Source organism: Peromyscus leucopus, chromosome 5, assembly GCF_004664715.2.
Source record: "Peromyscus leucopus breed LL Stock chromosome 5, UCI_PerLeu_2.1, whole genome shotgun sequence".
Taxonomy (NCBI): Eukaryota; Metazoa; Chordata; class Mammalia; order Rodentia; family Cricetidae; genus Peromyscus; species Peromyscus leucopus.
This window is the reverse complement of record NC_051067.1, coordinates 135,559,082-135,703,260: the sequence shown is the minus strand read 5'-3', so window position 1 is coordinate 135,703,260 and position 144,179 is coordinate 135,559,082. Positions and strand designations below refer to the sequence as shown.

Here is a 144,179-nt window from a genome sequence, read left to right as displayed (position 1 = left end):
CAAGAACACATCAAAAAGATTATCCACCATGATCAAATAGGCTTCATTCCAGAGATGCAAGGATAGTTCAATATACAAAAATCAGTAAATTTAATCTATCCTCTAGACAAACTGAAAAAAAGTCACATGATCATCTCATTAGATATAGAAAAGGCCTTTGATAATATCAAACACCCCTTCATAATAAAAGTCTGGAGAAATTAGAGATACAAGGGACATATCTAAATATAATAAAGACAATTTACAGCAAGCTGGTAGCCAATATCAAATTAAATGGAGAAAAACTCAAGACAATTCCACTAAAATCAGGAATAAGACAAGACTGTCCATTCTCTCCATATCTGTTCAACATAGAACTTAATGTTCTAGCTATAGCATTAAGACAACTGATGCAGATCAAGGGGATACAAGTTGGAAAGGAAGAAGTCAAAATGTTGTTATTTGCAGATGATATGATAGTATGGTTAAGTTATCCAAGAAATTTTACCTGGGAACTTCTACAGCTGATAAACACTTTCAGCAAAGTGGCTGGATACAAGATTAGCTGGAAAAAAAAAATCAGTAGCCTTCCTATATACAAATGACAAATGGAGTGAGAAAGAAATTGGGTAACCAAAACAATAGCCTCAAATAATATAAAATATCTTGAGGTAACTTTAATCCAACAAGTAAAAGACTTTTATGATAAAAATTTCAAGTTCTTGAAGAAAATATCACAAGATGGAATTTGATTAGCAGTATTAACATAATAAAAATGGCCATCCTACCCAAAGCAATTGGCAGATTCAATGCAATCCCCATCAATATTTCAACACAATTCTTTACAGATCTTCAAAAAACAATTCTCAGCTTCATAGGGGAAAACGAAAAACCCAAGATGGTAAAAACAAGCATGAATAATAAAAGAACTACTGGAGGTCCCACCATTCCTGATTTCAAGTTGTACTATGTAGCCACAGTAATAAAAACCACATGGTATTGGCATAAAAACAGATATATTGATCAATGGAATCAAATTGAAGCCCCAGACAGAAATCCACACACCTATGGACACCTGATTTTTGATAAACAGGCCAGAAATACACAATGGAAAAAGGCAGTATCTTCAACAAAAGGTACTGGTGAAACTGGGTATTGGCATGTAGAAGAATGCAAATAGATCCATATTCATTACACTGCACAAAACTCAAGTCCACATAGATCATACTTTAGCCTAAAACCATATACACTGAACATGATAGAAGAGAAAGTGGGAAATAACCTTGAACATATGGGCACAGGAGACAACTTTCTGACCAGAACACTGATAGTGCAGGCACTAAGATCAACTATTATTATTATTATTATTATTATTATTATTATTATTATTATTATTTTGGTTTTTCGAGACAGGGTTTCTCTGTGTAGCTTTGCGCCTTTCCTGGAACTCTCTTTGGAGACCAGGCTGGCCTCGAACTCACAGAGATCCGCCTGGCTCTGCCTCCCGAGTGCTGGGATTAAAGGTGTGTGCCACCACCACCCGGCAAGATCAACAATTAATATATGGGACTGTAAGGCAAAGGACACCTACAGTATGGGAAAAGTTTTTTTTTTCAACCAATTCCACTTCTGATATAAGACTAACATCCACAACATATAAAGAACTTAAGAAATTAGATAATTAAAAAAATCCAATTAAAAAATGGGGAACAATTCTAAACAGAGAATTCCCAATAGAGGAATCTCAAGTTGTTGAGAAACGCTTAAAGAAATGTTCAACATCCTTAGCCATCAAGGAAATGCAACTCAAAACTACTTTGAGATTCCATCTTATACCTGTTTGAATGGCTAAGATAAATAACACAAGTGCCACCAAGGCGTCCCACGTGCTATATCATTTCATTGGTGTCTTGACTTGGATAGGCCCTTAGGGTGGCCCCTCACATGCCAGGATCCTGGACCCAGTCTTTGGCTTACCCAATGGCTCACCACCCCATTCACCAGGAGCAATCTCCTAAGTTTCAACTGGGTTGTTACACCCCTTCTGGAGCTGCCCACAGCTCCTTTAGGCCTTTCAGCTTTTGCAACACGATTCCTGACCTTTCCCTATGGATGAGATTCCCTCCTGGAGCTCGGTTTTCGTTCTTGCCTCCTCAAAAATCCTAATATGAGGAGCTGAGACTTCTGGCTCAGCCTGCAGGCTAAGTCGACCCCTGTTGAGTGTGGCAATATCCCTCTTTGATGGTTTGGTCCTAGTTCTGTCCCTCCGATAGCCCTGGGGATGCCCATGGCTGCAGGCTGTAGGGATTCCTTTCCCCCCTCTCATCCATGAGAACTGTGATTTTTCGGGACATGTATGACTTCTGTGAGTAATCAAGGTCTGCCCCTACTCTGACATGGTATTTCACTCTTTTCCTTTCCTCCCTTAAAACTCTTCCACTAACTCTGCTGCATGTAGCATGTCTGCTTGGTGGCATACCTTGGCAGGGCCTGCCACAAAGTACCAACTTGCTTGCCTCCATCTGTGGCAGACCTGCTCCTTCCTGCCTGTAACAAGTCTGCTTTCTCTGTCACTGGCTGCTTTGCTTTCCATTTTATATCACCACCCAGATCTCTGACTTCCCATCACTTAGTCAGGCAGGCACCATCTTGACTAAGGTCAAAGACAGGCCATATGGCTCCTTCACCATATTTGATAAGGGCAATCATGTGGTCGGGCAGGCGCCATCTTGGCTAAGGTCAAAGAAGGACAAATCATAGGACCTCATGGCCATCTTTACTAAGGGCAGCAAAAAGTCACTTCCTGCCCTGGCTCAAGCATGAGCTGGGTGCCTGGCAGTTTGGACCGTCTATATGGGGGGAGGCCAGGAAATCACCTGGTGCCAGTGCATTGTTTTTGGGGGCCAAGGACTGGTGCCTCTGCTTGCAGCCTGGCATTCTTCCACTGCTGCTCACATGCTCCTGTGGGCAGGGCCCAGAGACCTACCCTCTCCCTCCCGGGCTCTAGGGCTCTCAGAAGTCAGCAGCGCCACATGCTGGTGATATGGCCAACTTGCTAGCTCATTTTATAGATTAAAAAAAAAAATCAAGCCTTTTCATAATGTTAGTAGGTCTGTTGATATACATAAATGATTTAAATACTTCAGATTACTTTCCCCTTCTATGATATTGTCATATTAAGATTTTAAAATTTCAGATTTTAACATTAATAGAGTTCTGATGCAATGTGAGTCACAAACTCAGGATTTTGGATTTTCTTTCAAAAGAACTCCAGATAAATGAGTTTTCCTCACCTGTCTATTCCTGAGAATGGTATTTTTCTCTCTCCTGGTCCCCCTTTCCCAATTACTAAGACCATAGGCCTAAAAGTTCCAAATAAGTTCATAACTCTTGTCTCTAGTCTATATCTGTTTCAGTGGGCTTCCATTTGGCTGACTGACACATACAGGCATCGGCTACTCACTTCAACCTGTGAGACATGGACTTGCTGAAAGCTGATATGGACCAAGCCAGCCATTATGAACGCTCCTTGTTTCCAGCTGGATCAAATCAAATGCTTCTGGTTAATGCCCCATTGCTTAAATTCCCTCCTTACCTTTAACTGGCCTTTCAACCTCCCTGGGCTCTGATAACCTGTGCCCCATTTCACCTTGAAACTGTTACAGAAGAGAATACATTGTCCTGTGCTCCCTATTCCCAAAGGCTATGTTAAAGGTAAAACCCTTGACATGCTTAGTGCCCACTGATATACCGGGAAACTGGACCCAATATTGTCAATTAATAGGTTTATTAACTAAAATGGTTCTGTATTAGTATAAGATACTTGATCTTCTTTATGCAGAACCAAAGAGGTATTATATGACCTTAAGCAATTATCATTTCTATATAAATCATTCAGGATTATAATCTGGCTGTACTCAGAGATCAGAACTACATACAGGGCCTTAAAAATGGTAATAGATGCAGATATCCCTGCCAATGGCTTAAAAGCATCTCTCCTTATTCAAGGTCTATTCAGGCTTAAGAATATAAGCCTCCTTGTCCTTGCTAAATTTATCTGTTTAGATTAACAAAAGCTAACTTAGAGATTTATACCTCTAGAGAAATTAAATAAATTATGTCATACATTTGATAAATAAGACATTTGATAAACAAGATATATATCCTATGATGGAATTTCTGCCCCTCCCAGAAGGTCCTTTTCTCAGAGCTGGGCCACACCTTGACTCATGAGCCCCTTTTCTCCTGTTCCCATTCAGCCCTGAGATCTTTCCCTGTCTCTCTTTGCCTTCTCAGGAGAGAGTAGGACCTAGCTTATGGAAGCTGCTAACATATTGAAGACTATAAGCTGATAGTCAGTCATTCATACCTAGTAGTCAGGCAGTCCTCAAATGCTCAGAGATCTGAAAAATATAGCATTTAAAATGTTTATCAAAAAGCTTATTATATCAGAGACTCTCAGATCCTCCCAGTGACCCAAGGTCTCTGAAGAAGAATATGAGGCACCACAATGTCTCCACCTGGGTGATGGCAACACTGACTTCTGGCAAGATGCCCCAATGTGACACCCACTGCCAGGCCCCAGGCCAGATTGTGGACAAACAGCAGGAAATCAGAGAATTGATTGCACCCTTTTGTTTAGACAAAGTAAGGTCAGTCTTCCTATGTCCCTCTCCCATGGGAAAAACTCCCATGTAGACTTGGAGGCCCAAGATTGATGGTGTTTTAATACTTCTGCTTCTAACAATGTGGAGACCTGGGTATGGACTGGTCATTTTTAATAGATTCGAAAGCTGTATAATTTATCCTTCTCAGATCTCTGATTCCATTTGATGACCAGGCTTTGCTTCAGCTGCCTTCTCAGTTCTCTCTATAAAATTCACAGGTCTCCCTCTCCTAGGGCTACTTACTAGGTCTTGTGGTGATATTTTCTTTGTGCACCCCAATAAAGCTTACCCGCGGATCAGAGGGAAAAGCCAGCCACTATATTAAACACAGAAATCTGACAATGGTAGCACACGCCTTTAATTCCTAGCATTCGGGAGGCAGAAATTCATCCAGATCTCTTTGAGTTCAAGGCCACACTGGGAACAGAGCCAGATGTGGTGGCACACTCCTTTAAATTCCAACCGTAGTTAACCTTAGAGGTCTGGAGGACTGTACAGACAGACAGGAAGTGATAGAGCTGGGTGGAAAGAGAAAAGTGATGTAGCTGGGTGGAGAGAGGAAGTAAGAAGGCAGGCACAGAAAGGCATATAGGCATGGGTATACAGGAAGTAGATCTCTCTTTGGCTGAGGATTTCTAGTGGTAAGAATGTGGCTGGCTTCTTTCTGCTTCTCTGATCTTTCAGTTTTAACCCCAATATCTGGCTCTGTTTTTTTTTTTTTTTTTTTTTTTTTTAATAAGACCGTTTAGCAATTTGTCTGACAAGGTCTAGATACAATTTACTTTGTTACCAGATCAGATAAACTCACAGAACAAATTTCAATATAACTTTTCACTATTGACTGCTCTCAGTATCTCCTAGAGAATTACATTAAAACAAAACAACTTTAAGTTTTGTTTATATGAAAATAGGAAAACTGTCTTACTTCTGTTCACTTACATATTCTTCCCAGATCTGATGATGTTCACTCAACCACTTCCATTCAGCAAATTTCCTCTGGTTATAGATTTAAAGATGTGTTTCATTGGGCTGAAACCAGGCCCCTAAGAATGTTCATACCTTTTAACCCAAAGCCAAAGCCTTTTGCTATGACACCAAAATGTAAGTCTGTTCCAGTTTTACACACTTACAGGTTCCCACATAGAAACCACCCCTCCTGCCAGACTTATGCCAAGACCAATCCTCAGGAACTCTTCAGATACAACACCAGCCCCTGAAGCAGCTCCAAGGATCCCAACCACCAACTGAGGATGTCAACCGGTTAAATACTGACAGGTTAACTTCAAATACGTGCCCACTCATAAAAACTCTGCTATTTCCTAATTCGTTGACACATTTTACAAGATGAATAGAGGCATTTCCACCTCCAGAGGAACAGCAGATGTGATGGCTCCTGTACCCCTGATTTGGCATGCCATTCTGCCAAGCTCCTGGAACACTACTGCTGCAACCTGCCTTCTCAGCTCCCTCAAGGAACAGATGCCTCAGAACTCCACAATGATGCTTCTTTACTCACACCTCCCGCCATGCGTGACCCCGACTTCCAACTTCCCCCTCCCACTTCACACCCAAATCAGCAGGAAGCAGTCTTGAGAATTCAGTGCCCTTGTTCCCCCACTTGCTTCCATAACTCACCTTTTTTTTTATTTTAATATATATTTTATTTTACAATACCATTCAGTTCTACATATCAGCCATGGGTTCCCCTATTTTCCCCCCTTCCACCTCCTCCCCTTACCCCCAGCCTACTTCCCATTCCCACCTCCTCCAGGACAAGTCCTCCCCCGAGGACTGTGATCAACCTGGTAGACTCAGTCCAGGCAGGTCCAGTCCCTTCCTCCCAGACTGAGCCAAGTGTCCCTGCATAAGCTCCAGGTTTCAAACAGCCAACTCATGCAATGAGCACAGGACTTGGTCCCATTGCCTAGTTGCCTCCCAAACTGATCAAGCCAATCAACTGTCTCACCTATTCAGAGGGCCTGATCCAGCTGGGGCCCCTCAACCTTTGGTTCATAGTTCATGTGTTTCCATTCATTTGGCTATTTTTTTCAATAATTGAGTAAAACTGAAATTTATTATAAGCCACAGTCGTCCTAGGGACCTCCATGCTATATATATAGCCTCTATGGTTCTATGGGTTGTGGTCTGATTGTTCTTTATTTTATATCTAGAATCCACCTATGAGTGAGTACATACCATGACTGTCTTTCTGGGTTTGGGTTACCTCACTCAGGATGATTTTTTTCTAGTTCCATCCATTTGCTTGCAAATTTCATGCTTTCATTGTTTTTCTCTGCTGAGTAGTACTCCATTGTGTATATGTACCACATTTTTTTCATCCATTCTTCCGTTGATGGGCATCTAGGTTGTTTCCAGGTTCTGGCTATTACAAATAGTGCTGCTATGAACATAGCTGAGCATGTATCTTTATGGTATGAATCAGCATTCCTTGGGTATATGCCCAAGAGTGGGATGGCTGGGTCTTGAGGTAGTTCGATTCCTAATTTTCTGAGAAACCGCCATACTGATTTCCACAGTGGTTGTACAAGTTTACATTCCCACCAACAGTGGAGGAGTGTTCCCTTTGCTCTACATCCTCTCCAACATTGGTTGTCATTGGTGTTTTTGATCTTAGCCATTCTAACAGGTGTAAGGTGGTATCTCAGAGTCGTTTTGATTTGCAGTTCTCTGATGATTAAGGATGTTGAGCATTTCTTTAAATGTCTTTCAGCCATTTGTAGTTCTTGTTTTGTGCATAACTCACCTTTTTATAATAATCAAAATGGAGGATACTCATCCCTTGGAGACCTGCCCAGCATCCTGATGTCATCTTATGTTAAAGCCCCCTTAGGAGGGAAAAAAAAACCCTCTACTCTCCCCTCTCACCAAAGGTAGCACCTCTCTCCTCTCTCTCTCTCTCTCTCTCTCTCTCTCTCTCTCTCTCTCTCTCTCTCTCTCTCTCATACACACACACACACACACACACACACACACACACACACACTTACTCTTTCTTTTCTTCCCTCCATTTTTCTCCCCTCTCCCCAAACCCCAAAATAAACTTGCCACATGGACATCGCTGTGTGAGTAATTTTCTACTTTCTGCCATGCCCACATGGCATGTCTCACCTGCCTCGGGGTACCTTGGCTCCAAAACACCAAGGCTTCCTACACACTGTATCATTACACCAGTTCCTCTGCACCCTGGGACTGATGGGAGTCCACAGGGGGTATCACTGGGAGATATGCAGGAGTCTAATAAAAATACTAAGCTAATAGGTATATACCCTGAGGACCTGGTGCAGACCCATGCAGGCCCTGCACTTGCTGCTTCAGTCTCTGGGAGCTCATATGTGTCTTGCTTACTTGATTCAGAGAGCCTCATTCTCCTGGTGTCCTCCATCCCCTCTGGCTCTTACAATAGGTCTGTTTGCTCTTCTGTGGGATTCCCTGAGCTCTGAGGGGAGGTATTTAATGGAGAACTCCAATTTAGACCCTCTCACTGCATAATGTTTGGCTGTGGATTTCTGCGTCTGTTCCCATCTGCTGCTGGAGGAAGCCTCTTTGACAATTAAAAAAATCAATAAAAATGATTCCTAATGATATTCTGCTTGACTCACAGATCACTGCCTTATCCAACCCTTGGTCTGACATAAATGATTAGACTCTGAAAAGGGGGCAAGTTAGAGGAGGCTCACAAGAGCCTGTCTTCCATTGAAGGCAGGTTTTAAACAGTACTTCAAGCTTCTAGTGCATGGTTAGTAGTGGATGCTGCTCACATCAGCTTGACACCTGGAACTACAGCTGTCTGTGTATGGGGCCTTCTCTGCTATCAGGTGTGGTGGTCTGAATAAGAATGACCCCCCGGGGCTGGAGAGGTGGCTCAGTGGTTAAGAGCACTGGCTGCTCTTCTAGAGGTCCTGAGTTCAATTCCCAGTAACCATATGGTGGCTCACAACCATCTGTAATGAGATCTGGTGCCCTCTTCTGGTGTGCAGGCAATCCAGGCAGAACACTGTAAATAGAATAAATAAAAAAAAAATATTAAAAAAAAAAAGAATGACCTCCATAGGCTCACATATTTGAATGCTTAGGGAGTAGCATTAGGAGGAGTAGGTCTGCCATTGTTGGGGTAAATGTGGCCTTGTTGGAGGAAGTGTGTCACTAGGGGTGGGCTTTGAGGTTTCAAAAGCCCAAGCCAGGCCCAGTGGCTCTTTCACACTCTTCCTGTTGCCTGCTGATGCAGATGTAGAACTCTCAGCTACCTCTCCATGCTTCCTGCCATTGATAATGAACTCAACCTCTAAATGTAAGCAAGCCCCAATTAAATGCTTTCTTTTATAAGAGTTGCCATGGTAGAGGTGTGGGTGAACCAGCCTCAAAGGTGTAAGCACGGTAGAGTTGTCCCCATGTGGTGGCGTGGGCGGGGGAGAGATTCCCTTCCCCATCTCCACTCCCACCCATCAACGCCTGAGGCAGATGAGCGAGCTGACCCCCGAGGTCATAAGAGCAGGAGAACTGACCCTGCTCCTCATCAGCTGCAGCACTCAGAGAGTGGCTCCTACACCACACCTGGACAGCACCATACGGCTGGCCCTGAAGGTGTAGGTGTGGGGGGACCGACCCTGAGGACAGGAAAGCAGGAGAACCGGCCCCGCCCCTTACTCATGGCTGCAAGGCTTGAACTGGCCAGGTCAATGCAGCTCACCCTGGTGGTGAAGACAAAGGAGAGCAGGCAGGTTGACCAATCCTGCTTCTACCCAGGCCCAGCGACAACACAGAGAAACCCTGTCTCGAAAAACCAAAACCAAAAAATAAAAAAATAAAAAAATAAAAAAGAGGGAGATGTAGGACGCATGGAAGTTCTTTCCCTCGCAGATAAGCCCTAGAGGAACCAGGAATGTTAAACACACAGAGTTGTCTCTTCAAAGGGAGAGATGTATAACCTGTTTTCTTCACAGAAGACTGGGAGCAGATGTAGGTCATAACCTGGTGACCTTTGTGCTATCTGTGTGACTGAGACAACACTGGATCTTCCCCCAAACCCATATCATGAGTTCAGTTTTCTGAGTCAATCTGTAGAACCTATCTTTATGGAAGACGTCACAATCAGTACAAAGTTCAGTAAGACTACTCTAAATGGACATTTAAAACTTGAGATTAAAATTTAGTTTTATATGTTTTCTCATTGGAAAAAAAAAAGCCTATGCTTTTTTTTCTTGTTTTTTTTTTTGTTTGTTTTTGTTTTTGTTTTTGTCTATTGTCTTTTTGAGACAGGGTTTCTCTGTGTAGCTTTGTGCCTTTCCTGGAACTTACTTGGTAGTCCAGGCTGGCCTCGAACTCACAAAGATCCGCCTGGCTCTGCCTCCCGAGTTCTGGGATTAAAGGCATGTGCCACCACTGCCCGGGAAGCCTATGCTTTTTGAAAAGTCAGATGTGGGGCTTGTGAGATAGCTTGGCTGGTAAAATACTTGCCTTGGAAGCATGAGAAGCAGAGTTCATCCTGAGAACCCACATCAACATCCAGGCACGGTTTACACACTTGTAATGCTTGCACCGGGATGGTGGAAACAGGTGGACCAGATCTCTGGTGCTCATTGGCCAGTCTGTCTAGTCTACTTGGTGGGTTCCAGGCCAGGGAGAGACCTTATCTCAAAAAGAAATCATATGATTAATTTCTAAAGATAATGTAAACTATCCTTAGGCTATATATTTTAAAGGGGTTGAGAAAGAAATAGGTGAACATACTTGTCCATGGTGACCATGGATTTTTAATCTATAGATTCATGCATGAACCAAAAACATTTTTAAAAACATGCCTATACCAAATACCTACAGACATCTTTTCTTGTCATTATTTCTTATACAATACCATGTAACAACAATTTACAAAGTATTTGTGAAGAATTGTTCATTTGCAGCAATCTATTAAAAAGATATTGGAGCATACATGTAGGCCCTATACAAACAGTACATTAGTTAGAGCAGTGGTTCTCAACCTTCCTAATGCTGCGATCCTTTAATACAATTCCTCATGTTGTAGTGACCCCCAACCATAATGTTATTTTCATTGCTACTTTATAACTGTAATTTTGCTACAGTTATGAATAGTAATGTAAATATCTGTGTTTTCCAATGGTCTTAGGAGACCTGTTTTCAAAAAGGCGATTCATCCCCCCCCCAGGTTGAGAACTGCTGAGTTAGAGAGATGTGAGTGTCTTCAGGCTTTGATGTTTCTGAAGATCCTGGAACCCATCCAGGTGATACTGGAGGACAGTTGTACTCAAGAGTACTAACATCACAGAATATTAGGCGTATCAATACAAAACACCGTGTCCTGTTTTCTACAGTATCCAAGAAAGGGGAACATACAGTTCCAAGAGCATGCCCTGTGCATTCACAAGAGGAAAATGCTGCTCCTGTGAGAGGCAAATCATCACAGGAGTGGCAGCGTTTGTCCAAGATCATAAGGCTGTACAGAAATAATAGAAAAGAACAGTGGAAGGATAGAGAAACCTCATTTCCCCAGCTCCATGGCTGTGGCACACATGGCAAGTCTCAGTCTTGCTGATGGCACAGTTAACTTGCTAGCCTGCTTCTGATACAGTACTGACTATCTGTGTGTCTTCAATGACATCTTCCATTCTAACTGAATAAAGCTTGGAAGCCTGGGAGTATCTCCTCAGCTTTCAGGTCTTGAGGCTACACTGCCGTGCCTCAAGTCCTTGCCTATCTGCTTTAGAAAGAGTTGAAAAAAAACTTTTGAATTAATTAATTTATTATTTTGTTAATTATGATTATTTGTGTGTATGTTTGTGACATGTGTGAGGGTGCATGCATGCCACTGTGTGTGTGTCTGTCTGCATGCACACATGTCTGATTGCCTCCCAAGAAGTCCTCACACATGTCTTGTCTACACACTGTAATTTTCCAAACCATGTGCCTTTCTCATCTTAAATAACTCACCAATTTTGTTTCATGGTGACTCCTCCTGAAATTCTTTTCTACAGTGGAGTCAACAATCCAGCCTTACCTGTCTGAAGTTCCACTCGGGAAGGGAAGTTCCCAGGTTGATGGTAACAGCTGTACTGTTTCCCTACCACCGGACACCACCATAACTGCTGTTGGAATAGTACTGCAATAAACGTGAATGTGCAGATGTTTATACTGTGGAATATGTATCCTCCCATGATGGAACTATGAGGTTTACCCTAGTTTTAATGTGTCGTTGAGCAGATCTTGAGGCTGGTTCCATTTCTCTGCTGTTGTGAATAGAGCAGACATAAACATGGATGTGCAAGTCTCTCTATGCCAGCATATAGAATCCTTTAGATAAATGCCCAGAAGTGCAACAGCTGAGGCTTATAAAAGTTCCAGTTTCAAGTGTTTTTTTTTTGTTTGTTTGTTTTTCGAGACAGGGTTTCTCTATGTAGTTTTGTGCCTTTCCTGGAACTCACTTGATAGCCCAGGCTGGCCTCGAACTCATAGAGATCCACCTGCCTCTGCCTCCCAAGTGCTGGGATTAAAGGCGTGCACCAGTTTCAAGTTTTTTTGAGAACCCAGCTCCAAGAATGTTGTATCACCACGAGGAGTTCCTCTGAGGAGCTTATCTGTCACCGAGCAGACTTTTGAGTGAACCCTGTTTCACCTGACATTCAGCAGCTTTGCAAAGCACTTTTTAAAAACCATGCATTCTTCTAAATTCCCACTAGGTGGTGCTAGATTGGACCGCATCCACCTCTGCCCTCCCTGCCAACTTAACCTTTTTTGGTCCTGTTTGAAAGGCAAGCAAAGGTGTCATTCTCGGATCCCACTCACTCTCCTCATTGCATCACTATTAGTCAGTGAAAAATATCAACTCACCACAAGTCTATGACTAAATTTGGGCAGATTTAAGACTTGGCATCCATTAAATACTTTAGAAAATTTATTTATGTATGCTGAATAATGATGTAAGTAATGGTCTCATATAAATGTTTTAAAGCATACAATCTAACATCTAGGGCTGACCTCCTGGGGAAAACTGAAAATATGTGGACTAGGGTTTGTAAGTCACTGACTTAAAATATGGTATTTTTACAAATTGAGTAATGGTTTAAGTAGCATCTTTTCTTAATTTTAAGATATTCAGCTATAGTAATGCAAAATTATGCACACTAAATTTCCTGCATTGAAGTTACTATAAGGGAAGCTATGATTGATTAGAAGAAAGCAGGCAAATGATTTTTTTTTTTTTTTTTTTTTTTTTTTAGCACTGCACAAGGACATTAGGGTTAGGGTCAGGGTCAGGGTTAGGCTTTACACAAGAATAAAATGCAAGAGCAGAGCATGGGTGTCTGTAACATGATCAGCACACAGTTGATCTTTAGAAAACACACACGAAGGTGACTCAAACATAACGAAGTGGCATGTTTGCAAAACTTTATGTTCTACTATGGGGAAAAGTAAATCCAGTATACATCAGTTTGTAAAGATTTACTCATATGTTTTTGAAGTTGCTTGCCTCAGAAGAGCAGATCATATAGTCCCAAGGAATGCAGATATTTAAAAAACAGAGCAAAACTGTAATGCTTTTACAACAGTAAGAACTCTGTTGTAACAATGCACCTCACAGGGAAGTACTGTAAGAGGAGTAGAGCTCACTTACAAGAAAGCACAGCACATGAGTTCACTAGTGTTGCACTTCTTCAGGACATTAGGGTTAAGGTGAGCATAGCGTTAGGGTTAGAACAGGAAAGCACCATGAGAGAAGAGTGTAAGGATCTGCAACTTTAGCAGTGCGAGGTATCATCTTTAGGAAACACACGTCTGGGTGACTAAAACATCCCACAATGGTGTATTTGTAAAAACCAAGGTATTTCCACTGTAGCCAAAACTAAATCCCAATTACAGCAATGTGGATGGGTTTACTCTTACATCTCTGAAGTTGTTTGCATCAGCAGAGCAGAGCATGCATTGTTAGGTAAAGTGAGTTTTTAAAAAACCGATTGAAAACAGTAGTATGTTTACAACAGCAAGAATTCTGTTGTGACAATGTGCTCACACAGAAGTACATAAGGGAATGGTGATTACTCACAAGAAGGCACAGCCCATGAGTAATACAATAGCAATATAGGTGCACTGGATAACGACATTTGGGTTAGGGTGAGTGTTATGGTTAGGGTTAGAATAAGAAAGAAATATGAGGGAAGAGTATCAGTATCTGCAACTTTAGCAGTACACTGACCTCTTTAGAAACTACAGGCCCAATTGACTAAAACATTGCAAAATGGTGCATTTGCAAAAACCAACGTATTTCTACTGCAGGGAAAACTCAATCTCATTTACAACAAGGTGGTCAATTTTACTCTTGAAACTGTGAAGTTGCTTGCATCAGAAGAGCAATGAGTACATTTCTAAGTAAAATGGGTTTGTTCAGAATAGAGGGCAAACTGCTGTAACTTTTACAATAGCAAGAACTTTGTTAAAGCAATGCACCACTCTGGAAAATACAGCAAGGGAAGTGGTGTTTAGTATAGGAAAGCAGGGCACATGAGCTGATTATTGTAGCATTGCACAATGACATTGGAGTTAGAATCATGGTTAATATTATAACAAAAAGGAACAGGAGAGTAAAGAATGAGTGCCTGTAATGTTAACAGTCCACAGCATCTGCTTTAGCAAACACATGCCCAGATGACTAAAACATTGCACAATGACTTATTTGAAAAACTAATGTACTTTTACCATTGCAAAAACTGGACCCCCATTACAACACAAATGGTCTTACTCTTGTGTCTCTGAAGATGTTTACATCAGAAGAACAGTGCACACATTCCTCAGTAAAGTAGGTTGGTTAAGAACATACTGAAGAATGTGCTTTTACAACAGAATATACTTTGTTAAATCAATTCACTGCACCGAAATTACTGTAAGGGAAATTGTAATTGATTACAAGAAAGCAGGCAAATGATTTTTTTTTTTTTGTAGCACTGCACAAGGACATTAGGCTTAGGTTTAGGGTTAGGGTCAGGGTCAGGGTTAGGGTCAGGGTCAGGGTTAGGCTTTACACAAGAATAAAAAGCAAGAGTAGAGCATGGGTGTCTGTAACACGATCAGCACACAGTTGATCTTTAGAAAACACACACACAGGTGACTAAAACTGTGATATATTTACAAAAATTAATGTTCTTCTACTGTAAGGAAAAGAAAATCCATGATATGCCAGTCTGTAAAGGTTTACTCATATATCTCTAAATTTTGTGTATTTAAGGACAGGTTTATTGGCTGAGAAGTGTTGGAGACTGAACTGGAGGCCTTGCAGGTACCAGGCAAGAGCTGTACCACTGAAGTTTAGCTGTAGCCGCAGGTAGCAGTTTGTGAGAAGATACCAACCAGCCTTCCTGAGAGTTGTTTGCTTGGCACCTGAAGTGTCTATAACATATGTGGGGTGATCTGTCTTGACTGGGATGCTGCAGGAGTAGTTCTTCTTACTCAGTAAATGAAACGCGAAGATCTCTTCTTATGTGGATGTTTTCTGACCTTGAAATGCAGGAAAGGCGTTTTGGGTCCTACTATCTTTGAGATAAGTTGTTACGATATAGTCACACTAGCAAAATTTTATAAAATGCTTTTCCTTTCGACTGAGAGGACTGTTATGCAAGGTGAGCAAGGGCAGAGACTAGTCTAGAAACTGTGAGGCCTCCAGAGTGGTTAGTGTGCCTCTGTGTAAGCCGGGGAGTCTCACCTGTAACCTGTACAGCTGTGTCTTCCTTCAATTCTTGTGGGGCTCATTGATACATAAAGATGCTTGTGCTTTGTGCGCATGATTGGATAGGTAAGTGAGAGAGCTCTCTGTTTTATGGTGTATCTCAGAAATGGGAAGAGGCAAGTAAATTATAATAATCAATTCTGAATAATTTATGTAAAGATGGCCTTTGTAGGAAACGTACTAACTGGGGCCACCCAGCCAAGGCTGTTTTAAATACTTCTTTCAGTTTTGGGCACACACTTGTAATCCTAGCCCTTGGGAAGCTGAGGTTGAAGGATCACTTGATCCCAGGATTTTGAGATCAGGCTAAGCATCATGGTAATATCAACACACAGGCACACATACACACACATTCAAACACTCAACCCCAACACACACACACACACACACACACACACACACACACACACACACACACCGCAGAATTCAATAATTTTAATGTAGGGTGGCCTGGATCTGATCAGTAAGGAAGGCCATTAAGCTGATGAGGTGTGATTGTTCAGACTGAGGTGTGGCTCACTGGTTTTTATTCAGACCTTGGTTCTGCAGCTCTGGGATTTGTAGCCTGTGGTGACTTAACATAAATCTTTGGTGCTAATTTCCCCTTCTCTAAAGTGAAAATAACAGAAGTATTTCCTTTACAGGGACACTTGGGACTTCAGTAAAATGATCTAGGTCGCTGTGCCAGCTGCACAGAAACCAGGCAGAGCCGTCATCAGAGTTCAGAAGCACTCAGAAGAGCTCAAGCATTTCTCTAATTTTAAGAGTGAAGGGAATTTTTTTTCAGTGTCTTTGAGAATCTGAAGCCATGGTTTATTAACTGTTTTTCTTTTTCTTTTAAGTGGGGTTGAGGCTAAGAGTAACACCAGCTTTCAGGAAGAACCTCCAGGCTCTCTGAGATTTATTTCGATGTCACCAACTTTGGATTTGGGGTTACCCTTCTTCCTAAGGTGGGTAAAGTCAGCAGATCATTGTGACAGCAGCTTTTGTCAGCATCACGTGACTGGAGACTAATAAATAGAAGTTTTTTTCCTTGGCATAGTTAATAATCATTTAGAAATGATTTTGATGGGTTATATGAACGAAAAGTATTCTAACAGGTCAGGCCTGATACCAACTCGGGGAGGGTGCATGTTGGGAATGTGCAGGTGGGCGAGACCTTGAAAAGTTGTTAAGTTGATGAAAGGAAATGAAAGCATCTCTGCGTCCTTCAGGAAAAAAAAAAATCTTTTGAAAAGGCCTAGTGTTCGAGCCAAGATATAAAGTGACTCACCTTCTAGGCTGGCTGTCTCAACCTCCAGTTTCCCAGGGGGAGTGGGTTCCTGCCTCAGTGTCTGTTCACGGGCAGCAGAACATTTAGCAGTAGGAAGTAAGGACATGATGGTTTACTCGAGGGATGACAGTTATTTCTCACGAGCAGGTAGGTTCACAGCACCTGCTGAAATGATTCTGCAGTTTTGAGCTGAGATCTGTGAGACCGTGGGTTAACACGTGGGGGGGTAGAGGGCTCCGAAGGGGCGCTCGTTTGGAATTCTGGGGCTGCTTTATTCCCTTTGCTCTGAATCACAAGTGACTGTTTTTTGCCAATGTTCTCCTCCTCACTCTAAATTCTACCCTCAGAACTCCTTAGCTGAAGATTTAGGTGCCTGGGTGTGGGAAGTGGAGAGAGGGTAGTTGTTTCATCTGTCCCGGCAGTATGAGAGGTACTTCCATCTTTGAAAGCTAAGCTTATTCTGTTCCACCCTCATTCCTGGACAAAAACAGGCCTCTTGTCTGGATCTTTTCTTTTAAATGATTTCCATGAACAGGCTTTTATCCAGGCTCTGACATAACTGTCAGAACACACATTTCAGTGCGAGAGTGCTTAAAAGGCTATTGACATTTTTCTGTGGAAAGAAAAGTACTTAAAAAAATCCATCTGTGCATACACAAGTTAATGCTATTTCTTTCTCTCTTTTCTCCCCCCCCTCCCCCCGCTTCTTCCCTTTCCCACCTTATTCCTCATCCTCTTTCTTTTCTCATTCCTTCCCGAGGTAAAGCCACAGTCTGGTACAAGTCTTGTATGTCCCTCACCTCCTAGGAGCTGTCACTTGGATACATGGATGGCTCTGATTAGTTTAGTTTAGATCCATTGATACTGAGTAGGGAGGGAACAAGCTTACTTTTGATCTAATGCCACTGCTGAGTTTCAACAGGCTGCTCCTTTGGAATCTGGGGCTCATTTCTCTGTCTCTCTGCTTGTATCTTGGATATGTGAGCAGAATGAATCATCAGGATGATTAGAGATGCTGGAGACAACAAGAGTGGCATGTAGCATTCTGAGCAGGAGCTCACTTCGCCATGAGTTTATGAGGTGTGAGTGGGGACTCGGTCCATGTCAGGTTGCTGTCCTGTGTAAGCAGAAGGGTTCTGGATAAAGAGGATTTGGATCAGATTAATTGATGGGCATGTGACCACGGAATGATTGATATTTTGGTGAGAGAAGGTTGTATCTGTTAACTGCTCTCATCGTTCTCTCGTCACCTGAGCTGTGGGGATTCTGTTCAAGGGGAAAGAGCACACACAGCCACATCTACGGCCGCAACAGAAGGAACTGCTACTGTGCCTCAGCTTTCTTGTAAGCGACATCTTTCCTTTCTTCACCGTGGTCACGCTGCTTACAGACACGTGTGCCGCCTCCCAAGTCCTAACTATGCTCTGAGTGATGCTTCCAATTTTCCTCCTGTTACTCAGCGCCCCCCAAATTTACTTCCAGTATGCTTTTTAGCAGGTGCTTTATCTCATGAGGTAGAGTTTATAAGTGATTGAAGTCATTAGAACACTTTTTTCATATATCCTCTCGGTTTGATAACTTTTCCTCACTTTCTTATTTCAGATGGAAATAGGCTTCCTTAATAACTATAAACTTTTAAAAAATTTACTTGTTCCAGGATTTTCTAAAAATTTGGTTCACTTAGTGTCATCCTTCTTCTAGGTTTCTTGACTGGCCCTTTGACTTTTCCCCAGGCCTTAATCTTATACTTTAAAATAAAAATAATATGTTATTCATTTGGATATACTTCCTTATATGAAAATTTAGCTTCATTTTTAAAAATAGCTTTAGAGTTCTTTAGTTGCTTGCCATTAATACCTTTGATGTCTTCTAGTTCAGTTCAGTATTTTTTGAGGTTTTCCTCTGGTTAATCTGAAAGTAAGTCAGTGGTGGCCTCTGCATTCTAACAGTTTCGGTGTGGTCAACATTGGTTACAACTCAAGAGATAGATGCTTTGTTGTTTTGAGTGGCTTCCCCAAATTCCCATGCTGTACGTCTAACCCCCAGGAGCATGTATTAGGAGGTGGTGCCTTGGGAGGTGCTTGAGTCTTGGGAGTGTAAAGTGCATGTATAAGAATGTTAATTTTAAGGAAAGTAAAAGGTTCAAAAGAGGGCTTTCCTCTTCACTGCATGAGGACTCAGTGAGAAACAGGGAGCCATCCCTCACACCATTCATCACTCTTAGATCCTAAACTTGCCATCCTCCAGAATGCTGGGAAGTAGATAAATGTTGACATCTGCCTGGTATGTAGTATCGTCTTACAGAGTCTGAACAGACTGAGATGGATGCTTTAGTGGAGATGCATGCTCCATGCCACCGGAGCCCTCAGCTTGTCTTTTCTCATATCTCCTACTGAATGCCTGCCTCTCCAAAAGAAGGAAAAGAAGCTAAAGGTCTCTTGCCGTATTATTTTCATATATATATATATTATTTTATATATGTATATGAGAGGGAAATAATATATATATGTATTATATATATATGAAGGATGGTGAGTTCTGACTGGAATTATAATTTTTTTTACATTAAATGAAGTTTTAAAGAACTATCTTACAATCTATAGATAATAGAAAGCTTTTTCATGTGCCAGTGGTGTAGAGTTAACAGAGCCTTAACGAGTTGGTGATTGTTAGCCTTCCTGTGCACAGAAGGCAGGTGTGATTTCTTTTGACTCAAGGCTAGTCACATTTTTAACTTGTCACTAGCCCATCAAGGGTTATCATTAAATGCCATTTCCTCTTAGAGATTTAGAAACTATGAGTATGTCTTGATTTTTTAATATTGAAATGCTTTCTTTTTTCTTTCTTTCTCTCATTCTTTCTTTTCTTCTTTTTTTGTTTGTTTGGATTTTTGCTGTTGTTGTTTTTGTTTCTTTGAAACAGGATTTCTCTGTGTAGCCCTGGCTGTCCTTGAACTATTTTTGTAGACAGGCAGGCTTTGAACTCACAGGGAATAAAGGTGTACACCACCACCACCACCACCCAGCAAAATGCTTTCTAAAAATGAATAGGCTTTTGTTTCTTATTAGACTTTAGACTATATAATACACTATTTTTAAAAATATAATTGTATATAATAATGGTTTTATTATAACATTTTCATACAGGTGTATAATGTGTTTTGATCATATTCAGTTTCCTTTCCTATGCCTCTCACTTTTTCTGATTTTCCCTCTCCTTTTCCCATCTACCCTTCTGCTCACATTATACCTTTTTAAAGGAATTTTGGTGTTGGTGCATAGAGAACTGGAGCAGATACTTACCATATGCCCTCCTTACTCTCTAGTCATAATTTCTCTGGTTTGTGTGTGTATGTATGTTGGGATTCAGGCATGGTGAGCATGTGCTGGCCTGCTGAATTGCATGAAGTCTCTCCCTTAGTGTACTGTTTTGCATTAGTTAGGCATAATAGTTGTAGCTGAAGGTCCAGTATTTAGTTGTTGTTACCAAGTTAAGTTCATAGCATTTGTTAGAACGGACCTTGTCCAGTACTGTGGGTGGTGATGTGTTCAGTGCAACATGCCCATTATTGTGGCACTATGATGAGCAGTTTCACTTGCTGTATGCCCACGTTCTTCATCTGTGCATACCCATGACCTCCAGCAACCAGTGTGTTTGTACTCTACTGTTTGCTTCTTCCAGGTTGTCATTATTGCATGAAGCCATTCACAGTGGCCCTTATGACTCAGTACTGTGCACGTATGACACTTCTGTGTTTGTCGTTGGTTGGTTGTTTTTATTTTGCATGATATTCTATTTCATGAGGGCTCCACAATTTGTCCATCCATCTTGGTCTCTTCAAAGTTCTGTCAAGGAAGACTGCAGAGATTGTATGCATTTGTGCACAGGTGTTTTGTATGAATTCACATTTCACAATCATCTTAGTACAAGTTTCACAGCATGATCAATGAGTCATAGGGTTAGTCCATGTTTCACTTTGTAGAAGACTGCTGAACTTCTCACTGGTGGCTATACTGAGTCACATGAATGTCCACAGTGCACCAGCTCCCTGCATTACATCCTCAGCGGCATGTTACTGTCATCACTGGCTTTTTGGATTTCAGTCATAAAGGTTTGGAATGGGCCTCCTTTCTGTTTTAACTAGTGATTCCATAAAAACACATAGCACTGTCTTCATGTTTTAATTTGCTCTTTGTCTTCTTTCATGAGATGTTTGTTTAGGTCTTTTGCCCATTTTGTAATGGTAGTGTTCCTTTTTATTATTTTGTTCTGTAGAGTGTAGTTTGTCTTTTAATTCTCTTAACAGTGTCTTTTGCAGAAAGATTTTTATTGATTTTAGTAAATTCCAACTTAGCACTTTTTTTTCCTTTTCTTTTCACCTTTTTTTTTTTTTTTTTTGAAGGATCATGCTTTTGGTGGTATTCCTGAAAAATCGTTACTGAACCCAAGGACACCCAGATTTTCTATATAATATTATCTCTTAAAATTTGGTTTCATATATAGGGTTGTTATACATTTGAGTTGATTCTTTTTGTGAATGACATTAAGGTCTGTGTATTGATCCATTTTATTGTGTGTCACTGTCTAGTTCTAACACTGTTGAAATTACTACCATTTTTCTATTGAGTTATCTTCATTTTCCTTTCAGAGATTAATTGACTGTGTGTGGATGATTATGGATTCCTGTCTGTTTATCTATTGTTTTTTTCACATATCACATTGACTTGATAACTATGGCTTTATAGTTAGCCTTAAAACTGGATTCTCTTCCCACTCTGTGTCTTTCTCCTTGTTGTTGGTATTTTGTTGACTACTATATGTCTTTTTACTTTCCATAGAACTTTTAAAATCAACTTGTCATTATTTACTAGTATCTGTGTAAGGGTTACAGCTCTGAAGGGAAAGGTATCCTGGCAGCCAGAAGCCAAGGAATACCTACAGCTCAGAAAGAAAAGGTATCCTGGTAGTCGGAGGCCAAGAAATACCTACAGCTCTTAAGGGAAAAGCATCCTTGTAGTCACAGGCCAAGGAATCTCTACAGCTTAGAAGGGAAAGGTATCCTGGCAGTGGGAAGCCCAGGATTGCCTACAACTGGAAAAGAAAAGGTATCCCAACAGAGGTGTTACAGTTCTGGCCCAGTGGGGGTGCAATTTCCCCAGCAAAGTGTTAAGTCCTTCATTTAACCCCTCTGCTCTAGCCAGGAGGGTTTCCCAGTGAGGTTGTTACAGGTCTGTTCCACTCTGCTCTGGAGAACTGGTACAGCTCTGCCCAGCTTTCTCAGAGTGTAACGATTCTGCTCCAGCAAGGGAAAGTTTACCCAGCCAAAGTGTTACAGTTCTGTGCTGCTCCTGGTCTGCTCCACTCTGGCAAGAGTCCTTATAGCTCTGCTCTGCTAAGGGGGTTCCCCCCACCACAGAAATGTAGTACTTCTGTTCTGTCTGCTCCAGTGAAAGATGTCACATCTCTGCATCGCTCTGCTCTGGCAAAAGGAAGTCCTTACTACAAACCTCACTCAAGAGATTTATTAGGAAGAAGGAATTGAATCCAGAAGAGTAGCTGTCTCTGCCAGTGGAGAAAGGGCTGCCCCAAACTGAACAGGTACAGGGCTTATGCAGGGTTTCTTTGGGGCAGAGCTTTCCAAGGTGGAGATTTTCAGGGATTGGTAGGATTTCAGCTCCTGAGCTTGGGACAAGCTTAGAGATTGGTTGGATTTGTATTCAGGAATGGGTAGATTTTGTGCTCTGGGACTGGTTGGTTTTCATGCTCAGGGATTGGTTGGATTTGAATTCCTGAGTTAGTTAGGGGCAGGGTGTGTTTCTTTGGCTCTGGTCTCAGGGCCGGGGTGTTCTTTCACTGGCCTTTTTTACCCTACCTCTTGCTAGGAATTTAGTGAGATTGTATTAAACCTATAAACCAAAGAGGGGAAAATATGTATCTTAATTATATTGATTCTGTCAATAAATGTGAAATATTTTACAATTCATTTATATTTTATTTATTTATAATTCCTTTGATATTTTTCATGAGAGTCTTGTATCATAGATCTTATACATATCTTTTAGGTTTATACCTAAGCATTTCCTTTTGGTCCAAATATAATGGTATTAAGTTTCATTTAAATATTTATGCTTACGAGTGTGATGTGCTTGCTTTTGTGTGTGCCTAGGTATGCACATGGGTATGGAGGCAAGAGGTTGATGTCTTTGTCTTCCTTGATTGCTCTCCACTGAGGCAGTGTCTCTCACTGAAATTAGAGCTTGCTGATTCTGATAGTTTAGCTAGCCAGCTTGCCCCAGGAAGCCTGTCTCCACTTCCCAGCACTGGAATTACAGGCTGGTCTCCATGTGATGAGGTTTTATGTGGATGGTGAGGATTCTAACTTCAGTTCTCATGCTCACATGTTAGCAAGAACTTAATCCATTTAGTTACTTCTGCAGCCCCTACTTAAAAAAATGTTTATTCTTTGACAGTTTCATATATATATATGTATATGTGTGTGTGTGTGTATGTATATATATATTGCTAATACCTACTTTAAGCTCCTCCTTCCACTCCTTTGCATACCTCTCCCTAACACATCCCTCTCCCACTGTCATTTTTCTTTTTTCATTTCAGTCATTGGTGCTGCCTACTGTAATAGGGACAGATTTTGTTGGATCTTGTGCAGGTAACTGTCTCTGGGGTGAGTTCATAAGACAGCATCTCACAGCATTGCATCACATCCTCTGGCTCTTATATTTTGTTCCGAATCCTCTCCCATGATGTTCACCAAGCCTTGGGGTTGGGGGCTTGGCGTAGATGTCCTGTTAAGGGCAGACTACTCAACAGTCAATTATTATCAATATCTTCACCAGGAATGAGTCTTTGAATTGACCACTACCCACTGCAGAAGAATTTCTCTGCCTAATGTTTAGAGGAGCAGAAAAAACAAATCCATAGGTACAAGCATAAGTATTTCAGAGGCAGTTTGACCACAGTCCATGTAGTAAAACAATAGTAGCTGGTTTGCCCGCATCCTGGGCCATGGGCTTTTGACCAGGTTTGTGTGCCAGGCATGAATTTCTTCCTGTGCAGCAGGCCTCAAATGAAACCTGAAAACTGTTGGCTGCTCCCACAGTCTTCAGGCCACTGTCACATCAGTGTGCACTGCTGCTGGCACCTGTCTGCCAGGTCACTATTAGAACATTCAGAGTTGACAGCTGGGGAATATCATCAATGACTTTTCTTTCCTACTAGCCTGATAGCACCATAAGACAGCATGAAAGCCAGTCAGCAGAGAGGAGGGTTTCAGGTCAGTTTCTTTTTGATTTCTCTATGTCCTGTGACTGAAATATGTTATGTCTTCAGCAGTGATATTTCACCATGTGGTTATGATGGGCAACCCAAACCAGTGGTAACGTGTTTTTTTTTTTTTTTTTTTTGGTTTTGGTTTTTCGAGACAGGGTTTCTCTGTGTAGCTTTGCACCTTTCCTGGATCTTGCTCTGTAGACCAGGCTGGCCTTGAACTCACAAAGATCCGCCTGCCTCTGCCTCCGGAGTATTGGGATTATAGGCGTGCACCACCACCACCCGGCGTGTTGTTTTGAGTTTCTTTAGGGATCCCCTGTCCAATAACTTGTAGGAAGGTATTTCATTTTTGGCACAGAGATTTTCATTTAATAACCCATATCTTCTGGGGGAAGCATTGTCCACCCATGCAGGGAATCTGTGTTCAAACTCCTTTAAATTTTTGTTTTTTAATTAGCTTAAAAACTAGTGGGTGCCATTAATGTTTCTCATTCATTCTTAGTCTTGGCTAACCCATCCCTACTTTTCTCCCCATTTCTCTTGCACCCTTTCTGATTTTCATAGCACGTGTGCTTTACTATCCCTTCACCCCTTAATGCTCATCCTCATCTCATGAGCCCTTTCAGGCTTCCTAACTTCCACAGTTGCTCCACATTAAACACACAAATTTAAAAATTCAAAGCGAAGATTTCCATATGAGAGAGCACAACACAGTGCTTGTCTTTCTGGGCTAGGGTTGATATTTTCAAGTTCCACTCCTTTTCCTGAAAACTTCATTTTTCTTATAGCTGACTAAAATTCTCTTGTGCATATGCACCACATTTTCACTATCTGTTTATCAGTTGGTGAGCATCTAGGATGATTCAATTTCCTAGCTATTGTGAATAGAGCAGCCATGTGCAGAGATGAACAAGTGTCTCTCTAGTAGGATTTGGAGTCCTCTGGGTGTACGCCCAGGAGTGGTATAGCTGAATGACATGGTAATAAAAGTTTAAAACAACTGTTTTAAAAAATAAAACTATTTTTAGCTTTTCAAGAAAGTTCCACCCTGGTTTCTCTAAGTTTTAAATTTCAGATCCCATTTGTTCAATAGCGGCATCCATAATGTAATTGGCCTTTATATATTCATCTCTATTCTACACTTTTGCCAAAATCTTCCAGTATCTTGTTGTATGAGAGTGGTGGGTGGCAATATCCTCATCTTCATCTCTAGGAAGGAAGTGTCTATTTTTCACCATAAGTGTGATGTGCTGTAGGTTCTCGAAGGATACTTTTCATTATTTTTAGTGAGTTATTGTCTATTTTTAGCTCACTAAACTGATTTATTATGAGTGGGTATTGACTCTTGTCAAATGCTTGCTTTGCATCTCTTGTTAATGACCACATGTTGATCACCTGCTGATGTGAAAAATTGCATTGATTTTTGAATGTTAAATCTGCCCCTTTTACCTGGAATAAGTCTCACATGTTGTGGTGTATGAGTCATTTGACACATATTGTTAGGTTTTCCTCTTATTGAAGGTTTTTATATCAATGTTCATTAGAGATATTGGTTGTATGTTTCCTTATGGCTCTGCTTCTTCCTCCGGATAATTGGTACATTGGTCCATGAGGGAGGAGGGTGCAGAAGCCAGAAACAGGGTGGATATGATTGAGATAGCCCTCTGGGAGATGACTTCTGTGATGCAGCTCAACTTTATTCCAGAGTATAGGGAATATATAGGATTGGGAAGCCCAGGGACAAACTCTAATTTGCATTAAGTGGCATGCTCCTGTCGTAAGGTTTTGTATGTGGCAGCAGGGTCCTATAACAAAGCTCCTAGTACAAGTCTTAGTTACCATATGTGTGGCAGGGGGAAGGCTTCTAGCAGGAAACTGTGACAAGGGTCATGTTAAGGATAAATCAGGCATCCAGGCGTAGAGACAGCTTTCAGATAAGGTCATCTTCCGGGCCCAGAGACATTCTCCAGACAAGAGTAAGTAGAGAGCAGGAAGTCTCGCTGTGGGGGAGGGAGTCCTGTTGTCAAGCTTAGAGAAAGCTGCCAGGCTATGGTAGACTGTGACCTCTAACCAGCAGAGCCTCCCAATATTTCCTTTTTGATAATATGATAATAATGTTGACTTCATGAATGAGTTAGGAAGTAGTCACAATACTTTTCTTTTCAGAAGGATTGTAGAGAATTGTATTATATCCTCCTTAGATATTTAGTAGACTTTACCAGTGAACCAAGTAGACTGGTACATTGTGATTTGAGAGGTTATTGATTATTGATTCAACTATTTCAGGAGACAGAAGTTAATTTTGATATCAAAATTTGATTATATCTCTGAAGGAATTCCTCTTTGTTTATTCAACTTATCAAATATTAGATTCATTCCTCATGTTCTTTTGTTATATTTGTGATGTGCATAGGCTTACGATTGGTGCTCTCTCTTACATTTCTGCTATTTGTAACTTCCGTCTTTCCAGCCCCTGAGAGTGTTAGCCTGGCTAGAGAATCATCAGTGTCCCTCAGAGAACCAACTTTATTTCTTGTGTTCATTGTTTTCCTTTTCACTGACAGCCGTTTGAATATAATAATAGTAGTTTTTGTTGGGCTTGCTGTAGATGTGTCTTGCTATCCTCTCTCCAGCCGCCTCTGGGCTTCTTTTCTGCTGTGTGCAGTCAGTGTTATCAGTTCCTGCCGTCACCCGCTGCTCATCTGCTCACTGTATACTACACATTTTAAGTTGGCTTTTCAGTTTAATTTAGTTCTCTATTTTTTTGTTCCTTCTCAAAGCTTCTTTTATTGTATAGTCTTCCAAAGGGTACACTGAGCATCTCAGATACTAAAGTTTGAGATTCAGAAAGCTCCCAAGTCTGAAACTTTCAAGCATCAACATGATACCTGGCCTGTGGCTACTACTGACCTGCTTTCTTTCTTTCTTTCTTTCTTTCTTTCTTTCTTTCTTTCTTTCTTTCTTTCTTTCTTTCTTTCTTTCTTTCTTTCTTTTTTTTTCTGACCTGCTTTCTATCTTAGTGGGCTTACCTTTCCCAAGAATCCTTCCCCCTGGCCCATACGCATGTGTGCATGTGTGTGTGTGTGTGTGTGTGTGTGTGCGTGTGTGCACGTGCACCTGTGTGCCTCTGTGTGTGTGTGTGTGTGTGTGTGTGTGTGTGTGTATGCATGCACACATGCACATGTGTGTGCCTGGCCTTCTTTCCTTTGGTGTAAACATTTAGCAATTCATTCATTCATGTTAATATACATAGCAATGGTTTCCCATTCTGTTGTTGGGTATTAGTCTATTTTATAGCTTCTTCATGATTTTAGTTTTTTTCATATTTTTCTATTATGCACAAAACTTATTAATATGTATGTATTTGTGTTGGTAACTGGATCAGTAAAATGAGTGAAAGTGCTGTTATTGTTCATATGGTAAGTGATGTTTAGCTTTTTCAATTGGCTCATTCCGTACCATTTTATAGTCCTAATATTAACATAAAATGTTCCAATCTTGCTACTTATATGGATTCCTGGTCTTTTATCTTTTTTTGTGGGGGGAGGCATAATTTCATTTCATTGTTTTCAAGGTCTGATCATTTATTAGTTATTGATGTAACTAACTGTCTTATTAAATAAGAAACACAGAAACAATGTAAAAGAGAAAGCCGAGAGGTCAGAGCTCAGAGCTAAAATCTCACCTTTCCTCCTGCTGTCCCAGCTTCGCGGGAAAAAAAAAAGGGGGGCTACTTCCTGTCTGTACGCCTTTTTTATAGTATTATTGTTCTGCCTTCTCATTGGTTGTAAACCCAAACATGTGACGGCCTCGTCACTGTCTGAATGTACAGCCCCCTAGGTCTTAAAGGCATATGTCTCCAATGCTGGCTATATCCCTGAACACACAGAGATCTATGGGATTAAAGGCGTGTGCCACCACCGCCACATTCTTGCTATGGCTCTAATAGCTCTGACCCCCGGACAACTTTATTTATTAACATACAATCAAAATCACATTTCAGTACAATTAGATTACCACCACAATTAGTTGCTTAAAGACTTAGTTTGACTGAATTCAGACTTAAAAGTAGAATTTATCGGCAAGGACAGACTACATCTCTTGATAATCTGTTTCTGGCATTTTTGTTTGTTTTCCTTCATCCTTTTGGTCAAAATTTTAGCATATTTTGCAGCCTTCTTGGTTTTCTTAGTGCATTCAGAGCCATACATTGGTGTTTGTATTGCAGGATACATAGAGTAACATAACTCTGAATCTTGGGCACTTTAGTCCTGGGCTTCTTACCTTCTTTGTTTAAGGGCTTTCTGATAACACTTTGGTGGACATTCTCTTCTTTAGCGGGATGGAAAAGCTCCTGGATTCTGCTAGTCCTTTTTGGCCCCATCCACTGAAGCACAGTATTATCTGTCAGTCTATGAATATCCCTCTCTTTCTTTTCCACAATGACCAAATAAAGAAAACTCAGATGGGCACCCATAATGTATCTGCAACCAGACTTGGGGTCCCTTTCTCTAGTTCTTCCTGGTCAAGAATGCCCCTTACTCAAAAGCAGATGCACTCCGCCATGTGTCTCAAGACACCTTACTTCATGGGAAAACCTTGTTTGTTGTTCCCAGCACTTTCAGACAACACAACCCTTCCACTCCTCACCCAGAGCACCAGCAACTCCTTCTGTGGCCAGGTGTTTCCCATAAAAAAATAGGCTTGAGTTCATCATCCATGTTAATGTGTTTTTGATAGCCAGTGACCAGGAAGGAGATACATAGCTTCATCTTGAAAGAACTGACCACCTAGGAGGTGTCATGCAAAAGAGCTGGTGATAATTTTAAAATTATGTAAGAACCGCAAGAATAGTGTAGTTGTTTCCCAAGCTCCTTTTCCACTTAGGTTAATATCTTAATGAGTCATGTAACATTTGCATTTATGAAAGGTTGGAGCTTAATCTTTATAGAAATCTGTTAACTAACGCTAGAACTTATTTAGAGTCTTTCAGTTTTGCTGCTAACATCTATCATATGTGCCAGGACCCAGTTGTTACACATACTTGTCACATGTCTACGGGCTTCTCCAGTTGGAGTCTATCCTCCAATCTTTCCTGTCTTTGGGGACCTTGAAACCAATCCATTGTATTGGAGAACTTGTAGTTTGGATTTGTGTGAAGCTTGTATCAAAGTTGGATTAAAGTTATGTATGGTTAGGATGGTTGAAGAGCTAATGTGTCTCAGTGTGTCATGTCAAGGTTATACAATAATAACCTGTGTCACCAGTTTTGATTACTTGGTTATATGGTACCTGTCAGAGCTCTCTTGTGTAAAATTATTATCTTTAACTTTGAAAGTTTCTAAATACCTATTGGCTGAATGTATTAGTTCTTTCTCTATATTGATTTGTTTTCTTTTTCTACATGTTTATCTGCAATGCCAGTACACAGCATATGGTCTTCCTGGACTTTCACAGTGAGTTTTAAAATCAAGTTGTGTAGAATCTCCAGCCTTGTTCCTGCTGAGCAAAAGTGTTTTGCTTCTTTAATGCATATTGCATCTCTATATATTTTCAAATCAGTTTGTCAGTTTCTGCAAAAGTCTTGCTGGGACTCAGGTCCTCATCCTTGCTCAGCTAGTATTCTTACTATGGAGTCACCTCTCCAGCCCTGTTTTTAGTTTTTTTTTTTTTTTTTTTTTTTTTTTTAGGGGTGCTTTTGCTGTGTAGTCTAGGCTAGCCTTGGATTCTTCCTAGTCAGATTAAGGTTAGCCTTGTACTCTCCATGCTCCCATGTCAGCTTTCCAAGTGCTGGAGTTACAGGGGTGTGCCTCAACATCTGGCTTATTAATCCAGGAGGTTTTAAGACATGCTGTGGCAGGAAGTAGGGGTAAGAACACCCTAATAAAAGATGCTACTTCCTTCATCATTTAGGAAGTCACAGGGGATGTAAAGGTTTTGTGCCAGCTGCTAGAGATGACCAAGTGGGTAGGTTTTGTTTGTTTGTTTGTTTGTTTGTTTGTTTGTTTTATCATAACATAATGGCATTTCAAAATCGTGTTTAGGAGCCTTTTGAAAACTGAGGATGGTGATATATTTTCTTGGAAAAGTAGCATTTTAGGTACATTTTTTTTCAGTGCTGGAAATTCAACTCAGGGCCTCACACATGCTAAGCTTGTGCTCTACCACTGAAATGTGTTCCCAACTCTCCTGTTTATTTTTCTTAGACTTGATACAGTACTACAATTCTGGAGTGTGCTGGGTCTTTGTGATCAGCTTAACCTGAACTCTTCTTCATAGTTCTTCATGGTGCAGTCTAATCCTGTCCCTTTTCAGAAGGTGCAGTTGTTCACACTTCTGATGCCAAGTCTACCAAGGCCACCCTCCTTTGGCAGAATGTGACTTTTATCCTGGTTTTAGTCTTTTTGTGTTTTCAGAAGAGACATTTAGCCACTCCCAATGTTGACAAATAAGCTACCAAGAGAAAAAGAAAGACAGAAAAAAAAAAAAAAAGCCAATGCCAGTGATCTTTTTTTGCTCATCCCGCAAGCAGTGTTGAACCTATCCTGGTGTGTTTTACCATCTTCTAGTCATGTCTGGGGCCTTTAAGAGATGATTTTAATATTTTGTTCATCTTTTTTGTTACCTGTATTGTATGTTCACCATCGCCAGAAGTGGACACCCTTTATAATTCCTTACCCTAACCTCTGCTTCATTGAAATTTGAGCATATAACATATAAATTATATTTTTATTTAAATAATTTAACATAGTAAGTATATTTCTTCATATTACTTCAAGACATGAGTTTTCAAGCAAGTTGAATAATACTTCTTGATATTTTTGTTGCATAATTTCTCTGAACTATTTCCTAACTAGTTGATACTTCCTGTTCTTACTTTTATTTTTCATTTTTATTTGATGCATAATGATAGTCCTGGAGTCAAAATTATTTACAGGCGCTCTACTGTACATATTTATGAGTGTAAATTTGATCATTCTCGGTATCTTACATACTTGCTGTAACAAAATCAAGTTTTGATTAGATGATAAATAGAAACTTTTACCATCATGGGCAACACTTGGCTTTAAGTTAAAACTGGGAACAGAATCTTGTGTGACCGTATAGTTTCATATCTAGCAAGAAGAAAACATATCTCCAATGGGTTTTAGGAAGACCTTTTACGTTTCAAATGGGTCCAAGCCATTCTTGCTGTCATATCTTATTAGCTCGGTTCTTTTCTTCGTAAGGAAAGCCTGCATTTGTAACATTTTTTAAAAAAGAATATGACACCATGAAAATGGATATTGCAATTGGTGTCTTAAAATTGTGTCTGAGTTCCTGAAAAGAACTCTGAAAGTCACAATAGAGAACACTCAGTGAGCAGTCAGTCAGAATGGACAGTGGCCGCCTGTTTGTCCAGCTTGTCATCACTTCTGACTCTCAGGAGAACATCAAGCTAGTTTGGTTTTCTTTTTGAAACATGTTTTACTGGTTTCTTTGCTGAATAACAGTAAATCACTTAAAAATCACACTTATAGACAGGCAGTCCAAACTGGAAATTTCATGACTTCATTTTGATTGACCCTTACAGCCTCCCCTTTAATTTTGTATGAGATACTTGTACCAGCAGTCTTTTATATTCGTTTATAAACCAGACCTTATTTATAAAGCCTGGTGTTGTAAATGGCCCCATTGTCCTTTGGCGGTTCTTTTCTCTATGTACTTTTTACATGGAGTGGGTACTGGAGATACATTCTCCATGTTCTCTGGTACTTTTTCTAGCTGTCTGCTATTATTCATCAAATTTCAACTGTAGTGGAAAATTTGGATTATCTATTTTATTCACTTTGGGCATTCTGCTAGGCTTTTCATCGGTTGACTAAATTGCAAAGATGGTATTAGACTTTTCCATGGCTACTTAAATATTTGGGGATAGTAGAAATTTGATCTCTGTGTCATGACATTCTTCTCTCCAAGTCTGTGTTTTCTGTGGGTGAGTTGGTGGGAGAAACCTTCGGTGTTAATAGAAGCTATGGATATAACAAGGAAGTATTGGATTTTGATGGACTTTTTGGACACTTGCTCTGTGTCAGTTAGTGTTAGGCACTCTCACAAATGTGAAATCATGAAATGAGTGAGGGATACTATATTTTTTTTAAAAAACAAAAGTATATAGCCCAGTCTGACCTTGCGGAAGTGATTCTCCTGCCTCTGCTTTTCAAGCATTGTGATTACAGGCGTGTGCTACTACACTTGGTTTTGAACCTTTGAATCTTTGATAGAAACTTTGAATGTGGTCAAAGCTGAGCTTTGGAATTCCTATTTTTCATAGTGCCTTCCTTCCTTCCTTCCTCCCTCCCTTCCTTCCTTCCTCCCTTCTTCCCTCCCTCCCTTCTTCCCTCCCTCCCTCCCTCTTTTCCTCCCTCACTCTTTCTTCTTTTACATGCAGACTGCAGTTTCCCCTCTCCTCCTCCAAGTCCCTCCCCATTCCCTCTGTCCCACTCTCCCCACAATCCACTCTTCCTCTGACAGTATTTTCTTTTTAACTTGAGCTGTTCTAGGAGCTGGGAGTCGAGCCCATCTTTGCTGTTCCTATTGTTTTCTCATTGGAATTTCTATTCTGTGCAAGTCAGATCTCTTTATAACCTTTCTCTAGACATTGTGTGTTAGAATGTATATATAAGTTTTGTATTTTCAATACTGTTCTACTCACATGTACAAACTATAATGTTATCCACAATGCTTTGTTATCAGTAGCTTATATAGTGGAAGACTGAACCATAATTACAATTTTTTTTTCCTCATGAGAGACCTTTTCTCTATCAGAAGTTGCCTTATATGCATTTGAATTCCCTATCTTTGGTCTCAGTAGCAACTTACATGGCCAATGGCATATCCCTCACCTTTGCTGGAATCCCAGGATCATGCTTCACTGTCGAGGTAATTCACAAGATGTAAGTTCATCCTGGTCTTTCTAGTGAGGCACACTAAAGGTACATGCTTTTTATGCCAAATAGGGGTTTTCTTCATCACTCTTCCTTTGTCGGAGAGCAGCTTGGATTATTGTTCTTTACTTTGTTGTGGTCTTGGAATTTCTTCTTGTCGTTGAACTTCTTTCAGAAGCATTTATTTGAAGCACAATGTTTAAATCTCAATATAGCTTTCTCTCACATCAATTTTTCATTCAGTGTCATGTCTAGTAAGTAATGTTAGATTAGTTGTATCATTTTTTAATGTAAATGTATGAGGAAATACAAAGAGGGTAGAGAGCATGGAGAGGTTGATGGCTGGCGGCTCGTCATGCTTGAGATGACTTGTTTTCAGATTTTCTTTAAGTTTGCTGCAGAAAGTTGCATGGCACACACTTTACACACTGAGCCTGTTTTCTTCTTGATTGCATGGTCCGTGAAGAGAAAGCAAATGTGATTATTACTTACATTCCCTTATAGGTATTATGTTTTGTTTGCTCTGGGATCCTCAAGTTTTTATTTTTGACTTTTTGGAAGTTTACATATAATATACCTCAAGTGTGGTAGTTTTGGTTTTACATTACTTGTTAAATGTCATGGACTTTGATGTTCTGGAATCTGTGGTTTGGTGTGGGGCATCAATTTGTGGAAACTCAGTCATTGTCCCTGTGGATTGCTTCTGCTTTCTCCTACTCTCCTCTTCCTTTGGTATTCCTCTCACACGGTGTTATCTTTTGTTGTTCCTGACATATCTTCATCTTTTCTTCTCAGATATCCTGTGTTGTTTTTTTTTTTTTTATTTTTTGGCTTTCAGTTTTAATTTTTTTTGTTGTTGTTGTTTGGCCTCAGGCTCAGAGCTCTTGTCCTCTGCTTGTGTACTGTCCTGTGTCTTCTGCTTTGTGTACCATCCAAGGCATTCTTGTTTGTCCTGGTCTTTGTGATCCCTGGCCTTTCTTCTTTGGTTATGTCTTAGAATTCCCATTTTTCTGTTTGTGTGTCACTTGCTTTTCAGTTAAAACTCTTACCATAGCAGTCACGGGTTTAAAACATTTCCAGCCAACATTTTTGCTCTATTTAGTTCTGGGCCTATTGCTTCTCCATTCTCTTTGAGCTGTTTTGTCCCTTACCATGCCTTGTAATTTGTTGCTATGTCATGTCAGAGGATTTCCATAAACTGTAAGGTAGCATAAGGTTATTGTGCTTAAATCCCATATTTCTTTTTTTACTGAATATTAGTGTCATCTTGATCTCTTGGTTTTTGAAATATCTCCGTGATCCTGATATAAATTCTTTTGTATACATTCTTCTGCTATTCCTTATTTTGAGGAGCTAAAACGTTGTTTTCAATTGTGGATACATTTTACCTTCTCACCAACAACACACAGGATTCCACTTTATTCACCTTTCTTGCCAACACTTGCTGTTTATATTATTTTTGGTAGTGGTAGTCCAAATGGGTACAATTTTTTGGCTTTGGTTTATATTTCCCCAATGATGGGCATACGGTTATTTTTCTCATTGATGCAGCCTAGTGCTGACATGAACCATTCAAAACAGGAATTATTCACTTTGGCTCTTAGCTTTAGACTTTTGTCTCCATCATCATGGGGATGATGTGGAGGAGCAGAGATTTTTCACACCATGGTATCTAGGAGGCAGAAAAGAAAGTACAGGAAGAGACTGGGGGCATTTGGCATCCAAGAATATGCCTCAGTGGCTTAGGTCCTCCAGCTAGGCCCCAGTTCTTTTTTTCTCACCTCCATCTGTAATGAATTGATCCAGACATAAATCCACTGATTAGGGCAGAGCTCCTGGGGTCTAATTCTTTTTGGAAATACCATCAGATACACCCCTCAAAGTGTGCTGTACTAGTCTTTTAGCCACTTTTTAATTCAGAGTGTCAGTGAAGATTACTCAACCCAAGTAATGACTGGATCATCTTCATGTGCCTGTTTGGAGAAGTTTCTGTGTGAGCCTTCTGTTCATTTGTATTGGTTTCTGCTGTTGGGTCACAGGCTTTCTTAGATTCTGGTTGCTGATCCCTGGGAGATGCATGGATTACAGGCATGATCTCCACTCCCTGCATTACCTTTTTATTCCATTAGTATACAGTGGATAGTGAGCACCTTTCTTAATATACAAAGAAAAGTGCCAAAGCATTATGTTAATGCTTTTCTTCTGACTGATGGACATCCTTTGGAATCCACAAATCCTTACAAAGGTGGCCTTAGATATGACACAAAAAACACACTTTTGTGTGTAGTCCACGAAAGTAGGTTTTTGTGATCATCTTGCAACATTTTTTTTTCTCTTTTGATCACTATTCTTTTTTCCCATCTCTTTTGCTTGAGTATGATATTGGAGTTGCCAAAGGAAGCTAGTGTCCGGATGAAGTGCTGTGAGAGCTGGGAACTCCTGGCTGAAACCTCCAGCGGCTCGGCAGTCCTTTTTGTGGTGGTATTTGGAGTCTTTGTAGACTGATTTTTTCCTTTCTTTGAACATCACCTAGCCTCTAGGCTTCAGATCCAGAACAGGCCGACAATCCATTTCAATCTGTTCTCACTTTAGTGCTTGTTTCTTTGAAGGAATGAGGGGATCGATATGAGATTGATCATCCATCAGTAAGATCCAATGCATCAGGAACAAAGGTTAGAAGTGAAAAAGAAAACATAGGACTCACAGAGTACTCTGTATAGGGTTCTGTTCTAGGCGAGTCTGGATCCTTAATCTGTGAGACTTTCAGAAGCTTTGTGGAACCAGTTATGGGAGCAGCAAATTGGGGACACCTTTACCTGCCCTCAGTGAGGGTTGCCTCACTGATGGGTTGGGCTTTGTGAGTGTCAAGTTATTTCTTTACGAGGTTAGAAAAGTGCCGGGATGAGAAGTTAGAGGTGTTGGATTATGTCTGGATCTAGCTCTGGTTGCTGATAAAGCCAGAGTGAGAGATGAGGTCTAGAGGGTCTGCAGCAGTGTCGTATGTATGCATTGTGCTTGCTGCTTGTACTGACACAGTGCTCGAGGTCTGAAGGAGTGCAGCAGTAGGTGAGCCAGTGAAGGGGCGTCTGAGCATTGCTGGGTCTCGTGTAGACAGTGACACCGTAGACAGTGACTGCCGTTTTCAGAGGAGAGCAACTGGGGCGTTTTCTTTTGTTTCCGTTCAAGGTCTTTCATATGCACCCTCTTGTTCAGTTTTGCTGGCACTCCTAGGTAGATTTGATTGTTAGTTTTTACTAGATGAGACTATTGCGGACAGACAAAGCAAACCTAGCTAGGCTATATAATCATTAAATTTCAAACTCTGGACTTAAAGACTTCTTACTCCACAAAATTTGTAAAACACCAAAACCCTTGTATTTGCATTCATTATTCGGCCTTTGCGCAGTAATTACAAGCGGTTCTTCAAGTTTCTAAGCTTAAAGCTCCTCCTTCCAATTAGTTTCCGATTCTAAGGGTCATTTGTGTATACCTCAATTTACCACTAGAGGTCAGTGTCGTGTTGATAAAAAAGACACTGTTGCTTTTTGAGTCTTAAGATTTTGAACTCTGACCAAGCATCTCTAGCAAGCCCTACTCCTCTCCCTAATTCCCTTTGCCTTGTAAAAATCATTAGATTACTGTGGATCTTTGCATATAATTTGCCCACATAAGCTCATGTGGCATAGTGTCTTAAGATGTGTGGTCCTTTTTTTTTTTTTTTAAAAAAAAAAAATTTAATTTAATTTTACATATCAGCTACGGATTCCCCTGTATTCCCTCCTCCCGCCGCCCCCCCCCCGCCTCGACCTCCCCCAGCCCAGCCCCCATTCCCATCTCCTACAGGGCAAGGACTCCCTTGGGGATTCAGCTCAGCCTGATAGATTCAGTCGAGGCAGGTCCAGTCCCCTCCACCCTTCACCCAGGCTGAGCCAAGTGTCCCTGCAGGCTCCAAACAGCCAGCTCATGCACTGAGGACAGGTTCCAGTCCCACTACCTGGGTGCCTCCCAAACAGTTCAAGCTCAGAGGGCCTGATCCAGTTGGGGGCTCCTCAGCTATTGGTTCATAGTTCATGTGTTTCCACTAGTTTGGCTATTTGTCCTTGTGCTTTTTCCAATCATGGCCTCAACAGTTCTCGCTTATACAATCCCTCCTCGGGGAGGCCGATTGGACTCCCGGAGCTCCACCTGGGGCCTGGCTGTGGAGAGTCCATTGAGAGCATTTAAATGATATGTGTGTGTGTGTGTGTGTGTGTGTGTGTGTGTGTGTGTGTGTGTGTGTGTGTGTATTTATATGTGTGTAAACATGTCAAATAACAAAAGAGCTCATGAATATGAGAGTGTTAAGTTTATATGAGGGAAGTCAGAGAGTGAAAATAATAGAATAAAGTTATGTAAATGTATTTTTAATGTTTAAATATGCTAAAAAAAATTAAATAAACTTTCCCTTAGTTGTGTCAAAAAAAAAAAAAGATTTTGAACTCTGAATCTTACTGCTAGGTATCTTGGGAGCTGGGACTTGCATTCCATAACAAGCTTTATATATATATATATATATATATATATATATATATATATATATATATATAATATATTTTACAACACCATTCAGTTCAACATAATAGCCACAGATTCCCCTGTTCTCCCACTCTCGCCCCCCCTCCCCCCAGCCCACCCCCCATTCCCACCTCGTCCAGATCAAGGTCTCCCTGAGGACCAGGGTCGACCTGGTAGACTCAGTCCAGGCAGGTCCATTCCCCCCCTCCCAGACCGAGCCAAGTGTCCCTGCATAAGTCCCAGGATTCAAACAGCCAACTCATGCAACAAGCCCAGGACCCGGCACCAATGCACAGCTGCCTCCCAAACAGATCAAGCCAAATGACTGTCTCACGCATTCAGGGGGCCTGATCCAGTTGGGGGCCCCTCAGCCTTTGGTTCATAGATCCTGTGCTTCCATTCATTTGGTTATTTGTCCCTGTGCTTTATCCAACCTTGGCTTCAACAATTCTCGCTCATATAAACCCTCTTCTTTCTCACTAATTAGACTCCCAGTGCTCCATTAGGGGCCCAGCCGTGGATGTCTGCATTCAGATTCCTCAGTCCTTGGATGGGGTTTATCAGGGTGTCTGGACATCCCATCACCAGAGTAGGTCAGTTCTTGCCGTCTCGCGACCATTGCCAGCAGTCTTTTGCGGGGGTATCTTTGTGGATCTCCGTGGGCCTCCCTAGCTCTCTGCTTCCTCCCCTTCTCACCTTCTCATGTGGTCTTCATTTACCATGGTCTCCTATTCCTTGTTCTCCCTCTCTTTTCTTGATCCAGCTAGGATCTCCCACTCTCTTTCCCTCTGTTCATGTAGATCTCGTCCATTTCTCCGTGTCTTTTTTTGGGGGTCCCGTTTTCCAGGTAGCCTCACTGGTGATGTAAGTAGCAGTCCAGTCATCCTTGTTCCACATCTAGCATCTTCCTATGAGTGAGTACATACCATATTTGTCTTTCTGAGTCTGGGTTACCTCACTCAGGATGATTTTTTCTAGATCCATCCATTTGCCTGCAAACCGTATGATGTCATTGTTTTTCTCTGCTGAGTAGTATTCCATTGTGTATATGTGCCACAATTTATCCATTCTTCAGTTGAAGGGCATCTAGGTTGTTTCCAGGTTTTGGCTATTACAAACAATAGTGTGCATAGGATGCTTCATAGGCACTCTGACAGTTGACAGTGTTAATGGTGACTTCTTAAGTTCACTATTCACATTAGGTAACATTTGCTTACAGCCCCCAAATGATTTCTAGTAGGTTATCCTTTAGTTTTAGGGGCCAGATCACTTTCTCACATACACTCCATTTATCATCTGCTGTACTCCTGTAGTAAACTTTGTATCTCAATTTACCCTGTGTGTGTTAGGTGTCTGGCTGGGGACTCCTCTAGTGGCGAAGCATTTCTTTTCAAATTGAAAAGCATTGTTTAGTATTTTCATCTGAATATCCAGCAGGTTTATGGTGCTCAACTTAGTGCTTCTTCATTTAGTCTATAATTTACATGGTCTCGTTGCTCGGGGGAGCTCCACTCTATAGCCATCAAGGCCAGAATACATTGAGTTGTTCTGATTTCTTTTTCTCTCTATCATGTTCAGCAGGCAAGTCAGCAAATCAGTGATCTCCTGTGTGTGTTGCTCCCTCACTTCAGTTCTCAGCGTTGTTATTTGGGGCCTTACAGTGATCTGTGTTGCTTTCCCTGCTTCTCGTCTAGGTCTCCCAGTCCCTAGCCCATGTGTTTGGATTGTAAAGCTGACCTTGCAATTCTCTGTTCATACTCCATTGTTTCTCCTTTGCCTCCTTAGCACCAAGTAGACAGTCAAAACATGTTTGAGTGAAAGCGGTAACACAAAGTACCATTTTAATCATATATAAGGAACACTGCTTTCTTTTCTTCCCTCTCTCCTTTCTTCCCCTCTCCCTCCCTCCTTCCTTTCTGGTTTTTTCTTTCTTCTTCTTCTTTTTTTTTTTTTTGGTTTTCTGGAGTCTGGACTTGTACTCCTTGCTCTTCCCTCCTAATTGACACACACATTGCTTGGGGTGGTGCTGGAGGTGATGGGTCCCACTATGTTGAACTCAAAGTGATATCAAAAGTACAATATACAATATAGGAAGCTGGAGATGTGCTGAGCATGAGAGCAAACAGGAGGTGAGGAATCCTCAAGGAAGAATGATGTGAAATGATAAAGAAAATGAAAATTATCCACTGAAAGAATGAACAGGAAGGAAGACACACTGGTGTTGTTGTCTGCTCTGTACCCCTTTCCTTGTAGCCCAGGCTAATCCCCAGAAATTAGTTAGTTGGTGCCGCAGCAGCTCTGGATATAAATGTTCTTGGTAAAGCTGCTTAGCACATCAGGAAAGAGCTCTGGAAGGTCCTGAGTGGAATTTTTCATAAAGTTGAACACCACACTTTCCCAATGATCTGTGTTGTATTTATAGATGTGTATATTATCTTCGACACCTCCTTCCCGTCTCATATGTTCTAAAGAAGGAGCTTTGAATGGACATCTGTAATTACAATATCTGACAATTTATGTGATGGTTTCACATGACTTGATGTTTCGATCTGTGCTGGTGTCTGCATGGCAGGTTGTCTGTGATAGAACCTTACAGATGTGGAGAAGCTGTGATTGCTTAGGTCACAAGCACTGGGGTTCCGGGGCTTTAGAATATAACACAAAACACTGTGACTTCTAGTCAAGGGCTCAGGACTTTAACATGTTGACTGGCCTGGACTGGCTTGTATTCCCTTAAATTGGTACGAAAACCATATGTCAACAACAGGAACAACAGAACCCAAAACAAAACTGTACAAACAAACATTTTTAAAAAGAAGTACAGAGAACCTAAAGTTACTTCCCTAGGTACCTTTTCAATTTGTACGGTCTCAGGATTAGACGTCAGTATCTCATGTGGCAACTCTAGATTGCTCCTGCTAAACTGACAGTGTTTGATTGATTGTGAAAGAACACTAATTTGCTTGGGATTTGATGTCAAGACCTACTTATGGACAGCTTTGGCTTTGGTGTTCTGAATGAAGGTGGAGAAAGAAGGGAGCAAGCTGTCACTCTGTAACGGGAGCTCTGCTCTTTCCAACAGGAGAGCATGGGAGTACCCCACTCCCTTGGCGTCCTGAGTCCTGGGTGTGTGGTCTGCAGTAGCCACAGTTCAGGAGGCTGTCTCACCGAGAAGTGTAGAAAGAACACTGTACTGTGCTTGAGATCACGAGTGCTTGTCTTTTGTATAGACCTAAATTGTTTGCAAGTGCCTGCTCTAGCTCGGTTTGTTAGTAAAGCCATGGATTCCATGTAAGTGAACCCAAATGTCAACAGAAAATGAAAAATCCCAGTGAAAAGCTAAGGGAATGGGCTGAGCCAAAAATCTAGAAGAAATTTTCAGGCAGAAAATACAGAGACAAAAAGTTGAAAGCAAAATCTTGGGAAAAGGTACAGTACAAAATGGGGTTGAAAATCCTGGTAAAAATGCTGGATGAAAAGGTTGGTCTAAAAGCTTGCATCAAAAATCAAACAAAATGTCTGGCCACTGAGGCCACCTCAAAAATCCTGGCAAACAAACAGGATTAAAAAATATGGGCAAAAACAAGGGGCAAAATTTGGACAGAAAAAAATTCAGGTGAAAAGTACAGGCACAAAATTCTAGGGGAAAAACCCAGCACAAAATCAAATAAAAATGCCAGGTGGACAGGCTCTCCAAATAGGTCATGCCCACAACCCAGGAGGAAAATTCAGGGAAAAACTGGGCAGAAAAGCAGAGACCAAAGTCTAGGGGAAAAGAATGGTACAAAGGTCTGGTGAAAAACACTGGTAAAAATGCCAGGTGGAAATGCTGGGCAAAAAGGTTGAGACAAAAACCCACAAGAATCACTCAGAGGTAAAACAAGGGAACAAAATACCAGAGCAAAGTCTATTCAAAGAGCCCAGAAGAAAGCCTGGGTGGAAAGTAAAACAACCAGATTAAAAGTGAGCAAAAAGGTTAGGCCGAAAATTTAGTTGAAAAAGTAAATGAGAAATACAAGCAGAAAAAGGCCTGAGGAAATGCAGTCCAAAGTCCTGCTCAAAGCCTGGTGCAGTATCCTGGTGAAAACGTGGGAGAAAAGCTTGGGAGAGAAAGGTCAGGCCAGAAATCCAGGCCCAAATTCCCGGTGAACAGCAGTTTGGAAAGTTTTCCTCATTCATCTCTGAAGTTGCTTCAGAAGAAGAGAAGATGATCAATTCCTGTGTAAAGAGGGTTTTGAAGAAACAAAGTGAAAATTGTTGTCCTTTTACAGTCACAACATCTTGTTAAAGCAATGCATCACAGGGAACGTAACAAGGGAGGGGGATTAGGGTAAGAAAGCAGGGCATACGCGTTGATGGGTTCGAGTTAAAATTGTTATAACAAGAAAGGAATGGGGGAGCAGAGGATGAGTGTCTGCAATATTAATATGACACAGGGCCAGTTTCAGAAAACACACAAGTGACTAAAACATTGTATTTACAAAAAAAAAAAATGCCATATTTGCCAATGTACTTCCACTATAGAGAAAGCATAAATCCATTTACAATGTGTTGGAAAGGTTTTCTCATACATATCTGAAGTTGCTTGCATCAAACAACAGTTCTCACATTGAGTAATGTGAGTCTTTAAAAACAGAGTGAAATCGGTAGTACTTTTAGAAGAGCAAGAACTCTGTTGTAACAATGCACCCTATGGAGAAGTACTGAGGAGGGTGGTGACTATTTACAAGACAGCACATAACAAGAAGGTTACTCTTCTTGCCCTGCTTAAGGACAAAGATTTAGAGTTAATGTTAAGGGTGGGGTCAGAGCAAGAAGGAAATATGGTAAAAATATTAAAAGTTCTGTAAGTTTAGCAGCAAACCAGAGTCACAATAAGAAAACAAAGGCACAAATGACTAAAACATTGCACAGTGGTGCATTTATCAAAAGAAATGTATTTCTATTACAGCAAATATAAAATCCCGTTTACAAAGGTAAAATTCGGAAAGGTGTTCCAAGCATCATGGAACTTACATGCATCAGAAGAACAGATGTTTCATTCCTAAGTAAAGTGGGTTTTTAGAAGACAGTTAAAACAGAATTTTACAACCATAAAAATGGATAAAAGCAATGCACCCAAGGGAAGTGGTGATTTGGTATAAGAAGCAGGGCACATGACTTGGTTATTGTAGCCCTGCGCAAGGACACTTGTGTTAGAGTCATGATTAACATTAAAACAAGAAGGGGATGGGAGGCAGTGTGCTGGTATCTGTTACCTTAGTAGTCCACAGTACCACCATTAGAAAACACATGCCAAGGTGACTGAACAATCACACAATGGTGTATTGGCCAAAACCAAGGTGATTCCACTGTAGCCAAAACTAAATCCCAACTACAGCAACATGGACGGGTTTACTCTTACATCTCTGAAGTTGTTTGCATCAGCAGAGCAGAGCATGCATGGCTAGGTAAAGTGAATTTTTAAAAAACCGATTGAAACAGTAGTATGTTTACAACAGCAAGAATTCTGTTGTGACAATGTGCTCACACAGAAGTACATAAGGGAATGGTGATTACTCACAAGAAAGCACAGCCCATAACTAATACAATAGCAATATAGGTGCACTGCATAACGACATTAGGGTTAGGGTGAACGCTATGGTTAGGGTTGGAGTAAGAAAGGCATATGAGGGGAGAGTATGAGTATCTGTAACTTTAGCAGCACACTTACCTCTTAGAAACCAGAGCAGTTAAGCAAAGGTACTCATTTAGAAGACTGTTCTACTTGACCAGTTCTCTCCCATTCTCATCATCACTGGTCAATATTATACTGAGGGTGGTAAGCCAAACCCAGACACACAAATGCCTTAGTATCTCTCTCTCATATACAGATATTAACTTCAAATGTTTAGATTTCTGTGTTTAATTTATTAGCCTTTTCCCCAAAGCTCAAAGTTCCTTTCTTGCTTCCTGGCCTCTGAAGAAACTCATTCAGCAATTTAAAATGCCTCCAGATTGACAGCTTAATGGTACCTTATTTCCTGGGACCTCCTCCTGCTATATACATTCTTTTCTCCTCCCTTAAACTCCTATTCATGAATCTATAGTCAACTATCTAAAACTGACTCTCTGTGGTCTGTGAATTTCATTATTCAGATTCATGAGACAAGAACCTACCATGGTCATCTCTTTTTGTTTTTAACAATTGTATTCATGCATTCAATGTATTGTGATGATACTCACACTCCACTACCGTCTCTTATCCCTCTCCCTGCTGACCAGTTAGTCTCTCTTCTATGTTCATGTCCTTCTTCTATGTGTGCGGGTCTTATGTATGTGGCCATAGCTGCTTTATGTTCATGATAGCAAAAGCAGTGTCATATCCAGAAGGACATAGTTCAGAGCACTCCTCCCTATCCTCCAGATCTTGGCTCTTGCATACTTTCTGTCCCCTTGGACTTGGAAAAGGCAATAGAGATAGCCAGTTTAGGGTTCAGCACTCAACAGTTGCTTATCAACACTCTGACCTTTTATGAGTCTCTGTATTACCATCACCCACAGGAGCTTCTTTCTAACCAAGACTAAAATCAGCACAGATATAAACCTAGTATTCAGAAGGCAATTTCTCTTTAAATCTATTTAGAAAAACATTAGTGGTAAATTTCCCCCAAGGATTACAGTACCAATCAGAAAGCAGTCATTTACAACCACCCCTCCAACAGTTGTGCGATTATTGCAGCAGTGAGCATATCTTGCCTTCCAGGTCAGTACTATAGCACATGCAGTCTACCACTGAAGAGGACCGTTGGTGACTTAATATCTAGAAAATACAAAGAATACAAAAAATTGAATAAAAAATTAAAACTAAAGCAAATGAATGAATGAATGAAAAAATTGGGTAAAGTTCTGAGACAGAGTTCTCAGAAATGAAATAAAAATGACTGATAAACATTTTTAAAGTATTCAACATAATCAGCTTTCATGTAAGTGTAAATTAAAAATGCTTTGAGACTCCATCCCTGTCATTCAGATTGATATCAAGAAAGCATATAACAGCAAATATTGAAGATAATATGGAGAGAGGGGAACACACTTAGTCTTGGTGGGTATGTAAACTGGTGTAGCCATTGTGGAAATCTATGTGACTGTTTCTCAAAAAGAGAAAACCACTGCATGCCTGGATTATCTCCCAAAGTCTCTGTAGTGTATGACAGGTATGTTGTGACCCTACTCACAATAACTAGGAAATAGAATCAGCCTAGATGTCCATCAACTAACAAATTGATAGTGGAAATGTGAACATAGAAGAGGTAGCAGTTGGGAAGAACAAAGGGTCAACAGGAAGAGGGATAAGAGAGGGTAGTAGAGTGTATCATGACAATACATCAAATACATGAGTACAATTGTTAAAAATAGAAAGAGATGATGATGGAAGACTGGTGAAACCGTCAATCCATTGTCCTCTTTCCAGTTAGTTGTAGAGACCTTCATGACGGAGTCAAGGAAATTTAAATCAAATTTATAAGTTTGCTTATTAAATAACACTAAATATTCTCTTCTGAGTTAAGGGAGTTGGTAATGCTAAATGACAATGGAAATTGCGTTACATGAGAGGGACATGGAACGCACTTCTAATGGACAATTTGAAGTCCTGATGGGACATAAAATTAAATTTGATTCTGATTGATTAACTTCTGAGTCCTTCTTACTCAATGTGTAAGTTACATTTGTGAAGTTTTTACAATATATTTCTTGATATATATCACAATGCTCATTGTTTTAGACAAGCCTTATTGAGGTATAATTCACATATATTCTAATCCCCACTTATATTGTACAGTTAGGTGGATTTAGTATTTTGATGTTCTTGCACAGCTGTACAACCCATCCTACAGCCTATTTTCTGGCTGATGTTTAATAATGATTCATTCCTCATTTCTTCACAATGTAGATCATTGTTTCTTAGTCATCTCTTCTGGCACTTCTGGACAGATGGTAATTTTTTCTGTTCTTTCATTGGAGGATGTTTGGGACATACCTGGCCTCATGACACCAGCGATATCCCAGCTACAAAAACAAAGAATATGCTGACACATCACTAAAGTTACTCAAAGTATGAAATCATCCCTTGTAGGGAAACCACTGAGAAGGATGAATTTCATCTCCACTTCAGCCCCTACCATTCTTGTTTTCTATCTATGATGTGTATTAGACCCTGCCCAACATATGTAAGAACTGCACCTTGTACAGCACATAACATGGCTGGCTTCTTTGGAACTTGTGCTCTCCTGGAATCCCTCTTGGAGAGACTTAAACCATCCCAGAAAACACTCTGGTCCTTTGCCCTAATAAGTTGTGAGGGCAACAACTCCTGGCTGCTGGCTCCTGCTTCTATAGCATCCATGAGCAGGGATGTGTACTGCTGTTTTCCAACCAAGAATAAGATACTCATCTGCTAGATAGCCTTTATGATAGGAGATTCACATCTGTTCTCTATTGGCTCCATCATAGGCCAACTCTTTTGAGAACATGAAAAGCCCTTACTGAGTCCCATTGAGATTCAGTTTGAGTCTCTTCAAAGGTCCATTCATTATATAGCCTTCCCTTCATCTCCACTTTTGGTCTTTTATACTATGAATGAAAATTCTTGAAGAGAAACAAAGATTGACTAAAAATGTAGTGATGTGGAAAGGTTGGGATGTTGTAGGACCAGAGCTAATTATGTTATTTTGTGCTAACTTCAGCACCCTGAATAGCAATTGCTATCCCTTGCTCAACTCTGTGTCAGGACTAACATCCTGTGACTAATAGGTAAAGACCTTTTGAAATCTATTAATTTAGCAGACCTCTAGCTTCCACCAGCCCCAAAGTGAAGACTGTCATCAGATAGCATCTGAGGCCTATAGAAAAGCTTCTCTCAACTTGCTGTAACCACCTCTCCGATGTCTCCATCAATGTATTTTACATGTGCCTTGATTTATGTTTTTCTTTGTTTTGTGAAAGTATGGCACATGGACTTTGTATCAAACTAAATCTTTGTTCCTGTGCCACGGTCACTAAAAATGACTTCAGAACAAATTATCTCTTATTCCCTTAAAATGAGAGCTAAGGTTTTTTGGTTTTTTTTTTTTTTTTTTTTTTTTTGGTTGTTGTTTTTGATTGACAATACCACATTCAGAAATGCATTATCAGAAAATCACTTTGATATCTCTAAGAACAATTTTTGTGTGGTTCACTCTGGCACTCTGATATTTAAACACTCCAGGGTGTTCTGTTTTATCTTCCTGTGGGTCTTGATCAGGTTATTTTTCCTCTTTAATTCCCAATTAAAGAATTAAAGGCAGGAAAAAAAATTTCAAATGCAGCAGGGAAAACCTCAGACACAGCAGATAGAATCAGCTAGCAAAGAATGGCTTTTTAAAGGGTGAGTAAAGGTAATACAGCAAGTACACAGAGAAAGATCCTCTGCAAAGCAGGTCATTTAGGACCCCCCAAATTCAATCTCTCCATGAGGGCTGGGTGTTTTAAAGGACCCTGAAGTGATCTTCATCTTCCAATTTAGGGTTGGTCAGTTTGAACAAGGACAGGGAGGCTTCTAGGTCCACAAGTCTGTGCTAAACGCATCATCCTGGTCTGTCCTTGAACTTGTTGGACCAGTCCACAAGCAGAAGTCCAAACCCCTCATCAGGGCATCTCCAGCTCCTCTCACTGAACCTTCTACAGGCTCCCGGCCTCTCTGCTCTCCATCCGCATGCCACCAGCCTCTCTGCTCTCTGTCCCCATGCCCATCCGTGCCTTCTGTGTTTTAGCAATGTGTCCTTGGAGGGGGAACCTTGTAAACTCCATTTCCCAGAATCCCATACCAGCTGATTCAGGTCAGCTTTCAAGAAAGGAGAAAGATCCATGTAGCCTTTGTTCTATGAGGATTTCTGTAGCAGCAGCAGCAGCAGCAGCAGCAGCAGCAGCAGCAGCCAGTCATGGAAGAGTGTTTCCTTTGTTTTACAGGTTGAGGGTCAAACCTTACAAAAGCCCTCTATTGCTGAGCTACAGCCACAGCCCCTGGGAATTTTTGAGGCAGCAGCTTCTACTACGCAGTTCAAGTTGCTCCTTCACTCCCTGAGCAGCCAAAACTCACCTCCAATTTCTGCTCCTCCTGCCTCTGCTTGCAAATGGAGGAGATGGCAAGCACATGCTACCACACTAGCCCAGAAGAACAATTTTTGAATTACATGCTTTCGCCTCTTCTTCAGTCCCAACAACAGCACTCAGACAGACTGGAGAGTCTAGCATCCACTGTCTCCTTTCCAGGATCTCAGTGGCACTTTGTGGCTCTTCCTTGGGCAGATCCTGTATCTTCTAAAGGACTTCTGCAGTTCCAACAACAGGCTAGGGGCACTTCCTCCACAGTTCTGGTGACTGATGACCCCTTCGCATTTTTGTCCTAGATTCAGAGGTGTTAGGTGCTGTCTGAAGTTACTAATCCTGAATTGCCCCCTACCCAACTCCCACCCCCCACAAAAAAAAAAAACCAAGCAAGCATCACATTGATCACCATGCAGCAATGATTGGAATCATAATACAAATAGTAACTTGAAACTGTAATCACATATTCAGAAGCCTTTTTTCCCCCAGTTTAGATAAGTATCAATTGTTTAGACAATAATTTGCATTCTTGGATTCTCTAAAGTTTTAAGTTTTTAGTGTAAGTGTTCATTGATAAAATAAACTCTGTATCCAAACTTGACTACATGATATATAGGATATCATATATAGGATATTTTTTTTTCAAAAATAGCTTGGGAAATTGCTGAGATTTCTGTAAGTTTAAATACTTTAAAATTTGTTTAAATTTAAAATGGCTGTTAAGAATTATGTCCCTGATACGCATAGATCACCCTGGGAAGGGGAAATAGATGAGATCTCCTGGGTAAACTGGGGGTGGTAGAGGGGAGGGGATGGAGGATGGTGACATGAGGGATCCCAATGATCAAGTTCGGGGAGGGATGAAGAGGGAGAGCAACAAAAGAGATATCTGGATAGAGGGGGCCATTGTGGGGTAAAGGAGAAACCTGGTGCTAGGGAAACTCCCAGGAACCCACAATGATGACCCCAGCTAAGACTCCTATAAATAGTGGAGAGGGTGCCTGAACTGCCCTTCCCTGTAATCACATTGGTGACTACCCTAATTGTCTTCATAGAACCTTCATCCAACAACTGGTGGAAACAGATGCAGAGATCCACATCCAAGCACTGGGCTGAGCTCTGGGAGTTCTGCTGAAGAGAGGGGATTATATGAGCTAAGGGGAGTCAAGATCATGAAAGGGAAACCCACAGAGACAGATAACCCGAGCTGGGGGGAGGTCACAGACTCTAAACTGATAGCCAGGGAGCCTGTATAGGACTGGACTAGGCCCCCTGCATGTGAGCGACAATTGTGTAGCTTGCTTTGTTTGTGGGGCCCTTAGCAATGTAACCAGGATCTGTCCCTGGTGCATGAGCTGGCTCTTTGGAACCCATTCCCTATGGTGGGATGCCTCACTAACCCTTGATGCAGTGGGGAGAAGCTTGGTCCTGCCTCCACTCGATATGCCATGCTTTGTTGATTCCCATGGGAGTTCTTACCCTTTCTGATGAGTGGATGTGTGTGTGGGTGTATAAAGGAGGTGGAGGAAGGAACGGGAGAAGAGGGAGGGGAAACTGTGGTTGGTATGTAAAATAAATTTTAAAAAATTAGTAAAAAAGAATTATGTCCCACAATAAACTAGTGGAAACCAACATCTGTGACCCTATATTCATTCCAGTCCAGTTTCTGACACCTTACAAAGGTGAGCATTATGTTTGATGAATAAAACAGTTTAATCAAAAAAGTACCATAACTGTGATAGATTGCTAGTTACATAGTGCAAAACTTACCATATTCCTGCAATTCCCATAGCTCTGGTTTTCCTTGTTTGGAAACTCAAATTGCACCACCTATTACTTAAACTTTTAAATCCTAGAAAAGCTCCTCCCACCCTAAAACATTCCCCAGAGGTGGCAGCTTGGTCTCACCTCCCCTGGCAATCAAGGCAGTTCATACTTATTGCCTTAGCTGCTGCAGCCAGGTAGCTACTGCTGGCCTCAACTACTGTGCTCCAGAGTCCCCTGCAGAGATATCCCACCAGCCTTTATTACTCTTATTGACACAGCTTGGCCAGCTCCAGTGGGAAGGTTAGGGAGTTCCCATGGGGACTTCAGGCTTTAATTTACCTTCAAATATTTAGTGAGCTGAGCAATAACCTCCCTTGAATGCAGACCTTTTTATCAGGTCTGATCACCTCCCCTGGGTAAGTCTCTGGGTCGAATTGCATATCCTTCTCATCAGAGCACTTGGATTCTCATCACCAAACAATCTAGATGGACTCTGCTAACGTTAACTCTGAAAACATTGGTTTCCTAAAGCTTTTGTCAGCAATCCTGTTGATCTCTCTCTTTTGACCAATTGTAATCTGATGTACTACAAATAACATACCATTGTTTTTCTTCTGTTATAGCTTATGCAAGCTTCTGAAAGACAAACAAATCTACAATGGTATAAAATACCTTTTGGAAATATTTAAAGGACTCACAGAACAATTTATGTGGTATATACTTAGAGAAATGCTATTTCGAAAGATAATTTGGACTTGCCTAAGAGAATGGGAGTGAATTTTTATAACTGGTCTCCAGAACTAACTGAAAGGGCAAGACTGAGTAAACACGTGCCAGAGTCGGTCTGAGTAAACAAAGCCAGAAAGTGGATGAAAGGCTACTCTGAATCAGCAGAGAACAGCTGTCACGTTCGTCCCCCAAACTGCGCCCAGATTCTTTGGCTATTTCTGAAATGTGACAGTAAATGATTTTTATGAAGAGAACAACTGTGTGTTATTTTATTGCTTGTTTGTTTACCTTTTAGACAGGTTCTGACTGTGTAACCCAGCCTGTCCTCAAATTTAGAATCCTCCTTTCTTGGCCTCCTGCAGTCATTTAAGTCCTGAAATAAGCTGTTTTAGTTTGATATTACAAAATAAAGTTCCACACAGTCTTGCACAGGGTCTAGCACAGAGCTGACCCCTTACCAATACTTATAAGATGAACTAATTATCACTACAGATGTTTAACTTATGTGTAATGAGTAATGGAGAAGCTTGATACCCCCCCCCCAATCTGTAACACACATGGCACATAAAGTTCTTAGCTCCCTCCTTGGCACATAATTGGTGTGCATGTGTACCTGAAATGTGAAATTCCAGTTCAAAGTTCAGTGGGCCTTGAGCTACATAACTTTCCTCTGTTCTGTGGTGCAGTGGTGTTGTATTGTAGTGAACATGGTTTCCAAAGGCATTATGCTGCTTGAACTTGGGCTCTCAGTGTTAGTAACTGATAATTGTACTATTTATTATGAACACAATGTGATGACTTACATGATGGGCCTATGGTATGAATAAGAGTTCCCAAGAGATTTTGGTATTTCCTTCAGTCTGTTGTGATTGACAAATACTTGCTTATTGATGTCTTTGATGAACTTTAAGGCAAATTTTATCTCAACAAATCCCCCCAATCTAATTACATATAGCTACCATCTTACTATATCTGTGTGAACAGTATAGAGGTTACCGGCAGGTTACTCCTTAATCACTTCTTTAACTTAGGAAAGAGTTAAAACTACACACTGAGCATAATTTCCAGATCTCAGCTAAGTGGAATTCAGAAAACATAACATTTATGTTTATTAAAAATGAAATATTTAGAGTAATATATGGATGAAAAATATTGTTTAAAGTGTCATAGTATCCCTTGGTCAGCATTCATTTCTCAGACAGTGTTTCAATCCTACAGGCTTGAATTTTGCAGGTGAGGGAGCTTATTATGTTTGATGAATAAAATAGTTGAATCAAAAAAGTACCATCATTGTGATAGACTGCCAACTGCATAGTGCAAAGCACTATTTCAAGTCTGGTATGCATTTCTTTTGAATTTGCATCGCTGAAAGCCAGATGTATTCCTACAGTGTGTGACAAGACAGTGTCACTATTTTACTGAATGCCTTCCTAACTTCTTCACACCCAGAGTCCTTCTTTGGGGTCACCCTTTAGTTATGCCATCCCTGGACATAATTTCCATGCAACTGTTGTTCTCTGGTGTGTCAAGATGAGGCATTTGTTAAAGCAGTTCATGAAGGAACTAAGTTGCATTGATCCCGAACGCTAAGCCATCTTTGGACATATTAACATTTCCTTATTTTGACATTGGGTTTGTTGATAAATGGAAGGATAGCACCAACTCTATCTTTCTTCCATATGACCTTTCAGGTTTTGCATTCAACCTTTTAGTTTACTTGGATTAAAAGATTGCACCAATATAAAGACCCCATGAAAAAAGTTTGTCAGCTACTCAAAAGGTTGAACAGAGAAGTACTATGGCTCTCATAAAGTTCACTCTTAGGAAATGTCCAAAAGAAATTAAATCTGGGCTTTAAATAGGTAATTGTACATTAGTGTTCATAATAGCACTGTTAACAGCCAAAAGTAAGAAACAATCCTATTGTCCACAGAGAGATGAACAGATAGATAAGACATGAACTATAAAATGTGCATAATGCAAAGCTTAGCCATTGTTCTAGTTAGTGTCTCTGTTGTTGTCATAAAAACACTGACAAAAAGCAACTGGGAGAGGAGAGGGTTTATTTTGGTCCGTTATTGAGAGAAATCAAGGTTGGAACTCAAGGCAGGAGTCTAGAGCCAAGGAACCACAGAGGAATGCTGCTTACTAGCCTTCTTCTGCTTGTGTTCTGCTACTTTTTTAGTACAGTTCAGACCCAACTGCCTAAGGACAGTACTACCCACAGTAGGCTGGGCCTTGTGTTTCATTTAGAAACCAAGAAAGTGCCCCGCAAACATGCCCAAAAGCTAATCCAATGGAAACAATTCCTCAGTTGAAGTTCCCTCTTCCCAGGTATGTCAAATTGGCAGCTAGAAACTATGACAGCCATATAAATAATGTAATTTTGTATATGCTACATTTACAGACCTCAAAAATTGTATTAAGGAGCCGGGCGGTGGTGGCTCACGCCTTTAATCCCAGCACTTGGGAGGCAGAGCCAGGTGGATCGCTGTGAGTTCGAGGCCAGCCTGGGCTACCAAGTGAGCTCCAGGAAAGGCGCAAAACTACGCAGAGAAACCCTGTCTCGAAAAACCAAAAAAAAAAATTGTATTAAGAATAGTAAGTCTCACACAGAGGGACAGTACTGCTTTATTCCACTTGTATGAGGTACTCAGAATAGGTAAATTCATAGAGGCAGAGACTAGAATAGAAGCTACCAGGAGATAGTGAGTACATTGTGGATGAATGCATTTAATCTCAATTATCTACTTATGAGCTACTGAAGTGATATATATGTATATATACACATGTATATATAGTGATAATATAATATAAATATTTTACTGTTCATATTTTACTGCCAAAAGTAAGGGTATGAAAGCTTATGCTATGATTTTATCTCTGACTTTGCTTTAACATCCCTCACATTTCCTCTACCAACTTTCCTGTCTACTATCCTATCTTCCTTCCAAATAGATTAGACCAGAAAAGAAAATCCCCTCTGCCACATAATAATCAAAACAATAAACACATAGAACAAAGAAAGAATATTAAAAGCCACTAGGAGGGCTGGAGAGATGGCTCAGAGGTTAAGAACACTGGCTGTTCTTCCCAAGGTTCTGAGTTCAATTCCCAGCAACCACATGGTGGCTCACAACCATCTGTAATGAGATCTGGTGCCCTCTTCTGGCCATGCAGACACAGCACTGTATACATAGTAAATAAATAAATCTTTAAAAAAAAAAAGCCACTAGGAAAAAAAGGCCAAGTAACATGAAGGCAGATCTATTCAAATTACATCCAACTTTTCAGTGGAGACTCCAAAAGCCAGAAGAACTTGGACAGATGTCTTACAGACCCTAAGAGACCACAAATGCCCACCTAGACTACTATACCCAGAAAAACTTTGAATCATCATACATGGAGAAAAGATATTCCATAACAAAGTCAAATTTAAACAGTATCTATCTACAAATCCAGCTCTACAGAAGGTGCTAGAAGAAAAACTCCAACATAAGGAGGTTAACGACACCCATGAACACCCAGGAGATAAATAATCCCACATCAGTAAAATCAAAGGAAGACATACATACACCACCACTACCACCACCATCACCACTATCACCACTACCACCACCAACAACAACAACAAAATAACAGGAATTAACAATTATTGGTCATTAATATCTCTCAGTACCAGTGGATTCAATTCCCTAATAAAAAGACACAGGCTAACAGAATGGATGCAAAAGCAGGATTCATCCCTCTGTTGTATACAAGTAACACACGTCAACATCAAAGGCAAACATTACCTCAGAGTAAAGGGTTAGAAGAAGGTTTTCCAAATATCTAACAAGATAGCCTTCCAACCAAGATTAACCAAAAGAGATGGGAATGGACACTTCATACTCATCAAAGGAAAATTCCACTAGAACGATGTTTGAATTCTAAACACCTATGCCCAAATGCAAGGGCACCTACATTTGTAAAAGAAACATTACTAAAGTTAAATTACACATGAACCCTACACATTAATAGTGGGTGACTTCAATACCCAACTCTCACCAATGGACAGATCATCCAGACAAAAACTAAATAGAGAAATAATGAAACTAACAGATGTTATGACTCAAATGGACCTAACAGGTAACTACAGAACATTTCATCCAAACAGAAAATAATATATCTTCTTCTCAGCAGCTCATGAAACTTCCTCCAAAACTGGCAACATACTTGGTCACAAAGCAAGTCTCAACAGACACAAGAAAATTGAAATAACCCCATCTATCTTATTAGATACCACAGATTAAAACTGGATTAAAAAAAAAAAAAAAAGCCGGGCAGTGGTGGTGCACGCCTTTAATCCCAGCACTCGGGAGGCAGAGCCAGGCGGATCTCTGTGAGTTCGAGGCCAGCCTGGGCTACCAAGTGAGTTCCAGGAAAGGCGCAAAGCTACACAGAGAAACCCTGTCTCGAAAAACAAAACAAAAAAAAAAAAAACAAAAACAAAAAAAACAAAAACAAAAAAAAAAGAAAAAAAGAAAAAACTGGATTTCAAAAGCAATAGAAACAACTGAGAGCCTACAAACTCATGGAAACTGAATAACTCTCTACTGGGTCAAGGCAGAAATAAAGACTTCCCAGAATTCAACGAAAATAAAAGCTCAACATACCAAAACTTATGCGACTCAATGAAAGGAGTGCTAAGAGCAAAGTTCATAGCACTAAGTGCCTTCATAAAGGAAGGAGATGCCTATAAAGGCACAAGAAGCTTCTTGTTTGTAGTTCTGTCACTCTCATGACCTCAGGGACAGCTCTCCCACCTGCCACAGGCAAAGAGGGGTGGGGGGATGTGGGAGGGCATCTTAAAGTTCGTTTTAAGGTCTTTTTTCTTGTGATTCTGTTGTGTTGGAATATTAAGGACTTGTAGTAGGGTAGCTGGGTTCTGGTGGTGATATATTGCCTTAGCTATTGTTTCTTGTGTTCTTATGCTGGCCTCTAGACATCTGGGTTTAGAGTAATTAAAGGGCTAGGTACTGGTTTCTGAATTTGTCTTTGTTGGATGGGTGTTTTGTTCCTTGGTTTTTGTTCCCTCTCTGATCTTCTGGTCTATGTGGCCTGGACTTCTCCCAGTCTGGTCTCCAGTAGAGTGGGAAGTCTCTGCCCCAGTTGGAGGTTGGGGAAAGGCAACAAGGAGGGAATAGAACTAATGATAGTGCGGGGAGATGCTGAGATATTGAGAGAGTGGGGGAGTTTGGTCTGCAGACAGGCTACCTGGACTTCTCTTAGTCTGCTTGGTCTCTGGTAGAGTGGGGAGTTTCTTCACTATTTGGAGGCTGGGGGGAAAGGCAATTAGAAGGGGGTGGAACTGAAGGATATGGTGGAGGAATGCCGAAATAGTGAGATAGTGGGAGGTTTTGGGGTGGCAGCCTACCTAAATTTCTGCCAGTCTGTCTTATCTCTGGTAGAGCAGAGAGTCTCTTTCCCAGTTGAAGTCTGGGCTTTTGGTGGATGGGCTGATCTTTGGTAGAACAGGGGAGTCTCTGCCCCAGCTGGGATATGGTGACTAGGAGGTGGGAGGACTCTGGATAGGGTGGGCAGATGCGGTGATATTTTATTTGTGCAACCCAATAAAGTTAATCTGAGGATCAGAGGGAAATTATATTATATATATTAAACATAGAAGTCAGACAATGGTAGCACATGCCTTTAATCCTATCATTCAGGAGGCAGGGAATCTGTCTGGATCTCTGTGAGTTCAAGACCATACTGGGAACAGAGCCAGGCATGGTAGCACATGCCTTAAATTCCAACACTAGTTAGCCATAAAGGTTTGGAGGTCTGTATAGACAGACAGGAAGTGACAGAGTTGGGCAAGAAGAGGAAGTGATGTAGCTAGACAGAGAGAGCAAATGAGATGGCAGAACAGAAAGGCATATAGGCGTGAGTATACAGGAAGTAGGTCTCTTTTGGAAGGTGAGGTTGGCTTATAGTTTTTCCCATTCCTCTGATCTTTCAGATTTTAATCCTGATATCTGGCTCTAGGTTTTTTATTTAATAAGACTGTTTAGCAATTCACCTACAGGCAGAGGCTGAGAGACAGAGGGAGCCTGCTTGTCTCTGGTAGAGCAGCAATCTCTACCCCTGTTGGAGACTGGGGCACTGCAAGTAGGAGGGTGCGGGACTGGGATAGGATGGGGGGAAGCCTAGATAGTCAGAGTGTGGAAGTCTTGGGGGGGGGGCAGGGAGGAACCTACCTGGACTTCTTCCGGTCTGAGAAGTCTCTAGTAGTTGTGGTGGTGGTGGTGGGGCAATCTCCACCCCCAGACTGGTCTCTGGAATAGCAAGGCTCAGATGAATTCTTAAGCAGTGATATATGCAATAGTATTTCTTTTTTTTCTTTTTTTTTTTTTTTTTTTTTTTTTTTGGTTTTTCGAGACAGGGTTTCTCTGCATAGTTTTGCGCCTTTCCTGGAGCTCACTTGGTAGCCCAGGCTGGCCTCGAACTCACAGAGATCCGCCTGCCTCTGCCTCCCGAGTGCTGGGATTAAAGGCGTGCGCCACCACCGCGCAATAGTATTTCTAACAGTTTTTTAGTCCATCTTTGCTGCTGTAGTGAAATACCTTAGACTCAGTGTGATAGTTTGAATGTATTTGGCCCCATAAGATCATAGGGAGTGGCATTATTTGGAGGTGTGGCCTTGTTGGAGGAAGTGTGGTCTTGTTGGAAGAGCCTGGAATGCATTTAATCCAGACCTTGAGGCTGGAGGGCATGTCTTTAATCTGGACCACACCTTCTGTTGGAAGTGTCACTGTGTGGGAGGGCTTTGAGGTCTTTTTCTCAAGCTTCACTCAGTATGACAGTCAGTTGATTTCTGGCTACCTGCAAGATGTAGCACTCTCAGCTCCAGCACCACCTCTGCTTGCATGCTGCCATGCTCCCTGCCAAGACTATAACTGACTGAACCTCCGAAGCTGTAAACCAGCCCCCTCAATGAAATGTTTTCTTTGTAAGAGTTGCAGTGGTCATGGTGTCTCTTCAGAGCGATACAAACCCAAACGAAGACACTCGGCAACAAACTGAAAAAAGCAGTGTATTGCACACATTCCCGCAGTGCACGATCAAGTCTGGCAGATTCGGTGTCTGAGGAGGGCTTGCTCCAAGCACCAGAATAGTGTCTTTGGGGGTTGGAGAAATGGCACAGTGGTCAATAGCTCTAGGAAGCTCTTGCAGAGGACCTGAAGTCAGTTACCAGCACTGATGTCAGGTGGCTCACAATCACTGGTAACTCTAGTTCCAGTGGATTAGACTCTGCCATTGGCTTCTGTAAGCTCTGATTCATATAAACAGGCCTATACTGTTGTGCTCAGTTTTGTACATGAATGCTGGGGACACACTCAGGTCTCAAACTCATATCTGTATAGCAAACACTTTGCTAAGCCATTCCTCCAGCTCCCAGAACTTGATAATCTTTTTTTTAATGTTCAAATACTTTTTAAAAATGTTTTTAATTGCAATAGAATTGCATCACTTTCCCCTTCCTGCCCTGTCTGCAACCCCTGTCATGTTACACATCCAACTCTCAAGTGGATAACCATTATTATTATTATTATTATTATTATTATTATTATTATTATTACATGCATACATGTATACGTATATGAACACAAATATACATAAATACAATCTGTTGAGTCCATTTTTATTTCTGGTGTGTATGTGGTTTTGAGGCTGACTTCTCTGCAATGTACAACCAATAAGGGGGCTCATCCATGAGAGAGGCTGAATTCTTCTTCTCCCAGCCATCATTAGCTGCCTGCAGTTCTTTGTGTAGGGGTAGAAATTTCCCTCTTCTGTGTTGACATGTCCATTGCCATCGTCTTTGTCCCAGTTTTGTTTCTGCAGTCATTTCTAGGACAGACTGTTTCATACGAGACTTCTGATACCCTGGCTCTCACAATCCTTGCACCCCACTTTTCTGTGGTGTTCCCTGAGCCATAGATTACGGAACTGTGATGTGGATGTGTCCACTGGAGCTGGGCTCCTCATGATCTGCTGATCTCTGCATTATGTCCAGTTGCCGTTTTCCATGATGGTTTTCATTGGCTATAAAGAGAGCCTTCTTCAATGAGGGAGGGGTGGCTGCTATGCTTTACAGAGTCAGAATAAAATGTAGAATGTAGCAAGAAATTATACGGATTTAGCAATAGTAGATTATGTTCTCAGGTTCATGATGTCACTAGCCCTAGAAAATTGGCTAAGTTCCCAGTACCAGACATGATTTCCCTCCTTCTGACTGGGCTTTAATTCCAATTAGACAGCTGTTGGTTGCCACTGACATGTGAATACCACTTATTGCACTTTTATTCATGTCTTGCCATGCTGGTAATTGTCATGGTCCTTGGTGTTACAGATGGGTAGCACTGTTTAATTGCTTCCCTCCCTTGGAAGCTTGTGACCTTGATAATCTTAATAGCCTTCTATTAGTTCTGGACAGTAGCAGCTGGAATAAGCAAATTGGATAATTTGTGTGGTTTAACAAAAGAATTGCATATAGCATAGAAAAGGTATGGAATTTGGTATTGTTAGTACCTACAGACATTGTCCTAAGTCAAATAGTGTCCTCCTAAGGTAATTATTGTTCTTAGTACCTCAGAATGTGGTTGTATTTGGGAATAGGGCCTTTGTAGATATGATTAAATTAAACTGAGTCCACACTTTGTTATGTGAGTCCTAATTCAGCATAGCTGGAAGCATGAAAGCATAAGACCAGGAAACAGACAGGTAGAAGCATACATAGAGACCACAAATACTCAGAGAAATTGGTGTGATGTAGTTAGCTATATGTCAAAAAGGACACCAAACACTCTGGCAAGGAGCAGAAGCCAGGAAGAAGCTTGTCGGATATCTGACCCAGAGTCTCCAAAAGAGGAGCAAGGAGCTATAACCCTTGGATTTCAGAGGCTCTCCAGAACCACAGTGATGAATCTCTGTTGACTAATCCCTGATGGTGGCATTTTGTTATAGCAGCTCACACAAACTAATACAGTCTTGAATATATAGCAGGTAGATAGTTAAGGACACCTGGGAAACAATATCATGGCTATAAAACAGGCACTATTTGGCATTCATCAGTGCAGTACATCCAGTTTGTGAGTCCATGGTAGAGAACCAAGGAAATGACTCTGACCTCAAATTCTCCAGCCAGTACCCTCTGTTAATCAAACATAGGTAGGAGCCAGAAATCAGGAAAGTACACTGAAAAAAAAAATCAATGAAGGTCGACTTTAGGGTTGGGGAGATAGCTTGGTGGGTGGAATGTTTACTATGCAAGTAGAATGTTTACTATGAGAACCTGAATTAAGATACTGGACACTCACATATAATGTCGGGCACATACCTGTAATCCCAGAGGTTGGAGGCAGTGAGATAGGTAGATCCAATGAACTCAATGGCCAGCCAGCCTTACTAAATTGGTGAGTTCCAGGTTCATGAGAGATCTTGTCTCAAAAAAAAAATGTGATAGAGATCAATTAGGGGGAGATATGTGATGTTGATCTCTGACCTCCATATGTACACATATGGGCAAGTGCACCCACACCCACATGCATGCACACATGCATATACCAAACACACACACACACACACACACACACACACACACACACACACACACCCATGCTGATGCTGGATATATCTATCACACCATACCCAGAGAAGACAGGGCAGAGTGGAAGGTGTATCTGAGATGAGAATGGAAATACTGTTACACGTCCTTATACTGTTCCATGTTAATTGGTGAGATACTCCTAATTTACTGTACCTGTTGTATGGAAAACACATGAATTTCAGGGTTGCTAACAATGCATGTTACTCTTGCAGAAGACCCACATTTGGTTCCCAGTAGTCACATTAAGCAGCCCATAACAGCCCATAACACCAGTTCCAGGGCTTCTGATGCCTCTGGCGTCTACAGGCACACACACATGCACACACACACACACACACACACACACACACACACACACACACACATCATAAATTTCATGTTTACACTTGGATTTCACCCCTAAAATAGCTCAGAAGTTTGGGTATTATAGGAATGCCCTCTCCCTGCCAGGGACACTGTGGTGAAATGGTTGGCACTGTGCAAAGTGGTAAAATTTCAAGAGAGATCTTCAGGTCATGGGAATGAGAGGCAGTCCTTGGGCAACCCATTGAGTTTTCCTGAGAGCAGTACTAGGCAAAGACCAAGTCTGCCACCAGCTCTTCTTTTTCCTTCTGCTCCCCTCTGAGTCATAACACCTTGTTCTCATGTATATTCCTGCTTTTGTGTGGTACTGTCTGCTGCCCTCTGCTGAGCCAAGTAAGTGACGGTGGTCAGGGGGTCACCCATGCTTAGACTTTGGTCCTCCAAAACCAAGTTAAATAAACCTTCTTTTGATAATTAGCTGCCTCCAATATTTTTGTTGTAGTATCATAAAGCAAACAAAAACAGCAAAAAAAAAAAAAAATTAAACCCAAGCTGGGTGGTGGTGGTGCACACCTTTAATCCCAGCACTTGGGAGGCAGAGTCAGGCAGATCTTTATGAGTTCGAGGCCAGCCTGGGCTACAGAGTGAGTTCCAGGAAAAGGCGCAAAGCTACACAGAGAAACCCTGTCTCGAAAAACCAAACCAAAAAGTTTTTTTTTTAATTAAAAATCCAAAACCACTTCTGATTCTATACATATATATATATATATATATATATATATATATATATATGTATATATCCCATTTGTTACAAAGCTTTTAGGCTGCCAGTGTTGAAAGGAGCCTGGTGTATGAAAAGACTTAGCTGTAGATCCAGGATCTGGCACTACTGTCCTGCTATTTGGCATTCTGACTCACTGAATGGTGTTAGAATTATGCAAACATTTAAAGACTCACAGAGCCCTGTCCTATTCATCACACTTCTTTTAAAAAATGCAGTTTTTAGTCAGGCATACTTGGTGGACACCTTTAATGTCAGCTATGTAGGAAACCGAGGCAAGATGGTAACTTGGGTTCATAAGCTTGAGACCAATCTAAGTAACATAGAGAGATCCATCTCAAAACAAACAAAAATAAACAAAAAAGCTGGACATAGTGGTTCATGTTTTGAATCTCAGTATGGGAGACAGAGACAGGAAGATTAATTATCTCATGTTAAAGGCCACAGCAAACAAACATACCCCTCACAACCACAATAAAACTAACCGAGAGAGAGAGAGAGAGAGAGAGAGAGAGAGAGAGAGAGAGAGAGAGAGAGAGAGAAGAGAGATCCTCCTTTGCTTTTGGGCCCTGTTAGAATCTGAATGCTTGAACAAGAAGTAATTACAGTACTGTATTCCCTATTATCAGCTTATCTCACCTACCAACCTATACTGTTTGTGTTGTAGCAAAATGCTGTTAGGCTCTAGCCCAGCGATTCTGAACCTGTCAAATGATCCTTTCACAGAGGTTGCCTAAGACCACTGGATGCAGATATTTGTATTATGATTTATAAAGTATCAAAATTACAGTTACAAAGTAGCAATGGAAATAATTTTATGGTAGGGGAACAACACAACATGAGGAAATGTATTAAAGGATCCTAGCATTAGGAAGGCTGAGAACCACTGCTCTAACCTACTATACAACACAATCACATAATATGAATCCAGCCTAAATTCCCAAAGCATTTGCTCCTACTGCTTTGTTATCCCTCCCATAACTCACATCTGGGGCATCACAGAGATACCCTTTAAGTAATTAAATGGAGGAAGGAACCACATGGCAGTTTCCCAGTGTTTCACACTACAACGACATCAGTTGGGTATGGACAATGGTTGCATGACTGTCCTACTTCAGGTTAGTTTCGATGGAGTGAAGGAAAATCTACCACTGGACAATGTTCAGGAGGTAGAGCTCAGCTATCTGTCTGTTTTATACTGGAGGACTTCATCCCCGAATGGCGTTTTTACTCTGACTTTCAGAAAATGGCCAATGCTGGGGTCAAAATGGCCAGTGCTGAGGGACTTGGAAGTAGCAGTCCTGGAGAACTGGCAGTCAGGCTAGTGGGAGAAAACATATGTAGCTGTACCTCTTGAGTGGGCACAGATTGAATAGAGATGGTGTTTCTATTTGAATTGGACAGGTGAAGTTAAAAGGTTACCAAGGGCCTTCCCCAAGATGATGCTATCCTTTTCAAGAGGGTAAAGCAGCCCTTTCTTGAGGTGATTATTTCCCTTTACCTAGACCTGCTCAGTACATCCAACTACAAAGAGTAAATTATGGTGGGAAAGCAACAGACATGTGGGCTCAAAGCTAGAAAACATGGCCTTCTTTTCAACAACTCTTACATGATCTTCCCCAATTTGCCCTCAGTATAAGCCAACCTTCAACCCTAATATGGCACTGTTTCCTGGAGTCGCCACTGAACCCTCCCCCTTTGATTGCATTGAGTAGCTTTCATTTGGAAGAAGCAGTGACAGGCCCTTAAAACGTTTTTAATATATGTGGGTCTACTTTTCTTACCAGAGTAGCTTCAGAGACACCACTATGGGTCTACAAGCAGCCGCCACAGATGCTTTGTCTTCAGCATGGTCTCCCATGCACATTTCCTCTAACTGCACAATTTCTTCTGCAGCACAGAGATAGAGCAATGGTTCACACCAATAGAATCTGTCTGCAGCCTCTTTTCTATTCCCACGGTTAAAATAGCTGCTGACTTAAAAACCAGTTGTGACTAGTAATACTGAGTCACCTTGACAGACTCTAGAATCTCTGGATATGCCTTTGAAGGCTTATTAGATTAGGTTAGCTCCTAAGCATGTCTGTGAGAGACTGTCTCAATTATGTTGAGATTGGAAATCCCTCTCTGGACCTGAACCAAATAAAAAGGAAAAACCAGCTAAGCTCGGGAGTTCATCTCTCTCTGCTTTCTGACTATCACCTCAAGTTCCTACAGTCTGACTTCCTCACCATGACTGACTACAGCCTAGAACTGTGAGCCAAACTAAACTCTTCCTCCCTGAAGTTGCTTTTCTTGGGTCTTTTGTCACAGTGGCAAGAAACTTACTAATATACTGGTAAAGGTTGAGAAAGAGCAACCTATGGCTCAGCTACAGTTTGACCTGGATGAACATGCTGATGGTTGGTGGGTTGTCCCAGAGATCTAGAAATAACTTAAAATATGATCAATACTTGCTGCCTCAGCATCCACCATCTACCCAGGAGGCAGCAATGATCACATCCCTCTTACTATGATGTCTAACAATCTACTACAGAAATGTTTTCACTTACTAAATTCAAAAGTTTTGGCTTAGAAATTTTGGAGGTCTTAATTCTATAGAAGAAAAAAAAATAATTTCACCAGGAAGCACAGCGACATAAATATTATTCCAATAAATAAACTGAAACTTCCAATAGCTATGTAAAGCTTCTGAACCAACTGTTAGAGGAGGGAGTGATTGTTTGAAATTACCAAAGGAAAGGACTTTCTGTTACACAATAGGGACAAAATACTATGTTTGTGACCTAGAAGGTTCACGCAGGAACCTGTGATCTTCATAGCAATCAACTGAAGCACCACCCACTAATGTCAGGACCACAGTAGGCCTAGAGCCTCTAGATACAAAGGGTTGGAGCATCTCATCAGGTAAAGAATTTTGTCCACTGGAAGAGAATAAAGGGACCATGGAATGGATAACAGATAAATGTGGCTGGCTATGAATATTAACTTAGATAAAATGAATCCATTACTTATTATCAGCATGATGTTGCAAGACAGGCAATGTCAATAGGTTTACTGCTTGTATTTCTGAGCTCAGTCAAGGTTGGCTAATAGGCTCTGCCGATTTGGTCTGATTTATTCACATGACTGAGAGTGACCCGGCTCTTAACTGGAATAGCTTCAGTTGGGGAACTTTTTGGCTTTGCAGGTATCACCCTGCAATGTGCTATATGGGAACATTCTCAGGATGACTTCAGAAATGCAAGTAGAGAGCCAAAATACACTTTGAGACATGTAGTAGGAAGTTTTCCTGTGTCCCGCCTGGCCCATGGTTGGGACAAATCTCTCACCCACAGTCCTGCAGCCTTTTATAAAATAATCACAGAGGCTTAATATTAATTATAACTGCTTGGCCATTAGCTCAGGCTTATTACTAACTAGCTCTTACACTTAAATTACCCATAATTCTTATTTATGCCATGTGGCTTGGTGCCTTTTCTCAGTTCTCCCTTGTCATCTTGCTTCCTGTGTGTCTGGCTGGGGAATCCTAGACTCTGCCTTTCTCTTTCCTATCTCTCTGCCTGGATTTCCTGCCTTCCTTTAAGCTGCCTTGTCATAGGTCAAATGGCTTCATTTATCAATCAATGAGAGCAACACATACTCACAGCATACAGAATGACATCGCCCATCAGAGATGCTGCTCAGGATGGCACAGCAACCAATACTGACAAGCATAGGTATAAAGGGAGTATGAAGACATGACCTGCTTTCTGAAAAATAACTGATAGTTCATATAGCGAAACGTGTAGACTCAGGATGAGATGAAGAGTATGGGTTGTAGCTAGAGACAGTGCTCTCCTAATACTTTGGGTCTCATTGCCTTCCCTTGGTGATTTCTCTGCCTACATCTGTTAAGTAGTCCCCTTCTATAAACTCCAGTCGGCTGGTTCCTTTGGATGTGTTGTCTACTTCCTGCTGTGACTCTAACTGATGCACTCTCTTGAAGCTTGTCAAATGAGAGTAAGCTGTTAAAAGCATTCATGTTGGAGCTAGAGAGATGGTTTAGCAGTTAAGAACACTATCTGTTCTTCCAGAGGACCTGGGTTCAATTCCTAGCATATGAATGGTGGCTCAAAACCATCCTTAAAGCTAGTCCCAGGGGGTCCAATGCCCTTTTCTGGCCACTGAGGGCAAGGCACATACATGGTACAGACATATATGCAGTCAAAGATATGCTTATAAAATAAAAGTAAAGGCAAAAATTAATATTATGTTACTTTTTGTAGAAAAGTGAAGAATGTAAGTAGCTGAACAACAACTTGAAAGATGGCAATCAGAGGCACTGGCACACTTAACATCTAAAGTCTGTCACATGTTTTCATCTTATCATTTTGTGTGCATGCCTGTGTATGGGTGTGCATGTGTGAGTATGACACGGTGCATGTATGTGATTAGCAGACATGTTTCCAGAGCTGAAGTCTTTTCTGTCTTCTATCATGTGAGTCCTGGGGATTGAACTCATGTGGTTAGGCTTGATGGCACCACCTTTACTTGCTAAACCATCTTTCTGAATCCAAACTCACTTTTGACTTCCAACAAATCTAACTGTTATCCTGCTGTTTACTAGAAGCCTAAATAATAATAGTTGAGCATCACATGTTTAGTATGCTGTGATTATCATGTAAGGGCAGTGGTGTGTGGAAAAGGTGAAGGGTGCATGAGAACCATGATAAGTCAGTCTTTAGCACCATTTATCACAAACTGTGCATGTTGAAGTGATTGGCACCACACAGCATTTTAAGTAGACATTCACAACACTCATGGAAGTGATTAGCAATGCACCGCATTTTAAGTAGCTATACACGGCACTCAAGCTTGCTGCAATATTGAAAAGAAGCGGCTGTGGAATTATTATGGCTGTTCAATATGGTTACATCTTCATGTTTGTTTTAACTGTAAAGAGTAGAAATGTATGTGCTGTTCTAATAGTTGTTACTACTATCTACACATCTTTGTAGAGGTATCATTATCTTTTCTTTCTATTATTTTTTTCTATGAGTCTAGGCTATGTGGTTTATTTTGGTATTTTTTATTTAACAAATTGTTGGTAATCTACAAAACCATACAGTTTAAATCTGTGTTTTTTAAGGCTTGACTGTATTTGCTTTTATTCTCAAAAAGGAAAAAAAAACCAGAAATATCAACCAATCCTAACAAGCAGCACAGAAAAGAACAAAGTGAAGAGAGCAGCTATGAAAAGAAAAGCTCTGTCAATGGCTGGAGAGATGGCTCAGTGGTTAAGAGTTGGAGAACTGCTCTTGGAGTGGACCAGATCTGGGGTTTCAGCACCTACATGGCAGCCTTTGTTCATACAAGCCCCAGCCCCAGGAGAACCAATGCCATCTTCTATCCTCTGTGGACACGCATGCATGTGTATAAATCCACACACATACATATAACTAAAAATAAATCTATTAAAAAGAAAGCCCCAAAACCTTCTCTGAAGCTTCTTCTTGCACCTGATGGCAACAAATACATAGGCAAGCAGGCAGACATTATGCAGAGTGAGAGACCTTGGAACATTCAGCTCTAAAAAGATGTCTCCTTAAATCCCTCCCCTCAGGGCTCAGGGAACCCTGCAGAAGAGGAGGCAGAAAGAGTGCAAGAGCCAGAGGGGTTGGAGGACAGCGATTAAATTAGATCAACAGGATCAATGCACATTTGGACACACAGAGACTCACAGGACCTACATGTGTCTGCACCAGATGGAGTCTTAGAGCTGAAAGAAGTGGGCATGTGCCCCCATCCCTGGCTCAAAAGCTACCTTCCATTGAGAACCATTTGCAAATGAAAATTTAGTTTTCTCTAAGGGAGTCTCACTGGGGAAACAAACTACTCTTAAGGGTGTGGCCAACTGAAAATTAACTCAACAGCATCTTTGGAGGTTCCTTGTCTCATCGTGTCAGGGCTTTTCCTTTCCTTTTTTTTTTTAAAAAAAAAAGTCTTAATTTATTTTATTTACATATTCTTCCCCCCTTTTATCCTACAGGTCCTTTGTGTACTTATTATGGGCTAAGTTTGGTGTTTTAATGGGATTCCTGAGTGTGCAAAGGAATGAGTATCTGATTCTTGTGCCTTTTCTTGGGCTCTTTTTCATGTTTGTTTTGTCCTGTTCTGATGTGTTAGTTTTTGTTTTATCTTATTATATTATGTTATTATCCCTTAGAAGCATGTTTATGAGAAACAGGGAAGGATGGGTACAGATGGGAAGGGAAGTGAGAAGGAACTTGGAGAAATAGAGTGATGGGAAATCCTATCCAAGACAAAAAAAAATTATTCTCCATAAAAGAAAAAAAAAGAATTCAATAAATTTGACACTAAAAACAGAATGAAATAAAGCATTAAAAATCTCCAAAACAAGCAAACAAAACTAAACTAAAACAAATAAACTCTTCTCTGAATATAATCTTTGTTCATTTATTTTTTTAGACAAGGTCTCACCACGAAACACTGATTGGCCTAGAACTGGCTATATAGATCAGGCTGGCCCCTTGAACTCACAGAGATCCTCCTGCCCCTGCCTCCTGAGCATAAGTATTAAAGGTGTTCACCACCATGCCCAGCTTTCCATTGTTTTTAAATTCTGAAGTCAATTAATGTTTTATATAGCTGAACTTAAAATTAAATTATTAAAAAATGGAGAAGTAATCTCTCCAAACTGAATATAAGTTGGGAAAATGAATGAACATGTTTATAGCTGGAGAGTTTTTTTTTCTCTGGGTCCTGCCAAGCCCTGGCAGTCAAACAGCCCACTTATAAAATAAACACACAGACTCTTACATTATTTACAAACTGTATGGCCTAATGGCTCAGGCTTCTAGCTATCTAGTTCTTACATCTTAAATTAATCCATTTCTATAAATCTATACCTTGCCATGTGGCTTGTGGCTTACCAGCATCTTCACATGCTGCATGTCATGGCAGCGGCTAGCAGTGTCTCCTTCCACCTTCTTGTTCTCTCAATTCTCCTCTCTGTTAATCTCTGTGAACACCTTTAATCCCTTCCTGCCTGGCTACTGGCCAATCAGTGTTTTATCTATTGACCAATCAGAGCAACACATCTGACATACAGACCATCTCACAGCACTTGCCCTTTTCTTTCTTTCTTTCTTTTTTTAAAGGAAGGTTTTAACTTTTACACATTTCTAAAGCCATCTTGGTATATTTGGGAATTTGGGCATAGCATCTCTTACTACTTCCTGCTGGAGGGGGGTGCTGTATCTTATGGGGACACAAAGAAAATATTAGGATTATGTAGTAGTCCATGAGGGTGTATCGTCTGAGCAAGTTGCCTTGAAACAGTTCTGGATGTTGGATCATTTGAGCTTTGGTGTCATCGGAGACCTTTCAGAGGGTCTTGGCTGGTCAAACCTGATGTATCTTAATCTGGAACAAATCCATAGCCTCTGGCTTTCTGTGGAAACAAAAGCAGAGCCTCCTTTCCAAAGCAGCATATCCTTACATCCAAATTTTGAAGTCAAGATACCTTTAAAATATACATATTGGTTTAACTCAACATCTTTAATGATCAAATGTTTTTCTGCAGTTAAAAATCCCAAAGAGAACATAATCCAGATTCTCTGTGTAATATTCACCTTTACGTGGCTTATTTTTTTTCTATTAATTTTACTGTCTCTTTAAAGACTTTATTTTTTAAAACTATGTATTTGTTTATATAACTGTATATATCACCTTTTTTTGTCTCTTTTAAGCCTATGTATATTTTACACATATTGTAAACTATTACATCTGAATCTGTCTTATTGTGAATCTATTGCTTTAAACTGCAGCATTTGTAAGACTGAAATGATGCTATGGCTGTTGGCTCCGCCCACCTCAGCTTCCCAACATGGTGGTGGTATGTTTATTGCCAGCTCTGGGAGCCATTGTGGGTCTATGTTTTATCCAAGCAGCACGTAGCCCAGAAACCTCTTTTTTTTAAATACTAGCAAAGGCTAAATCCATCACACAGCAGCAGCGTAATGTGCCGCTTGTAGATGCCTCATTGCTGCCATACTGCAGGTCAAGCAAAAATGCCAGGAAACAGCCAGTAGCTCAAACCCGTGTTTTGTAGTGTCTTAGCTGCCTGTATGAGACATGAAGCAGAAACCTGGTTTTGGTTCTATTTAGAATTGCTTATTAAATATTCTCAAGTTTAAGGTGGAAACTTGAGCCGTTGGGCGCCATTTGTAGCTGAAGTTTTCTCTCCAGATTCCTCCAAGCCTTGGCAGTCCAACAGCCCACTTATAAAATAAACACATAGACTCTTATATTATTTACAAACTGTATGGCCTAATGGCTCAGGCTTCTTGCTAACTGTTCTTACATCTTAAATTAATCCATTTCTATAAATCTATACCTTGCCATGTGGCTTGTGGCTTACCAGCATCTTCACATGCTGCTTGTCATGGCAGCTGCTAGCAGTGTCTCCTTCCACCTTCCTGTTCTCTCAATTCTCCTCTCTGTTAGTCCCACCTATACTTCCTGCCTGGCTACTGGCCAATCAGTGTTTTATTTATTGACCAATCAGAGCTGACCCGTCCAGCAGGCCAGGTTATTAGGTGTGACTCGAGGAGGCACCTCCTGAAAGACCAATGGGGGTGAGAGAGAAAGGAGACCAAGCACATAAAGAAAACAGACAGTCTGAGTTGCGTCAAGGTCTCGTTTATTGCAAGGGGAAGCGGGTTTATATATGCTGGTAGATAGGAGAAATGAATAGGGGAAAAAGGGGGGGGGGGAATGGAAAGTTTCTGAAGAATAGAAGAATAGGGTCCAGGTGAGGTCTCTTTGAAGACAAAGAGTTGGAGCAAGGTCTCCTTGGTCCAAAGCTTGTGCAACCGACCAACTTGAACATGTTCAAGGAAGTTATTCTAAAAGTATATTAATCTAAAGGTACATTTTGTGGTTTTTCCGGGAGTTATTGGTTTTGGTAACTTAGTAACGGTTGTCAAGGGTGTAGTTATGTCAGATCATCCAAGCAAGAAAGGCCAGAGTGCAGTCATCCATTTTTTTGGCTCCCAACACAGAGCAACACATTTGACATACAGACCATCCCACAGCACATGTTCATCAAATTGGCTGCATGAATTTATAAAGAAAAGCATTTCTTAACTGGATGTACAACTTGATTATAGATACCCAATAAGGTTTCCATTATTAATTTGATACTGAATATGTATGCCAGGTGTTTTGGATCAGAGACAACTGTCTAAATGGGCTAACTTTTATTTTATTTACTTGTTGTAGGATGACTTGATTTTGCCTGGGTAAAAGCTTCCTAGGTGCTGAGAATGGCAGTGGAGGGGATGGGAAAAAATGATTTTTTTTTTTTTGTGGAAGAGTGGGAGGCAGTTGTCCCACCTCTTTTCCTAAAAGTATTTCCTCTTTGCTTTCCTTCATGGCTTTGGCATGCTAGGAAAATCTCCCTGGGAACATCCTTGTCTTAGGTTTTCTATTGCTGTGAGAAGACCCCATGACCACTGCAACTCTTACAAAGAAAAACATTTAATTGTGGTAGCTCTCTTACAGTTCAGAGGTTTAGATCATTATCATTATGGTGGGCCAAGGCAACTGGGAGTATGGTTGCATGCAGGTAGACATGGTACTGGAGAGGCAGCTGAGAGTTCTTACATTTTGACTCACAGGCAGCAGGAAGTGCTCTGAAACACTGGGCAGTATCTTGAGCATATATGAGACTTCAAAGCCCACCTCTACTGTGACACACTTCCTCCGACAAGACCACACCTACTCCAACAAGGTCACATCTCCTAATAGTGCCACTCCTTTTGGGAGCCATATTTTTCAAACCACCACAATCTCCTACCTTCTCTTGACTCTCAGCTTTTTCACATCTGCAGTATCTGGTTTTTGGACCTCCTTCCATGAAATGCCAATTGCAAGAATCTTCATTCTAGACATCCTGGCATGAGTGAAGTTTTTCCAAGAACTAATCTTCAGGCACTTGGCTGTCTCCAGGGCCAGGAGAGCTTTCAGTGTTTTCTCCAGTGAGGACTAGTAACTTAACACATAACTACATACCAGATCATTAGTGTTGGTGAAGATGGTTCTAGAAGACTAGTGATTTTTACAGAAATGTTAGGCAGTCCAGGGAAATCAGTTATTTATCTGCATAAACTCCAAGGACAAAAAGTATGGCACAAAACGTCCTTGGGCAGTATCTGATCATCTTACTTTTTATGGAATTATTGCTACTATGACTTTTAAACTATCATATTTAAGTTTTCTGATAAAAGCAGATGAATGACTAGACCATCAAAAGTTGGTATAAAAAATAAAAACACCACAATCTTAAGTCAAACTTGGAAAATTTCCATGAAATTAATATGGGCTCATAGTGAAGTTTCCTATAAATATGTTCTATATTTCTTTCCACCAGAAACTCTGATAATCCAGCAGGAAGGGGAAGAAATAGGAGCCTCCCTTGGTCCCCATAAGGTGACTACCTACTCCCTAGGGTTACCACTATCCAGGTTTCTTTCTTTTTTTCTTTCTTTCTTTTTTTTTTTTTTTTAGACAGGGTTTCTCTGTGTAGCTTTGCACCTTTCCTGGAACTTGCTTTGTAGACCAGGCTGGCCTCGAACTCATAGAGATTCACCTGTCTCTGCCTCCCCAGTGCTGGGATTAAAGGCATGCTCCATTACCACCCTACTATCCAGGTTTCTAATACACAATAGTTTCACCTGTTTTATTATTGATGAAATGATGCCCACCTTCCTTACTGATTTTCCATTTGTGAGATATGTACACACTGCATTTAGTTTGTTACTTTACATATAATACTCTACTGTATGAAAATACAACAGTTTCTTTACCTCTTCCATTATCAGTGAACATTTTCATTACTTAAACAAACAAATCCCCTGAGTGTTTTACATGTCTTCTGTTGAAAAAAATTGTTGTGCATAACAGATTTTTGGTAAATAGATTGTACATGTGTGTACAAGTGGGCATAAATATCAACTTTGGTAACTAATGCCAGTTCATGAAAACAATCATATATTCATTTCATGTTTCTTATAAAACAGAATCCCAGATTAACAAAGTAGTTAATAAAAAGCAAGTTTCTATGTTGTGGGATATTTGTACACTGTGTGAAAATGTATTGCTCTGATTGGTATAATAAAAGCTGAATGACCAATAGCTAGGCAGGAGGTAGAGGCTAGACTTCTGGGCAGAGAGAGAGAACTCTGGGAAGAAGGTGGAGTCACCAGCCAGATGTGGAGGAAGCATAGTGAGCAGTACAGAGAGATGGGGTAACAAGCTAGGTAACAGAATGTAGATTAAAATAAATGGGTTAATTTTTTATAAAAGCTAGTTGGACAAGCCTAAGTTAAGCCTGAGCTTTCATAATTAATTTATAAGTCTCTGTGTCATTATTTGGGAGCTGGCAGTGTGGAGAAAGACTTGCTACAGTGTATAAAATTCTTTCCTATGATAAGCAAGAAAATGGTGTGTCAGAAGATGACCATTTTGTAACCCCCTAGTTGTAGACAAACTTCTAAATTGTCTTATTAAATAAAAAAAAAAAAACCCCACAGGGGAGGACAGAGGAATCCATGGCCAATATGTAAAATGACTAGAAATCTCTTATATAAAATTTTAAAAAAGAATAAATAAAAAAGAAAAACAAACAAACAAACAAAACATGGAGCCAAATATAGAAGTGAAAGCCTTAGAGAGATCAGCGAAATAGGGAAAGCCACCAGCCAACCTTACCTCACCAACTCTGCAGCTTCCAAATGTGAGTTACTTCCTGTCTTCCCACTCAGATATGCCTTGCTGTTCTGCCATCTGATTTACTGATTTCTCTGTCCAGCTACATCATTTCCTCTTCCTACACAGCTCTGTCACTTTCTGTCTATTTGTACAGACCTCCAGACCTCTATGGTTGGTACTGGGATTAAAGGCATGTGTCACCATGCTTAGCTCTGTTTTCTATTGTGGCCTTGAACACAAAGAGATCCTGCCTGCTAAGTGATAGGATTAAGGGTGTGTGCTACCACTGCCTGACTTCCTTACTTAAAATGGCTTGCTATTCCCTCTGATCTCCAACCAAGCTTTATTTATTAAAGCACAAATAAAATATCACCACACCTAGTTAAGAAATGAGCTTGTATTTTGGTAAAGGACCTGGGAACTTTCAGATGGAAGGATTAAGGTGAAGACACCTACACCAACCAACCAATATTATTATGCCAAACAGTAGGACAGCACAGACACTATGAACATTCTTGTGATGCAAAGGGGGAATCTCCTCTTCACTAATTCATTTAAAAGTGAGATTGAGACTAAACAAAGCTCTGGATCTAAAATACTATTCACTGGAAATGCAGGAGAAAGAGGAACACTTTAACACCATGAGTAGGAAGCAACCAGAGGAATACAGAATGTGGGAAAGCCTAAGAAGATTGATCCTCCTACTCTAATACACTAATAGGATTAACAAAGGGAGTGACCTCTTTTTTCCCCTTTATTTCTTCTAGATTTTTAGCTATAACAGCCAAATTCAACATGTAGACTTTATGTGAGTCTTACTCTGGATAGCTTAGAGGATTAGATGAAAGGGACATTGTACTGTACGCTGTATACCTCATGATATCTAGGGACCACTGCTGTTTGTTAAGGATTGAAAAGTGTATTTCAGTGATATACAAAATGATTTTTGTAGTGTATTCCAGAAAAAAAATAATGCATGTAGAATTTCTTTTTAAAACAGAAGAGATAGATCCAACATGATTTCCAAAATGACATTGCTTCAGTGAGTAGTATATTGGGATTCATTATTGCTATGTCAATTACAGTTAAATTTATATATGATAAAGTGTGTGTGTGTGTGTGTGTGTGTGTGTGTGTGTGTGTACATCTTTGGATGCATCTGCCAGAGGTTGATATTAGGAATCTCCTTTATCATTCTGCACCTTATTTTCTTTGAGACAGTGTATGTCACTGAATCTAGGGAATGCCAGTTTTTTCTAGACTGGCTGGCCAGCCAGACCCCAAGATCCACTTGTCTCTGCCCCTAGCATGGGTCTACAGATATCCACTGATGATGAAATAAAAACAAAAGTGAACTGAATGTGGGTCTTCTGGGAAAGAGCAGCAAGTGTCCTTATCTTGGCCAGCTCTTAATTAGGAAATAATTTTAATAACACAATATTAGTTGTATAAATATTTACTTTTCCTTTCACTTTTTAAATCTCATCATGTATTTTTTAACACTCATTCTTGGTTGTTAAACTTGGATTGAGCAATGCCTAGAAAATTGGTAACCTGTGAGGGTATCTCCAGAGATGACTGGCATGTGAGTAGAGGACTGAGACAGGAGACTAGCCCTGAATGTAACTGGTACTATCTAGTAGTCTATGGTGATATTTTATTTGTGCTGAAATGTGATTTTATTTGTATGTTAATAAATAAATTTGCTTGGACGTCAGAGCTAATAACAAGCCATAGCAGAAGTCTGGCAGTGGTAGCACACGCCCTTAATCCCCATCACATGACAGGCAGAGTCTGTGTGTTCAAGGACACCACCAGCATGGAGACACACGCCTTTAATCTCAGTACCAACCATAGAGACCTGGAGGTCTGTACAGACAGGCAGTGACAAGAAGGTAATATGATTGGGTTTACAACCAACGAGAGAGCAGAACAGAAAGTCAATAAAAAGATAGATACAAAGGAAGTAGGTCTCTTTCCGGACGGCAGCGGCAGCGAGGGGTAAGAAGGCGGTTTTAGTCTCAGCTCTTGGCTGCTGCTCTAACCTCTTGGACTTTAAACTCTGCATTTGGCTCTGTGTTTCTTATTTAACAAAACCATTCAGAATTACATCTACAGTAGTCCAGAGGCCTAGATGGGAATAAAACCTAAAGAGCAGCAAGTGTACATATGTGTACAAGCACAGCATGTCTTCATCAGGTGTGGGGATTGCTACTGTGGTCACTCTAGGTTCTTTGTTTTTGGAAAGTAGACTCACATCAGCCACTCTCCAGGGGCCTTCCAGGCTTTCAGACTTGGGTGGGGGCAGCATTGTTGTTCTGAGAGTTCCAGCTTCATGCACTAGCAGCTACTGGTTCTCCAGGTCTCCAAACTATCAACAGCCAGCCATTGTGGGTCTATGTGACTTTTGACCATTCGAATCCATCTAATAGTACCCTCACGATAGGTGCATTCTATGGGTTCTGTTCCCTTACAGAAGGGCAACAAATATACCATTGACTCCAAAACCCTCCTTGGGATGTCTGTGGCAGAGGCCTTACTGAATTCTAGCAATATTGAGAACTTGTCAGTATTTCCCACCCCCACCCCCCACCCCCCGCCTCCCTGGGAGCTTTTATTTATTTATTTATTTATTTATTTACTTTTTTAAATTTATTTTTCTATTATCAGTTTGATACAGTATAAATTCTTATCCTAATTGTGAAATGTTTCATTGAGGCTTGCCCAGTAATTGAGTAAAACCAAAACTTATTATAAGCCGAACTTGTCAGTATTTACTATGAGCACAACACATTTAGAAATACTTCAAGCAAACATTGAAGAATGTCACTTGAAAAATATATGCCAAGAATTCCTAAGTTTTGAGCTGGGCCTGATAGCTCATACCAGAATTTGGATGCCAGAAGTTGGAAGGGCTGCTGAGGCAGGGGGATATCAAGTTTCAGGTCAGCCTGGACTACAAAATGAGACCTGTATCTTAAAAAGCCAAAACAAACAACAACAATAAACCCCAATGTTGCTGGAGGGCTTCTCTCCAGGTTCCCCAAGCCCCGCAGTCCCACAATCCACTTATAAAATAATCACTCAGACGCTTATATCACTTATAAACTGTATGGCCATGGCAGGCTTCTTGCTAACTGTTCTTTTATCTTAAATTAACCCATTTTTATAAATCTATACCTTACCACATGGCTGGTGGCTTACCAGAGTCTTTACATGCTGATTGTCCTGCCGGTGGCTTCAGTGTCTCCCCACTCAGCCTTCCGCTTCCCAGAATTCTCCTCTCTCCTTGTCCCACCTACTTCCTGCCTGGCAACCTACTTCCTGCCTGGTCACTGGCCATCAGTGTTTTATTTATATAGAGCAATATCCACAGCACTTCCCCTTTTTTTCTTTTTTTAAAAAGGAAGGTTTTAACTTTAACATGGTAAAATTACATATAACGAAACAATTATCAAGTAAGAATTACAGTTACAATATTAAAGAAGATGTCCTATCTATCTTATATTTGTGAGTTTAAGGTTTTATATCTAACTTATCTTTTACCATAACTGAGGAAATTACAACTATCTAATTTTCAACCACATCAAAGACCTGAGAAGGAACATAATGGTACCTGAGAAATGGTACATGGATGCAAGCAACTTTCGGGAATCTTGCAAAAGTAGACCAAGACAGCTAGCTGTTTCTGTCAACTCACAAAATTTTTTGGAAGTTGCTTGCATGCACTTCCTGTTTTTATTTTTGTTAGCTAATATTATTTCCTTCTTGGGTCTCTGAGGGAGTTGAAGATTAATTAGTTATGGTTGAAAATTCGTTAGTTATAGTTGAAAATTATTAGGATAGAAAGTACATTAGATACATCTTGGATTTACCAAAATAGGATAGATAATGGAATTATTTTCTCTGATTTGTCAAATACCTGTTTAGGTATTTATTACTTGTATGTATTGTATATAGTTATTGTACTTTTGTATATAGTTTTTCTTTTGTTAGTTATAACCTTTTGCTTTTTTTTTCTTTTTATTAAAATAGAAAAGGGGAAATGTGGTGGTATTCTAATTGTACTGAAATGTGATTTTGATTGTATGTTAATAAATAAAGTTGCCCGGGGGTCAGAGCTATTAGAGCCATAGACAGAGTGTGGCGGTGGTGGCACACGCCTTTAATCCCATAGATCTCTGTGTGTTCAGGGATACAGCCAGCATTGGAGACATATGCCTTTAAGACCTAGGGAGCTGTACATTCAGACATTGATGAGTCAGTCACATGTTTGGGTTTACAACCAATGAGAAGGCAGAATGACTGGAAAAGCGACTTACAGACAGGAAATAGTTCTCTTTCGAGAAGCTGGGACACGGCAGGAGGAAGGGTGAGATTTTAGCTCTGAGCTCTGACCTCTTGGCTTTCTCTTTTACATTGTTTCTGTGTTTCTTATTTAATAAGACGGTTGGTTACATCTACACCCCAATAACATATAAGAATCTAAAAGTTTTTAATATAGATTCAAGATACACTATTGAAAAAAATAGCATGTTTGCATCCCCCCCCAAGTAATTAATTTTTACTGTAGGAATTCTTCTGTGCATATCTACTCCACCATTTCTTCTCTCCCTTAACAGTATTCCTCAACCTACTTGTTGATCTCCACAGTTCCCCTGCTACTTCCTGGTGTGTATTCAGAAACCTTTGCCCTGCCTGTGGCTGCAAGTTAGCTCTGTTTATATGTTTATAGAAATAATTTTGTACTTCTGAGTTTTGCAGATGTGGAAATAACAAACACATATACTGAACTTTCCAAAAATAGGATGTGATAGTCATTGTGCTTGAACTCTTACTGAACTTTCTACCCAAGTTCCAAGATGCAGGTGCTAATACTAGGAACCATTCAGAAAATAGTTTTGAAAGAAAAAACAACTTTTTGAAAGAGAAGAAAAAATGTTGTGTCTGTCTTGTTCTAATTCGCTTTTCTGTCACTGTGATAGAATAATGGCCAAAAGGAAATGAGTTAAGAAGAGTTTCTTTCATCTTACACTTCCAGGCACGAATCCATCACTGGGAGAAGTCAGGGCAGAAACTCAAGGCAGGAACCTGGAGGCAGGAACGGAAACAGAGCACCGAGGCAGTTGCTCATTGGCATGCACTCTGTGGCTTGTTCAGCCTGCTTTGTTTTAAAATCTAGCCCCGCCCCCTGCCCTGGGTGGCACCATCCATAATGGGCTAGGCTCTCCCACATAAGTCATTAATCAGGAAAATGTTCTATAGATATTACCCAGGTGCCTGATGGAGGCAATTTCTCAACTGCCCAGGTCACACTAGTTTGTGTCATGTTGAGCAGGAAAGTAACCAGTACCCTTGTTAACGTATTTTCAAACATCTGGCATTGCTGGAGAGGGCAGGTTCCTCTTGCAGTTTAAAATCTCAGAGCTCCAAGAAAGACTTGCAGTTTATTCCCATCTGATACCTTTCTTCCTGCCTGGTAGGCCTTTTCCTCCTTTGCTGGGGAGTACTTTCCACACAGCCACAAAGGTCTGGAAAAGGGCCTTCCTGTAAGGCTTTCTCAGGGCTCCAGTAGCCCGGAGGTCTGTCTCCGACTCTTCTCACAGTTTTCATGTTGATGTGTCAGTTTTTATTCCCAGAGCTTTTCCATCTCTGCACAAGAATCATCTTAGACTCTCCAGTCCCCAGTCAAATTGGTTTCTGAATGAAAAAAGAAGAAGAAGAAAGAAAAAAAAAAACCAATAGGGCTGCTGCTAGTATGGTGGAGGAGAAAGCTTATTGTAGATAAAATAAAGGGGAGAGCATAACTAGGGGCAGAGGCATCTAGTGGACATGAACCTGAGCCATGGGGGAGGGGAAGAGGAGAAGCAGGAGCAGTGGTCAAAAGGGTGAAAGGTGAAGAAAAAAAAGGAAAGAAAGGGCAGGTAACCAAAATGTCGGAATTATATAGGAAAGAGCCTTTGGAGAAGGGGAGCCTAGCCCCTGGGCTGGGGAGTTCAGGTAGGGACTGAGGGATGCTGGGGGAACCTGGTGACCAGGTCTGCTTTGGTATGTTAAATAGGCACCTCAGAGGTTAGTCCCAGGTTTGAGACTTAACAGATTCCCGATTGGATTCTGATTATTTAACACTGTTCCATTTCCTCCCTCAACATAGAAGTCAAAGTTTGCAGCCCCTTAACCCCAAACATCCCTAGGCCGGCTCTCTTCCAGACTCAGTTCACACCATACCATGCAGAATCTCTGCCAGCTTGGCCTGTTTCCTGTTGTATCATGTTCTCTTACACCATGTTTAACGACTTTTCTCTGTTGTTTTTACCCCCAACCCACGCAAAAATGAAAACCGTTCCAAGGCAAGAGTTTTGTTTTGTTCAGAGGGTGCCACGTAAGAACCACGCCACAATGACTAAAACATCAGACATTCTTGCCACCTTCTGAGTTCCTAAAAGGCAAGGGTCTGGTTTCATTCCGTGAGCATGTGCTGCACGTTCAAGGGGAATTAGTTTTATGGATTCTCTTCTGTCTAGGTGGCAGTTCAATTCTAGGATAATGTCAACGGATGGAAATGAAAGAAAAAGTGCTTTCATGCATCTTCGGATATCTGGGTCATGTCTTTATCTTCTTCACCGGCGATCCTTCTGATCCCAACACTTAAGGGTTTCGTGGTGAAGTCTAAACACATACATTGATTATGTTTAAAAAGTACCCGCGTCCATCACCTCCCCTTTTATTTGTATATGACTCTAACAGAGCTAGATGACAAGATCTGGGAAGCATTTTTCTGAACAGAAGCAAGGAGCGGGAGGAGCAGCCAGACTGCCAAGGTGGCTTCTTAGAATTGCAGTTCGGAAACTAGAATACCGGAGATGGCCTGAGCTCAGCCCTTAAGGAAGGAGTAGTTGGGGGGCGGGACGCCTAGAGTTTCTGCCACCAGCTATTAAATAGCTGTTTAAAGTCTCTTTATAGCTTCATGAAAAAGGAGCAGGGGCGGGGAGGGACGAAGGGGACGGAGTGGGAAAGGTCCTCTGGCAGCGGACTCATAACACTCCAAGTAACTTTTTGACTTTGCATTCTTGACTTTCAACACTAGGACTTTCCTTAACTGGGACTGGCTCCAGCTACCGCTAGAAAGCCCTAAAGACGTGATCAGCACCCGCGGGTACCACGTGGGTTCCCTTAAGAGGGTTGCCGTGGCCCTTGCACCGGAGGGGCGCAGGGAGTCCGAGGCTTGCCCGGATGAGTGTGCGTGGGGCGGCGGCCACGGCGGGGGTGGGGGTGGGGGTGGGGGCGGAGGGTGGCGCTGGGCCCATGCTTTTCCCCGCCGCCCTGGCAGCGGCGGTGGCGCGGCGGGCATGGCAGAGATGCGTTCGGGGCCAGTGGCAGGGCCACAGCTCAACGCGCTGCCCGACCACTCGCCGCTGGTACAGCCGGGCCTGGCGGAGTTGAGGCGCCGAGCGGAGGAGGCGGGCGTCCCACAGACCCCGCACCCGTTCACAGACGCCTTCTTGCTGCGCTTCCTGCGCGCCCGGGATTTCGATCTGGACCTGGCCTGGCGGGTAAGTGTGCACCGGGCAGGATCCACGCGCGCTGAGCGTGGCGATGTGGCTGCAGGTGCGCCCAGACCCCCGGGGGTGTCCCCCCCCCCGCTCCCCTTCCCCGCGGTGGCTGTGGTCCCGTTGGTCTGGACCTTCGCTTGAACTAGTTTGGTCCCAGGGATTAGAGGAAGTGGAGATGTGGGAGTTCAGCCCCTACACACCTAAGTAGGTAACTCCAAGCGCGGTCAGAGAAGGACGAAATGGACATCTGAATGCATCTTGAAAATGTCTATGTTAATAGAGCTAAATGCCACTACTGTCAGGTAGTTTGGAGTGTTTGGAATCCAGGGCGGGACGACCGATTCCTTCTGTTTCAGGTATTCACAGGACACTGAGAAGGGGTCTTGGGGCCAAAGAGATGCGACCTTGAATTTGTACCTTGGGGTCAGAGCCCTTATCTGTTCAGTAACTGTGAGGACATGACAGTAGTTTCGACAATTGCACATTAACCTATAACTACTAGAACAAGATGTGCTCAGCCCTGTGCTTGGCACCAAGTAAGCGGTCAGCGGTCAACAGGAGGACCTGACCATGACCGAGACCTTTCTCCAAGGGATACTAGGGTGTGGAATTCCAACATCTCTGAATTTTATGAAACTACTTTTATTGGATAAGCGCTGAGTATGGCAAAAGCAATACAAGCAATTAAAAAAATAATAAAAAGTGCAAAGGAATTTCCAAAAAGGAAAAAAAATCCCACCACAAACATTAGTTAGTAGTTGAGTGCCTATTACTTCGCACCTATGATCAGTGTTCACTCAAACAGGTACCTGTGGTTTTTTTGTTGTCTGTTTTTGACTTTTCTCAGCCTCTTGTTGTACAGAATCATGTCATGTGAGCACGTGCATACACATCTTACACTTTTTTTTTGGACTGTATTATCCCTTAAGATGGAGATACTACATTAAAGGTATCTAATCAGTTCCCTGTTTGTGGCTGTGGAGACTGTTACTGGGTGGTGCTAGCTCCCATGCTCACTGCTCATGCCTTCATCCAGGCATGGGGACTCCAGTGCTGCCATGCCCGCCACTTATCCCTTCATGTGAGGTTCCTCTTTCTCTACATCCGCATTCTGTTTAGCAGTACAGAAAATGCCATCGTCAGGTGGGTGTTTTCTTCTATCACTGACTTTGCATTCTAGTTTGTCTTTATACTTCATCTGTATCCACACAGAGGAACATACCCTTGTCGGTCTCTATTAAACAAATTCATCAGTTGCTGCAGTGTGGTGCTCCTATTTTCAGTGTTGAGGACTGCGATAGCATTGCAGGGAGTTTTCACTTGGTTTGCTACGCTGGTGAAGTGAGCACTGTATAACGGTGTCTTTTTCTCCCTGTTACGTGTGCTGCTTTACCAAATATGATTTATGCCTGCTAGATGAGAAACAGTTTTTCATTTTCCTTATAATATGCACTAATTTTGGTATAAGAGAGGTTAACCATATTTTAGATATCTAAAACTAATTTTTTCTGTTATCTTCTTTGTTTCCCATTTATTTTATTTTTTGCTTCAAAAACACCTATCTACATCAAAGAAATGAGGTCTTTGTCCTAGCTTACAGCCTATCTGATATTTAACCACGTCCTTTCTGAAAGAACTGAAATGTTTAGGCATGATTCAACGGATTGACAAGTTTTTGTTTGCTCCTGGGTTTCATTGGTGCTTTCTTTTCTGGTGACGTCGGCAGTGTATCAGAAGGAGGCTAGCCAGTTAACTTGCCATCATCAAGACTAAGTCTTGCTAGAGGGGTGGAAGGAGGGAGGAGGGGGATCTGTGATTGGTGTGTAAAATGAATAAAAAATTTCTTAAGAAAAAAAACTGAGTCTTGCCATATATGCAGCAGCCATGGAGCTGGGGAAGTGAGCTTCCTTCATCCTTTCACTCTTCTTTGTTTGCATTTATTATTATTATTATTATTATTATTATTATTATTATTATAGAGCCTCATGATCTTGACAAATGCTGCCACTGCTGTGGTGATTTGCCTTTCAGAGAACCAGCATTTTCCTCTTGTGGAATTGAACTCAATTTTTGTGCAGGATAAACACTCACTATACTAGTGAATCATGCCCCAGCCTCTGTTTGGGTACTGTAAAATTATTTTTCTTTATTTCTCTTTTTTTTCTATTTTGAAGAGGGGATTGAACCCGGGGCCATGTACATGGTAGGTCAGTAGTCTATGACTGAGCTACATCCCCAGTCTTTTTATAAATGCTTCTATCCAACAATGTCTTTAGAAATGGATTATGAATAGCTTGTCTTTTTTAATGCTGATTTCAATTTAGGGAGATTATTTTGATGTTAGGAATTAAATAACCATGCAGCTTCACTTCTTTCCCTGTGCTTGCCAGGTGTGAAGTTTCTGAACACCATGATCAAGGAATACACTAGTGTGTACTTTGCAGCTACTGAATATGAAAATACAGTTTCTGTAGTTTAAATGAGTCCTTAAAATACAGAGAGATACCTAATAACAAATTCTATGGATTGTTGGTCTTTGCTACTTCTTCAACAGTCACGAGTAAGCAGGTAAAGATATAGAATCAGTTTGTAGCCTCTCTGAGAATGTGTACATTTCCTGTATTTCCTCTTTTGTTGAATGGTTTTCATTGCCTAGACCCTTGATGAATTGCCTAGTAGGACTGTGTCCGAGTCCACTGAACAGAACCCCAGTTTCTGTTTGTGACCTCTGTCTTGTGTGTCAACTGGAAAGAAAGAGGAAAGGGCAAATGTATGCAACTTTGTTTTTATTTTCTTCTGCAGTGGTAGTTAGTGCAAACTCTTTTACTCATGATATATAAGCCCTAACGTTTTGTAGGAAGAAACTTCTAAAATTCCCTCAGTTATAATGGAATTTCTCATTTCTGGTTTTTGAAGTTATGATAAATTGTATTTTCTAGTCTTAATAGCCAACATGTTTATAGAATGACAAGCATTTTTGCTGAACTGTTTATCTTGTCTATTTTTTCATTTTACAAGAGATTGAGATATAGAGTGACTCCTCAGTACTCACTGTTAAACTGTGGCACAGTAGAGTAACTCCTCAGGTACTCACATAGCTGTTAAGCTGTGGCAGACTAGAGTAACACACCAGTACTCACTTAACTGTTAAGCTGTGGCACACTAGAATAACACACCAGTACTCACATAACTGTTAAACTGTGGCACAGTAGAGTAACTCATCAGTATCCCATAGCTGTTAAGCTATGGCACATGGCTTTGAACTTGGTTGAAGCTCAGCAAAGCCTGTGCTGCTGGAAGACAGGACTGGCTCCTTCGGGTCAGAACAGTTAGCATGAAAATAGCCTCCATCTGTTTGACAAGTAAACTGTCTAGTTCCTTCCATTTCTGTCTTAAGCTGTGATGGTTTGGATATGGTTGGTTCCCTCAAAACTCATATAGAGGTTTAATTCCTATGGTGAAGTATTAAGAGGGCAGAAATATAATCCAACTACAGTGTTTAGAGTGGGCTTTCCTGGAAAGAGTTGGTCATTGTGGAGCATTCATGATAGAATACTGATAGTTTTTAGCAAGAGAGACCATGCTATATATACACTCCCTGAGTCTTGCCATATAATGCCTGGTGTTTTCTGAGGACTCTACCAGCAAGAAGGCTAACTGCATCAGTGGTCCACTAGACCTCGGGCCAGAACTGTGAGCCAGGATAAACTTCATCTCTTTATAACTGGTACCATCTATGTTATTATACTATTAGCAACAAAATGACTCAAAACATGTACAGTGTGCATAGTACTTTAATCATCTTTATGATTTATACCAAGACTTTGAAGCTTTTAAAATTCTTCTTCTTCCTGACAATTTCCATCAAACTGTAGCTTCTTTTTGTGAAATTTATCATACCATATATAAATTTCAATTTTCATTCTGCTTAGTGGATAAACACAATTTCTCAAGACTTCATTACCTATATAATGGGATAATGGCAGTTACCTTGAAGGCAAAAACTGAGAAGATGGTATTGTACTTCATAATAGTGGCACAAATATGTTGTGTGTGTGTGTGTGTGTGTCTGTGTGTGTGTCATTGTTTGAAAATAGGTGGAAAAATGTAAGAAGGAACCTACCCTAATAGAACATTTTAAATAGACACTTCCAATTTGAAATAGATAGCTTTCAGTAACAATAGTAAAACATACAAATATTCATTTGTAGCTTTTTTTGTTGTTGTTGCTGTTGCTCTGGACTTCTGTTTGTCTTGAGAATTGCTTAGTGGCAATTTATTTTTATTATTAACATTTATGTAAACTGTACTTGTGAATTTGTTTATCAGTGTGGAATTAATGACCAAAGATTTGGATTTTGAGCCGTTAGGAGGTTTAAGTGTCAAGACGCATGATAGTAATTGTTCATACTTACAGAAATGATTCTTTTCAAGTGCAGGCACAGCTGATGCGTTCATGATTGACCCATTCTTTCATTGAACATGTTTTCATCTCCCGAGAGCCCACACTCTACAGATATGTGCTGAATGTGCTGCCTTCATAAGCTCAATGATCCTCTATAGTGAGATACACTTTGATATTCCCAAGACAATAAAACCATTGTTCTATATAGTCACCAAGATGTTGCTTTTGACTTCTACACCGAATAAGGATTTAAAGGCTTACTTTTGTCTGAGGAAACTGTCAAAAAGCAAGTGAGCATCATAAAATGCTTTTGACACCAATTCTGATGCCACCTAGGACAGGAGGAGGAAGGGAGATTCATAGTATTGGAAAGAATGAATATATCAGAGCTACAATGTGCCTCTTGTTCTTGTTGCCTTTGGAAATGGCTATTTAGGTCACCAATTATTTTTCCGGGCAAATTGTCTGACTTTCCTCTTTCTTACTTTGCTGCATTTGACTTTTAGTAAGTCTCTCTCTTTTAAGCGAAAGGGACTTTATTAGATGCAGAGAGACAGACAGACAGAAAGAGAAGATGACAACATGAGAATAGGGAGAGGGAGGAAAGAGAGAGAAGGAGGACCACAGAGGCTCTGTCCTAGAGGACTCCATGGTGACGCTTTTCTCATGGTCCAACTGGCTCTTCTCCAACTCAGTCCCAGCCAGGGACTTCCTTCTCAGCTCAGAGTTCTCCCTATGTTTAAGCAATTTGTCGGGTCTCCTCTGGATTATTACTGCTTTGTGACTACAGTTATTATGCTCATGATAATGGATTTCAAATATGAAATTCCTTTGATGAAGTTTCCCCAGATTAAGACTCTAACTCAGCAAAGGACAAGGTTCCCATAGGTATCTTTCTAGTGTTTCCACAAAATGTCTTTCACCTAACTGAGGTTCAAAGTGGCTAATAGCACCCTTTAAGCATTAAACAATGTCAATTTAGGAAATACTACAATGCAAAAAATCACAAAGAAAATTAAATGATAAAACTTTTTGTTGACAAGCCAATTATGGTGGTGCTTCTATGGGGCTGGGGGACAATGTGTTTCCTTTAAACTATAGTTTTCCAAGATCTAATTTTTAGTTATGTAGTTTCTTTACTTCTAATTCATTTGATTGGCTTTCATTCCTTGTTCTAAAAGTACTAAGGGTAATGTTTCAGTTATCTATTGCTAAGTAAGAAATCTCCCTTAAGGTTTTTGACATACAGCATGACTCCACAGTTGCCTGTGTTCTGTGCTTGACCAAGGCTCAGTGTGGTGATGCATTTTGGCTCCTCATGGTATCCAGTGGGAACCTGACTGAAGGTATACTATTTAGGATGGCTTCTCCATCTCCCTGGCTTCTCTCCATGTGGACTGTTGCCACCCAGTAATCATATATATGCCTCTATCCCTAAAAGTAAACTCAGAAGGCACCAGGATTTTCAGGTCTAACATAGTGTCATTTCCACTACTACACTATTTGTCAAATCAGGATATAAGTCCAGCTCAGCTCCAAAGCCAATTCCACCTCTTTCTGGAAGGTATACATCGGAAGGTCTAGACTCATTGGTGACTATTTCAGGAGATTATTATGGATGGCAACTAAAAATAACTGAGTCTTGAGTTCAAGGCCAACTCTTGTGATCTCAAATCCTTAATGAAAGGAACTTTGTCTTTTATAACTAAAAAACTCTTCCAGATTCTGATATGATAGATGACAAGGTTCACACACAACATCATGTCTTTCAACTGTTTTAAAAATATTTACCATGTGCATCATTTATGGACATATTTAATTTTTGTTTTTTTCCCCAGTTACTGAAAAACTATTATAAATGGCGAGCAGAATGTCCAGAATTAAGTGCAGATCTACACCCTAGAAGTATCATTGGACTTTTGAAGGCTGGCTACCATGGAGTGTTGAGGTCCAGGGATCCCACGGGCAGCAGGGTTCTTATTTACAGAATTGGTGAGTCATCTGCAGCTCTGCTTCTCCTTCCTATTTTGATTTTACGTCTTCCTTTCATGACTAGGTGTTCTGGTGTTTCTTTTGGTCAATGTCTTATTTCATTAGGCTACTATAGTATAGTCCCATAGACTGGTTGCCTAGAAAAATTGAAATTTTGTTCTTAGTGCTTGAGGCTGTGAAATACAATATGAAAGCACCAGTGATTTTGTTCTGATGAGGGACTGTTTTCTGCTACACAGAGATCTCGCCCTGCCCTCACATAGTATAAGAAGTACAGTGGTCCTTGGGACTTCTTAAAATGGCACTAATCCCATTCATGAGGACTCTACCCTTATTCTCCAATCTACTTCCTAATACCGTGAACTATCTTATTAAGATGGCTCAGCAGACAAAAGTACTTGCTACAAAAGTCTGATGGCCTGAGTTCGAACTTTGGAACCCATAATGAAAGGAAAGACCTGATGCCCTAAAATTATCCTCTGACCATGGCAGGCTCTTTGTGTGTGGGTGGGTGGGGGGGTACATGCAGAGTAGTACCATGAACTTGGAGGTAGAATTCTAGCATATGACTTTGGAGGAGACCAAATAAATTTTCAGATCCATAACTGGAGACCTATAATCTCTGTTACATCTTAAGTTCTGTGTGGTTAAAACTTCCAGGTGAGAGAAGAGAATCTCACTTTCCCCACACTGTCTCATAGTCCATTTGAAAGAACATAGTTAACCAACATTTCAGGAACAGAATGTCTTTGAATTATATTTACAAATATCTATCTATGTCTATCTTTGTTTGTCTGTCTCTTTCAATGGAGTCTCAAAATACTGACCATGCTGACTTTGAACTTTGAGGTCAGGTGGCTTCGAACTTCTGGGCCCAAGGAATCATCCTCCCTCAGCCTCCTACTACTTAGTGAGATCACAGGCAGACTACCATGCCCAGCTAGTTTCTTCTTTAAAGATTTTAAATACACACGTATTAGTGTTCACTACTTACCTCTATGTAAGACCTCTGCATTTATCTCAATTGCTTGTTGCTTTGTCGATGGCAAGATGCTGTTTTTTAACTCTTGAAAGTATTACATGAGTAAGTATGACTGGAGTCTGTATTTTTTGCCCCAGGTTTTATATCACCCACAGAGCACACAGTAGTGGCTTTTCTGTTCTTTTGTGGCTCCATCCATGTCAAAGGAAGCTTCTTAGGGATGGGCTGGCCAGCATATATGTTTGAATTATCAAAAAATGATTATACTATAAAAACTTAGGGTTACCAGTAGAATTTAAATTTCAGATAAACCACAAATTAGATTTTGGTATGCCTAAGACATACTTACGCTAAATCTTGTACCCAGTTTATCTGAGATTCACTTTTAAGTGGTGCTTATATTTTCTGTGACAACTGTGTTCCAGGAGCATAAAACTGAAACATCCAGATGTTTTATTTTATCCTCCCCACCCCCCTTTTAAGTGTCTGGGCTTTGGAGTGCCTGGCTGGGCATTTGTTGTTCGTTTTGTTTTTCTAGCTGAGACAAAATTAGGTGAAAACAACCTTTTTATAGTGACAAAGCCAATGTGCTTTTTAAAAAAAAAAAAAATCACAAATGCCTTAATAGCACACTAACAGGTCTTTTGTATAGCCTGGGCCTCTGGGAGTATAGGAACTTAAAAGTGTGATATTTAGGAACTGGGACGTCAGATCAGATGGTAAAAAAAACTTGCTACATAAGCATAAGGACCTGAATTCAGATCCGCTGGACCCATGTAAAAAGCCAGTGCCTGTTGCAGTGCTTGTCTGTAACCCTAGAGATGGAGACAGGTAGATGCCTGGGGCTTGCTGCACCATATGTCTAGTTGAATCAGTGAGCTCGAGGCTCAAAAAATAAGGCAGAGAATGATAAAGACAGCCAACATTTACCTTCATGTACAGCCATATGTGCGTGTTACACACACACACACACACACACACACACACACACACACACACACACACGCTAAAAAAGATGTGTTGTTTACCGCAAAGATATTTAAACTCAAAGATGCATAGGATTAAGGAAGGTCAGAAAAGAAAGGTATGTTGCAAGCCTCCTGTGTGCTATGTTACTCTAGAACAAAAGGAAGAAACTTAGAAGTATTTTATGAATAAAATAAGATTTTATGGACTTTCTTAATTTACTTGAATTAATGGAGTAGCTGACTTTCCCACAAAGCCCACTGCCGCCACCTCCCCTCTGTACCATGTCTGTACAGTAAAAGCAGAGAGAGAAGGCAGAGCCCTTCGGTCTATTTGGACCTTTATCAGCCCCATGACAGAGGACACAATTTGAGGCCTTTGAGAGCAACTACTACACTACAGCAGCAAAAGCAAATTTTGGCAATGAATATTTAACCATAGCTGAGTTATTATGAGTTGAAGCTATGGGGCATGTTGACTTTATTGAAGTCTGTAAAATGCACACAGTAAAAACCTACTAACACAGAGTTGCTATGAGAATTGTGTCTTGTTTTACATAGCACATGCACACATATGTCAAGAACATTAGCTGGCACACAGTGAATAATAAATGGTAGGTGGATCTAGGGAAGAAATTAAAATTCTAATTTCTCATTTATTTTTCTTTATTTAGTTTACTTAGCTAGTACTGTGCAATAGAACCTTCTGTAATGATCCTGTTATACAGTAGCTGCTAGCCTGCACATAACTATTGCAAGTTTGAACTGAAGCTACTGGAATGAGAAAATGAACTTTTATTTTCTACTCACAGAAAGTGAATACAGGGAGAAACAGGTCTGGCAGGTTAGTCGGCTCAGAAGCTTTTATAATCTGCAAATTTCCTTTGTTCAGCTTGTATTTCATCATTGTCGTATTCAGCTGAAGAAGTGTCATATTTTTGAGCTGAATGAATAATTCCCATATTCTTACCAAGAATTTGAGTTGCTGTAAATCAAAGAGAAATACCATGGCCACTTTTTCCCTTTCTGGATCTTTATCTTTTTCCTCATGGCTTTATAATGCCAGCTAGCATTTAGAACTGTTAAGCTTCAGCCTCTGAAAACAAAAACTGTTCCTTAGTCCCACTCCAGCCTCCACCTGCCCCTTCTGCACTCACCTTTGCTGTTCTCAGCCAGACTCCTGGTTCCTGTAGTTCACCAACCATACTTCTCAAGATTCTCATCTGGTCTGGTTTCACTTCTGCATCTACTGGAATAACTGTAGGCAACCGTGGCGAGTAATCCTCTTTCCAGTAAATCTGATAAACAAGCCAAGTCCTATTTTCCTTCTCTCTTGTGAACTACACTATTCTGTGTCTCTATTGCCATGCACTCCAGTTTTTCCTTCAACCAAATTGATATTCTTCATTTCTACCACAGGAACCACCTGTTTTCATCAGCCTTAAAGTTCTGAAATTCCTCAGGATACTGGCCTCAGTCTTCATTTCCTACTCATCATATTTTTAAATATTAAAAAATTATGTGCATTTGTGTATCTCTGTAAAGGAGTATGTGCGTATGAATGAAGATGTCCACAGAGGCCAGAGACAGTAAGGGATCCCTTAGAGCTGAGTTACAGGAAGTTGTGAGCTGCTTGTGAGCCACATGGGTGCTTGGAATGAAACTCAGGTCCTTTGCAAGAACAGGACAGTCCTGACTGTTGAGCCATGTCTCCAGTCCATCAGTTTCTCATATGTATCTTTGTCTCTCTCTCCTATAACAAGGAAAACTGTCTGTGCTAGACAGTCCCTACTATAGGTGTCATATAAGCACAGATAACTACCAGAACTGTGTCTTTACCATGTTTTATTCTTTGGGGATTCAGATCAATACAATTAGTTCCCTGTTCTACCTGCATCCAGTTGGCCGTCTTTTGGTCACCATTATGGGATGTGTATGTATGATCTTTCCTTCCCTATACACTACCTCAATAAATAGCATATCCAAATTAACTTGGAAGCCTACAAGGATCTTTGATTTTCTGAGCTTTTCCAGTTTCTTAGTTAGTAATCATTTTTTTTATTCTTTTTCTTCCCTCCCTTCCTCCCGTCTTCCCTCCTTTTGACAGGCTCTCACAGAGCCGAGGCTGACTTTGAACTCAGTGTGTAGCTGAAGATGACCTTGAACTCCGGATTCTCTGGCTTCTACCTTGAAGTGCTGGGATTACCGGTGTGCACCACCACACCTGACCTGAGACATTTTCTTTTTCACATACCCTTTAGGTACTCAGTGGCCTCCAGTCCGAAGCCGTACGTATTGTTTTCGACTACAGAAAACTTTTTCTACCATAACTGTTCCTTTCTTGTTTCCTGCTTTTTGTTTCTGGCTTACAGATATCTTATTATTTGGGTTTTGAAATTTACAGATTCAGCTGCATTGGTCTCAATTTTTTGTTAATATAAAATCTTGTCTTTTATGTGAGTTTGGGGAAAATTGCTCAACTTGACTTTTTAAATCATTTTTCAGTCGCTGGCTGGCTCTCTTTTGCCACTTAACCCATCAACTGATTTTTTAAATTAAATCATTTCATTTCTTTTACATACCAATCACAGTCTCCCCCCCCCTTCTCGTTCTCTTCCTTTCCCCCACCTCCTGTCCACCCTTCCTCCATCCACTCCTCCTCCCTTCAGAAAGGGGCAGGCCTCCCATGGACAACAAAGCATGGCACATCAAGTTGAGGCAGGACCAAGCTTCTTCCCTGCATCAAGGCTAGGCAAAGCATCCCAGCATGGGTAACAGCTCAAGCACCAGGGACAGGTCCTGATCTCATTGCTAGAAGCCCCACAAACAGACCATGCTACACATCTGTCACTCACATGCAGAAGGCCTAGGACCATGCAGGCTCTCTAACTGTTGGTCCAGAGTCCATGAGCTCCCATGAGTTCAGGTCAGCTGTCTCTGTGGGTTCCCCCATTGTGATCTTGACTCCCCTGGCTCCTCCATTCCCTCCTCCCTCTCTTCAACTGGACTCTGGGAGCTTGTCCAGTGCTTGGCTGTGGATCTCTACATCTGCTTCCATCTCAACTGGTGTTTTTGAGTTGAGTTAATTTTTATTTCTAAGATTTCTACTGAGTCTTTTTAAAAATAATTATTCTTTTAAAAATAAAGTATTTTATTTATTCTTTTAGAATTTCATACATGTATATAATATATTTTGATCATATCTACCCTGTCCAATTCCTCTCAGACACCGCCCCCCACATCCCCTTTCCAAATTCTTGTCCTTTTCAAATAACCCATTAAGTCCAATCAGTGCTGTCCATATGCAAATGAGTATACAGTGGCACGTGGACAACTGAACAGGGGCCATGTCCCTGAAGACAGCAGGATCCACTGACAATATCTTCTCAGCCAGGACTGGACTCAGAGCCTTCCCCCATCCATGCTGGAATGTTCACTGGCTTGCTCTTGTGCAGGCGACCCTGCTGCTCTGGGGTCAGGGCTTCTTTCACCTCCATTGCCACATCCGGAAGACAGTGTTTCCCAGCACTGGTCAACCTCTAGTTCTTACAATCTTTCCACTAGGTCTTCTGCCATGTTCCCTGATGTGTGGTGTGGTGTGTGTGTGTGTGTGTGTGTGTGTGTGTGTGTGTGTGTGTGTGACAGATGTCCCATTTATGGCTGAGGTCTCTACTCTACAGTCACTTTTTCTTTCAACTTTGACAGTTTGTAAATTTCTGTGTTAACCACCATCCACTGCAAAAAGAAATTTTTCCAATGAGGGCAGAGAGCTGCACTAATCTATGAGTATAAAGGTGAGTATTTAGAACACAGTTTGGTATCAGGACCATTTAGCAAAATACCAGCCATAGGTTCCCCCATAGGGCCTGTGACTTCCTGTCTGTAGTCTTGTGACCAGATTTACAATAGCAAGCGTGTGGCAGGCCTCACACACAATCAGGAAGCAGTTTGTTGCTTGCATAATGGTTATACCACTGTTGCAACAGTGGGCATATCTTGCCAGATCTGCTATTACGATAGCTCTCCGAGTTCACAGATGGATAAGACTGTTGATGACTTTGATTCCCCAGCAGCCTACAACATAGCAACTTTCAGCACTATGAAAGTTAGCTAGCAGTCAGGAGGCTTCCAGGTTAGTACCTGCTTGATTTTTTCTAAGTCACTTGATGATCAAAGTGTGTGGTGTCTTCAGCAATATGGTCTTACCACCAGTAATCACCCTCTCCAAAACATTTATTTATTTATTTATTTGTTTGCTTGTTTATTTATTTACTGTGTTTGTGTTTGTGTGGGTATGTAGGTGGGTACATGAGTGTCACATCATGGGTGAGGTCAGAAGGCTTTCAGGGGTCAAATCTTCCCTTCTACCATGCTGGTTCCTGGTACTGAGCTAGGCAGTCAGGCTTGCTGGCAAGAGCCTATACCCACCGAACCATCCCCCGGCCCTATCTATTCTTACATATAGCTCCCAGTGTCCTCTCTTATGTCTGTTGAAACGATTGCTTCTTCTAATTCAGTTTTCTCTCTTAATTGTTCCCTTGATTTTCACTGCTTTGTCTGTGGAGTTTGGTTCCTGTCTTCTTGTATGTGTATCCATATGACAAGTTTTAATAAATCTTGATAATTTTTAAATACTACCTCCTTGCCTGGCCATTACTACTATCATTGTTGCTTACCATGACCTGTCTGAAGAATGGCGGGGAGTAACAGGTTGTGTGGACAAGAATATCAGTACCTCCTCTCACTGTAGGTACTCTTTGTTTTCTCTGGGTGTGTATAGTTGCTTTTCCAAGTCCAGCTTCCTGCTCAAGCTTGTAGGGACGTGACTGCTCTGTGCTGGTCCCTGAGATCTGGCAGATGACCAGTTTGTCTATCTGCTCCACAGGCTTTTCCCGTAGAAACCTCTTTGGTTGGTGTGTTAGTCATCTGTCCATCATTGTGACAGGGTTCCTGAGGAAAACAATGGGAGAGGAGGAAAGACTGGTTCTGAAGGTTTAAATCCATCGTTGGTTGGCTTCATTACTGTGGGCTTGTGTGGGTGCAGAGTACTGCAACAGGGAGAACATGATGGAGGAAACCTGACAGAATTATGGTGTCCAGGAGTCAACAAGTGAGAAGAAGAGACAAAAGATTCTCTTCAAGTGCACACACCTAATGACCTACTTCCTCCAACCAGGCCCTATTTCCAAAGTTCTCAGTGCCATCCCCCAATCCACTAAGTTGTGAATCCATAGATGCCTTAGTCCGCTGATGAGCTTAGAGCCCCCATTAGCTAGTTCCCTCCAGACAGCAGGACCTCTGAACGCTGATGCACTAGTAACCACACCTGTAGCACATGAGCATGTGGGTCTAGTTCAGATCCCCCAGCTGCTATAATCCTTGCTGCTGATGGCAACCCGGGATCACACTTCTATTTCTGAGTTTGGAGCACTGTTGGGGCAGTAAACATGTCCATTCCTAGGCACGGCCCTCTCTTGAGGTGATGATGTGACTTCATTTACCAATCCAATTTGATCTGCATTCATTCTTAGTCGGTGCTCTTAAAATCTATTCATTTCCAGAAATTTAAGGAAGCACGGAGAAGCAGGCAAATATTTGCACTTCGATTCAATCTATTACTTAACTCATGATCCCTTGTTCATGATTTTATTTCTACACATCCTTTGGGTCTTAAATTAATTTGTTCCCTTAAAGAATCTTTCTGATTCTTCACCCAATGCTAAGATGGAATGTCTTTATTTATTTATTGTAGCATACTGGGACCCGAAAGTTTTTACAGCCTATGATGTATTTCGTGTAAGTTTGATCACATCTGAGCTCATTGTACAGGAGGTAGAAACTCAGCGGAATGGAGTCAAGGCCATATTTGACCTGGAAGGCTGGCAGATTTCACACGCTTTCCAGATTACCCCATCTGTAGCCAAAAAGATTGCTGCTGTGCTTACGGTGAGTATATATCTAACAGTTAGGTGTTAAATATATGATAGTGTTTAATTGTGTTTGTACAGTTTTAGAAACTTACATATTAGAAATGATAGATATATATTTAAACAATGTTAGCAATAGATATAATTAATTTATTAAAAATGTAACAAAACTTCAAAAATAAATACATTCAAACTAAGTAAATACAGAATGTATACATTATAATATAAAGTGATTTTGTTTTATTTTTGTCATTTACGTTTTCTTCCTAAATTAAAAAGTTGGCTCAAGCCAGGCATGGTGGAACACATCTGAAATTCCAGCATTTGGCTGGTACAAGCAGGAGAATCAGAAGGCCAGCCTGGGCTACATGAGATGTCATAAAAAACAGTAACAACAAAAGTTGACTAAAAAGTTGTTATGGAATAGAATTTTTTTTAACTATGTAAAGATGTGTTGCATTTGTTTGTGTTGCAGAATAATTGTTTAATTATGTAAAGGTGTGTTGCTTTTGTTTATGATGAATTTGTTTAACTACATAAGGCTGTGCTGCTATTTCACCTTACCTGCCTAAGGAACCTGGTTGGTCCAATAAAAAGATTAACGATCAATAGCTAGGTAGAGGAGAGATAGGTGGGACTGGTGGGCAAAGAGAAAAGGGGAGCCAGCCAGCTGGGGCCCAGCCAGCCAGACACGGAGGAAGCAGCAAAGCAGGATGGACAGTACACAGATGAGGTAAACGAGTCTTGGGCTAGCACATAGATTAATAGAAATGGGTTATTTTAAGTTAAAAAAGCTAACTAGAAACAAGCCTAAGCTAAGGCTGAGCATTCATAATTAATAATAAGTCTCCATGTCATGGTTTGGGGGCTGACAGTTGATAAAGCCTGGTACAAAAAATATAACAATGGTACAGTAAGATCTCACATGTCTTGCTAGCTATAAACTGATATGCCTTTCTTCAGAAATCAAGTCTTTGTGTATGTACCTGTGTTCTTGTGTTTGTGCCTGTGCATGGGTGAATGTATATAAGAAAGCCAGTGGACAACCTTAGGTGTCATTCCTCAGGTGCCATTTACCCTATTTTGAGACACAGCCTGTCATTGGCCATCACTGATTAGGCTAGGCTGGCTGGCCAATGAACCCCAGGGACTCTTCTCCACCACCTCAGTGTTAGGATTATAAGCATATGCCAACATGCTCAGCTCCCCCTACCTCAAGAATGTGGGGATCAAACCTAAGTCATAGTGTTTGCATGGCAAGCGGATGACTGACTGAGCCATCTTTCTAGCCTTCAAAGTCTTTTTTTAAAAGCCATTATCTTTAACCTAGTAATTCTACTTCCGGGACCCAGTTAACAAATAGTCATGTTACAGTAAGGGCTTTGTACATTGTAGCAATAACAGTTTACTATGCTCTAGATTCTTAAGTCTCCCAAATGCTTTTCTACTTAATGGCCATCCCAGGTGATGGCAGACAATGACCACTTCAAATCAGCAGTGACCTAAGGATCCTAGTCCAGATCTGCTGATATAAAAGCTTTCTAAAGTCACCTCTCTCCTGAACACAGACAGTGCCTGCAGCATGACTTATAATAGAGGAAAATTAGATACAACTTACTTGCCCAGAGATAGGAAAGTGATCACTTAAACGATGACATATCCATTTGTTGGACCATCTCAACAATGCTAAAACTCACAATGCTCACCACAAATCATATTGCAACAATGGGACAGAACAGAATGCAAGGTGCTTAGAGGACATATTGCCAATTAAGTTTAAATAAAATTATACATAGACTGTGGGGAAAACCCAATTAATAATACATTTCAAAATGGCAAGAAGGGGAAGATAGTCTTCATAAAAGAGGAAAAAGTCTGCATTAACAGTAATGACTAAACTTTTGGATAAGAAAACTATTGATGAGTTTATTTTTCTTTCAGGTTATTAACCTTTTAAGCTTTTTAAGTAGTGTGTGACTTTGTTACTGAAGATATTTCCAAAGTCAAAATTTAAAAAGTGTGTGCTTATTGTTATATTCTTTCAATTTTCATGGATGTTTGATTTTTTTCCTCTAAAAATATTTTTGGAGCCGCGCGGTGGTGGCGCACGCCTTTGATCCCAGCACTCGGGAGGCAGAGCCAGGCGGATCTCTGTGAGTTCGAGGCCATCCTGGGCTACCAAGTGAGTCCCAGGAAAGGCGCAAAGCTACACAGAGAAACCCTGTCTCGGAAAAAAAAAATTGGTAAAAATACTGAATTAAAAATGCCCTAAATTGCCATTGTTTCCTTAGGAGAAGCTTTATGTGTGACCAGGGAGTGGATTTTCTGGTGAAAGTGTATGCATGGCTATTAACTAACGTACTTGGTCTAAGCTATTACGAAAAAACTTCCTGCAGATCTTTTTTGAGTCCACTGGCAGTGATAGATAAACCAGGCTTTTATATTGATGGAATAAACCATTTTGAAAATGGAGTTACACTTTAGAGTCTGCTGTAAATGTGGTGTGTGTGGTCTCAATGCTTGTATAGCAAGTGCTTTACCCAATGAGTCATCTTCCAGACCCCTACCATAAACTTATAATGTGTTCCTAGAAGAGACTTGTCTTTAGGAATGTAACTGCAGTATTTATGTTGTGTTATTAAGGTTTTGTTTTTCTTTACTTTCAAAAGGATTCTTTTCCATTGAAAGTTCGTGGCATCCATTTGATAAATGAGCCAGTCATTTTCCATGCTGTCTTTTCCATGATTAAACCATTTCTGACTGAAAAGATTAAGGGCCGGGTAAGTAAAATATATTCAAGTGATTATATCTCCTGAGAACATTCTTACCTCTTCCTATTTAAGGACAGTTTTTTACTATATTCCCATGTCCCTTGGCCATAAACCACTGGACCAATATTGCTAATACTTATCAAACATGACAACTACTCTTATAAATTAAAATTTACTTTAAAAAAAACCCTAGCATTACTGGCTGTGAGACTCTGGGGAAACGGACATGCGTGTATCACTGGAGTGTAAAATACATTCCCTGTAGAGGGCAGTGTGGTAATAGTTATGACAAGCTATTTCAGCATTTTCTGGAAATTCATCACCCAACTATAGCTGTGTACCAACAAAAGCATAGATCCAGAAAAAGATTAAGACAATCAAGCATCCATTGTGAGGGGCTGGTGGGAGGAGCTATGATAAACTCACACAAGACTGCAGGGTGTGTTTTAAGGTGAGATGCATACCAGGCAGATCCATGTTGATGGTTTTGCTGCCTTTTCCATGAAAACATTATGTTTGCACAAAAATGTGTTTTGTCAGGATAAACAGAAATATGGATGATTCCCAAATGATCCAGGGACGGTGAGTGAAGGCAGAGTTAGTAGCAAAGTCTCTGTTTTTAATCTTGTTTTGACTTCCAAGTTATGTGGATGTGTTGTTTGTACAGATAAGAATACATACTATCTTACCTATGAAACACATGTAACTGAAATGTATCATGCCCGGGGTATAGGATTAAATGACTTGTAGCTGAAGCAAAGGAGTTGACTTTCACAAACCTGTCCTGTTGAACTTCATTTCATGCAGAATTTTGGAATTCAAATTTTGTTGTTTATAATTTTTGAAAGGTTTCAAATATTTTGTCCTCCAGAACAGCAGCTGCTTTCCTGCACTAGCCTGTGGAGGAACATCTTTACAGCTTTCGTTCAGGGTGATGTTAAGTTGTCCAGTTTGACTCTCATTTCTCAGTTCAAGTGACCCTCCCACCTCAGTTTTCTGAGCAATCGGGGAATGCACAGGTGTGCACCATTTGCCTGCTACAAATGGTTTTGGAAGAACTTTGTGATTTAAACCTAAAAATAACAGTAGTGATGGCATTAATTATAATGAGATACTTAGAAGTCCAGAAACTATTCTTCCATCTTCAGAAAGCATAACATCTTATACTTGGTCAGAACCTTATGACACTAGAGAGATTCTTCACAGACTAGGCAATCCAGTTGGTATTTTTCCCTTTATTTTCCTTAAATGGATTTCCTTATTCTTTGACAATTTCAAGCATGTATCTAATGTATTTTGCTCCTCCACCACCCCTTACCCTTTTCTCAGGTTCCTCCACTGCCATTGAACTACTTCTTTCCAACAAGTCCCTCTCCTTCTTTCTTGTATTTTTATTGTTTTTTGTGACTGTCAATGGGTATTTCTGTATTAAAAAAAAAGATTTGTTCCATTCTTAGTTATGGGTATGTCTGTGTGGAGGGATGTGCTGTTAGTGCAGGTGTCCTGGAGGCCAGAAGAGAGTGTCAGTTCTCTTGGAGCTGGAGTTACATTTGGTTGGAAACCACCTGATATAGGTGCTGGGAACTGAACTCTTATCTCTCCAGGCCAATTTCTTTCTGTCTTTAAGAAAAATCATCCCTAAATTGTCAGCTCTAGTGAAGCCGGCCACTTCTGGCTACTTTGCATTTTAGTGTTTTATACAGGCCATTTTGTCTTCCTTTTAGTGTTACTTAGTAATACCAGATATCATCTGATTAACTCTTAAAGTTCTAAAAAATAAGCATATCTATTTTGGGTTATATTTTGAACAAATAAGAACAAAACTGAGAATAACTGAGTCTAATAAAAAGGGAGAATATGAACCAAAAAGACAAAAACTTTAGAAACTGAGCTGTTAAGTGAGGTAGCTTGGTGGAAGTTAACTCACAGCAGACTATCTGAAATGGGAAACCAAACTCAGGCACTCTTCCTTCTCAGCTTCTCAACTACAATATACAGTTCAACATTTCTCCTTTCCTGAGAAGATAGGATGTCTTCTCAGCTAACTGATAGCATCTTAGATAGTCTAATAAAGTCAAGGGTTCGGATCTGAGATTCTCAAGTATGAATACTTATTTATCATCCCTCATTTATCTTTCCTTTAAAAAGATTTATTTTTTTAAAGTAAGTGTGTGTGTGTGTGTGTGTGTGTGTGTGTGTGTATGAAATATCCAAGGTGGCCAGAGAGGGCATCAGATGCATGGAGCTGAAGTTAAGACTGCCCAGTGTGGGTGCTGGGAACTAAGGTTCACTGAGCCATCTCTCCATTCCCAACCCTCACATGCTAGCACATATAGGTTCTTATCAAATGGTTGCTGAAAGCACTGATGAACATCTTCCTCTATGTGAGTGTCCCTGCCAGCTCTGCTGGGAAATGATCCGCAGAGAGGTAAGAATGAAACTCGGTTCAGCATGACTTCAGTTAGCCAGGCTGGATCAACTGGAGTCTGACCCCAAGTGGTTTATCTTTTACATAGTTAAACACAGTAAAACTTTGGGAAAAAGTTTCCTCCTGACAATTGTCACAACGAAGCTTAAGGCAGGGCTATATTGAAACTTTTTTGCAAAGTACATCTCTTTTGGAAAGCACTAGTGACCTCTTCCACAAGAGTGGGTTCTATTGACTGAGAAGGATAAGGGTCTAGGGAGGAAGGGTTTGTAATAAACATAACAGCAAATAAGCATAAGCATCTTTTGCCAAGTCCATGGGGCCTTTTTTTGTAAGAATGTGTTATATTCACAGAGAAACAATGCTCAGGAGTCTGGGGGATTGGGGTGATGGCTAGGTCAACAGAATAGCAAAAGATCATCAAGCTATCAAACAACATCTTCTCCAGCCTTCTTGGTGAACAGATGTCAATTTTGTCCATTGAAGAAAAAAGCCCATGTGTTGAACAATTCTATTTTCTCTAGTATTATCTGTAAGCATGTAGGTGTCATGTCCTTCTACACCCTATGGGAGAGATATTTTTGCTTTTCTTCTTTAGCAAGATCTACTTTTGCTTTCTGTGGCCTGCTTTATCTTGCCTTTACTGGCAATCTACAGTCACTTTTTAAAATTTGAAAAGAAAATTTAGGACTCACAGCTGTTATAATTTCCTGATGGTACTGCATCCATGGACTATAACTATATAAATTACTCCTCATGAGCCTAATTATGGGTACAGCTATATGCTTCTATTTACTATGAATTAATATCAGGCAGTAAATTTTATCATTCTTTTGTAAATATACAAATGCAAATCAAAGAGAACAATAAAATTATCATTCACATCAGCATCATCTAAATATAAGTAGCATTCCTAGATTGGAGAACAGAACAAAGGGTGCAGTATGTATATGTACTTGCTCGCCTCGGTATATCGTGCTTTGTAGGGTTTGTTTTTCCACTGGAAATGCTTCTAGCATGATGAAGTCAAAGCCAACGCCTTCTAAAAACACTCTGGCTATTTCAGATTCATCTGCATGGGAACAATTACAAATCAAGCCTACTTCAGCACTTCCCAGACATTCTTCCTCTGGAATACGGTGGTGACGAGTTCTCCCTGGAGGATATTTGTCAGGAGTGGACAAATTTTATAATGAAATCTGAAGACTATCTCAGCAGCATTTCTGAGGCCATCCAATGAGAAATTATTTCCTGTGAATGACTTCCTCATTAAAAATCTAAGGATGGGATCCTATTTGGTTACTAAATTCAAGAGCAAACCTTCAAATCGAATTGATGCTTATCTGATCTTTAAACATGGAACATGGATATTTGGTGAATGTTTTAACTTTTACAATACTCTGTTCCTGTTGAATTAATTAATGTTAGAAGAGATTCCTGTTTACATGTGAAGAAAAAACATAGATACATCTAAAGTACCTGTTCCAGTGTATCTTTGTATGGTTTGGGAAATTTCATTTTAAACAAAATTTTATAATCACATTGTTTAATACTAGATTGATGACTAGTTCACTGCAAAGAAATACTGTGCATATCAGCTGATGGTGAAACAATATTAGTGCTGAGTTGAGGTTGATGTCAGATTATAATTCAGATTGCAATCTGAATACAGCTTTATGCCGGCAGGATAGTTTATCTCAGGAAAATCCCACTTTAGCATGTGCACAACAGAAGCCTTTGAATGTAAGTTTACATGCCACTGTGTTGTATGCAATGAAATCACTGTGACTGATAAAAATGATTTAAAACTTTAGAAAATATTCTGGGCACAGCTGATGGTCTCTTCCACAGTCTTGTGTTTTCAAATAAGTTAAGAATATAATTGTGGCTTCTGATTATGATTTAGACATGGAAGTAAAGGTACATCTCTTTTATGAAGACTGCTTATACTTGAAAACCTAACAGAACTACAAAAAAGAAAGGAAGTGTTTACATCATATTTAACCATCATCAGTTGTGGCTAGCAGTTTTCAGATTATTCATAAAAATAATTTGAGTTTTAGTATTATCTCAGAATATTCTAAGTCCCACAATTCATGTTTAGTTTAGATAGTCAGTAGGTGGAGGCTGTACCACAGTGCTGCTCATTTTATAAGACTTTCATTCATTGAGAAAGATGTAATCTTATCCCATATTCAGTACAGTATTAAATTTCTGACATAATTTTTATACTTAATGTTTTCTAATTAATTTTATTTTAAACTTGAAAGAATACAAGGTAGAGAATTTATTGAATATGTGTTAGTTATATAATAATAGTTATATATATAACATTAGTCATATAATAGTATCTTTGTGCAAGGATATTTTTCATTGCACAGGGTGTTTTTCTTTATAAGAAAATGAGTCTAATCAGATGAGCTGATACTTATGATTCTCTGTACATATACTTCTGACAAGATCAAAAGGAGGTGCAGATGTTCGTTAGAGAATGTGTATAATTTTGATTAGCAGTTAGATGCTAATTTTGCTATTTAATTTTACTAAAATTTTTCTTTTAAAAAACATTAATCTTGTGTTTCCATTCATTTGGTTATTTGTCCCTGTGCTTTATCCAACCTTGGTTTCAACAATTCTTGCTCATATAGACCCTCCTCTTTCTCACTAATTAGACTCCCAGTGCTCCACCAGGGGCCTAGCCGTGGATGTCTGCATCCAGATTCCTCAGTCCTTGGATGGGGTTTATGGCCCAACTATTAGGGTGTTTGGCCTTCCCATCACCAGAGTAGGTCAGTCCCGGCTGTCTTTTGTGGGGGTATCTTTGTGGATTTCTGTGGGCCTCTTTAGCTCTTTGTTTCTTCCTTTTCTCATGTGGTCTTCATTTACCATGGTCTCCTATTCCTTGTTCTCCCTCTCTTTTCTTGATCCAGCTAGGATCTCCCGCTCTCTTTCCCTCGACCCTTGCCATTCATTGCTCCCACTCATGTCCAGGCTGTTCATCAAAGGCTGAGGGGCCCCCAACTGGATCAGGCCCTCTGAATAGGTGAGACAGTCGATTGGCTTGATCTGTTTGGGAGGCATCTAGGTAGTGGTACCAGGTCCTGGGCTCGTTGCATGAGCTAGCTGTTTGAAACCTGGGACTTATGCAGGGACGCTTGGCTCAATCTGGGAGGAGGGGACTGGATCTGCCTGGACTGAGTCTATCAGGTCGATCCCAGTCCTCGGGGGAGACCTTGATCTGGAGGCAGTGGGAATGGGGGGTGGGCTGGGGGGAAGTGGAGGGGGGCAGGAAGGGAAAGAACAAGGGAATCTGTGGCTATTATGTAGAACTGAATAGTATTGTAAAATAAATGAAAAAAAAAATTAATCTTTACTAAATCATAAAATTAAAATTGTGTAAATAAAAATAATAGAAAATCACTTAAAGGAATAAACAGAAACAAAGCACCTCCAGCTTTTCAAACTTTAAATCACAGAAGGAAACTCAGATGTCACTTTATTTACATGTAGCTGTTCAATCACTTGCCATGATTCTGTGGAGGAATGATATATTAATATAAAGGCTAATGTTTTAAATGTCTTTTAATGTGTACAATAGTGAAGTAATAATAAACTGAATTTTAAAATGTCAATCAATGTAAGCACATTCTATAATGGGGCTTTGAAATTTTTATAAAATGAAGCAATTCTATGAAGAACATTGATGAACTATGTGAGTAGACAGTTTTGAAAGGTTCTGGGCAAATAACTGGAATTCTCTATGTGGCTTCACTGTACTTGTACTAGAAGTCTTTTCTGAAAGGTGAATTCCATCCATATTTACTGTGTTGTAGAACTTTACAATAATTTGTTTTAATATTGTTAAAAATAAACATCTTTCTCATAAACCATGGTGTTAATTTTTTCATTTAAAATGTAAATGAGGCATTCTTTAAAAAAATGCTTTTCATTCAGAAAAAAAATTAAGCAAAATGTACTGCTTCTCATTGCGTGTTGTATGACTGCTGATTCCTTTCTTTCTTTTTTCTTTTTTGTTTGTTTGTTTGTTTTTTCGAGACAGGGTTTCTCTGTGCAGTTTTTCGCCGTTCCTGGAACTCGCTTTGGAGACCAGACTGGCCTCGAACTCACAGAGATCCACCTGGCTCTGTCTCCTGAGTGCTGGGACTAAAGGCGTACGCCACCACCGCCCGGCTGATTCCTTTCTTCTAAGTTTTAGGTACAGACTGCTTTTGCCTGCTGCTGAGCTTCCTTTGGTGTGGTTTGCTGTGTCCAGTACAGACACTGCACCACATGCTCTGCTCTGTCCTTGAGTTATTTGTCTTTGAAATTCATGTGCAGTTTTTCTTGGAGAGTAAAAAACACCTAAAAAAATAAAACCTATTAAACAAAAATTATTTGGTCGACTCAGTAGCACACTGACTTGTGTTTTTTAGTTTTCTTTTCATGTTGCTTAGACTTTCAAGTACGCTTCAAACAATTAGCTTTGTGGTCCCTTTTATATATGTGCTGAGGAGATGGGTTCTATTCCCAGCATTTCATAAAACAAGTACAAAAATAGATAATCCAATTTTAGAACAATTTCCTACCAATCCAGATCATGATTTTATTTGTTAAACTAGAATTTACTAATGGAAATAGCATTAAAGTTCTTTTGAAATATTCTCTTTATCACTTACATTAAATATATAGGTCAAAAATTAAATACAGAAAGAAACCAACCCAGCCCATGAGTGACATTGTATTTTCTGGAACACTCCTCACAGGCTGTGTATGCTGAGCCTGTTTGTTAGATGGCAAACTAGAGGACCTGGGAGTTGCAAAGGTGGAAACAGAATTGAAGCCAATAATATTAAGACTGGTGGAAAACACTGCTCAGCCAAGACACAGACCTTCCTTCTCCCACCACATCCTCAGCACTTGATTAATTGCTCTTATCTATTCAAGTCAGTCAGATTGTCTACTTTTTAATTATTATTTTTATTTTACGTGTATGGTGTTTTGCTTCCATTTACTTCTCTGTACCACATATTTGCCTGGTGCCCATAGAGGCTGGAAGAGGGTGCTGGATTCTCTGGGACTGGAGTGACAGATAGCTGAGACTACCATCTGCTAAGAACTGAACCTGGGTCCTCTGGAAAGAAGCCAATATTCTTAACTGCTGAGCCATTGTTCCAGCCCTCCATGTCTGTTTTTGACAACACTGTGGATTAAATCCTGTGTTGTGGCAAATAGAAACATTATCCGAGTCACTGTTTTATTGCTGTGAAGAGACACCATGACCAAGGCAACTCATAAAGCATTTACTTGGGAGCTTGTTTACCGTTTCGGAGGTGAGTACGCTGTCATCATGGTAGGGAGCATAGCAGCAGACAGGCAGGCTTGGTGATGAAGAAGTAGCTGAGAGCTATATTCCTGATCCACAGACAGCAGGCAGAGAGGGACACTGGGCCTGGCTTGCGCTTTTGAAACCTCAAAGCCCACCTCTAATGACACACTTCCTGCGACAAGGCTGTACTAATCCTTCTAATCTTCAAACACTTTCCCTGGTTCCACTAAGCACTCAAACATAGGAGCCTATGGGGGCCATTCTTATTTCAACCACCACATTCCACTCCCTGGTCTCTATAGGCTACTGGCAATATCAAAATGTGAAATGTCCCATAGTCTTTCATTCTTAAGACTATTTAAAAGTCCAAAAGGCAATCTCTTAACTGTAACCCCATGTCAAAACAAAAGCAAAAAACAAATCACATGCTTCCAACATACAATGGCACGGGATATATATTGCCATTCCAAAAGGGAGAAAAAGGAGCATAGTGAGACCAAAGCAAGACCAAAAACTGCAAGAGCAAACTCCAAACTCTGCATCTCATGTCTGATATCAAAGTGCTCTTTCGCTCTCCAATTGCTTTCAGCTTTGTTGACTGCAACACACTTCTCTCTCTAGGGCTGGTTCGTCAACCAGTCTTCAGCTCTCCTTGGCAGGTATCCAAAGCCTCTGGCATCTCTGACATCTTGGGGTCTAGAACGCAATGCAGACTTTACACTCACAGCTTCTCCCAGTGGCCTCTAACACACACCTGGCCTCCATGGCTTTCCTTAGCTGTAGAGGGAGAGTCAACAACCCCTTTTTTGTATCTTCAACTCAAAAGCAGCAAGCTTTGCTGCTTGCTGGTGCTGTTACTTCACCTTCTCCTTGGATTAAACTTGCAACAGCTTTCTGTTGTTAATGGTTTCTTTCACTGCTTGAGCTTTCCTTTATTTCCTGCTCCCAAGTTGGAAGCTTAGCTAAATGGGGTCTTGCCCTGAGGTTAGCACTCCCTTTATTCCATTTAGCATCAGGCTTTTCTTTAAACTTTGTATGTCCTTGAGCACTGGACTTGGCTCAAAATTAAAAATTTTTCTTGGTGTTCCCTTTCTCCTCAAACTGTACATTTTTGTATTTCTTTTTGCCCTGCTTGCTCTTTTTCATTTGTTATGGACTATGAGAAAGGACCACAGACTCAATCCACATTATAATTCAATATGTTTATTATTACTGTTAACAGGGCAACAGCCTTAAAGCCAAATTGAAGGCATGGCACCCAGAAGGAACTAGTCAAAGGGTTTTTTAAAGGTGGAATTTGCACCACCTTGAGAAACTGCTTCCCACCTCTCAGCTGTAAGGAGCTGTGCTTCTCTCTCCCTGTTAAACAGTGATAAGGGAGCTATCTCCTCCTTGGTGACACAGAGATAAGCAGGTTTACCAAAGCCAGAACAAGTGGTTACCTCACAGCAGTCATATCATTCTGGGGAGGGTGCAGGTTGCTAGGAGTCCATCTTTTAGGAATTCAGGGCAAAGGTCAACAGCTACTAAGAAGGGTACCTGGTACAGATCAGTGTTTTCTTAGCCATCACACACTGTAGACCTGCATAAGAGTGATCCATAATAACCACATGATACAGTCAATACTAGGGCATCTTTAAATCTCTTCTACCAATGCCATTAATCCAAAACTCTTCAATTTAGCATTAGGCAGATTTTTAGGGCAAGGGTAAAAAGCAACCACATTCTTCACCAAAATAACACAAGAATGGTCTCCAGGTCAACAGATAATATTCTTCCCCTCTGAAACTCTGGAGCTGAGCCCTCACAGTTCACATGGCCCTTAGCACCACTATTTTGTATGCACCTATTGTTATGGACCATGAAGCCCTGTTTGCAGTATTCAATTGGTTTTCTAGTCCAAAGTCCTGAAGTCTTCCATATTCTTTAAATAAACAGTATGGACAGGTCTATCACAGCGATACACCACTTCCTGTTACCACCTTCTATCTTAGTCACTGTTCTATTGCTGTGAAGAGACATCATAACCAAGGCAACTCTTATAAAGTATTTATTTGGGGGCAAGTTTCAGAGGCAAGTCCATTATCATCATGGTGCAGAACATGGCAGCTGGCAGCCAGGCAGCCAGGCAGGCATGATGCTAAAGAAGTAGCTGAGAATTATTCTGATTTACAGGTAGGAGTGAGAGAGAGAGAGAGAGAGAGAGAGAGAGAGAGAGAGAGAGAGAGAGAGAGAGAGAGAGAGAGAGAGAGAGAGAGAGAGAGAGACTGGGCCCTGTATGGGCTTTTGAAATCTCACAGCCCACCCCCAGTTACACACCTCCTCGAACAAGGCCATACCTAATTCTCTAAACAGTTCCACTCCCTGGTGACTGTGCATTCAAAGATATCCATTACAAACATTAAGCATATACTACTTAGGAGAGAGAAAACAGTGTATCAAAAATAGTCAGGTAACAGTAAAGGGCATTTGAGTAATTCCAATAATGGCAACAGGAACAGCTGAGAGCTCACATCTTACATGGTCAGTAAGAGGCAAAGAGCACAGAGAGAATGGCGTGAGTCTTTCGAAACCTCAAAGCCTGCCCCTAGTGACACACTTCCTCCAGCAAGATTGCACCACCTAATCCTTCCTAATCAGTTAGTTCTACCAACTGGGGAACAAGAATTCAAACATATGAGCCTGTGGGGGCCATTTTCATTTAAGAAAAAGAGACATGGGCAGAGACACAGAGAGGTGAACAAGTAGGGCATTTTTGAGAAATAGTAAATAGCCATGTGTTTTGTCAAGAGGGGTGGTATAAGGGAGTGGTTCAATTACCTAGGAATATGGGAGGCCTTGGATACCAATAGCACTAAATATTATAGATTATGTACAGTAGATTTGTAGACTCTGAGTCAGTGGTAGTTCACAGTTCTGTGTTACAGAAGGACAGTTTTCTACAAGTATTTTAAAGGCTAAAGTTATGTTTTAAGTTTAAATTATTGTGCTTAAGAGATCAATAAAAGAAAAATATCTCTAACCTGCTAGCCCCATTTGCCCAAGGACAGATCAGTTTCTGGAATGCTGGGGCTGTTTATGTAAGATCACAAGCTAGGCGTTTTCACTTCTGTAAACAGGGTTGATTGCCCCAACTGCACAGGGACGTGCTTGATCACACATAGGCAGGAAGTATGTCAGGATGTATGTTTGCCCCCATTGAAAGAAGCCAGGAGAAACATAGCCTTGTGGGTTTTGCCTTTAATAAACACCTGACTAACATAATTTGTGGCCTCTCGCTAGGAACTTGAGCATGGATCTGGTCAGTGTCTATTGTTCTGACCATTATTTAATTAAATCTTGCTTCAAATTTGGGTCCAAAATTGTAGTAATGGTCTTATTCTTGCCCAGTGGGATAAACAGTATACATTGCATGTTGAATGTATCCCTCATCCTAGTCTCAATCCTTCCATTTCCCCTCCTCATCTCTTAAGTTCTCTTGGTTGCTCTAGAAGATTTCTACTTCATACCACATATACATTAATGACTGTGTATCTTTATAAAGATTAGAAACCATACCTGAGAGAAAATATACAATATTTGTTTTTCTGACTGGCTCAGTTCACTTAAATGATTATCTCTAGTTGCATCCATTTTTCCTGCAAATGACATCTTTGTCCTTTACGGCTGAAAAAAATCAGTTGTGTATGTACACCACCTTTTCTGTATTTTCTTTTGTTGCTCCATAGCTAGGTTGGTTACACAATGTACCTATTGTGAACAGTGCTGCAATAAATATCAATATGCAATCATTTCTGTAATATGTTGACTTGGAGTCTCTTGGGTAAATATCCAGGAGTGCTATAGCTAGTTTATGGTAGATCTATCTTTAAACTAGTTTTAAATTATTTGTTGTTACATTTATTCTGTCTGTGTGGAGTTGAACATGCCTATGCCACAGTGCATAAGTGGTCAAAAGATAATTTGAGTGAGTTGATTCTCTCCTTTCAACATGTGGGTCCTAGGAATTAAACTCAGGTTTACTTGGTGATAGCTACATTTACCCACTGAGATTTTTTAAGAAATTGTTTTTCATTTTATATACCAACCACAGATCCCTCTCTCATCCCTCTTTCTGTTCCCCTCCAGCTTCCTCCCCCCAACCCCCAACCTATTCCCCACTCCCTCCTCCAAAAGGTTAAGGGTTCCCATGGGGAGTCAGCAAAGCTTGGTACATTCAGTAGAGGCAAGACCAAACCCCTCCCCACTGCATTAAGTCTGAGTAAGGCGTCCCACCATAGGTAATGGGTTCCAGAAAGCTAGCTCATGCACCAGGGGTAGATCCTGATCCTACTGCCAGGAGCCCCTCAAACAGACCAAGCTACACACTGTCTCCCATACGTAGAGGGCCCAGTTTGGTCCCATACAGGCTCCACAGCTGTCTGTCTATAGTTCATGAGTTCCTATGAGCTTGGTTCAGTTGTCTCTGTAGATTTCCCTGTCATGATCTTGACACACACACCCCATTTCACTCATGTAATTCCTCATCCCTGTCTTTAACTGGACTCCCAGAGCTCAGCCTTGTGCTTGGCTGTGGATCTCATCTGCTTCCACCAGTTAGTGGATGAAGGCTCTATGATGATAGGGTATTCACCAATCTGATTACAGGAGTAGGCCAGTTCCGGCATCCTCTCCACTATTACTAGTAGTCTAATCTGGGGTTGTTTTTGTGAATTCCTGGAATTTTCCTAGCACCAGGTTTCTCCCTAACCCCACAATGTCTACCTCTATCAAGATATGTCTTTCATTACTCTTCTACTCCGTCCCTCTCCCAGCTCGACCATGCTGTTCCCTCAAGTTCTCATCCTCCATTCTCTCCACTCTATTGCCCCCCACCTTGTCCTCAGTTTACTCATGGAGATCTCATCTATTTCCCCCTGCCAAGGTGATACATGCATCCCTCTTAGGGTCATCCTTGTTTCCTAGCTTCTCTGAAGCTGTGGATTGTAGTCTAGTTATCCTTTGCTTATATCCACTTATGAGTGAATAAAGACCATGCTTGTCTTTCTGAGTCTGGGGTACCTCACCCAGGATAATATTTTCTAGTTGCATCCATTTGCCTACAAATTTCATGATGTCATCATTTTTTTTTACAGGTGAGTAATAATCTATTCTATGTATGAACCACATTGTCTTCATTCATTCTTTGGTCGAGGGGCATCTAGGTTGTTTCCAGGTTCTGGCTATTATGATATTATGAATAATGCTGCTCTGAACATTGTAGAGCAAGTGTCCTTGTGGTATAGCTGGGTATGCCGTGGGTATATACCCAAGAGTGGTATCATTGGGTCTTGAGGTAGATTGATTCCCAGTTTTCTGAGAAGTCACCATACTGATTTCCAAAGTGGCTGTACAAATTTGCACTTCCACCAACAGTGGAGGAGAGTTCCCCTCCTCCACATCCTCTCCAATGTAAGCTGTCATCAGTGGTTTTTGTCTTAGCCATTCTGACAGGTGTAAGATGGTATCTCAGAGTCATTTTTATTTGCATTTCCCTGATGACTAAAGACATTGAGCAATTCCTTAAATGTCTTTTGGGCAGTTGAGAATTCACTGTTTAGATCTATATCCCATTTTAAAAATTGGATTGTTTGGTATTTTGATGTCTAGTTTCTTAAGTTCTTTATATATTTTGCAGATCAGCCCTCTGACAGATGTGAGATTGGTGAAGATCTTTTCCCATTCTGTAGACTGTTATTTTGTCTTATTGACCACGTCCTTTGCCTTACAGAAGCTTCTGAGTTTTAGGGGGTCTCATTTATTAATTGTTGCTCTCAGTGTCTGTGCTACTGGTTTTATATTTAGGAAGTGGTCTCCTGTGCCAATGTGTTAAAGATTACTTCCTACTCTCTCTTTTATCAGGTTCAGTATAGCTGGATTTATGTTGAGGTCTTTGATCCACTTGGACTTGAGTTTTGTGCATAACAATAGATAAGGACCTATTTGCAATCTTCTATGTGTTGACATCAGTTATGCCAGAACCATTTGTTGAAGATGCTTTCTTTTTTCCATTGTACAGTTTTGGCTTCTTTGTAAAAAAATAAGGTGTTCATAGGTGTGCAGATTAATGTCAGGCTCTTCAATTCAATTTCATTGGTTCACATGTCAGTTTTTATGCCAATACCAAGCTGTTTTTATTACTATAGCTCTATAGCAGAGCTTGAAATCAAGAATGATGATACCTTCAGAAGTCAATTTATTGTACAGGATTGTTTTAGCTGTCCTAGGTCTTTTGTTTTTCCATAGGAAGTTGAGTATTGTTCTTTTGAGGTCTGTGAAGAATTGTGTCCGGGATTTTGATGGACATTGCATTGAATCTGCTTTTGGTAAGACTGCATGGGAGATCTTTCCATTTTCTGATATCTTCTTCAATTTCTTTCTTCAAAAGACCTTGTTATACAGGTCTTTCACTTGCTTGGTTAGAGTTACCCTAAGGAATTTTATATTATTTGTGGCTATTGTAAAGAGTGATGATGTTTCTCTGATTTCTTTCTCAGCCCATTTATCATTTGTATATAGGAGGGCTACTATTTTTTTTTTTTGAGTTAATCTTGTATCCTGCCACATTACTGAAGGTATTTATCAGTTTGTATGGATTCTGTGGTAGAATTTTTGGGGTCATTTATGTATACTATCATATCACCTGCCAATAGTGAAAGTTTGACTTCTTTCCGTTCCAATTTGTATCCCCTTGATCTCTTTTTGTTGTCTTATTGCTCTAGCTAGAACTTTGAGTACTATATTGAACAGATGTGGGGAGAGTGGACAGCCTTGTCTTGTTCCTGATTTTAGTGGAATTGCTTTGAGTTTCTCTCCATTTAATTTGATGTTGTCTGTTGGGTTGCTGTAATTGGACTTTATTATGTTTAGGTATATTCCTTATTTCCCTGATCTCTCCAAGACCTTTATCATGAATGGGTGTTGGATCTTGTCAAAGGCTTTTTCAGCATCTAATGAGATGGTCATGTGTTTTTTTTTTCTTTCAGTTTGTTTATATGGTGTATTACATTGACAGATTTTTATATGTTGGACCATCCTTTCAGCATCTAATGAGATAGTCATGTGTTTTTTTTCTTTCAGTTTGTTTATATGGTGTATTACATTGACAGACTTTTATATGTTGGACCATCCTTGCATCTCTGGGATGAAGCCTACTTAGTCATGGTGAATAATTTTTTGATGTGTTCTTGCATTGGGTTTGCCAATATTTCATTGAGTATTTTTGCATCAATGTTCATAAGGGAGATTGGTCTGTAATTCTCTTTCGTTGTGTGGTTTGGGTATCAGGATAACTGTAGCCTCATAAAAAAAAGTTTGGCAATGTTTCTTCTGTTTCTATTGTGTGGAACCATTTGAGGAATATTGATATTAGCTCTTCTTTGAAATTCTGGTAGAATTCTGGTCTGAATCTATCTGGCCCTGGGAATTTTTTGGTTGGGAGACTCTTGATGACTGCTTCTATTTCCACAGGTCTATTTAAATTGCTTATCTGGTCTTGACTTAATTTGGGTATGTGGTACTTATCCAGAAAATTGTCCATATCTTTTAGATTTTCCAGTTTTGTGGAGTATAGGTTTTTGAAGTATGACCTGATAATTCTCTGGATTTCTTCATTGTTCTTGTTATGTCTCCCTTTTTGTTTCTGATTTTGTTAATTTGGATATTCACTCTTTGCCTTTTGGTTAGTTTGGATAAGGGTTTGTCTGTCTTGTTGATTTTCTCAAAGAACCAACTCTTTATTTCATTGATTCTTTGTGTTGTTCTCTTTGTTTCTGTTTTATTGATTTTAGCTCTCAGTTTGATTTCCTGGCATCTATTCCTCCTGGCTGAGTTTGCTTCTCTTTGTTCTAGAGATTTCAGGTGTGATGTTAAGTCACTAGTGTGAGATTTCTCCAGCTTCTTTATGTGGGCATTTAGTGCTATGAATTTTCTTCTTATCACTCTTTCATGGTGTCCCATAAGTTTGGGGATGTAGTACATTCATTTTCATTGAATTCTAGGAAGTCTTTAATTTCTTTCTTATTTCTTCTTTGACCCAGTGGTGATTCAGTTGGGCATTATTCAGTTTCCATGTGTTTGTAGGCTTTCTGTAATTTGTGTTGTTGTTGAATTCTAACTTTAAACCATGGTGGTCTGATAAAATATGGGAGATTTTTCAATGTTTGTTTTCTGTCTGTTGAGATTTGCTTTGTGACTAAGTATGTGGTCAATTTTAGAGAAGGTTCCATGGGATGCTAAGAAGAAGTTATATTCTGTTGTGTTTGGGTGGAATGTTCTGTAGATGTCTAGTAAGTCCATTCGAGTCATAGCATCTGTTAACTTCCTTATTTCTCTGTTAAGTTTCTGTCTGGCAGACCTGTCCATTGATGGGAGTGGGGTGTTGAAGTCTGTCTATTAGTGTGTGTGGTTTGATGTGTGATTTGTGCTTTATTATTTATACGCAAACATGTGTGTAATGTTTCTTTTATATATGTGGGTGCCCTTGTATTTGGGGTATAAATGTTCAGAATTGAGACTTCATCTTGATGGATTCTTTCTGTGATGAATATATAATGTGCTTACAATCTCTTTTGATTGATTTGAGTTGAAGCCTATTTTGCTAGACATTAAGATAGCTACACCAGCTTGCTTCTTTATTTTTATTATTTTATTTTAATTAATTAATTTTTTTACCAGCTTGCTTCTTATGTCCATTTCATTCAAAAGTCTTTTCCCAACACTTTAGTCTGAGGTAGTGTCTGTCTTTGAAATTGAGGTGTGTTTCTTATATGCAGCAGAAGGATGGATCCTGGTTTTGTATCCATTCTGTTAGCCTGTTTCTTTTTATAGGCAGATTGAGTCCATTGATATTAAGGGATCTTAATGACCAGTGATTATTAAGTCCTGTGTTTTTTTTTTTTTTTTGGTGGTATTGTGTGTGTGTTTTCCTTCTTTGGGATTTGTTGGTGTGGGATTATCTATTGCCTGTGTTTTTGTAGGTGCATCTAACTTCCTCTGGTTGGATTTTTCCTTCTAGTGCTTTCTGTAGGGCTGGATTTGTGGATAGGTATGGTTTAATCTAGTTTTGTCATGGAATATCTTGTTTACTCCATCTATAGTGATTGAAAATTTTGCTGGGTATAGTAGTCTGGGCTGACATCCTTGGTCTCTTAGTGTCTGCATAATACCTGTCCAGGACCTTCTGGCTTTCAGAGTCTCTATTGAGAAGGTGGGTGTTATTCTGATGGGTCTGCCTTTGTATGTTACTTGGCCTTTTTCCTTTGCTGCTCTTAATATTCTTTCTTCATTCTGTATGTTTAGTGGTTTGATTATTATGTGGTGAGGGGACTTTTGGGGGGGGTCCAGTTTATTTGGTGTTCTGTAAGCTTTTTGTATCTTCACAGACATTTCCTTCTTCAGGTTGGAAGGTTTTCTTCTATGATTTTGTTGAATATATTTTATGTGCCTTTGAGCTGATATCTATCCCTATTACTCTTAGGTTTGGTATTTTAATGGTGTCCCAAATTTCTTGGACATTTTGTGTTATGACTTTGTTGGCTTTGATGTTTTCTTTGATTGATGAATCTATTTCCTCTATTGTATCTTCAATGCCAGAGATTCTCTCTTCCATCTCTTGCATGCTGTTGGTTATGCTTGCATCTGTCGTTCCTATTTGTTTACTCAGATTTTCCATTTCCAACATTCCCTTGGTTTTTGTCTTCTTTATTGACTTTAGTTCAATTTTCAAGTCTTTAACTGTTTCTTTCACCTGTTTGATTGCTTTTTCTTGCATTTCTTTAAGGGATTTATTGATTTCTTTCAATTTTTTGTTCATCTTTTCCTTGATTTCTTTTTTGTTTGTTTGGTTTTTGTTGTTGTTGTTGTGTTTTGTTTTGTTTTTCGAGACAGGATTTCTCTGTGTAGCTTTGCGCCATTCCTGGAGCTCACTCTGTAGACCAGGCTGGCCTTGAACTCACAGAGATCCACCTGCCTCTGCCTCCCAAGCGCTGGGACTAAAGGCGTGCGCCACCACCTCCGGCTTTCCTTGATTTCTTTAAGGAAATTTTTCCTCTTTAAAGGCTTCTATCATCTTCATAAAGTCATTTTTAAGGTCATTTTCATCTGTTTCTTCTACTTGGGATGTTCAGGTCTTGCTGTTGTAGAACTGATAGGTTCTGGTGGTGCCATACTGTTCTTTATGTTATTGAATGTATTCTTGCACTGGCTTCTACCCATATCTACCTCCAATTGGTGTTAGCCGTGTCTGTGTCTCAGTGAGACACTTTTGGTCCAATGGGCACTGGTGCTGTTTGTGTCTCGGGGAGCTGCTGGGATCTCAGGGGATGGGTTGGGTTGGGGGATGGAGTGGGACTTGTAGATTGCAGGGTCCATTGGTGGTAAGGCCTGTCCACAGGAGTCTTGCTTGCTGGCCTGCAACTGGGACTGCAATTGGTGGTGATGGTGGGGAACAGGTTGTGCCTCCAGGCCTAGAGCCCAGAGACTGGACTGACTGGCTGTGGAGAACAACCACTCACCTCTTAGTCCAATTAGCAATGGAGTTGTTTGTGTCTCTGGTAGCAGCTTCAGTCTTGGGGATGAGTGGGTTTGGGGGATGGAATGGGGCTTGTAGGTTACAGGGTCCGATGTGGGGTGGTGGTGGTGGTCAGGCCTGCCTGCAGGAATCTTGCCTGCTGGCCTGCAAGTCCCCACTGAGATTTTTAAATAGCCCCTATTTTTTTTGAAAAACTTCCACATTGATCTATGTAGTAGATGGACTAGTTTACACTCCAGTCAACAGCCTCTGAGTTCCTTTTTGCCCATATCTCACTTAGCATTTGTTATTTCTTTAAGACTGTCATTTGAGGTGAGATGGCATATCAATGTAGTTTTAATTCATTTTTCTCTGATAGATAGCGGGGTTGAATATTTAATGCATTTATTAGCTATTCGTGTTTCATCTTCTGAGAACTATTTTATTAACCAAGTTGTTTGATTTTTGTTGTTGTATATATTTTTGAATTTTTTTTTTTTTTTGGTTTTTCAAGACAGGGTTTCTCTGTGTAGCTTTAAAAAAATGTATTTTAGGTTTTAGTACTTTGACAAGTGCATAACTAGTAAAGATTTTTTTCCTACTCAGTAAGCTGTTGCTTCACTTGATTAACAGTTTCTCGTGTCTCTAGAAGCTTTTGAATTTCATGAGATCGTGTGATGGTTAGTCTTAATTGCCAACTTGATGGGATATAAAATCACCATGGAAGCGGTGGTACATGCTTTTAATCTTGGTACTTGGGAGGCAGATCTCTGTAAGTTCCAGACAAGTCACCAAATGACAGCATAACAGGCCATAAAGTGAGAGGATTCTCTTTAAATCCTGGACAGGTGCTTCATTAAGAGTGACAGCTTAAAGTCAGAGAAGAGAGAGAGCTGTTGAAACACGATGGCAGGGGAGGCCAGAGGGAGCTTTCAGAGAAATCTACTGAACAAAGGAAAATATGTGGCTTTCATATTTAAAATATACATGCACATGCACACACATCCAAATCCATAGCATCTCATTGTGTAACCTCAGCTGGCCTTGAACTCCCAGAGATCCACCTGCCTCTGCCTCTTGAGTGCTGAGATTAAAGGTGTGTACCACATCTAGCTTTTTTTTTTTTCCAAATAAATTTTCGATGGCCGGTAGGAACTTACACATCACTTGATTTAATCTGGGATTATACATGTGACAAAGCACCTGGAGGAGCCAGGTTGTGGTTAGGAACACAGACAGTGGCAACTTCTTGACTCCTTGTCCTGGGGAGAGAGCAACAGGGTTCATGGTCTGATTTCTTCAGGCTGTCAGATCTGGTTTCTTAGTGTGAACAGTATCTTAAAGGGTAGGTCTCCATTCTAACAGGAACTAGCATTTGTCGATCTCTGGTGAGAGCCTCATGGCCAGTGCCATCACAGTTAACAAGGACACATATGGATGTGAGGGAGTTTACATTAGGCAGACAAGAGGAAGCAAGAGACCCAAAAGGGGCTAGTCTTGTTCCATATATAACACACTCCCCTTCAAGAGAACTATCTGCTCCTACCAGACCAGATCCACGCATCTGTGATAGCATTTGCCTATTTATAAGGGTGGAGTCCGACCTACTTATTTTCCATTAGGCTCTACCTTCTAAATTTTCCATCTCATCATGGTCTCACTGAGGACAAAGCTTCAAGCATATGTGTGTGGGTGGAAGGGTGGTAAATCATAGTGAGTCTACACAGTAGGCATATACTTACATATGAGAAGTGGTAGATTACAGAATATGTAGCTTTCCACCTCTACCGGACATTACCTAAGAGCTTCACAAAATGGTTAAAATAAGTGACAATCTACCAGAAGTATTAAAGTTTAACATGGACCAACCCATTCAGTTTTCAATAATAATTCATTTTTTAATGTTTTATGATGTTCATAAACCCGGTTTAAATGTTTTATGATGTTCCTAAGACTGGTTTTATGAACACATCTGACCATCAAAGTTAGGAACACACATATACACCTCTATTTACCTACCAAAGTCTAGTATTTCACCTTTCCCACTTACAACTTCTCCATCTGGAGTTGATTTTTGTGAGTAATGGCAGGTGATTTTTTTTCCTCCTTTGTGGATAGACAATTTCTCCACCAGCACAGATGTATCTTTACTATAGATCCTTATCAACTCAATTAGGCTCAGACCTACTTGGCATTTTCTCAGTATCTTTCCCCACATCTTTTAGGACTTATCTTTCACCACACCCTTCTGCAATACTCTTGCTTTGTTAAACTAATCATTGCATTACATTTCTTTTTCTGGATGCATGCCAGAGCTTTGCTGTTGTTTTTTCCACAAGGTACTTTGTGGAAAAATTTTCTAAATTGTAAATCTTTTACACAAAAGACACCATTTAATACACTTTTTCATCTTCAATAGATTTTTCTATTTTAATCTGGGGTCTAACTGAGCCTTGATAACTAGGAACTTCCCTGTGCTTCAGGCTATGAACGCATGCATTATCCCGGCACCTTCAAAATACATTGATCAATACTGAGTCTTTAACTGCTTATCTATTGCTCTTGTAATCATTTTATAAGACAACTAGTGCTTTTCTGGGATTAGTACTAACAGCGAAGCTTATCTAGGTCCAAGCATCCATTGAGTGTGGCCTGTTCTTGCCTTTTTGGACTAGGTGCCAGCAGTCAGTCCTTTCCTTGACCCAGTCCTAAGGCTAGCAGAAGGGTGCGTGAAGATGTGCGCTTCAGTCCCTCCAGACATCCATGTGCCCAAATAAACAGGGATCAGTGGAATGTCTCCCGGAAGTCACCTCCTGTCCTAACATCGAATGCGGTCAGCATATCTGAGCCAGGGATCGATCCTTTTATGCAGCAGAGTTCTTTGACGACTTCTAGAACCTCGCGGGCCCCCGCTGCTTGGTTACCACACAGGGCTCGGCGGGACCCGATCTCGCCATCAGGTCCTGGACTGGTCGCCTCGGTTCAGTGTGGGTGACCTCTGCCCGGAGACATAATAGTTCACGGGGAGACCTTACCGCACGCGGAGGCCAGCGGGGGTCCACCCGCCGTGTCTCCACAGTCTCAGCTGAGGCTGCCGGGCGCGTGCCCCTCGCGGGGCCGCGGGTCGCGGGTCGCGCGCAGGGCGATGGGGCGGCGCCGAGCACGCTCCCTGAGCCGCCCGCCCCCGCCCCGCGGCCGCCGCACGCGCGCGCCCGGCCTGCATTTCCCATAGGCCTGAGCGGCGCGGCCGTGCGCGCCCCCGAGGCCCAAGCACCGCCCAGGCCGCGGGGCCGCGCCCCCGTTCGGCCCCCCGCCCGCGCGCTCGCGCGTGCGCGTGCGCGCCGCGCCGCCGAGCCTTTGAAAGGCGGCCGGAGGCGCGGGCCCGGGGGCGATGGCGAGCCTGGGTCGCCTGCTGTGCGTGCTGGGTCTGCTGCTGTGCGGGCCCGCGAGCCCCGGGTTATCCAGACCCCAGAAGCGCGGCCCCAAGAAGCCCATCATCGGTAAGGGGGCCCGGGGCCACGGCTAGGATGTACTCAGCGGGGTGGGCACCGGTGTCGAGGAGGGGCAGCCCGCGAAGCTCTCACGGCTTCGGAGGTGTGCCGGGGGGCGGGGGGGCCGGCGCCCGCGGCACGCTTCTCATCAAAGGGACTTTGTACTGATTCCTTCTACAAGTGTCAGCGTCCGCGGGGTCCGGAGGAAAGCGCAGCTCCACGCCACCACCCGGCACCCACCCGAAGCAGCCTGAGACTGTCCTATAGGAACCACAGCTCAGGCACACCCAGGCTTTGAGGCTTCCAAGCGGAAGAGAATGTCAGGGAGAGCGAGGTGTGAAGCCGAGCTGGGATTTATCAAAAGTGGGAAGAGAGGCCCTCAGTTTAAGAGTGAAGCACGCGGGAGAGCGTGGTGTGGCTTCTCACAGAAGACTCCACTTCTAATGACTTGGTGGTCTCCACAGGACATCAGTCTCCATTCCTGTTCTCCTCTTCTATGATGATAATAAGGATCCTTGAATAGGATAAAACCAGGAACGACTAGGCTTGAGCAAGGGGTTACAGTGTGTCTTTCTGCAAAGGAAGTTTCCAGTGAAACGCCTAGAAAATTAAAGGTTTACTGCACAGAAGAAAGAAAGGCCTTAAAAAAAATGTGAATTTACTTTTGAGTGTTAGCTGGTGGCAGGATTCAACAAGACTCCACCTTGAGGGATACTTTTCTTGCCCTGTGTCCCCACCATTTTCCCTGCCTGGCCTGACCCAGAAATTCTGCACATGATTAAATTTACTCAGATTTCTTTGATTGAGGACATATATGAAGATACAATACCATTAGATATAAAAGTGGAATAGGTAAGAAATTAAAATGTGTCTTGGACTTTGTCATTTCTAAGTGACAAGAGTGGCTCTGAGGATCTGAACGTCAGTTCTGTTTCAAATAAAGCATGTCATAGTTTCCAGCATATTTGTGTTTCAAACAGGGCAAAGTTGGTTTGCATTTATGTCTGACATTTGAAAAGCTACCAAGGAGAAATCAGCCTGTAGTTAAAGTTTGACAAAAGAAGTTTATGGGTAGACACATGTAGGATTATACCATTGTGTTATAGTTGAGCACTAAACAAACTAGAAAGTTGTTTTATATATCAGGGTGACCCAGTTTTCAAATGGGTTGCTTATCAATATTTGGAACCCTTCTTCCATAGATTCTTCAAATTGAATCATATAACATATGTAGTGAATTTCATTTGTGGGTTTAGGGGAAAGAAAAAAAAGAAAAGGTGACAGAAGATTCATTTTTGTTTTGTAGAATTGAGGCAACTCTCAGTAGAATATGGCAAAAAATAACTTTTTGATTAACCTGATCAATTGCATTTTTCTTTTATAGTTATCATTATTTTGTGTGTGTAGTTATTTTTCTTTATATTTATAGTTATTAGATACATGTGCATGCTTGTCACATGCACCTGTGGAGGTCAAAGGACAACTTGAGGAGTCAGTTCTCTCCTTTCTTCATGCGGGTCCTGGGGACTGAACTCAGGTCCTCTGACTTTGCAGCAAGTGCCTGTACCTACTGCTAAGCCATCCTGAAGCCCCCTCTACCCAATCAATTAAGATAATGTAGTTGACTGAGCACATAGTCTGTGTAAGCTATGACTTGAGGAGGCACAAAGGATTCAAAGACAAGAAAGCCACAGAAGTTGTGGGATACCCCAAAGTGCATATGATGTTTGGGGCACATGTTGAAAGGAAGGGCACACAGTCTGAGCTCTTTGCCTAAGAACAGGAAAGATGAATGGGCTGGGGTGTGATGGTAGAATGAATTTACTGTGGAGGCACTTGAGTTCCCACGGTTCTGCATGCTGCCCTTGTGGCTCTTCTCCTCCTGCTTTACTTCACTCTTTCCTTCCCAGAGTACTCCTGTACTCTTCTTTTCTTAGCCAAATTTCATTTTCTACTGTGAAGACCATCTCATGTAGTGGGGAGGAGAGAAACATTCTTACTAGATACATTTTGACATTTTATATTCAGTAGTGATTCATGTCAACTATTGTAAGAAGCTGAGAATACAGATGTGATGAATATAAATGGTGGATGTTGTGTCCCACTGAGGCAAATCAGATAAAGTGACATACTGACTCACAGATAGTCAATGAGCAGATATGATATGTTGTTGTTGTTTACCTTTTGGAGGTCAAGGATTAACCCAAGACATTGTCCATGTTAAGCGTATGCTGTCATGCTTTGATGTATGCTGGATGTCAGTAGTGTGCTAGACTTGGGTTTCATTGGTAAGAGGAAATCAGAGAGATGAGAAGGACAGCACATGAAGTCTAGGAACCTCTGAGGCATGTAATGAAGATGATAGTCCCTACTGGCCTGCGTTTCTCCGTCCCATTAACTGTTGCCTTCTTGCTTTCTCTCACGTTTCCAGTCTGATGGACTTCTTGCAGAGTGACCGGCTGGCTCATAACCTTGGCATGCTACTGTTCTTTTGCCCTGAATTGTTCTTCTTCCAGACGGGTGTATGGTTCATGGCAATACCTCACTGATGCCTTGGACTAAGTGTTACATTACACCTTCCCAGGAAGGACTTGCTCCACCTCTCTCAAATCCTGTTCTACCTTTTCAGGGAGGACCTGCCACCCTGTTTAAGAGACATTGTAAATGGGACACCCGTTTCTTTGACTTCCTTCTTAACACAAGCACCAGCCCTCATAATTGGATCTAAAAATAAATTTCTGTATTGTTTGTCTTACCTGTTTCCTCTCCCACCCACTATCATTAAAGCAGGTGGAGACCTTTCATTTTTTTTTTTATTGTATCTTTCTTTTTTTAATTCCTGTGTCCTAAGCACCTAGTTCAGTGCCTGGCATGCAGTGTGATTAAACAATATTGAATGGATGAGGGAATGGTGATGTAGTCAGCTTTATTCCTGTGGAAAACTGAAGTTCAAGGGTTTGGCGAATGCTGGTTACTTAGATTATGACAGTAGTAGAGAGATGGTGATGAAAGGTATTTCTACTCTGGCTTTGCTGACAAGTATAGAACTGTGTCTTCGTGGGGGAAGGGGTGGCACATTATAGATTTAGTAAGTTGTCTATGGATAGTAGATTTAGTAAGTTGTCTATGGATAGTCTAAGGTTGTGTGAAGAAAGTTGGGGCTATTATAAATTTACTCTGGGAGCTTCTTCAACATTCCTGGTGTGATAAGAAACTCTGATCATCCTTCTCTACTGCTTTCCCAATGACTATGGGTAGACTTGCTGGTCTCTGAGCTGAGAAACCAAAATAGTGACATTTATACTCTGCCACGATTCAGTTTTGAGTATGAAATTGCTTAAAATTAATACTTTTTTTAAATTTAGGAATATTAATGCAAAAATGCCGTACGAAGGAAATGATAAAGCTGGGAAAATACTACATTGCTTCATCCTATGTGAAGTATATAGAGTCTGCAGGTGCAAGAGTTGTACCCATAAGGTATGCTTCTGTGATGGTCACTGTAGATGTAAAGATTGGTCTTTTATTTCTATAAGTAATGCTTTCTTTCCTATGATTGCATCATTAAATGTAAGGATGTTGTATTTTGTAGATGAATTTTTAAACAGTCTTATTAAATAAGAAACACAGAGCTGAATACAGAGGTGAAATCCTTAGAGATCAGAGAACTAGTGATAGCCACCAGCCAACCTTAGCTCACCATGCTGCTGTAGCTTCCCAAGAGAGCTGAACCATCTTCTTCCTGTCTAACCTGCGCCTTTATTGCCCTGCTCTTCTGCCTTCTCATTGGCTCTTAACCCAGCCACCTCACTTCCTCATCACTGCCTGTCTATACAGACCTCCAGGTCTCTATGGTTGGTACTAGGATTAAAGGCATTTGTCACCACGCTTGGCTGTGTCCTTGAACACACAGAGACTCTGCCTGCCACTGATCAGATTAAGGGCGTATGCTACCACTGCCTGACTTCTGTGTATGGCTGGCTATGACCTCTGATCTCCAAGCAAACTTCATTTATTAACATACAAATAAAATATCAACATAGCATCTGATTTCAGCCATAAACTTATTGCCTATAGTCTCCCACTAAGTTGTTTATGAAGCTCTATGTGTCTGTAATGTCACTGAAAGTATGCTATATGTCTGTTAGCGTATAGAAATACATAATAGCTTTCTTCACCCCAGAAAAGACACTCCTCACAGACACCATAAAAATTGTAATAGAATCTCCAGTTTAGCCAGCTTTCTGCCTAGTACTAGTGTGAGGGAACACTGAAGGAATGAAGGACATTTTTTAGAAGATGGTTGTCTTAGTGTTGCTGTAGTGTAAATGATAGGTATTCTAGTTTTAAAGGTGTTAAGTTTGGGGTTGGAGACAAGCCTCAGTGGTTAAGCGCACTTGATGTTCTTCCAGAGGATCAAAGTTTGCCTCCTTGCACCCATGTAGGGCAGCTCACAACCACTTGTAACTTTAGCTCTATGGGATCCAACACACATGTAGTGGACATTCACACACACACACACACACACACACACACACACACACACACACACGACTTAAATAATAATAATAAAAGTACCTTTATAAAGGTGCTATGTTTTTTTATGATAATATGACTCAGTAAAAATAATATGATTGATCTCATACTTTCAGTTTGAAGGGATTGAGTTCATCACACATTGTCACTTGAAGAGTTAATAAACTAAAATCTTGTAAGCACTTACATTGTCAGCTAAAATTAGTACATGAGAGTCTCATGGAATTCTCCTCTGTTAGGAAATTTTATGCACAAAACACAGCCATTACAACCTATTTTGCAAATAATTACAATAAAGAGTTATAATCTATATATTATTAGTAGTCAAAATATTTGCATTTTATTTATGATTTAGAGCAGTGATTCTCAACCTTCCTAATTCTACAATCCTTTAATATAGTTCCTCGTGTTGTGGTGACCCCTAACCATAATTTTTTTTGTTGCTACTTCATAACTGTAATTTTGCTACTGTTATAAATCCTAATGTAAATATTTTCAGAGCTAGAGGTTTGCCAAAGGACCATGACCCACAGGTTAAGAAACTCTGATTTAAGGTTTTATAAAAACAATAGTCTTTATATTGAGATTCATAAGGATTGTCTTGCTTCACCTTTCACAGTTGATTAACTGTCTATACCCTTAAGGTTAGTGTTCAATTTGTTAGTACTGAATCTAATCTCATGTGAAATCATATACTCAGGTTTTAGAGCTGAGGAAGAGACCCCTGAGAGTCTCCAGCACAGTGTCTCAAAGTTTTGATTATGGAAGTTTTAAAATGCAAGCTCCGGAAGAGGCTAGTGCAAATGTGGGAGAGACATTGCAGAGCTGTCAGAGTGGGCAGCCCAGTTCAGAGGCTGCTGGAGAATGCTGGGTGTGAAATAAAAGGGGAGAGCCACTGAGCAGCAGTTGTGAGGTTGTGAGTTGATCAATAGGTATGTGTCCTTAAAAATCGGTCAAAATGATGACTTATCAAATACAAAGGGTGCAGAGAAAGAAATAGGTGGGAATGATGCCAGTTTGAAAACCCGGGGAGTATTGAAACCAGATGACTTGTGGAATATTAGCATTTGACAAGATATTCTGAAAACCTGCTTGGCAGCATGTAGGCTAAATTCCAGCTTTGGTATCAAAGTTCATGTTGAGACTTACTGCTTTAAATTGGAATCATGTGATTCTGTAATAACTATAATCTATGGCATGGAAATTCTTCGTGTAAAATGAATGTTCATTAGTCCAATCTTTTGCAGGCTCTGTGCAGATCATTGCAGCTGCTGTGAGTTCATGGGTTACACAGTAGCCCGTGACATTCTCTGGAAGAGCAGCAAGAACTTTGAACTGTTGAGCCATTTCTTTATCCTCATAAAGCTTTTAAAATTTTTGTCTTTATATAAAATGGCTGAATATTTTTAGGTTTCTTGGCTAACAGATGCTGTTAGTGTTGTTCATTGTTTGATATATTAGCATCTACTTTAAAATATTTCATTAAATCCCAGAAAAACAAATTTTCCTTTCTGATTAGCTAACCAGGGTATAATTTTGAGATTTTCATAGCTTGACAAGAATACCTCTAATATAGAGATGCAATGTTGTTTGATAGTTAGGCAAAAGTGCTGTAGTGTTTGCCCTGTATGTTCAAGTCCTTGGGTTCAATCCGCAGTACCTCAAACAACTTATTTTTCATTTATTAAAAATTAAGGTGATGGCTTCTTTTCCCTCCGGCTTCAGAAATTGATTTTTATTTGTAAAACTGTTTTTATTGTTTTCAGGCTTGATCTTACACATATAGAATATGCAGAACTTTTCAAATCTCTTAATGGGTAAGTTGTCATGATATTGTATCAGGTCTTAATACAGTGTTTCAGTGAGCACACATCACAGCTTTGCAAAATGTCCATGTAAGTACTGTATGTTTCTACAGAGCTATCTTAAAGCTTTCTGTTCATTTCCCAAGTGCTCTTTTTGAAATGTTTTGAAGGGAGATGTAAAGCTCCAGTAAAGAGTGAGAGGCAGCACATGGCAGGCCTGTTCTGTAATTCCAGTTCCTAGGGAGGCTGCGGGAAGAGAGCAGAAAGTTCACCAGTCTGAGAAAGAAAACCAAGAGAGAGAGAGCTGAGAGTGCAGCTCAGTGGTAGAGCACTTGCCTGGTCTGTGCAAGGCTCTAGACCTTGTCCTGGTGCTGAGTAGGGAGCAAGTAGGAAATATGTAATTGTTACATAACAGGCCCATTTGTTTTACCGTAATCTTTGTTTAAATGCTTAAATATTTTGAAATTTCAAACTCCTATGTCTGATCTGAGGTTGCTGATTATCTTTTAGAGGTAATTTGAATAGTACTTAGAAAAAAAATTTCTTCTCTCCTTCACCATAAAATACGTGAATAGTTAGCCCACAGAACAGGATTTGAAATCAAATGAAAATTACCCTTTATTGCTCTCAGCTTAAGGAAGTTCACTGACCTCCTCCCAAAGACTGACACTTTCTCCACAGCACAGGCGCTGAACGCTGGGCACTGAACTGGTGAAAATTAAGGGTTGTAATTTACTGTTTCTGAATGGAAACAGGGAAAAGAAAGTACAATAATGTAAGTTCAAAAAACACTTTCCCTGAGGTACCATGGAGTGGACCCCACACTGTTTTGTGGGCAAACACCTATCGGACAAAGTGCGGAGCCTGTCCTAAGGGAGACTGTCATCTGGGGGTATTGGTCCAGTTTTACTGGGTAAAAGAACTGCAAGGTTCCATAGATCAGACTTGGTTGGAGGTGGCTTTTAGAATACTGAGTTCATGGGGAGTGGTCTCTTTTCTGCTGTGGCTTTGTGGCAGCTGAATTAGCAGACTGGTGTTTAAACTTTTTCCATTATACTGTGAATCTCCTAACAGTGGAGACCAGCCTTGTCACAGGCTGATACTGAACCTGATTCACAGAGGAAGAACGATGTATTTCTTAAATGAAAAAATAGCCTCTGGCTGGTAAGATGGCTTAAGATTTGCTCATCACACACCTGGTGAACTGAGTTCCATCTCCACATGTGGAAAGAGAGCATGTGTGCCTGTTCTCACACATCTCTCTCTCTCTCTCTCTCTCTCTCTCTCTCTCTCTCTCTCACACACACACACACACACACACACAAATTAAAAAATAAAATAGTCTCAAGCATAATATTTCAAACTCATATTTAAATATTTTTAGAATTTTAATATGTTTAGCCCAACTTTTGTTGGCCAGAAAAGTCAGGCCACTTTTGTATAGCCTTGATTATTCAAGGATATATTGAAGATTATTGGTTTTTTTTTTTTTTTTTTAGTATATTGGTTATTTCAAGATGTGTTAAAGAATGCAAACATTAACATTAAAGACCTGGTATAAAAACATGGTAAATTTTTTTTCTATACTTCATCAATTTGGATAGAAAGAAAGAGAATCTAACATTTATGAGTCTTCCAAGACAGCTTCTAGAATGATAATTGTGTGGAATTTCAGGATCTCCTAATATGTGTTTATTTCTTAAGAAATATCAGGACTATGTAAAAGCAAATTCTTGTAGATATTTAATTCTACTCCAAGTACGTGTTATGATTATTATGTGCTTTGTAGTTTCATTATCAATTGGAAGTTAGAATAGGTGTATATTTATAATTGGCTTGGCCTTGCTGATCGCCTTGATTCAAAGCCAGCCACACCTGCAGTTTTGTTTCCTCTTTATCAAACTCTTTGGTTCCCCCTCCCCTCTTTTTTTTTTTTTTTTTTTTTGCTTTGTTTTTTTGTTCAGGTTATGCTTTCTTCAATGAGAATATGTGCAAAGTTGTTAACCACAATAGTTTCTGAATGGCTAAGATTATGAATAATATATATGTAGTATATTATATGTGTAGTATATTATATATGCATACATACATAATAAGGACATTTTTCTTTAAATGAAGCATGTTTATTTGCTCGGTGAATGGAGGAAAATACATCTTAATTGATTTTGTTTCAGAGTCCTATTTCCTGGAGGAAGTGCTGACATAATGCATTCAGATTACTCCCACGTTGCCAAAATGTTTTACAGCAAGGCCATAGAGGTAAATATCTGCTATTACTTATCACTCCAAATGGGTTGTCTGTTTCCATAAGGATAGTTATCTTTCATAAAGTGTATAGTATTGCTTCCTTCACAGTTATTTTAGCCTTATTCCCCTTAATAGTCAGACACCTGCTCTCTAGGAATCAAGTGTCTGTTTCCACCTGTTAGTTTGGCGTCCTGTAATTTGGGAACTCATGTGTGAACCATACTTTGTAGCTAGCAGAGCCAGTCCCTCCCTCTGACCACCTCTGTTATGTACTGGGTATCGGGCCTCTGCTAATAACTCCCCTCTTCTCAGTTATTCCGTTCACCTTCACCCTTCTTCACAGCTCTCTGCTCTTGCTAGAGAGGTTCTAGTCTGAGCTAAGTACAAGGGAAAGACAAGAGCTACAGAACAAAGGGAGTTTAAAAAATAGTTTGCCAAGTTGATGGTGACACACTGCAGTAGAGTTGACAGGTCTCTTATGTAAGTTTCAGGTACTAGCTTCCAAAATTTTTAGCTTTAGGGTTGGGGAGGCCATATATTTGCTAAGTTCAGCAATATATTTTAAAGATTGTGTCTAGCAATAATAAACATGTCAAGTGAGACACAGAGGCTGCTAATAAATGGTTATCAAGAGACGAAAGATAGCTCAAGATAATTCAGGCTGTCAATCTGAGGCATGCTGTCTCCTCACAGGCACAAGTTCTAGTCAGTCAGTCCGTCTCGACTCTTCCAGACAGATGTGGCTTCATCAGAGAACTTGAGCTCACATGCTGTGGGCCCTGTGTGTTTACCATGCAGAGCCCCTGGCTACCATGCCACGCCTCACCTCAAGCCTGCTACAGCTTCTTAGATCCCCTTTTCTCCCTTGAAATAGCATCAGCAACCTTTCATTTATCATCTCTGGCATTCAGATCTCGCCAGCCTCTCTTAAACATTTTCCTCAGTAACAACTTTTTTGAGATACTTGCTTAATAACTTTTACTAGCTAGATTAAATAACTCATGACCTTTTATACTCTTTGGGTGAAGACATAATGTGCCCTCAACTCACTCTCCTTTTCCATCCTGCCTCAGAGTATTTTTGAAGACAGATTAAGTAGTGGTCTACTTATGAATCTCAGAGAATTCTGCAAAAATCTGTGTTGCAGTTCTAACAAGCAATATGTGTGTATTGCTTGTTATACACACATGTATATATATACACACAAATATATATATATATGCATATATAAAGTTTGAATCAACATAGTTTTCTCTTTCTCTTTCATTCTCCCAAAAGAGTTATGACGATGGAGATTATTTTCCTGTGTGGGGAACATGCCTTGGATTTGAGCAGCTCGTCTTCCTGGTTAGTGGACAGAACTTATTAACACCTACAGACACTTACTCAGTGCCATTGCCTTTGAACTTTACTACAGGTAAGAATAAATACCAAATTTTCTCAAAATATTTCTCAACAGCATTAGTAAACACCAAATATCAAGTCAGAAATGTTTATTGTCTTTGAATATTTGAAGACCAAAACTATGAGTTCACTCTTTGGTACTCATTTGTGAGGATGACAAGAAAGTTTGTATTTTGATAATGCATTGTTGTTTCTAGTGGTCCCAGGATCATGTGATTAAGAATTCAGAAACCATCAGTTTCTCTTAGCCTCATATCTTTTCACTGAAAAAGTTTCTACCTCTGTAAATTCTTTCTGAGAATTAATCAAGATGATGATTTCCAGTTTGTATATGTAGTACTTTAAATACAGATCTTATAAATATCAGATATTATTGCTATCAAGATAGCATTTTCTCTTTGTCTACATGTGTTGTTTTTGTCTTGAATGTATTGTCTTACACTTTTATTCTGGCACTAAACACTTGGAATTAATAAGACTTCACAAAGGGCTTGGTGCCTAACAAAACCATTGTGTTTGTGTTCTACTGAAAGACAAATCACCAGGCCACACACACTCTCTTGCTAGCTGCTGCAGTTTCACAGAGCTCAAGAAAGTACTTGTATTTGCTTAACATATTGGAACTTCCATGAGCTTGAGTTTCTAGAGTTCCAGAATTTTTATTGGCATTTCCTTTCAAAGCATAAGTGAATCATTGTTCATCTGGCTGAATTCAGTTTCACAAGCCTTTTCCATTTCCAGAGTTTGAGCTGCTTGAAAGTGCTCTAGTCACATGATCAGTCCCATTCTGAAGTAATGTAAGGGTTAACAATGAATCATCTCATTAACATAATATGCTCCTATCACTCAGGAAATTTCAGTAGTTTAAGAAACTCTTAGTTAGAAATCTAGAACAAATTCCATACAAATTCTGGATCATTACGATTAAGTGCTACAACTATAGATATTCTCATTAAGGATTTGGGGAGGGAAGAATAATGATCATTCATAGAATTCATAGAATGTCACATACATTCAAAAGTCTTATTTTCATTATTTCAATCACTGCAAGAATGTTATGGGAAGTATATGTTTTAGGTTGGACTTTTGGGGTTGCAATATAACAAAAGCCCAGTTTTCACAAGAAAGCAGAGTTATTCAAAGTGCTTGGGTTCTCAAAGGAGGCCTTTAGCAAGAGTGTGAGGCCTGGCTCAGCCCAGACCTTGAGCACTGCAGGTTTGTTTTCATTCCTCTGTTGGTTTTCTGGTCTGTGTTCCTGACTACAGTCTCCTGTGCCTCTTCCATTCCCCAAGGATGGGCTACTTCAAAGTCCTCTAGTCACATGACCAGCCCCATTCTGAGGTGATCCACAGAGAAACAATGCTTCCTTTGTCTGTTTCTAGAGTAGATCTTTTCGTTGGCTTAGTTGATGCTCTTTTCTCCTCAGTTGGTCTCCTTACTCTTACTTCGGTTGATTAAATTCATTCTTGGTCAGTTTCACACATGAATACAATGTATGTTTCTCTTACCCACACTCTCTCATCTCCCTCTTCTTCCACTTCCCCATTAACTGCCCTGATCCCTACACATGCTGTTCCCTCATTTCTGTCTTTCTGATTTTTGTCTTGTGACTCACTGATTTTAACCAGGTCTCTCTCTGATCATGGGTTTCAAAAGATATCTCTCATCCCTTCTGTCTTCGAATTTTTACATCTTCTTCCTCCTCCTTCTACCATGTTCCTTGAGCTTTAGAGAAAGTGGTATGAATGTCCCGTTTAGGGCTGAGCATTCAAGCATCACTTACTCTTATCATTTAGATGAGCCATGAGTCTACATTCATTGCACGGAGAAGCTTCATTAACTAAAGGTGGGACTAGCATGTCTACAGATAAACACATAACTATCTGGAATGCACTTTGTCACCGTGTCAATTTAGCTAAACAGCAGTAGTGAGTTCCCTGTTAGGCCCCCTGACTTTCCCAATAGCCAACCATAGGCACTTCTCTGGAAACACTGTGTTTTGCTTGCCATTTACTCAACTTGATTATGTCTTATTAATGACTGTTGTTTGACCATAGGTAAGTGACTTAGTGGATTTTATTTTTTTCATGTATAAGTCATTTCTCTGCATGGGTTTTATAGGCCCAGGCATATATTCTTTCCTCTGAAGAGCGCCTCAAATCTAATCTGAGAGCAGTTGCTTTATTCCTGGAACAATCATGCCACTTATTGTACCAAGGAGCTTATCTTGCTTTTCAGGCTGGCATTATAGTTTATAGGGTTCGCAGCTCGATAAGACCATGGCTGCCTTTTCTCCCTCAGCAACTTGCATGACACTTCCTGGTACCATGCAAGCTATCCAGTAGGGAAGAAGCTTCCACCCCAGTTCCAGCTTGATTTCTTCATATCTTGTATCCAAGAGGTGTGATATCCTCAGCAATGGGGTCTTATCATCTGGTTCTGGTGGGCAACCAAGAGGAATGACAAGAGCTTATGTGATTTTAGGAGTCTCTTTGGCCTCCCTGGCCAGCAGTTCATAAGGCTGTGCCCCACACCTGCCACTGGGATTTGTAGGAGCAGCATGTCCTAGTCATGCAGAATATCTCTTCTTTTTCTTTTTTTTTAAATGTATATATTTTAAAAAATTTATTTTTATTCCTGTGTGTGTGTGTGTGTGTGTGTGTGTGTGTGTGTGTGTGTACCAGAAGAAGGAGTAGGTTCTCCTGGAGCTGGAGTTATAAGTGATTGTGAGCTGCTGTACATGGATACTGGGACTTGAGCTTGAGTCCTCTGCAAGAGCAGCAAGTGCTCTTTACTGTGAACCATCTCTCTAACCCCATGACTTAAAAGTTTTAATTGGTTTACAAAGAAGTAGGTTCCCTTGTGGCCTTTCATTTTGGTTAATCTGCCTTCCATGCCCTCTCTTTTTAAGTGCTGTATACCTTTGAAGATACATTGGAAATGCTAGGTCTTTTTCTGGGAACACAAACATACATATTTGGAAATCATTCTTATTTTTCAGAGGTTTCTGAGGAGCCAGCATTAAGATTCTCTGCCCTTCCATGACTAGCCCGTTTGTAGTTATTCGTATTAAAAACTTTAAAAAGTGGTAATTACATCTGGAGCATATCATCTCTCTCTCCATGTTAGACGTGCCTTGGCCTGACTCAGGCACTTCTGGGGAAATGTTGGGCTTTGCTTACCATTTCCTCCTCTTAATTATGTCTTAATAATGGCTGCTGTGTGGCTGCAGGTAAGTGACTTAGTGGGCATTATTTTTTATGTGTTTAAGTCATTTCTCTGTGCTTCAATTATTTTAGATGCGTTACAGAGCAGAATGTTCCGGAATTTTCCTGCTGAGCTATTGGTGTCGCTAGCGTTAGAGCCTCTGACTGCAAATTTTCACAAGTGGAGCCTCTCTGTGAAGGTATCACACGATTACACCAGCAGTATCTCCCCAGTGAGAAGAACACTTTTACGATAGGTACAGAGTTGAGCCCTCTGTTTTATTCTCATATTTTAGAACTTTACAGAAAATTACAAGTTAAAGAAGTTTTTCAATATATTAACAACAAATACAGATGGTGAGATTGACTTCATTTCATCCATTGAAGGTATGTACAGCTATGGAGCGCCTAGACGTCATTTTCTCTTTTTAATTTTATAGCCCTCCTTTCTTGGGAGTGAAGTTATGTGACTTTAGAGCTCAAAGACAGAAGTAGGGTTATTTTTGAAGACAGAAGACCCATTCCGTGCACGTTCCAAATCAGTTGAGGCTTACCTGGGTAGTTTCTGGAACTGTGGTGAGGACGAAGAAGAACAGTGAGGACCAAGGAAGGGTGGGGATGAAGAGCTAGATGGAGAAAGTTGCTCTGTTTCTAGAGTCATCACAGGTTAAGCACCTTGACAAGCTTTTCAGACAAGTAGAAAGATGAGTTGATGGAGGAAAACATTTTTAGAAATACATTAACCAGGTGGCAAGAAAATAAAAGTCTTAAAGCCTGAAATTCTGAGAGTATTACTGTTGGTCCAGATCAGAGACAAAGACTGTATGTAGAGAGGCCACCATGGAGCAGGACTACAGGCTATACTTGCCATGCTTGGCCAAGCTCAAAAGCCCCTTGGAATCCTGACCATGGAACTTCAAAGAGAATTGCTTGCCTGAGCATGCTAAAGGCATAGGGTGAGGTGAGGTGAGTGAGCCTTAAGCACTCACAGTGACAGGCCAGTTTAGTGTTGCCTATGTTATACTAGCTGGGAATGTGGACAGAGGGCAGCTTGAAATGTTTACTTTATAGGTGTCTTCTGGTAGCACACATGTACATGGCAAAAACAAATCAAAATACTTGTCTTGGAAAGGACAAGGATCATCCATTTCATGCTTCAGGAAATTTCTCCAGATGAAGTCTGATGGAATATGAATGGTTCATGCCCCAGATCACTAACACACAGCAAAGCAGAGTACCATGAATGTGAATTTGGAGAAACCACAGATAGCCAGCCTTGCACAAACTTCAGCTGTTAAAAACTATGACATTCAGTAGAATACGTTAAGTTTTAAAGAAATAAGGAACATTTGAAAATATATGGCTGGCTGCGGTGGCACACACCTTTAATCCTAGCACTTGGGAGGCAAAGACCAGTCTAGTCTGCAGATCAAGTTCTAAGACAGCCAGGGCTATGCAGAGAAACCCTGTCTTGGGATGGGGGGGGGGGAAACACAGTGTAAAAGAAATTTGAAAAGAATAAATTCAGTTATTAAAAATAAAAGAAGTTCAAATGAAGTCTCAAAAGAGGTCAATCCTAAAACACACAAAGAGAATGAACTAGCGCAGAAGGGAGATCCAAAGGAAACCTCCAGGACCCATCTTAGATGGCTGTGAAATGTGGTGGCACAGCGGTGGAAATCTGCCAGTGGCCAGAGGTAAGGCATTCCAACAACAAATTAGGTGCTGGGAACAAAGGAGGAAGAGGAGCAGAGACTACTTGTTTTAATGTTAAAGAAGATGTTCAGGTGGCTAAAAGACCTTAGTGGAGAGTTGAGTTACTGAAAGGCTTTGGAGAAATAAAGGAGAAAGTGTCTATGATCTTGTGTGAGGGAAGAAGTTTTCAGGACAAGAAGAAACGTAAGCCACACATGAAAAGAGAGGGAAATTCAACTGAATTAAACAGTTATATGTGAAGAGAGAGGAGAGAAAAAATATATTTATAATGCATATAGCTGCCAAAGGGTCTGTGTTTACCTTATAAGAAATAAACTCAGTAATAAAGAAATTAAGTAATAACGTGTTATAAATAGCTAAAATCCCTGAAGTGGTGCCTTGGAGAATGAACTTCTGTGTGTTGTCTATACCTAGCTGGGTGAGGGAAGTCCTCAATGTAATTACTAAGTAGTGGAATGCCAGTGGAAGCATGAGAAAGAAACTGCCTTACATCAGGACTGCAAAGTGAAGACTGCTGATAGCAAGTTCCACCCAGGGTGCTGCACCGGGCACTTCAGGTAGTTAGAGCACAGTGGGAGCATCTGTAGCACTTGGACTTCTCTTGTAAAGCTGAACCTCTTCCAGGCTTGTTACCCAGCAGTTCTCTTCCAATATTTAAAAATGCCTTAACAGAGCTGGATGTGGTGGCACACACCCCTAATCTTAACACTTGTGAGGCTGAGGCAGGAAGATTGGTAGATCAGGCCAGGGCTACATAATAAGACTGTGTCAAAAACAAATAAAACCCAAATAAAAGAAAAACAATACCAACAAAACTATCTTAATGAAACCCTTTCATGTACATAGAAATGTGGATGTAATTGTTCCTATTAGCAAAAAGGAAGACTGTTAAAAGCCATCCAAATGCCCCACAGTACAAGGAAGAAATAATAGAATACTATGCAGTTATTCAAATCACTGCATATCCCTGTGGTCCTCATTCTTGAAAGGACTTGGAAAACAATTTTGAGTTAATAAAAAAAGCACAACAAAATATATACTCTATTTTTGTTTGCTTTTTGAGATACTCTCCCTCTGTGATGCAGGCTAGCTAGGAACTCATATCCCAGGCTGGCCTCCAGCCTGCAACAGTCTGCCTGCAGTGCTCTGTGACCACAGGTGTGTGCCCGCCATGTCTCCTCCTGTATGGTTATATATAGTTTTCATTTCTGTGATCTTTCAAAACATGATGGGAAGATAGCTCCCTAACTCTTGATGGAAACTTGACGAAAATATTGAGGAGGTGGACAATTGATTACAGTAGCTGTTACACCAAAGAGGGGATTTGGAAGTGTTGATCACACTTGATGTTTTAGTGTCTGTGATGCTGAATCAAGAAACTTATGGGTTTTACAGTTATCCCAAGGGATGTCATATTACAGACTTTATGTTTTGTCTCTCAGATTGTGTGATGACTGGATGGCTGTAAACTTAGATGGGCCTCTCTAGGAGCAAAGGCCAATGGGGTATTTGGAGGAGCTGGAAACAGAAAAGGGACCCAGAGACAGAAGATGCTTTCTCTGCCTCTGTGTCAGGTAGACTGTGATTTGGTGAGGCTGGAGAGAGGAACCTGAGAGGACAGAGTCCTAGAGAGGAGTGAAGCACACTGAGGTGGGAGCAGAGCGTGTTACTTGGAGATTGGTCATGTCACTGTGATTTAGTCTGTTTTATGCTGCTGTGACTGAATCTCTGAGACTGTGTCATCTAAGAAGAATAGAGGCTTATTAATCTCCACTAATCTGGAGGTTGGTGAGTCCTGGAACTAGTGCTAGCATCTGGTGAGGACCTCCTGGCTACGCCGAGCATCACTGAGTGTCACCTGGCAAAGCAGGAAGGGATGCTAGGCCAGTTTTCCTTCTTACAGAGTCACCGATGCTGCTATGGCCTCACCTGTCTATCCTCCTCTGATTCTGATTCCTATAGGTCCCACTTCTATATACCATTAACAAGGTTTGGGAATTAACTTTCCAGCATCCAAATCTGGTGAATACTCCTAAACCACAGCATATTGTCAAATCAAGAGGTGGGGAGAAACATCTATGCAGGCAATTCTGCAATATGTTGGCCAGCTGAGGGGGAAGTGAGGTTATTATCTTCCCACATAGTTGCTAGTATCATCAGCCCCCAAACATCCTGCAGTAGAAACCACGTTGGCTTCTCTGCCTCATTATCTACTTGTAAAAATTTTAAACTGATTTGTGCTTCCCAGGTCTATCTTATTTGTGCTTTCTCCTCTCTACCCAGACCCCTCCTAACTGCCCATACAGTTATCTTCCCAATAGGCATGGAATCTCACTGAGAAACCAGTCTGATTGTGCTGCCTTAAAAAAACAAAACAAAACAAAAACCCTCAGTGGTTCTTCACTATTGGAAGACAAATCCATCTTTCTGCTGCTTTCTCTGCAGATTGAGATTTGTGCAGCCCATTGCTGCCCTCTACAGACAGAGCAGTGTTTTCCACCTCTCTGTTCTCCCATATTTTCCCTGTCATCAAAAGCTCCTCCTGTCCCTGATGTCTTCTGATGAGCTTTCAACTACCTTGAGAGACTCAAGCTAGCTGTCTCAACTTTGAGAAGCCTTCTTCATCAATCTCCTCTCCATGTCTTGGTAATCTGTATGTTTGCTTTGTGTTCCTTGGGAGCATTGCTTTTTGCTTATATTTGTTCAAGCTCCATCTTTCCCTCTTAACTAAGAGCCCATTGAGAACTGGAGTTTTGTCTTACTTTTCTGTCTCTGGGGCTTTGGGGAAAACAAGCAATGGATGAATGACCATTTAAACAATAGTATAGGGTTGGGAACTAGAGGTTTGGGTTCCTTGGTTCTTCTGATGATGTCATCACACCAGGTTCATGTGAAGATTTCAGAGCCTGATGATTTTATGACAGCTGTGAGTTAGGACCCATTGATGCTCTGCTGCTTGCATAATTTCATTTCCCTCTTGACGATCTTATTCTAAATTAGCGATGCAGGTTATAATTTGTACAGTTGCAAAGAAATGTCATGGGGCTTTCAGTACCAGTTTTCTAAAGGGGAAGCCTTACTTGTTTCTGAACATCAGTGTCTGTGTGTGTGTGTGTGTGTGTGTGTCGGGTTATCAGTAAATCCCCACTTAGGCATTTCTATCCTCAGCCTTGCCCTTGCCTGTGGGTCATCCCAGAATGGAGAAAGCCAGTGCAGCAGCATGAGAGGAAGAATAAGGCCGAGGGAGTGAGGCGCTCTGTGTCTAGAGCTGCTTGCTGGCAGGCTTTGCTTCTTGTGGACTCCAGTATGATTGGGACGATGGCTTTACTTTGTCTCAACCCACTATGCAAGTGGGAGAGACTAGTGAGTTGGGTGTGAGAGGAAGGTACTCTTTCTCTGGATGGCTGTGTTCTCCAAGTGCTTGCTGGGAACCATCATGGTCTCCGTTCTAAAGCGTTGATGGGAGAGGGGAGAGATTACTTTCTATTAAAACAAGGAAAGACACATGTGAATAAAAGAGAAGACTTGTTAATTTTCAGAGACATATACCTTCCTAAAAAACTGTGAAACTTTTAAAGCATGTAGGAAAAATGAGGAAGTAATACATGAAATTTTCTCAGGTTTAACCAGTCAACATGCAAATGGCCATTCTTTTATATGACTTTCTTTCCACACTGAACTATTTTTCAATCAAATCTAAGGATGTAAATAATTTTATTTAGCTAAGACTATATATAGTATCTAAGAGTTCTAAAAATAATTGAATTATAATCACCAAGGGTACAAATGTTTTTAAACTATTAAAATTTATTTTAACAATAGTTTTCCTAAAGTCACTAGTTATTCCATAGAATGATGGCATGGTTTGTTTTTATTTTCTTAAGTCATTATGGGATTAGGAAATGTATGAAGAGGGGTAAGATATAGACCTAGAAATGTGTGTCACCATCTAAGTGTGCACTCAGGCCTGAAGATACAAGTCAGTGGTAGGATGTATACTTAGCATGGGTGTGGCCCTTGGTTAGATGCACAGCCAAAAGAAACTGTTCACTTGGCTGTTGAGCTGGAATGAGTCCCAGGCCAAACTGTTTTACTTTACTCTCATTTCCTGGAAATGCAACTTACATTCACATTCTAAGAGGATGCAAGTCAGTGAGATACACTGAATACGAGCAGTCCTTTGTGTGAGAGAATATATACAATGCTGACACTTTCTAATTCTGGTGAGTTGTAATATGATTTATGTGGCATGTGCATGGCATGAAACAATGTAGGAACGCCAGAGTAAACCACTTTTTTTGTGCTTACTGATGTGTGTTTTCCACACAGGATATAAGTATCCAATATATGGTGTCCAGTGGCATCCTGAGAAAGCACCATATGAGTGGAAGGACTTGACAGGCATTTCCCATGCACCAAATGCTGTGAAGACTGCATTTTACTTAGCAGAATTCTTTGTTTCTGAAGGTAATGTATATATGGTATAATCTCTTCACTCCATTAGGACTTTTGAGAGAGAGTGCATACCCTTCTCTGGGCTCCTGTATATTTTGTATTCTATAACTGATAAATAAGGTCCAGAGAGTTAACTGGAAAATATTAAATAATATGAAAGCCTTGAAATTGAGATATTAGGTATTCAATAAAAATCAGGGCAATTATTTTATAGAGTCATCCATGATCTTATGGAATGAATTATTGAACAGTTGATTTAAAGGATATAGGGTTCTAATCCTTCTTTCTCCTTGAGTACTTTCAGTTTTGATTTTCAAGAACAATGATGTACTTGCAACAATCTTTGGGCATTATATGTTATTTTTCCAAGACAATGATATAAATTGAATTATATCCTGTCACAGTCTGGGCCTTTATTAAATGTCTTTCTGTAGGCAGCGGAATGCTGGAGAAAAGTTACTAACCCAGATTTGCATGCATTTTTAGACTTGTGGCTAAATAGAGAATTCGGGCGTTCGTATTTATAACTTAGTTGAGTGATATGGGTGGGAACAGTAGAGGCAGAATGCAAGGGGCAGAGCATCATTTGGTGAGGAGTGACCAGTTGAGGACTGGATGAGCCGAGTACTCATCTCAGTCCCAGCTTGTCCCCTGTGCTTTCTGTCTACCTTCTTGCCCATATTAGGAACCTAACAACCTCTATCTGGTTTATTTGTGTTTGGAATTATGTATAGTTGAATGGAGGAATTCATGAAAAAAAAATCCAAGTGAGTGTTAAACACAACAAAACCATTCCACATATAGTGTCGGTCCAGTGGAGCCTTTTCCCCTGTGGGTGGGAGTGAACAGCCACAGTGGGCAGAGTAGACTTGGTCGTAGCTTTATCTTGTGGTGGTGGTAATTGGGTGTGTATCTGCCAACATTCTTTATAAAACTATCAGAGGACCTGTATTTACTTGGACATTATTCTCAAAGCTTAGTTCTCACCCATCGACAAGCTTTTCCCTGGCCTCCTTTGTTGAATAATTTGGCCTTGTTTCCTCTGCTGGCATTCACTTTAGTTTCTCCACGCCTTGAACTCATGTCCTATCTTGGTGCAGGTGTACCATAAAGACAGACCACCACTGGATTCTGCATGTCTGCTAAATTATAGCTCTCCAGTCACGGGTCTGTGTGCTGTCTCTGAGTTCACCCCAGGCCTCCATCAAGTCTTGTGCACGTCCAGCCTTGTAATGAACGTTGTACTGAATTGGGGCCAGTAGCTGCTGTAACAGCGCCTGTGCTTACGCTGGCACAGCTGTCTTGGGGAGGAGAAACGCTAAGGCGATTTTCTTCTTGCCCTTGCTTCCCCAGCGAATAATTCTGATCTGAAGAAAAACTATTATAAAGAAGTCTCTTGAAAATAGTGTCAACCAATCTTTAAAAAAAAAATGAACAATATTTTTCTCTTGCAGCTCGGAGAAACAATCATTACTTTGCGAGTGAACTTGAGGAGACAGCATCCTTGATTTATCAGGTTAATCCAGTTTTTACTGGAAATATTTCTTTATTTCAGCAATGTTACATGTTTAACTGAAAGTCTTCAATATGATAACAAAGCAACTTGGAGTAACTCCGTGATTGAACTGCTAACTCACTGCTCATGACAATATGAGAAAGCCACACAGATTCCTTTTCTGTGCCTGGTTCTGATTCTTCACTTAGTACATGATTATTTTTAATCAGATTTGAAAACTTGACAATGAAAAAGATAAATAGTCATGGTGTTTTTCATGCAAAAGCTTTCTGGTGTCTGAAGATTAAAAAATTAATTTTTTTGAAAATATACTTTTTGTGTGATTTATTATCGATTCCCCGAGAAAAAAACCATCTCAAATTTACCCATCTTATTTTGGCTAAAGTCTTTTCAAGTTCCACCTCCAGGTCCCTATGAGTTGGGTGTCAGGTGTGTGTGTGTGTGTGTGTGTGTGTGTGTGTGTGTGTGTGTGTGTAGAAAGATACGTTGATATTTTTATTTCTGCTTTGTTTTAGCCCATGGTTAGTATACTGAAATCAGAGTCTGTATATTTCACTTTTTATCTGCCACAACATGTAACAATAAACTCCCAAGAAATCCTTGTGGCTATTTGTAAAATGAGCATCCCCTCCAATGGAAAATATTTGAAACGTATTCATACATATATTTCTGGTGTGTTCCAATATATTTTTATGTTTGTACTACTCTCCTTGACCACTTCCCATCCCAAATATATCCTCAAAAGTCTGAAAAGTAGGTATTCCTTGGGGACCTGTGAGCTGCTAGGAAATAAAGTTTTTTTTTTTTTTAAGTTTTAAAAATGTTTACTCTGTGTATTTTTGTGTGTCTCTGTGTGGTGTGTGGGTATGTGTCTGTGAATGAACTAGCCCTGACGTGTTGGTTGCTCTGGAGCTCGAGTTACAGGCTGTTGGTAGCCACTGACATGGGTGCTTAAAATCTGACTTGGGCCCTCTCTCTGCAAGAACAGTACATTCTCTTAACTGCCACTCTGTCTCTTCAGCCCCAGAAGTAAAGCACTTGATCAGTGTCTAAAATATGGTGCTTAGAGTTTGTTTTCCACTGTTGTTGAAGATGATATATGGGAAATGGAATGACATATGAATGATTTTATGTGCAGAAAAGTTAGAAGAGTGATCTGAATATACTATGAGAAACCGTACTCTCTGGGCAGTAAGAACAAAGAGAGCACAGAAAGCAAGAGATTGCAGTTCCAGTCAGCCAAGGCAGCTCTGGTGGCAGTGTGGCAGATGTGGTTTCTTACTGAATATTGTCAAATGCCCCATTCCCAGCCAAGTTCATGTGTCTTGCCACTTAAAGAGAGGCATTTATGACTTAGCATTCCCACAGGGTGCGTCAGAGCTTCATAGATCTGCTTGGCTCTGGTAGCAAAGCCCTAGTAGCTTTTCTTCTGCTTGTTCTAGAGCTCCCTGGTTTGTTGATGGTGACCACAACTACATGAACATGTAAATGATAGTTTTTCTGCTCATGTTAGGTCTGCTAGTTTCCAACTGTGTGCTCTTTTGTTTTTGAAGTCTTTACATTAGGATCTATTCATTCCAAGAATAGACTCTTTCAAAGTTTCCTCCTCTGCCTTCCTCACAGCAATACGGGAAGGGTAGGCAAGGGCTTGACAGTATGTTTGAAAAGCAGGCCCTCTCATCCGTTCAGGTGTTCTTTCATCAGGGGAGCAAGAGACAGGGCAGTGGGCAGAAGAGCCTGATGATACTGCTAAACCATGACTCTGGAAGATGGAGATCTGCTCCTGGTGGCTTGCAAGAAACATGCTGTGGAACCTGTGGAGGGGGAGGACCATGTACTGTACTGCTATCAGGAAGGGAAGCACAGGCTGAAAAGAAAAGTGAGGTGGTGTGTGTGGACTACAAAGAGCAACCAAAAGAAAGTGCAAATGAAGGTTGGGGGAGCTTGGGTCTGTAACATGCAATAAACACTCTTCTCTTAGTGGTCAGCTGATTGTGTCTTTGAAGGCTGTTTGGAGAATGCTCTATTTCTCCCTCTTGCATTTCCCTTCCTCTCACCTAAAGAATTATATAAATGCAGTGATGAGGTTGTTCATAAGGAGCCATTTCTATACTCGTTTCTAGTTACTACATAGTTCTGTGGGCCCATTGCCCTGAATTTGAGGCCTGGCACAAGATGTTTTATGGGGGATGTTGAGTAAGCCATTCCATACTCGAGAGGAAGGGAATCTCCTAACCTTTGTCATTAGGCCACAGTTCCATGGTTAGGATGGTTCTGTGTCTTCCAAAGGTACAGAGATAACTCACCAGGAATTATTGAAGCCTGAAGCCTGGTACAGAGTAGGACTCATGTAAGTTCCTGGCAATGTTAGCTTTGTCAGTCAGACACATCCTAGAATTATCTTAAAAGAGAGCCACAATTAAGGAGTTATCTAGATCAGATTGGCCTGTGGGCATGTCTGTGGGGAAGTTGTCTTGATTATTAATTGATGTAGGAAGGCCCAGCCAACTGCGGCAGTACCATTCCTAGGCTGGTGGTCCTAGGTGGGATAAGGAAGCTAGCTAAGCATGAGTCAGTGCATGAGCAAGTAAGCAGTGTAGCTCCAAGTTTTCTCCTTTGGTTCACTGTCTTCCCTCAGTGATGGGCTGTGACCCCTTCCTTCCCTTAAGATGCTTTGGATTATGGTGTTTGTCACTGTAACATGAATCTTAAAAAGTTCTTATTAATAATATCAAACCCGGACCAGGTATTGGGGTGAATTGGAGGATCAGAGAACCAGAACAAGCCACAGCTATCTCACCTCACTGGTCTTGTTTCCTCAGACTGGAGGCCTCTTGAGTCCTCATCCAGAATGGGTCTCAGCTGAACTGCTGCTCAAAAGCCTGAAGCTTAACCAGCCAAATGCTTAACCAGCCAAAGTGCTTCTAGTTTCTGGTCTCCATGCCTTATATATCTTTCTGTTTTTGCCATCACTCCCTGGGATTAAAGGCTCACTTCTTGGGATTAAAGGCGTGTGTCACCATGCCTGGCTGTTTCCAATGTGGCCTTGAACTCACAGAGATCCAGAGGGAGTTCTGTCTCTGGAATGCTAGGATTAAAGGCGTGTGCTTCCACTGCCTATCCTCTATGTTTAATATTGTGGCTGTTCTGTCTCTGACCCCAGATAAGTTTATTAGGGTACACAATATTTTGGGGAACACAGTACCCCACATGTCACAGCAATAGAGATCAACTAAAATAGAAATTGGTACCAGGGCAGTAGGAATGTGGTCACAGTGAACCTGGCCATGTGGTTTTTTATGCATTTACACTGTTTTGTTGGAGGGTTTGGGAGGATTTTGGAGCTGGAAATGCCATCTAATGCTCATAGCTTTATGAGCTGTTGCTGTGGAAGCTTGGGCAGTAATGTTGAGAGAAATGTGGACTATAGAGGTATGGTTTATAGCGCTTCAGGAGGAACAAGGACTTAAGAACTGGAATAGGAATCATTCTTGTGATACTTGGACTAGTAGTTTGTGCTGGTTGGTTATGCTGGGCCTGGGAAATCAGGTGTGACTAATAAACCCCACACCACTTAAGTGAAATTTTTTGTGTTGTATCAGGGCATTATAGGATGCTGGTCTGACTAGGATGAAAAATCATCTGTGATTAATAAAAAGGCAGCACCACTGAAGTGAAATCTGTGCATAGGAAAGTGTTTCTTCAGGGTTGGCACACAGAAGTTTGCTCCAAGGGATCCAGGGCTTCATCTCAAGCTGGCAGCTGAAGTTGGAAATGTTTAATGGCTACCCACATGGTACTTGTTTTGAAGACATGAAAGCTTCAGGATTGAAGAATTTATAGAGAGTTGCTGAGGCCTAGATTTTGGTCATGGTATTTCTCACAGCAGCAAGAAGGCCAACTAGAACTGTGCTCTACACAAATGTGGGGTGTTGTTGAATATACCCTCCAGAATTGCATTACAAAATATACCATAGGCTAATTTTCTCATAGGAGAAAGAATTAATTTCATTTCTACAAAATGAAAAATGTAAAACACATAAATTGAAGACACCAAGAGGTAGAGACTTGCCATGGGTATGGATTGGTAGGATGAATAGAGTAAGGATGACCGTTCTATGAAAAGCAATCCAGATTCAGTGGAGGCCCCATCAAAATTCCAGTTCTTCACAGAAACTGAAAAACAAAAAAGCTTAAAATTCACATGGAAGCACAAAAGACCCAATCCTGAACAATGAAAACATTGCTGGAGCTATCACCAGTCCTTATTTCAAATTATACTACAGAACATAGTGAAAACATATGGTCCTGGCACACACAAAACAGTATGTTG

At 40.7% G+C, this 144,179-nt stretch overlaps 2 protein-coding genes and 2 long non-coding RNA genes across 5 annotated transcripts; 2 read left to right on the top strand and 2 right to left on the bottom strand.

Moving 5' to 3' along the window:
* Nucleotides 1-14,778: 14,778 nt before the first annotated feature.
* Nucleotides 14,779-16,902, bottom strand: LOC119087979. The gene is made up of 2 exons (XR_005091526.1): nucleotides 16,670-16,902; nucleotides 14,779-15,167 (listed from the first exon to the last, which is right to left on the bottom strand). It is a non-coding gene; the product is annotated as an uncharacterized LOC119087979 (long non-coding RNA).
* A 61,098-nt stretch (nucleotides 16,903-78,000) lies between these two features.
* On the bottom strand, nucleotides 78,001-78,889 carry LOC119087978. Its single transcript, XR_005091525.1, has 2 exons — nucleotides 78,801-78,889; nucleotides 78,001-78,272 (listed from the first exon to the last, which is right to left on the bottom strand). It is a non-coding gene; the product is annotated as an uncharacterized LOC119087978 (long non-coding RNA).
* Nucleotides 78,890-79,882: 993 nt separating this feature from the next.
* Ttpa (alpha tocopherol transfer protein) lies at nucleotides 79,883-101,329 on the top strand. Of its 2 annotated transcripts, XM_037206393.1 has the most exons (6): nucleotides 79,883-80,125; nucleotides 86,369-86,522; nucleotides 90,731-90,757; nucleotides 94,222-94,415; nucleotides 97,066-97,176; nucleotides 100,662-101,329. In XM_037206393.1, exons 1-6 carry the CDS (start codon nucleotides 79,922-79,924, stop codon nucleotides 100,833-100,835), a joined length of 864 nt encoding a protein of 287 aa, XP_037062288.1. In that variant the 5' UTR covers nucleotides 79,883-79,921; the 3' UTR covers nucleotides 100,836-101,329. The 2 variants fall into 2 exon arrangements, with proteins under 2 accessions (XP_037062288.1, XP_028720341.1); XM_028864508.2 differs by lacking the exon at nucleotides 90,731-90,757.
* A 17,462-nt stretch (nucleotides 101,330-118,791) lies between these two features.
* On the top strand, nucleotides 118,792-140,157 carry Ggh (gamma-glutamyl hydrolase). Its single transcript, XM_028864507.2, has 9 exons — nucleotides 118,792-118,970; nucleotides 122,327-122,441; nucleotides 125,264-125,314; nucleotides 127,477-127,561; nucleotides 128,828-128,966; nucleotides 132,253-132,359; nucleotides 132,456-132,546; nucleotides 138,205-138,342; nucleotides 139,785-140,157. Exons 1-9 carry the CDS (start codon nucleotides 118,862-118,864, stop codon nucleotides 139,904-139,906), a joined length of 957 nt encoding a protein of 318 aa, XP_028720340.1. The 5' UTR covers nucleotides 118,792-118,861; the 3' UTR covers nucleotides 139,907-140,157.
* The last annotated feature ends 4,022 nt before the right edge of the window (nucleotides 140,158-144,179 follow it).

What these genes read in the sequence shown, in the direction of transcription:
- Ttpa (XM_037206393.1), top strand. Translation starts at nt 79,922, where the DNA reads ATGGCAGAGATGCGTTCGGGGCCAGTGGCAGGGCCACAGCTCAACGCG. An exon ending in ATCTGGACCTGGCCTGGCGG is followed by an intron (nt 80,126 to 86,368) that starts GTAAGTGTGCAC and finishes TTTTTTCCCCAG; the next exon opens with TTACTGAAAAACTATTATAA. An exon ending in CTGAAAAGATTAAGGGCCGG is followed by an intron (nt 97,177 to 100,661) that starts GTAAGTAAAATA and finishes TGGCTATTTCAG; the next exon opens with ATTCATCTGCATGGGAACAA.
- Ggh (XM_028864507.2), top strand. Translation starts at nt 118,862, where the DNA reads ATGGCGAGCCTGGGTCGCCTGCTGTGCGTGCTGGGTCTGCTGCTGTGC. An exon ending in AGTGGAGCCTCTCTGTGAAG is followed by an intron (nt 132,360 to 132,455) that starts GTATCACACGAT and finishes CTCATATTTTAG; the next exon opens with AACTTTACAGAAAATTACAA. An exon ending in AGAATTCTTTGTTTCTGAAG is followed by an intron (nt 138,343 to 139,784) that starts GTAATGTATATA and finishes TTTCTCTTGCAG; the next exon opens with CTCGGAGAAACAATCATTAC.